Source organism: Neovison vison, chromosome 11 (assembly GCF_020171115.1).
Source record: "Neovison vison isolate M4711 chromosome 11, ASM_NN_V1, whole genome shotgun sequence".
Classification (NCBI taxonomy): Eukaryota; Metazoa; Chordata; class Mammalia; order Carnivora; family Mustelidae; genus Neogale; species Neogale vison.
Genome location: NC_058101.1, coordinates 169,592,570 through 169,735,490, shown reverse-complemented (window position 1 = coordinate 169,735,490; position 142,921 = coordinate 169,592,570). Strand labels below are relative to the sequence as shown.

General features: G+C 43.8%; 5 protein-coding genes, 1 long non-coding RNA gene, 2 other non-coding genes and 2 pseudogenes across 13 annotated transcripts; 6 read left to right on the top strand and 4 right to left on the bottom strand.

Annotated features, from left to right (window-relative positions):
- The first annotated feature begins 4,531 nt into the window (after positions 1–4,531).
- LOC122889822 lies at positions 4,532–11,021 on the top strand (annotated as a pseudogene).
- On the bottom strand, positions 6,263–8,017 carry LOC122889681 (annotated as a pseudogene).
- Positions 11,022–33,285: 22,264 nt separating the features above from the next.
- Positions 33,286–34,884, top strand: LOC122890365 (antifreeze protein Maxi-like). The gene is made up of 4 exons (XM_044225995.1): positions 33,286–33,293; positions 33,340–33,618; positions 33,668–33,935; positions 34,853–34,884. The coding sequence occupies exons 1-3, from the start codon at positions 33,286–33,288 to the stop codon at positions 33,921–33,923; spliced, it is 543 nt and encodes a 180-aa protein (XP_044081930.1). The 3' UTR covers positions 33,924–33,935; positions 34,853–34,884.
- A 7,134-nt stretch (positions 34,885–42,018) lies between these two features.
- Positions 42,019–42,168, top strand: LOC122890793. Its single transcript, XR_006381215.1, has one exon. It is a non-coding gene; the product is annotated as a small nucleolar RNA SNORA62/SNORA6 family (small nucleolar RNA).
- A 15,149-nt stretch (positions 42,169–57,317) lies between these two features.
- Positions 57,318–96,394, bottom strand: LOC122889810 (thyroid receptor-interacting protein 11-like). Of its 4 annotated transcripts, none has more exons than XR_006380969.1 (5): positions 96,311–96,394; positions 76,402–76,474; positions 75,528–75,588; positions 58,153–58,300; positions 57,318–57,773 (listed from the first exon to the last, which is right to left on the bottom strand). XR_006380969.1 is itself a non-coding variant. In XM_044225229.1 (2 exons), exon 2 carries the CDS (start codon positions 94,614–94,616, stop codon positions 91,485–91,487), a length of 3,132 nt encoding a protein of 1,043 aa, XP_044081164.1. In that variant the 5' UTR covers positions 94,617–95,313; positions 96,311–96,337; the 3' UTR covers positions 91,227–91,484. The 4 variants fall into 4 exon arrangements, 1 of the variants encoding a protein (XP_044081164.1); XR_006380971.1 differs by lacking the exons at positions 57,318–57,773; positions 96,311–96,394 and adding exons at positions 82,915–82,972; positions 83,334–83,598 and having other exon boundaries at positions 58,035–58,300; XR_006380970.1 differs by lacking the exons at positions 57,318–57,773; positions 58,153–58,300; positions 75,528–75,588; positions 76,402–76,474 and adding exons at positions 85,323–86,483; positions 89,274–89,399 and having other exon boundaries at positions 96,311–96,360.
- Positions 58,297–70,139, top strand: LOC122889811 (thyroid receptor-interacting protein 11-like). 3 transcript variants are annotated; one of them, XR_006380972.1, is made up of 3 exons: positions 58,297–58,375; positions 65,287–65,412; positions 68,203–70,139. XR_006380972.1 is itself a non-coding variant. In XM_044225230.1 (2 exons), the coding sequence occupies exon 2, from the start codon at positions 60,070–60,072 to the stop codon at positions 63,199–63,201; it is 3,132 nt and encodes a 1,043-aa protein (XP_044081165.1). In that variant the 5' UTR covers positions 58,297–58,375; positions 59,373–60,069; the 3' UTR covers positions 63,202–63,459. The 3 variants fall into 3 exon arrangements, 1 of the variants encoding a protein (XP_044081165.1); XR_006380973.1 differs by lacking the exon at positions 65,287–65,412; XM_044225230.1 differs by lacking the exons at positions 65,287–65,412; positions 68,203–70,139 and adding an exon at positions 59,373–63,459.
- An 80-nt stretch (positions 96,395–96,474) lies between the features above and the next one.
- LOC122889831 lies at positions 96,475–97,368 on the top strand. Its single transcript, XR_006380980.1, has 2 exons — positions 96,475–96,533; positions 96,913–97,368. It is a non-coding gene; the product is annotated as an uncharacterized LOC122889831 (long non-coding RNA).
- Positions 97,369–112,526: 15,158 nt separating this feature from the next.
- LOC122890792 lies at positions 112,527–112,676 on the bottom strand. Its single transcript, XR_006381214.1, has one exon. It is a non-coding gene; the product is annotated as a small nucleolar RNA SNORA62/SNORA6 family (small nucleolar RNA).
- Positions 112,677–119,800: 7,124 nt separating this feature from the next.
- Positions 119,801–121,399, bottom strand: LOC122890364 (antifreeze protein Maxi-like). The gene is made up of 4 exons (XM_044225994.1): positions 121,392–121,399; positions 121,067–121,345; positions 120,750–121,017; positions 119,801–119,832 (listed from the first exon to the last, which is right to left on the bottom strand). Exons 1-3 carry the CDS (start codon positions 121,397–121,399, stop codon positions 120,762–120,764), a joined length of 543 nt encoding a protein of 180 aa, XP_044081929.1. The 3' UTR covers positions 119,801–119,832; positions 120,750–120,761.
- A 17-nt stretch (positions 121,400–121,416) lies between these two features.
- LOC122890363 (alanine and glycine-rich protein-like) lies at positions 121,417–123,122 on the top strand. The gene is made up of 2 exons (XM_044225993.1): positions 121,417–122,226; positions 123,109–123,122. The coding sequence occupies exon 1, from the start codon at positions 121,417–121,419 to the stop codon at positions 122,212–122,214; it is 798 nt and encodes a 265-aa protein (XP_044081928.1). The 3' UTR covers positions 122,215–122,226; positions 123,109–123,122.
- The last annotated feature ends 19,799 nt before the right edge of the window (positions 123,123–142,921 follow it).

Here is a 142,921-nt window from a genome sequence, read left to right as displayed (position 1 = left end):
TCCACGTAAGATGTACAAGATCTTCAAGGGAGAAAATTAGAAAACGGTCTGAAAACATTAAATAAGGAAATTGATTGAAAAAGATACATGAATCATGAATAGTGAATCTCTGTGTCAGAAAGATATCAGCCTCTCCACCCACACACAACCAATATAGCTTTGCAACGCAATGCCAAGAAAAATTCAAGAATTCTCTTTTGTGGAACTTGACTCATGAATGTTAAAATTTATAGGGAAGAGCAAAGTGCCAAAATAACCCTTCATGAAGATGAACAAAATTGATAGGATTTATTAATAAAGACAGTTTGACATAGGTGGAGAAGTAAACAAAGGGAGAGTCCCCCCAAAATGATTATAAATTGCCACTCATGGGGACACGGGGATGGCTCAGTTGTTAAGTATCTGCCTTAACATGGAGTGCCTGGGTGGCTCAGTCAGGTAAGTGTCCAACTCTTGATTTTGGCTCAGATTTCTTATAATGACTCAGATTTCTTATAATGATTATAATGATTATAATCTTATAATGATTTCTTATAATGACTACATGACCCTGGTCATGATCCAGGGTCCTGGGATCGAGTCCTGCATCAGGCTCCCTGCTCAGCGGGGAGTCGGCTTCTCTCTCTCCCTCTGCTGCTCCCCCTGCTTGTGCTCTCTCTCTCTCCCTCTCTCTCTGTTGCTCTCTGACAAATAAATAAATAAAATCTTTAACAAACAAACAAAAATTGCCCCTCATGTTTTCTGAAACCCATTCTAATCAGCCTTCACCCCCACCATTGTACTGAACTTCTGTCAGTGTCATCCGTGATCTTGACAAAGGTGAAAATCCAATCGATAATTCTGTCCATGTCTAACCTGTCATGCTTTCTCATTTGACATACTTCTGCATACTAAATTCTTTTGGTTTTTCTCTCACCCAAAGACCACTTCTTCTCTGTCTCATATGCTCGTTCTTCCTTTTCTTTCCAAGCCCTTTGAAGTGTTGCAATGTTGTGAACTCCCATGGATCAGTCTTCAGTTCTCTTCTCTTTCTTCCTCTTTATCCATTCAGTTTCTAGGGTCATCCAGTCTGAAGGATCTAAATACTATCTCTGTGTTCATGAGTCCCACCTCTAGATGCCCAGCCCAGATTAGACTTGATATCCATCTGCCTATTTGACAACTGCACTTAGATGTCTGATGTCTCAACAGTAACATGTCCAAAACAAAACTTCAGATCTTTGCTCCTCACCAAACCTCCTCCACCAGTCGGCCTTCCAGTTACTCAGGCCCACAATCTTGGAATTATCCTGACTCATCTCTTTCCCTCACACCCATGTAGAATCTACTGGAGACTATCATTGACTCAAACTTCAAAATATATCCAGGATCTGAAATACTTCTCACTAGCTACCCTCCCCCACTACCCCATGACTGTGAGACACCCATAAGTTCTCTGGATTCTAATTATAGTAAGGATTTTGCTGCCAGCCTTGTTCCCCTATAGTCTCTTGTCAACACAGCAACAAGAGTAATTTTTTAAAAAGATTTACTTGTTTACGAATTTATTTGAGAGAGAGAGAGTGCAGTGAGGGGTGGAGGGCAGAGAGTCTCAAGCAGCTTGGCACTGAGCCTGATGTGGGATTCAGTCCTACCGCTGGAGATCACGACCTGAGCTGAAACCAAGAGTAGGTCACTTAACCCACTGTGCCACCCAGGCATTCCCCGGAATGATCTTTTTTAAAAACTAAGTCATATCGTGTCAGATCTTACTCAAAACTCTTCAAGGTTCTGTTTCACTCCCACTTAACACCAAATGCCTTTGTGTGAGGCCATATACAATATGGTCTCCATCTTCTCTTCTCTGACCTCTTCTATTCTGTTCTGGCCACTCTGGCCCCTTACTGTTCCTCACATTTGCTGTGGAAGCTCATTCTTAGGGCCTTTGTAGAAGAGGCTGCCTTTGAAAGGGAAGTTCTTAGGGTCAGCTCTTTTACCCTCCTTCAAGCTTTTAATCAAATGTCATCGTCTCAAAGACACCTACCTGACTACCCTATTTACCATTGCATGTCACCTCTTCCATCCCACAGATCCAAGACATCCTCTTTTGCTCTGCTCTTTTTAAAAATAGCACTTATAGCATATCTTTTAATAGATGATGTAATTTGCTTATTATATGTGTTATTGTCTGTAATCCTCAACCAGAATGTAATGTGAGGAGAAGGATCTTGTTTGTTCTGTTCCCTAATGTTTTTTAAAGAATGAGCAGTGCCTTGCTCATATTAGGCACTCAATAACTATTTCAGTGAATGAAAGAATGAATAAGGAAGATAGGATGGGATGAAATCAGGAGAGTCACAAAGGTAAAGGTAATGTTCTATGTCTTAAACTGGTGGTAGGTTCATAAACATGCCCTTTAGTTTTATAATTTTACATATATATGGATGTATGTATATTGGATTATAATCAATATTAAATAAATAGTAAAAAGGAAAAAAAAAGGAACTTGATTGTCCACATTGACTCACTCCCTAAGGAAAGCTGGGCTTTTACTGTACCTAGTAAACTATCACTGGGCAGAAGACATCAATATTTCCATTGTCTTTTCTTTCTTTTAGTTTTGCAGAACAAGACATCATGGTTCTAGCTTCTGTTCATAGGAGGGCAACTCAAGAGAAGAACATGCTTTGAAAGAGTTCTGAGAAGAACATTCTAGACAGAAAGTAAAACAGAGCACAGTGTGACTTCCCTTTTCCCTTTTCCTGATTTCTTATAATGACTACAAGGCCCAGATATTTCAGCTCTAGACACAGACAGATACTGGAGTTCACTCCCAGTATTTCCCTACTGAAACACTGCTAGGGCTTCCTCAGCAGAGAAAGCACTTGCTGTTCTGAAGTTGCCGTTTGCCTTTGTACCCCCACAGTGTCTGTCCCATCAGCTGCAAATTTAAAAATGAAAAACCAAAAAATCCTGGCCAGTACGTTTTGCTAACATTCGCTTTCTGTCTTTTACTTGGAAATTCATTGATTACACCGTGAAAGTATTTTGTAGAAAATTTAAAAAACCAAAGGATTTGCGTGAAAAGGTAAAGCAAATATATTTTTTAAAAATGTGGTTTATTTATCTGAGAGAAAGAAAGAGAGAACACAAGCAAGGGGGACCAGGAGACACAGACTCCCCACCGAGCAGGGACCCTCTATGTGGGACTCCATCCCAGGACTCTGGGATCATGACCTGAACTGAAGGCAGATTCTTAGCCAACTGAGCCACACAGGCACCCCAAGCAAATATTTTTAAAATGTCGTTCAATGCAAAAACAAGCTAAAATGTTTGAGAGCCATTCTTCTCCACCACGTGCGTTGTTATATGTTAGACGTTTCTGATCAGTAACTCTCTAAACCCTGAATTTGTCAGGTCTTCCAGTCATTTTGCTCCAAGAAGTTTTCTTGAAAGAGTCGGAAATGAACTCCTTTGATCAGAAAATGCTGTTCCACTCAGCATAATCTCTTCCAGTCCCATCCATGTTGCTACAAAAGTTGGGTATTCGTCCTTTCTGATGGAGGCATAATACTCCATAGTGTATATGGACCACATCTTCCTTATGCTGAGTGAAATAAGTCAAGCAGAGAGAGTCAATTATCATATGGTTTCACTTATTTGTGGAGCATAACAAATAGCATGGAGGACAAGGGGCGTTAGAGAGGAGTAGGGAATTTGGGTAAATTGGAAGGGGAGGTGAACCATGAAAGACTATGGACTCTGAAACACAATCTGAGGGGTTTGAAGTGGCGGTGGAGTGGGAGTTTGGGGTACCAGGTGGTGGGTATTATAGAGGGCACGGCTTGCATGGAGCACTGGGTGTGGTGAAAAAATAATGAATAATGTTTTTCTGAAAATAAATAAATTGAAAAAAAAATGCTGTTCCAGTTCTTTGAGAACTTAATCAACTGTGCACCACAACCCTCTTCTGTGTTTCAGCAGACTTTCAGGGACACTGGATTTGTTGCCCCGGAGAATGGGGTCAGATTGAATAGTGCGCACTCTGTCTTTACAATAACCGAGAACCCGTCAGAGTGGTTGCAGCACGTGTTCAGGGTGTGTTTTGCTTTTTAAACAGAAGATGCTTTTTTTCACTCCTGATGAAGTGTGCCTAGAAGTATGAGAGGAGACTTGAGAGGTCTCAAAAACCTGCCATCCCATGTTTCTAGGAATCAAGGAGAGGGCAGAGGGATATAAATATGAAAAGGAATCCCCACTGAGATCTGTGCCCTAGGGAGATTTCTGTGGATTTCCTGCAAACGACCTCTTGAGAAAGAACTGGGGAACGAGCCAAGAGCGGAGAGGAACTCATTTAAATTCCCTGCTCCTAGCTTTTCCCATTGCAGCGGCGCTGGCTGCAGACAACCCTCTGTGCGGCTTGGGAGGCGCAGGCAGGCACTGGGGACAGGGCAGGTGCCACTCACCGCTTATCCCCGCCCCCCAGAACTGGTGGCCAATGGGAGCCGGCCGGGCCCACAGCGCAGCCAGTGGGAGACGGCGGGCGGAGGTGCGCTTCCATTTAAGGACGCCTGCCTCAGGAGCTCTGGGGACCAGCGCCTCAGGAGTGCAGCAGTAGCTGAGTGGGTGTCACCATGTCTTTGCAGGTGAGTTGAAGGGTGCGGAAGCCCCACGAGCGGGCTTCGTCCTCAATGGGAAGAGCTCGAGTGGGCATGGGACAGGCGTGAAGCCCATGGGTGGCGGGCGAGTCAGAACTGGAGCTTGGGACAGCTGTCGCCCGCGGTCCTCGCTCCCCGAGTCCCCCACGCCCCCGCCACCACCGGGAGTTGTACGGAGTGACCCCGGGGACACTCCCACTGCCATCGCGAGCGCCGCTCACTGCAGTGGGGATCACACCTGTGCCATCTGTTGACGGCGACCTGGGGCTCCCCATGGCAACACTTGCGAGCCCCGGGGATCTCTTACTCCCGAAGTAAGAGCTGCCCCCGGGAGGGTGGAGGCCGGCTTGCTCCCGGGGGACCAGGCAGCCCTGCTCCGCCTGCCCCTTCCCTCTGCGAAAGGGAGGCGAGGGTGGCTGGGGCCCCACACGCGCGCCCCCTCGCTCCTTGGTGAGACAGAGTGTTTTTCTGAACAGCAGAGATCTGTAAAACTACAAAATAGTAGGTTGCCAATATGCAAAAAATTACATGTTCAGGGTGGGAAATTTGGGGAAAGAGCAAATATAAAATAAGTGAAAACTATTAGGAATTCCTTCACGCAGGTGATAACCACTGCTAACATGAGGGATTACTTTCTTGTACTGTGAAAAATGTGTGTGTGTGTGTGTGCTTGTATGTACTTCATGTGCACGCGTATGTACACACATGTGCATATGTGTGTATATATACACACACCCTGATTAAATTATACTCATGTATATACAGTTTTATTCCTGTACCTGGGACTATATTAGGAACATTTTTTCATCATTAAATCTTCTAAAATAAAATTTGAAAAAATATCTGGATACAATTTCATGGAATAAGGCTTCATTTTTTTTAAGGTTTAAGTTTATTTTAGAGGTTGAAGGGGGAGGGACAGAGAGAGAGAATCTTCAAGTAGGCTCTACACCCAGCACGAGTCCCAGATGGGGCTGGGTCCCAGGACCCTGAGATCACTACCTGAGCCAAAATCAAAAGTTGGAGTGTTTACCCACTCAGTCACCCAGGGACAACCCCCCCACCTTTAAGGATTCTTCAAGAAGTATGTTATGGTGACTAAAGGCACATACTCCAGAGTCTGCCAGGTTCAAATTCAAACCTTCCCCCTTCTTAGACTGTGATGTGGTTGCCTGGGTGGCTCAGTCAGTTGAGCATCTGATTTGGTTTCTGCTCAGGTTGTGGGATCTCCAGGTTGTGCGATCCATCCCCTCGTTGGGCTCCACGCTCCACGGGGTGTCTGCTGGTATTCTCTCCCAAATAAATCAATAAATCTTAAAAAAAAATAAAAAGAAACATATATTGAAATTTCTCTTGATAGATTTGTTTTCTCCACCTTTTGACCACATTCACCCACTTTCCTCACCCTTCACCTCCCCCTTGCAACTGCCAATCTGTCCTCTGTTTTTTAAGTTTAGTTATTTAAGATTCCACATGTAAGTGAGGTCCTACAGTATTTGTCTCTGTGACTCACGCATCTCACATAATGCTCCCAAGGTCCATCCATGTTGCTGCAAATGGCAGGATCACCTTCATTTTTATGACTGAACAATATTCCATTATGTGTGTGTGTGTGTGTGTGTGTGTCCATCCATCCATCCACTTAGGTTGTAATGCCATGTCTTAACTGTTGTAAACAATGATGCAGTGAACACGGGGTTGCGGGGGGTGGGGGGCAACATCACTGTGACATAGGGATTTTGATTCTTTTGGGTATATACACAGAGGTGGGATTACTGAATCACATGGCATTTGTATGTCTTTATTTACTTATTTAAATTTATAAATGATTTATTGGATTTTTTTCAGAAAAACTAATTCTTTATACTGAATAATCTCATACACGTTTGAAAACATACATGTTTTCATTTCTCATTTAGCTTGGATTACTTCTTAGAAGTTTTCATGTTTCTGACCAGCCACTGTTTTTAAACCTCTTGGCATTTTGTTTTTTTCTGAGCTCCCCACGGATTACTCAGAAACTGGGTAGCGGCCCTTTTCCCTGGTAATCTCTTATTTTCAAGATTTTCAAGGCACAGGACCTTATTTATAGTAGTTTTGTTGGTTCTGGGACCATGTAAAAAATTCTCTAAAGCCTTTTGCTGCTTATTGCCTTGAATCTCTCAAATCTTGATCTTCTAGCCTTAGAGCCAAGTGGCTTTTAATCTGGCCCATAGACTGTACTTTTTGTACTTTTTCAGCTTTCTTGGAATCACTTCCTTTTCACATCCTTTGTTTTTCTTCTGCAAATGAATTTCTTTCAACGTTTCTGATGATGTCCTTATGTTAGTCTGTCCAGCTGTAGTTAATGTCTCAAGGGTCTAATCTGGAAGTTTTTTTGTTGGATAAACAGCTCATCTTCTTCAGGAGTGCTTTATCTCCAACCTGTTCCTCCCCTTTGTGCTTCTTCCTGGGTGCTGATCAGTCAGCTCCTCCCCAACAGGCTTTACTAGGCTGCTGGACCAACAGGTGGTGCTCTGCCTTCTCCTCCCTGTACCTCCCCAACCCTGCCCAGGCAAGGCCCACCCAGGCACAAGGCCTCCCCACAGGTGGCACTGTGCCGCCTCCACCTCCCCCAGGTGGTGTTCCTCTTGCCTTCTCCCCCTACCTCCTCCCTCCCCTCCCTGTGGTTCTCTGCCTTCCTCCCCCACCCCAGGCATGCTGGCCCTCCTCCACCATCATTGATGCAGGGGTGTGGGATGTACAAGGCTGGAGCTGCACCATGACCCATGCAGCATCAGATCACCTCCATTTGTATGTCTTTGGAAAAATGTCTATTTTGTTCCTTTGCCCATTTTTAATTGAATTTTTCTTTTTGCTATTGAGTAGTGTAAGCTCTTTATATATTTAGGATATTAACCACTTCTTTTTAAAGATAAATGATTTGCAAATATTTTCTCCCATTCCATAGGTTGCCTTTTCATTTTGTTGATGGTTTTCTTTACCGTACAGAAGCTTTCTAGTTTAATGGAGTCTCACGTTTTTATTTTTGTTTTTGTTTTGTTGCCTTTGCTCTTGGTGTCAGATCCAAACAATCGTTGCTCAGACCAGTGTCCAGGAGTTTACCCACTCTGTTTTCTTTCTTTCTTTCTTTCTTTCTTTCTTTCTTTCTTTCTTTCTTTCTTTCTTTCTTTCACCCCCTCTGTTTTCTGTTGAAGAGTTTTGTGGACTTATGTCTTACATTCAAGCAAGATGTAAACAAAAGGTCTTACTTGACCTGACATTAAATCATTTCAGTTGGTTTTTGTGCATAGTGTCAGACAGTGGTCCAGTTTCAGTCTTTTGTATGTGACTGTAAGGTTGTCACATACCATTTGTTGAAGAGACTCACCTTTCCACATTCTATGTTCTTGGCTCCTTTGTCATAAATTAATCGATCATATATGCATGCTTTTATTTCTGGGCTATCTATTCTGTTTCATTCATCCATTTGTTTTTAGGCCAATACCATACCCTTTTGATTACTAAAGCTTTGTAATATAGCTGGAAATCAGGACATGTCATGACTCCATCTTTGTTATCTTTTCTCAAGATTGTTCTGTTTCGGGGTGCCTGGGTAGCTTAGTGGGTTAAACTTCTGCCTTCAGCTCAGGTCATGATCTCAGGGTCCTGGGATCAAGGCCTGCATTGGGCTCTCTGCTCAGTGGGGAGCCTGCTTCCCCTTCTCTCTCTGCCTGCCTCTCTGCGTACTTGTGATCTCTCTCTCTGTCAAATAAATAAATAAAATCTTAAAAAATATTATTTTGTTTGTTCAGGGTCTTTTGTGGTTCTGTATGAACTTTAAGGTTGTTTTCTTGACTTCTGTAAAATATGCCATTGGAATGTTGATAAGGATTCATTGCCATGACTCTGTATATTGCTTTTGGTAGTATTGACATTTAAACAATGATATTTCTTCCAGTCCATGAGCACAGAGTATTTTTCATTTATTTATGTCTTTTTTAGTTTTTAAAATTTTCTGAAAATTTTAAAAAATTTAAATTGTATTAAAATTTAATTTAATTTTATTTAATTTAAATTATTAAATAAAATTTAATTTTTTAAAAAAAATTAAGAATTTTCTATATTAGGGCACCTGGGTGGCTCAGTCAGTTAAGCATCCAGCTCTAGATCTCAGCCCAGTTCTTGATCTCAGGGTTGTGGGCTCAAGCCCTGCACTGGGCTCCATGCTCAGCATGGAGCCTACTTAAAAAAAAAAAAAAGGAATTTTTCACTAGTAATGGTTTTATGTGGTTCTCCATATCTTGTCTGAATATCAGGTAAGTACCAGGAGAGGGATCCATAAATTAAAATAAATTAGGATAATACTGGAAGAACTGGACCAGTAATAACTCTTTTTGAAACCTTCTTCTTTCTTTTTAAGGTCCTACTGTCTGGTGGTAAAATACCTGCAAAATAGATAAGCCTGCTGAAAGTTAGTGAAGGCACTATTGGCCTTTTCTTCCTTTTGTGTTCTAGGCTGATTTTGATAAGATCACAAAAGATGTGAGGAAGCTGAAAACAAGACCAGATGATGAAGAACTGAAAAAACTCTATGGGATCTACAAACAATCTATAGTTGGAGACATTAATATTGGTATTGTATATGTGTGTGTGTATGTGTGTGTATATATGTATATATATATATATCATATTTAAAAAAATAATACATTTCATTTGAGCAATGTTTATAGAAGCAGTGAGTAAAAAGTAAACTTGAAAACATATCTATTCTTCTTTTGGCAGAGTGTCCAGGAATGTTAGATTTAAAGGCAAGGCGAAATGGGAAGCGTGGAACTTCCAAAAAGGTTGTTAATTCTTAAATAAGTGAAGTAAAGCTTTCTTAATTTCCCAATACATCAGTCTGTAAGATAATCTGTTTTGTGTCTTTCTAGGGCAGTCGAAGGAAGATGCCATGAGTGCCTATATATCTAAAGCAAAAGAGCTGATAGAAAAATATGGAATTTAAAGTTCAGCTATGAGAAGGTTTTTCTTTTGAGGTCTTCATTATGCTATCATGTCCTATATCTAGGGAAGAAATGCACTGTTAACTCTACATGTCACAAATATGTTTGATATTAACATGAATTGTAACCCTTAATTAGAGGTATGCTGAAACTACTTAATGAAGTTTTACTTGCTAAAACCAGATGGTTTTAAAAGTTCTTTTTTTTTTTTTAAAAAAGCATTGCTTTGGTTGTATGTCACACAAACGTTAACAATATTTTTTGGCATATCTGTTTTCCTACACTGAGTTATTATCGTTGGTATGTGATCAAAACAGTTTACTAAGAACCAATAACAAGTTTCTTCCTTTGTTGTATGTGTAGCTCTGGGATTCTCACTGAACTGGGGACTTGGAAATCATAAACATACCTGGTTTGATTCCATACTCTGTAATTCTTTACTAGGTGACCAGAAACAAATTACTTAAGCTTGCTAAACCTCATCTATAGAGTAGAGGGAAAAATCAGTCTCACAGGGTTGTAAGAATTGAATGATTCTTGAGGTAATGAGGAGTGATAATTGAGGTAACTTTAATGATTCTACCTTCAATTTAAAGCATACATTATATGAAACCTAACAACAAATAAACTAAAAATTTTAAAAAATAAACTTACGAGTGCATGACTATTCAAAGAAAGAAAAAAGCCATCCACCCATTATTTTTCTTTAAATTTTTACATTTAAGACAGAAAAATCAAATGTAGTATCTAAATCAATAAAACATTCAACTACTGTGCCTCTTACATTCAGTTTTATCAGAGTGAAAATGCAGAGTCTGGAATATCATAGTGGCCTAGTCCTCAGTCTTTCTTGCTGCACACAGGTTCCCTGAAAGAACATAGTCTTGTTTTAGCATGTCTAAAATCTGTTTGAGATCGCATAGGGTAAATATCCTAAAAAACAGTGTACTTCTACTCCCTGGATAAGGGTTGGGGGTTGGTATGCTATGACCAATGAGGAATAGATTGATTTCATGTGACTTAAAAAATTATCTAGATTGACTAGATGAATTTCCAGAGAATTATTCTGTGTGGAAAAAAGCCAGTCCCAAAACGTTGTGCAGGATAATTTATGTAACTTTCTTGAAATGGCAAAGTTACAGACATAGAGAACAGAATAGTGATTACCACAGAGGACAGAATAGGGAGGTAGGAGTGACTTGAAAGAGTAGCAGGAGGGATCCTGTGTGGATGGGATGTTCTGTCGCTTGACTGGGTCACTGGGAACATCTGGCTGTAACATTACACTGGGGTTTTGCACAAATTACCATTGGGGGAAACTGGGTAGTTCTGTATTATTTCTCACAACAAAATGTGAATCTACAGTTATCTCCAAATAAAAAGTTTCATGAAAAACAAATCTAGCTTGATTCCTATTCTGGAAAATTTTAGAAAGTAAAGATGGTTCTCATATCTACGAAGTCTTACCTGAAGATTATCCGGAGTGTGCCATGATGAAGTCAACATCCAAATGCAAGAAAAGGGAGACATCAGCAATGACAGGGCTGCTCCTTCCAATGGAGGGCTTGGAAACTCTCAGAACTCTTCCCACATGGACCTCACCTCTACCAGGTAGAGAGGCAGGTGAGGAGGCCCAGCCCAAAAGCCTGGCATTGGCTACATCATGTGATTCCCATTGTGGACCATATTAACTAAAAACTTTTCAATTGAATAATCAAAATCAAATTATTTTTGTGCCAATCCTTCCATAAGGGAGCGCTGGAAATGGTGTCACACCAAAGGGTAAGCCATAGCAGGTACTAAACATGTATCATAATTTACTTCAGCCTATTTATAGCCCAAGTCGATTGCATGAATCCTAACCCCTTCCACAATGAATTCTTTTGACTTGCCCTTTGTTAGAAAGGAATGATAAATTCTGCAGAACATCTCCCTCACGCATTTTGCTCAATCTTATTTATTAAGATTATATGAATATGATTTTAAAATCTTAACACAAACATGAACCCATATTATGTGACCATAAACAAATGGATGCTTTAAAATTTAACAATATATATTGCTGGGTTAAGTACTTTAAGCCTTGAGGAAGAGACGTCAGTGACACCAGGTAGTGGAATTTACTGTGAAGATCCATGAGACATAGGAAATCCGCATATCTGAATGAACAGCCAGGATGAGTCTGGAACTCACCAGAGACTGCAGGAGCCAGGCAGCTCCAAGGGGGCAGTGCCTCTTCATTCCTATCCACTAGTGACTGTGAATCCCATTTGTAGTGTTTCGCCTTATATGGCAAATATGTTTTGCCTTATATGGACTCGGCAAATTTTCCCAATTTCTGTTTTTTTCCCTTTGAGCTCCTGTTTTTCCCAATTGTTCTGCTTTCTCCTTGTGTCAGCCCCAAACTGTCAGAGAGCAAGACTGAGACATCCTGTCGGGCATGGCCTTTGTGCTTGGCCTTCCTTATGCCAGGGACCAGACACCAGACTGGTTGTCCTCGGTAGGACTCCCAGTGGCCCTAGTCAGTCACTGCTGGGGCAGCAGCTGCGCCCACAAAGCAAGCAGGCACTCAGTGCAGGAGGAGCCGCTAAGGAGGGGGCCCGGGTTTACGAGCATTCTGTGGACTTGCCTACTCAGGAGAGGCATCAGTGATCACTCAGGACTATCTTCTTTTAATAGAGCAGTAGGTTACATTTTCTCATTAAATGGGATGTGCCCCCCACCAAAATGGATGTCCCTACATTTCACAAGATTGGACCAAGCTTTCACCATCATGTGCTGATGGAACAATTTGTTTTCTAGCATTTCCCCTCTCATTTTACTGTTGAAATAATTGAAGGGGAAATGGATAATTTACCTCCCACAGATAAGACTCAAATGAGATTCTTAAAGGAAAATAAGGGACCCTGCAAAAGTATTCTTTATCCCTTTGTCTACTGTCTCCGGATCCATAAGCTCTCTGTGAAGAAATACATTTATGTGTCACACATCAGCCTGGTAGTAGAGAATGTGTAATTTCCCAACCTCTGAAAAAAAAAAACAATGAACTACTGAAAAATTAAGAATATATAAACCCTTTGGACTCTCTTCAAACTAAAAGGAAAAAAAATCTCTAAAAATAGGCATGTGTCAATAGTTCTAGACCCTTGGTTACATAAGTCTTGACAAGGGTCTCACTGGAAGTTTCCATAAGTTAAAAGTGATTTCCTGGGAGTGTGTGAACATCAAAACTTCCACAAGTTACCTCTTTTCAGGCTAAAAATAAAATTACATTTTACAACAAATGATGCTTACCACCACCACCAAAAGATATATTTCCAGATACTGTTTCTCTAAAGCTGACACCCGGGGGTAGAGTTACTGCAGAGGTCTCATGTTCCGTGTGTTCTGTATTTTTAATTTCTCTAAGACCCATCAGGACACAGTGGTATTAGCTGCAGTCTCTCACTTCCCACATGACTGACCTCTCTGCACTTAGGCTAAGTAAAACCTGGGCCAAATTTCTACTTGTTTCAGTAATGGCTAGTTGATATTAGCTGGAAATCATCAAACAAATTTCTCCAAATACCCCAAACCATCAAAACAATTTCACCCTTGCTACATGTTTAGATCCAACAAAACATGTTGAATTGCAAGAAGAAACATCCTCACGTGAGGTATCAAAACAATAAATCGAAAAGAGCTGGTGAGCAACTTTCTGTATGCAGCACCTTGGAGACTCTCCAGGATAAGTTCCCTTAAATGAAATGTGGTGTGTCCTCCCCTTTTGCTATTTCCAGTAAATCAGACTTCTTTTTCTTTTTCTTTTTTTTTTTTTTTTTTTTTTTTTTTTTTTTTTTTGCCAGTGGTAACTGCACCTGTCAGTACCAATGGCATCTGACTACTAGAACAATGCAGGGGGGCAGCACAATGGTGCCTGGGCACCCAGTTCCACTCAGGGTGAGGCTAGTATCAGCTAGTACCTTGAGCTGTCTTCCCCAGAAATGTCGACCTATTTCCCAGCAATCCGTGGTTAGCAGACAGTTGTCGGATGCAGAACAAAAGCAGGCTCACACAAGCAGGGCCCTGAGTTGGTTCCACCTGTTCCCAGTGGTCACAACAACAGCAGATAGCATGTCCCGAGCTGGGTCCTGGCTGTTGGGTTTACCACTGGGGACATGCAGATAAGTAAACAATCTTTTCTGCAGCTTAGGCACTGGCTGGGACGTGACTAGAGAGAGGCACCAAATGCTGCCAGGGTCAGGGTGATCCGGGAGCATGACAAGGGGAGGGACACCAAGCAAGGTCTCCCTGGGGAAATGGAGTGGGCTCTGAGATCCAAATGAATAGGGACAAGGTTGGCAAAGGGAGAGAGGCAATGGGAAGAGGGGATAGAATGAACACAGGCATGGCTGCCATTCTGAGAGCAAAGAAGAAATTGGGACAAATTCAAGTGGAGGAGATAGGCAGGGGCCACATCTAGGCCTCCTAAGAGATTTTGGCCATCCTAAGAGGGACAGGAAGCCACCAAAAGGATTGAAGGTGAGATGTGTATTACCAGAGTCGACTTATTCCTTTGGGTAGTGTAGGGAATAGATTGGAGGAGGATAGAGTGTCCAAGAGGGAGTTGCTGCTTCTGCCTGGGATGGAAGAACTCTGCTCCATCCCCATCAATAAGGGGGAAAAAAAAGCCCGACAAACTACAAAATCCTAACTTTCCTTGAACTTAGCTGACTTTGCGAGGCAAACTAGAAACCAAATACCCAGGAGGGGCAGGCCCCTAAAGGGAGAGGTGGGGCATGTACCCTGGCTCATGTAGGCAGAGGACAGGAAGCAGGGGCGTGTGCTGTACATTCCAGAAGAAATCAGCTAAAATGTTAAAAAAATGTTGGAGATCCAGTGAGGGCCAGTGTGTCAGGTGGGGTACACATCAACTTGCAGTCTCCAGTAGTTCACAAGAAAGACTGGGAGCAAGCCAGGGGGCCAGAAGCAGCCCTGTTTGGTCTGCGGAGCAGGCTGGCAGCGGGAGGTCATCTGTGACCTTGAGATGGGTGCTGATCCCACTGCCCAGGCCCTTCCCTCCCACAGGCAAAAGCCTCAGCTTACTGGAGAAGAGACACCCAACCCTTTCTCCCTGGTCACAGGCAGAGACACATGGCTGCAAAGGGTTGAGCATTAATCTTCTGCCCTTGCGGAAGGAGCAGAGAGAGGGCTTGGATCCACATGGATACCACAACTACTTCTGGGAAGGCACAGCGAACCTCCCCACCCCAAGACCAACCACAGATACGAGAAGGGGCAGGTGTGCTGAGAAAGGCCCTCCCACAAGGCCCTGGCATGAAGGGCTGCTTAAGATCAAAGCTCACATCCCTCCAGGACATCCAAGAACTCCACACATTATCCCGGGGGCTAACAGGGCCATCAGTGACAAGCAACAGCCTGCCAGTGGGACCTGTTCCATGAAGCACTAGAAAGACCAGAAAATTGAGAAAACGCTTTAGGAGCCTGGACTCCATGCTGGGTGCACAGTAACACCGGGACCTGTTAGCTGTGTTGCCCTGCAGTGCCCGGGGTGACCGGCCTGTCCACTCCAGATGGACTCAGCTCCCCACAGGGCCCCGCAGAAGGGATGCACGCAAACCTAGGCGTAAAACTATTTATTTCCATCTCTGTTTTATGCACAATACCCAGCTTTCAAATGAAAAAATTATCAAACCCACTGGAAAGCAGGAAATAACTCCATGGTCTAGAGCAAAGCAATAAACAGCATCAGACTCAGATGAGAGCCAAAGAGTCAGATGGAACTTCTAGACGTAAGCAGCATGAACAACGAGGAAACAAACCCCTTAACATCAGTAGAAACAGCTTTGGGCATGCTCCGAGAACCCAGAGGTGCTCAATAGAAATGAACCAAACCGAAACACGAAGGAAAAAAAAAGGAATTAAAAAAAAAAATAGGACAGGACATCCAAGAGCCAGGGGACACTGTCACTTGGCCTGATGTATGTAATGAGGGTCCCAGGAGAGGTGAGAACAGCGCCAGGGATGCGGGCAGCTTGAGTGAGGGGTAGGGGCGATGATCATGGTCTTTCCAGCTGTGACGGATTTCCACGTGGGCACCAGGCTCAGACCTTGCTGGTCAGTGGTGGGGAGGGGCTTTATCAGCCCCACTGTATGCGCTTTGGAAAAAACTGAGGGGCTGCTGGGGAAGGAGAGGGAGTGGAGGGAGAAGCGGAGTCTGGGAGCGGGGTCTGGAGGGTGTTAGTGATCTGCAGAGAGGGAGCTGACGGTGTGCACAGCTATTGTGATTTGAGTCACTGGAGGGTGAGAACGCTTAGGAAGGTTGTACTCTGGGGGTGGAATACCCCAGAGAGTGAGTTATCTTCTGTTTTTGGCTTTGGGGAGGTTTCTTTTTGCGAGCTGTGGAGAAGTGAGTAAGCCCCTCTGTAATAGTGCCTCGGCACCCACACTGTGGGGTCAGCAGCCTGCGGCCCTTGAACAGCCCTCCCCGCGAGCGTGAGCATGTGCCCTGGACATCACAGGTGAGGTAAGTTCCGTACCACTCCCCCACCATCCTCGTGTCTCCTCTGCCTCCCAGATGGAGGCTTCCCTTTGTGTCCCCTTAGTGGACACCCCCGTGAACCTTACCCAAACCCACTTTTTCGCTGTTTGAGTTGAGCAATCATGCCTTAGCCTGGGACTGCCAATGTGTACCCGCCCCCACTTGCTCTAACAGAGGCCTGTGCTGTAGGTCCTGCCCCTGGGCCTGCACCTGGCCTTGGCCCTCCGCGTAGCACCCCCAGACGTGCTGTGGACCTCCTCCAGGACCCTCAAGCAGTAAACTCTGCTTCAGGTTCTCTGGTGGTCTGTTGTTGAACCCTGTCTCACCACCCCACAGCTGGGACACTACTTGAGAAATGTTAATTTAACAAAACTCCCAAGAGCTATTGGTAGTCAATTGTGTGTGTGTGTGTGTGTGTGTGTGTGTGTGTTTTACAGATTGTATTTATTTGACAGAGCGAGATCACAAGTAGGCAGAGAGGCAGGCAAAGAGAGGGAGGGAAGCGGGCTCCCTGCAGAGCAGAGAGCCCAATGCAGGGTTCGATCCCAGGACCCTGAGATCATGACCTGAGCCAAAGGAAGAGGCTTAACCCACTGAGCCACCCAGGTGCCCCTGTGTTTGGTTTTAAAAACTTGCTTGTGGTTTTGTGCCAAACTGTCAACTAAGCGTGGCCTCATTTAATCCTCCCCACAACACGTGGGTTTCCTCAGCTCCCTTCCCTGGCAGGTGAGACCCAGCTCTGAGTCTCACAGCTCCGAAGGCCCTAGGCCGAGTGTTTCCATCCTGCTGAGTGAAGGATCGATATTTGGGCAAGGCTTAAGTATCAAAGCCCAATATTGCTTTGAATGTGCACAGCGATTTGGATTATTTTTCCATTTTTAGGGTGTGGTGTCAGACTGCGGTTTCTTTGATTCTGACTCTGTGCTAGGTGACCCCCCACACACACCCCTGGTCCGCATGGGGATCACACTTGGGAGGAGGCAGTGGGCAGGAATGCAGAGAAATGGGTCCACCCAGGGAGCCCCCAGAGGTGGGTAGCGGTCTTTTTGGCCCATGGGAGGTGGGCAGTGAACGGAGGGACGTGAGGATGGGCTTGTCTCTATTCTCAAGATGCAGCAAGTCTGGGCCACCTCTTGTAGCTACTTTCTTAAATTTCTCGTCCCCAGCACTGGTCATGGTGACCCCTCACTCAGTTCCAGGCTTTGTAGAGAAAATAAAATAGCATCTGACAAGGATCTGCCTTCTAGAAACTTCACGGAAGGAATCAAAGCCAGGTGAGAGAGGAGAAAATCATGGCAGTATACAATGGTGACAGTGGGCCAGATGCTCACCCCTTGGTCACTGCCCTGGGGGAAGTTAGGACAAGAGAGCCATTTGTAGGTTTGGATTATTGGGGAAGGCTTTGTAGGATGTTGGACTCTGTCCTCTTGGAAGGATCAGGCATCCATATACACATCTCCCGAGACAAAGGCCTGAACACGGGCATTGGAACCAAATGAGCTCTGGAACAAAATTCACCAGAAGGCAAACCACTTCTGTCCCCTGGTTTACCCCCACGCTTCATGAGTAGGGACCTGGTCCTGCTGACCCCTCTAAGGGACATGAGAATGCTCCGGCATTAATTTATTCAACAAATGTTTGTTAAGTGACAAAACATGTATGTTGAACCATTTGTATATTTCACTGGCTTCCAATGACTCCTGGGCACAGAAATTGTACCTGTAAAAGCTTGAATAGAAAATATTTTTAGGGGCGCCTGGGTGGCTCAGTGGGTTAAAGCCTCTGCCTTCAGCTCCGGTCATGATCCCAGGGTCCTGGGATGGAGCCCCGCATCGGGCTCTCTGCTCAGCAGGGAGCCTGCTTCCTCCTCCCTCTCTCTCTGCCTGCCTCTCTGCCTACTTGTGATCTCTTGTTTATCAAATAAAATAAATAAAATCTTTAAAAAAAAGAAAATATTTTTATTTAAAAAACATTTCATTTAAAAAATATTTATTTAAAATAAAAAAAAAATTAAAAATATTTTTATTTAAAAAATATTTTATAGATATAAATATCTGTGCTCAGGCTCCATTGCAAACCAATAAAAATATCACAGGTGGCCTCAAAGGAGATGAAATCAAACTCTTAGAATATCATCTTCCTGGATCAACAGCCTTGAGAACTGCCAATCCACAGTTTTCTACGGATAATTATATATTAAAGAAACCCACTGTCTCACATGTAATTGCCAACAATGGGTACATCTGCTGTCAGTTTGGGAATATATTCTTGCAAAAGTTGTTGTTGGCAAAATCCTTGGGAGAGCCTCTAAAATCCACAAGGAAATGACCCATCTGGATTTATATTTGTTTTTTTTTTAAGATTTTATTTATTTATTTGACAGACAGAGATCACAAGTAGGCAGAGAGGCAGACAGAGAGAGAGGAGGAAGCAGGCTCCCCGCGGAGCAGAGAGTCCGATGTGGGACTTGATCCCAGGACCCTGAGATCATGACCTGAGCCGAAGGCAGTGGCTTAACCCACTGAGCCACCCAGGCGCCCTATATTTTTTTTTTAAGATTTTATTTATTTACTTGACAGAGAGGATAAGCAGGGGAAGGGGCAGGCAGAGGGAGAGGAAGAATCAGGCTTTCTCACTGAGCAGGGAGCACGACATGGGGCTCGATCTCAGGGTCCTGGGATCATGACCTAAGCTGAAGGCAGATGCTTAACAACTGACTGAGTCACCCAGGTTTCCCTATGTATCTGTTTTTATGTCAATACCATACTGTTTTGATTACTAAAAATACTTTCTAGGGATGTAAGGTAAAGCACGGTGACTATAGGTAAGAATATTTTATGTATATTTGAGAGTTGCTAAGAGAGTAGATCATAAAAATTGTTGCAGAAAAAATTATAGCCAATATAATTTATGGATGTTGACTAAATGTGTAATCATTTTGCACACATACATAAACCATTATGTTGTTCACCTTAAACTCACACAATGTTACATGTCAATTACATCTCAGTGAAACTAGAAAAAAATCAGAATAATTTAATACACAGATTGGCAAAAAAAAATCCATAAAAATTTGATAATATTGTCAAGGATATAGACCACTAAGAATTTTCATATACTGCTTGGCAGGGTAAATCCCTACAATTCCTTTGGAAAACAATTTGGCAATATTTTATATTGTTGATCATGTGCATACCCTACCATCCAGAAATACTACTCCTAGACGTAGACTTTCTTACACACCTGTGTAAGAAGACATAGTTAAGACTGCTCATAGAAGCATTATTAATAAAAGCAAAACAATGAAAATGACCTTAATGCCTATAAAAAGAATGGCCACATAAATTGTATTATAGTCACACAATGGAAGACTATATAGCAGTTAAAAATCAATGAAGTAGGGGCGCCTGGGTGGCTCAGTGGGTTAAAACCTCTGCCTTCTGCTCAGGTCATGATCCCAGGGTCCTGGGATCGAGTCCCACATCAGGCTCTCTGCTCAGCAGGGAACCTGCTTCCCCTCTCTCTCTGCCTGCCCCTCTGCCTACTTGCGATCTCTGTCTGTCAAATAAATAAGTAAAATCTTTAAAAAAAATCAATGAGGTAGAGATAAAGATATCTACATGACGAATCTCAAGAAAGTAAATTGAGAAAAAAAACAGTTTTAGAGAAATGTTTACAGTGTGATACACGTATATTAAGTTAGAAATATGGGAAATGATACTGCATTGTGTTTAGTTCAGTATTAGAGGAGGCCAAAAGCAGGGAGAGAGTAGATGCAATTGGAGAGGGAGGACCTGGAGACCACACTTAGAATGTCTTACTCCTTGAGGGGAGCAGTGTATGGTTAAGTTTGTGGTATTATTCTTTATTCATTAGTATATATTACCTATTTAAAATGTGTTTAAAGGAGCAGCTTTTAATTGTCTATCCTGAACCATCAGCTGTTGATGAAAAACCTCAAATGAAAGTACTTTCAATAATTAAAAAAAATATACATTAATAACAGGGCTTTCTGGGCACCTGGGTGGCTCAGTGGGTTAAAGCCTCTGCCTTCGGCTCAGGTCATGATCGCGGGATCCTGGGATCGAGTCCCACATCGGGCTCTCTGCTCAACGGGGAGCCTGCTTCCTCCTCTCTCTCTCTGCCTCTCTGCCTACTTGTGATCTCTGTCTGTCAAATAAATAAAATCTTAAGAAAAAATAATAACAGGGCTTTCTTCCAATAAATGGATTTTGATGTTTTGGTATCAGACTCATGGCTGGTGAGTAGAAAGATAATGGTATTGGAACATGTGAGGGAACAGAGAGGTGTAGCTTTGGGAAGTCCGCATTCCCCGGGGAGGAAAGGCATCTTGGAAAGGGGAAGTACCTCTTGGAAGTCTGTTGGCAAAAATAAAGAAGGAAGGGCCTGAAGATACACAACATGGTGACAGCAAAGAAGCAGAAGAATACAGAATCCTTCACTATTCAAACAAGGTGCCATTTAACCGCCCAGAAGAGGGCACTCTTGAACCAAGAAACAGAGTAAGCAAGTTGGACCCAATAGGCCAATCTGTTATTGCTGGTCAGGGAGAAGCCAACAGGAATAAACATAACAAACAGAATACAGAAAGTATAAATCAAACTTTTCAGCTAATGAAAATGGTATTTAAACTCACAAAGCAGAAAATGACTTAATACAACAGTTCAACGTGAGTTAAGTTTAATCCAACAAGTTACAAAAAAGCAAGAACACTGTACCTCACAAATGTAAAATTCTGGATAGGAACAGACGGTTGCAAAAAAAGCTGGCAGAATCCTGGAAAGAAATGGAATCAAAAGGCAAAAGTTATTTCAAAAACGACTAAAAGAAAGTTGTCTCTGAGATAATAAATTAAAAGTATTTAGATGGATAGAAAGGACAGGAATTTGCACAAGACCTAACAAAAGGAAAACAAAGAAAGAAGGAAAGGATCCCCAAAGAAAATAATCATTGTAGAAGGCAGAGAATGCTCCAACACAGGGATAAATGGATACCTTTAAGTAAGCTAAACACTCAAAAAGAACTACTTGAAATTATTAACTATGCAAATTTCACTGAAATGAAATATGAAACTATCAAAAGAACCTATGATTATCACCCATACTATCAGAATTTGAAGATTTAAAAAAATTTAAAACCCTCTGGACCTGAAGACAGACTAACAAGTCATTTGATTGGGAAAGTAAATGAGGATGGTATTAGACTTCTTGATAGCAAAATGCAAAGCAAGAAAACGGTAAAGCAAAATTTTCAAGGAACGTTGGGAACGTAGATACAACAATAATTTATCTCCTGTATCAAAGCAGTGCTACAGAGGCAAGAACTGACAAAATACTGTAATCACAAACCTTACCCAAGGAATCTATTAATCAGGACCCAACAAATGATAATCCATTGGTCAAACCACTGCCTCCTATTTTTGTAAATAAAGTTGTATTGGAACACAGCCTTCCTCTTCTTGTATGGTTTATGTCTGACAGCTTGTGTGCGACGGCAGCAAAGTTGAGTCGTTATAACAAGGACATATGGTCCACAAACTGCTAATATTACTTGTCCTTCACAGAAGGTTTGCCGTTCCTGTACTAGAAGCTGAACTTCATCCAATCAAGAGATGATTGGGGAAAATTTGGCAAAAGGACCAGTGGGGAGCTTAGAATATTTTTAATCTTAGTTCTAAGACTACCAAAAGGCAGAGAGGGGAGGAGGGTGGAAGTTCAACAACTAATTGAAGGTTCTGATAAAGTAGAAATAATACAACTTGTTTTTAAGTGTTTCATTTATTTATTTGAGAGAGAGAGAAAAAATGAGAGAGAGCATGAGACCAACTAATTCCCCATGTTGCTGGGAGCCCGATGAGGGACTCAATCCTGAGACTCCAGGATCATGACCTGAGCCAAAGGCAGTCACCCAACTACCTGAGCCACCCAGGAGACCTACAACTTGTTTTTAAATGGGAAAAGGAAGACAAGGAAAAATAGAGTAAGTTCACTGGTTTCATACAGGTAAGACGTGTGTGTCTAAGGATATTAAATCTGACAAAGCAAAGAGTAGAAGCCTAATTAAGGAATAAGAAGGCCAAGGAAATTATATAAAGTATGAAGGGAACTGCAAAATTATAAATATTGTTACAAAGCAAAATTACAAATATTCTTAAATAAAAAATATATACAAAATTTAAAGAAATAAAATAATTCTGCATAATGAAAAACGTGACAGAATAATATGACAGAGCAAAGACCAAACATATTTTCTTTTTTTTTTTAAGATTTTATTTATTTATTTGACAGAGATTACAAGTAGGCAGAGAGGCAGGTAGAGAGAGAGGGGGAAGCAGGCTCCCTGCTGAGCAGAGAGCCTGATGTGGGGCTCGATCCCAGGACCCTGGGATCATGACCTGAGCCGAAGGCAGAAGCTTTAACCCACTGAGCCACCCAGGCGCCCCAACATGTTTTCTTTCTTTTTTTTTTAAGATTTTATTTATTTATTTGACAGACAGAGATCACAAGTAGGCAGAGAGGCAGGCAGAGAGAGAGAGGAGGAAGCAGGCCCCCTGCTGAGCAGAGAGCCCCATGCGGGGCTCGATCCCAGGACCCCGGGACCATGACCTGAGCGGAAAGCAGAGGCCTTAACCCACTGAGCCACCCAGGCGCCCCTACCCAACATATTTTCTTAACAACAAATGTAGATGAACTTAATTCATCCATTCAGAGAAAAATATCTTTAGATTGCCATGCAAAGCAGAGCTGAACTCTATACTATATACAAGAGACAATGGCAAAAGTCGGAAGGAGGAAATAGAAGTATGCTATTGTAATGTTCGTAAACATTACCTAAAATTGATCAGCATATTAAAAGGACCATAGAGTATGCTCAAGGGGGATTTATCCCTGGGGTGCAGTGATGATCCAATATATGGAATTCAGTCAGGGCGATACACCACACTAAAAGAATGAAGGATAAATCAAGTGATCATCTCAATAGATGCATAAAAAGCATTTGATACCTTTCATGATAAAGACTCCAAACACATTAGGTATAGAAGGGAGCACACCTCAACATAATAAAGACCATATATGGGGTGCCTGGGTTTTGGGGTGTCTGCCTTCTGCTCAGGTCATGATCCCAGAGTTCAAGGATCCAGCCCCGCGCCTGGCTTCCTGCTCACGGGGAATCCGCTTCTCCCTCTGCCCCTCACTCCACTATCATTCTCTATCTCTTTCAAGTAAATAAATAAAATCTTAAAAAAAAAAAGTAAAGGTCATACATGACAAGCCCAGAGCTAACATTGTATATAACAGTGAAAAGTTGAAAGCTTTTACTCTAAGGTCAGGAACAAGACAAGACTGCCCGCTCTTGCTACTCCATTCAGTGTAGTTCTAGAGTCCTAGCCAGAGCCGATAGGTAGAGAAAAGATAGAAAAAGACATGGAAATGGGAGAGGGGGAAGTGAAAGTGTCTGTGTTTTCAGTTGATGTGGTCCTATATACAGAAAATCCTAAAGACCCCACCAAAAAACTGTTGAAATCGATAAATGAACTCAGAATTGCTACAGAACACAAAATTAACATGTAAAAATCACTTGTGTTTCTATATGCTAGCAACATACTATCAAAAGAGAAACTCTTAAAAAAATCCCATTTACAATAGAATCAAAAACAATAAAGTACTTAGGAATAAATTTAGCCAAGAATAATATTTGAAGATAAATTGTGAAAAGTTAAAAATGCATATTGTAAATTCTAAAGCATCCACTAAAAGAGTAAAACAAGAACATACGGCTGGGCCACTGGGTGGCTCAGATGGTTAAGCGGCCGACTCTTGATCCTGTTCAGGTTATGATCTCAGGGTTGTGGGATTGAGCCCCGATTGGACTCTGTGCTGGGTTCAGAACCTGCTTAAGATTCTCTCCCTTGTTCCCCCCGCTCCCTTTCTAAAAATAAAACAAAAAACTCACCTATGGCTAATAAGGCAATAGTGGAGATAACACGGAATATTTTTTAACATAGTCTATTAGTTCGCAAAGGAGAAAGCAGGCAAAATGGAACAAATCACAGATGGGACAAACTGAAACAATTGCAAGATGGTAGACTGAATGTAAGGGCATCAACCATTACATTAAAAATAAGTGTGGGAGGCGCTTGGGTGGTTCAGTGGATTAAAGCCTCTGCCTTCGGCTCAGGTCATGATCCCAGGGTTCTGGGATCGAACCCCACATTGGGCTCTCTGATCAGCAGGGAGCCCACTTCCCCCTCTCTCTCTGCCTGCCTCACTGCCTCCTTGCGATCTCTGTCTTTCAAATAAATAAATAAAATCTTAAAAAAAGTGGGTGATTAAAATGTCGTCTCCTAAAAAGTCCTTCTAGCTCTACTGAAAAATAACAAAACAAAGGTAACAGAATTTCTTACTTTAGAAATATAAAAATCATTTATTGAAGAGCCATCTTGAATGCCTATATTTAATTATCAGTGAGGAAATTCCTTACATGTTTCCAGTTTCCTATACATGCATGACATTTGGTCTTATAAATCACTTGGTGATGAAGAGTAACATACTTTCCAGTGAATTATGAATCTTTTGGCCCCATTTGGCAAAATAAAGGGAGCTATCTCCTGCTCAGGAAAAGCAAATCAGTCTAAAAATTGCACCAGGGTTTTGGTATATGTAGTTCACAACTTTTTTAGTACTAAGGAGAAAATTCAGATATATTTAACATTACATAAATCAATGAACCCATCTGAACTGAATTAAGTACGTTATAATGGAGATCTTTATTAATTATATGGAAAATATGTTCAAGTATAAAGTGAATGGCAATTTTTCCAAAAAGAAAGGCCAAATAATGTTTTCATGCACTTGATTTTGACAATTTGAATATAAAAAAATCTTGGGGGGGGGTGCCTGGGTGGCTCAGTGGGTTAAAGCCCCTGCCTTCGGCTCAGGTCCTGATCCCAGGGTCCTGGGATTGAGCCCCACATTGGGCTCTCTGCTCAGCGGGGAGCCTGCTTCTTCCTCTCTCTGCCTGTCTCTCTGCCTTCTTGTGATCTCTGTCTGTCAAATAAATAAATAAAATTTAAAAAATTTAAAAAAAAATCCTGGAGATGAAGATGAAATAATCTATAACATTTAGTAAGTAGAGTTCATAGACACATGTAAAGTGATACCAATGTTAATTTAGAAATCCCCTTTTTCACAATTCAGGGAATATTTTTATCTTAACAGTTTATAGGGGCACCTGGGTGGCTCCATTAGTTGAGTGCCCAACTCTTGATTTCATTTCGGGTCATGACCTCAGGGTCCTGGGATTGAGCCCCATGTTGCACTCTGTGCTCAGTGCAGAGTCTGCTTGTCCCTCCCTCTCTGCTACTCCCTCCAACTCGTGCATACATTCTCTCTCTTTCTCCCAAATAAATAAGATCTTTAAAAAATCGTTTACAGGCTGCTTCTATCTACTAGAGCCAGTATTCACATCATCTGCAAGTTTTTTTAGAACGCTGGTCTCACTCCTTCTGAGTGTTAAATACAGCTTTTAATTTGCATATAATGTTGTCATTGAAAAGTTCCCCCAACATCCAAGCATCTGTTATACAATTGCAGACAATACTGACTCCATCTTTGGCCCTCCAACATGTTCATGTTTGCTCTTGGGACTGTGTTCCAGGCCCCTTGGAGATTGATACAGACCTTAGAAATGCCCACTAAGGCTAGGATTAGAGGAGACTTCTTTTGGCCATGAATTTGTTAGAGGTAACATAGTCTCTTCTCCTTGATGCACAGGTGATGACCAAGATCTAATTAAAGGTTAGCTGTCAATTAGGGGCATGCAAGCCCTTGGAGGTGCATGTGAACATTTTGATCTCATGATCCACATGTCTCCTCATTCTGTAAAAATCTCTGGGCTAACGTCTAGGTTTTGCAAAGAATACTTGTGCGACTGCCATGGATTGTTGCCCACCTGATGCCCTGAATACAGTTCTGTATAAACTGTGTGGTGGGGCCTCTTTTGGTTTTTGGTCTCAAAGTGCCTTCTCAGTTTGGAACTTATTTTCTGGTCCCTTCTCTACTTTTAATATCCATCCACTGAGTATGAGGATCATTTCTTTTTAAAAAATTCAACCTATATGTTTGGATTCATATTCTCCACAATCTAAACCCTTCCTATGAGGTTTTCAAATTGACCATGAAGTTGTTTACAAAAATATATAGTCTTTGTCAATGTGAGGTCATCACCCCTAGAGTAATGATTATTTGATGCTTTTTTGCTATTGTTTTCGGATTAGTTTTGTCAACAGACCTCTATAAACAACCAAACTATCACTGATTGAGAGCCTTTTAAGGTAAAATTATTCTCTAAAGAGGACTTGATTTTTCATATAAAATAATTGAGAGGACACTCATAATACGTGAGACTTCATACAGATGTAAGCCCAAGTTAAAATCTTTTCTGGGGAAAGAACATTTTTGAAAAAAAAGCTCCTTGGCTTATATTTGGGAAATTCTGTTAATAATTGCTTATTTAAAAATTAAAAACAAAGGACAACTTTTAATTTGTCTTTTGAAAAAATATTTGTACTGAAGGAATGTTCCCACTAAGAAACCCCATTCATTGACAGTGGATCAGCCTTACGTGAGAGTTTCATGAGGATCTACCTTTTTTTTTTTTTTGGTAGAAAAACACTACTGTAATCTTTTTTTTTTTTTTAAGATTTTATTTATTCATTTGAGAGAGAGAGCACAAGCAGGGAGACAGGCAGAGGCAAAGGGAGAAGCAGACTCCCCGCCGAGCAGAGAGCCTGATGCCGGGCTCGATCCCAGGACCTTGGGACCATGACCTGAGCTGAAGGCAGATGCTTAACCCACTGAGCCACCCAGGTGCCCCACTACCATCATCTTTTAAGGCGAGCAGGAAAATTAGTAGAGTAAATGAGTGGCTTTTCTGAACATTTTTTGGCCATTGAAGAGTTAGAAAAATTACTTGAATTCAACATTTCTTTAAAGAAATTCCATATTTTTAAAGTCAAGAAGCCCTGCTTCCATCCATTTAAATTATCTACATTCTTACTAACAGTAACGTGTTAGGACAAGAGAGGGTGGAGACTTTGCAGTGCCTAAAGCCTATGTAATTTGCTGGTGTTGGGGAGTTCTTTAAGAAAAAGAAAACAAATTCATGAGTATAGAATTAGGTGCAGAACTTTTGATAATTAGTTTCAAGGTAAAAACCATCTTCCCTTGAGCTGGGGATGGAGATGGAAGGTGCCTTGCATGTATATAGAGTGAGGTCATTCTTAGTGGATCCTCAGAACTCATGCCCTCTGCCAGGCTTGGAGCCTTATGCAGGGCTTGATCCCAAGACCCTGGGATCATGACCTGAGCTGAAGGCAAATGCCCAATGACTGAGCCACCCAGGTGCCCCTAAATATCACATTTTTAGCAAACTTTGCATACCTGAGATAAATCCTCTTTGGCCATAGCATTTTATGTGTTGCTGAATTCAGTTTACTAGCATTAGTATTGAAGATTTTTGTGTCTACAGTTCTAAGAGACATTGGTCTATAATTTCATTTTCTTGTGTCATCTTTACCTGGTTTTGGGATCTGGCTAATACTGACTCTCACAGAATGAATGTGAATTGTTCTCAGGGTCCTGGGATCAAGCCCCTCATCAGGCTCCCTGCTCAGCAGGGAGCCTGCTTCCCTTCCTCTCTCTCTGCCTGCCTCCTGCCTACTTTTGATCTGTCTCTGTCAAACAAATAATAAAATAAAATCTTTTTTAAAAAAAAAGAATTAGCTTTTGTATATATTGATTTTCTCTGTTGTGTCTTATTTCATTTATATCTGATCTCATCTTTCAAAATTTCTTTCCTTTTGCTTGCCTTTTAACTCATTCTTCCTTTATCAAGTTTTTATTTTTATTTCTTTATTTGAGAGACTGAAAGAGTGAGTGAGAAGGGAAGAGCAGAGAGACAAAAGCAGTCCTCGCTGAGCACAGAGCCCAACACGGGGCTCAAGCCCACAACCCTGAGATAATGACCTGAGCCAAAACCAAGAATTGGTCACCTAACCAACTGAGCCACCTATAAGCCCCTAATTTGTTTTTCATTTTGTCATTTCTTACGATGATAGGTTATTTTTTTTAAAGATTTTATTTATTTATTTGACAGAGAGAGATCACAGTAGGCAGAGAGGCAGGCAGAGAGAGAGGAAGGGAAGCAGGCCCCCTGCTGAGCAGAGAGCCCCATGTGGGACTTGATCCCAGGACCCTGAGATCATGACCTGAGCGGAAGGCAGCGGCTTAACCCACTGAGCCACCCAGGCGCCCATGATAGGTTATTAAAGTAACACTTTCTTCCTTTTTAAATATATGTTTATAATCCTAAGTTTCCCTCAAAAAAAAAAAAAAACTTAACTGTATCCCATAAGACTTTGTATTTTATATTTTCACTTTCAAGAGATGAGCAATTGACAGATTTTTGGCTTTCAATCATCTCAAGGTATTTTCTAACTTCTACTGTGATTTCTTTTTTGACTCCTGTCTCATTTGGGAGTGTGTTATTTATTTTCCACATATCTGTGAATTTTCTGTGTCCTTTTGTGAATGACCTTTATTTTATTGCATGGAGTTAGAGACCACACATTGAGTGACTTTAGTTCTTCAACATGAATACTACATTTATAGGTCTTTTGGTTTTTCAGACTGGATAATCTCAATTGATCTCTATTTATATTCCCTGATTATTTCATCTTTTACTACCATTGAGCTCATCTGGAGAATATTTTATTTCAGTTATAATGCAACTTTCATTTCATTCTGTTCTAATTTTATTTCTAGTATATTTTTGATTTGGTGGGGCACCATTCTTGTACTTCCTGTGTATTCTTTTTTGTAAGATTTTATTTATTTATTTGACAGACAGAGAGGCAGGCAGAAAGAGAGAGAGGAGGAAGCAGGTTCCCTGCTGAGCAGAGAGCCCAGTGCTGGGCTAGATCCCAGGACTCTGGGATCATGACCTGAGCCAAAGGCAGAGGCTTTAACCCACTAAGCCACCAAGGCACCCCGGTGTATTCTTTAAACATGGTTTTTCTTCAGTTCTTTAACATATGGAAACATAAGAATGACAGTTTTTGTCCACGTCTTTATCCATTCAACATATATCTGGAGTTCTTTGGAAATGGCTTTAATTCATCGTATTTTGTTTTTTTTTTTTTTTCCCTAGTGTATAGATAGCTATACTTCTCTTTTGCTGGAGTATTGTGCAATTTCTTGAGAAAATTAAGGTTTAAACTATATAATGTGGTAACTATAGAAAGTAGATCCTACCCCTGGGTTTTGAAAGGTAGCCTAAACATCAAGGCCAGATCTCTTGAGACTACATTTCACTCTGTTTTCCCCCCTACATACACATATTTGCACACTTCATATGACTGTATTTTAATTATTAACCTGAGTAGTGGAAAGCATATGTCTATTTACTTATTTACTGCTGTTTAATTTTGATGTTATTTTCTAATTATACAATGATTCTCTTTTAGCTGATACTCCATGGAGTGTGCATTAAGAATGTAACAAAATTCTATTGGCTTTCTTACCACAAATGTTGTTTTTCATTTCACAAATGAAATGTGAAATTTTCACAAATGTAGGCTTTCATTTGACTTGAGCTCCCCAATACACTCAAATCAAGAAAGATTATTAAATACATAGAAAAATGGGGATTCAAATTGTGTCATGCTTTCTGCCTACGCATAATAGACATGTGATGTAAAACGGATATCGAGACAAAAGATTTAGCTTGGTTTTTAATTGTTGCACCTAAACACTGTGACTGTAGACAAATCAATCATTATGCTCTTATTTGTAAACTGGGAATAACACCAGCTCTACTTAATACTTTAATATTTATGCATTTTTACATCAAATGTTACATATTTCTACATAAAAGTTATAAAATGCATTTTATTGAGATAAAATGTGTATATTTTCTCCCGTACCACCTAGTTACTGTATAATATATAGGGTTATAAGTTACTTTCCCAGGGTTACACACTCTTAAATTGCATATTTGAAACTCATCCTTTTCTTTTTCTGTTTTTTTCCATATGAAACTATGTAAACTTATTACACAGATGTTCTTAGCTCTATTCACAATGCTCCAAACTGGAAAACTACATGTATACACAAGTATACGCATACATAAACACATATGTATATATATACATGCATACACAATGGAATACTGTTTTTTTGGTTTTTTTTAAATTTATTTCTTATTTATTTTCAGCATAACAATATTCATTATTTTTGCACCACACCCAGTACTCCATGCAATCCCTGCACTCTCTAAAACCCACCACCTGGTTCCCCCTACCTACCACCCCCGCCCCTTCAAACCCCTTAGATTGTTTTTCCAAGTCCCTAGGCTCTCATGGTTCACCTCCCCTTCCAATTTCCCCCAACTCCCTTTTCCTCTCTATCTTCCCATGTCCTGCATGCTACTTGTTATGCTCCACCATTAAGTGAAACCATATGATAATTGACTCTCTCTGCTTGAGTTATTTCACTCAGCATAATCTCTTCCAGTCCCTTCCATGTTGCTACAAAAGTTGGGCATTCGTCCTTTCTGATGGAGGCATAATACTCCATAGTGTATATGGACCATATCTTCCTTATCCATTCGTCCGTTGAAGGGCATCTTGGATCTTTCCACAGTTTGGCGACCGTGGCCATTGCTGCTATAAACACTGGGGTACAGATGGCCCTTCTTTTCACTACATCTGTACCTTTGGGTTAAATACCCAGGAGCCCAATGGCCGGGTCATAGGGAAGTTTTATTTTTAATTTCTTGAGGAATCTCCACACTGTTCTCCAAATAGGTTGCACCAACTCGCATTCCCACCAACAGTGGAAGAGGGTTCCCCTTTCTCCACAACCCCTCCAACACATGTTGTTTCCTGTCTTGCTAATTCTGGCCATTCTAACTGGTTCAAGGTGATATCTCAATGTGGTTTTAATTTGAATCTACCTGAGGGCTAGTGATGATGAACATTTTTTCATGTGTCTGATAGGCATTTATATGTCTCCATTGGAGATGTGTCTGCTTTGCACCCAACACGAAATACACACAACCAAAACCACACATCAACCGCCCGAAAATGAAAAAAAGCCATCCTCAACAAGTTGGAAAGAGGACCTCAAGGAGAGCCCTCCACCCTCTCCCACACCTTAAGCAACAAAAGTCCTCCCATCAAAGCTAAACCAGATCTTCAAGTACCTGGTGGAGGTGCCTTCCCTCACATTGCAGATGCTGCCTATGAAGGCTTCAGTGCAGCTTCTGAAGGTGCAGATGCTCTAACCCCAAAAGCCTTTCTCTGCAGCAGTTTCCCTGGTCTTTCTGGCCTTCTGAGGAGGGAGGAGTGGGGGAAAGGGGAGAGAAGAGACAGGGATCCAGTTAAAAAGGAGGAGAAACAGCAAAATACAGGCAGTGGTGAGCCCTCACAACTTCCCAGGCATCCAGTGCTGCAAACTTGGCTGGAAGACCGACCACCCACCCACCCTTTCCAGGGACCAAAACAGGGACCGGGGAGTGCACGGGGCGCCCCCATGTGCACTCCACAAACTCTGGGCCCAGACCATGCTGCCTCCCACAGGCAGTGGAGATGGCAGCGGCCTGAGAGAGGCCAAGGCGGTCATGGGGAGCCGCCGACTTGTGGACTGCAGCGTGGGGCTGGGGAAGGGGCCGGCAGGGGAGAGGCTGGGCAGATCTGGAGGGAGCAGGTAGAGGCAGCCAGAGGCTTGTGGCGGGAAATGGGCCAGCTCCTTCCCTCTCCCCTCCCAGGCTGGCTCCCTCCCTTTCTCCCTACCTGGGTAAATCTCCCTTTGCCTGGGAGGAATGGTAATGGCGGTGGCAGCGGCGGAGGGCCGCTGAGGAGGAGCTGCCAGGGCTGCTGCACTCAGAGCCGCCAGCCTCCAGCGGGAGCGACGGCGCCCACTGCTGCCACAGCCTCCCCCAGCCCCAGGATCTCCATTTTAGCAGCGCGGGCCTCCCTCCGCCCTGGGTAGCCACGGAAACTTGTCGTCGCCAGCCCCCTCTAGCCCACAGCCCTCCCTCCCCTTCCACCCTCTCAGCTAACAGCAGGTACCTGGTCGGGCTCTCCTTATTGCACAAGGACACGGGTGGGCTCTACCCCCGCACGCCACCGTCCCAAAGGCCAAAGTGGCGCCACTGGAAGGAAAATGCCGTCCACGAAGTCCTCACTTCTCGGCGACAGTCCTCAGCCCTACCTCTGCCCTTCCTCAGTTGCTGTCCCTCTGGCTCCCGCTGCCACCGCTTGCGCAGCCCCCGCCGCCGCTCCGCCGCTCCACCGCCGCCATCTGCGTTGCTGCCATCTGCGCTGCAGCCGCCCCTTGAGTTGCCAACACCGCTTGTGCAGCCAACGCAGTCTGCGCAGACGCCGCTGTTTGCTCCACCGCTGCTACAGCCGCAGACACCGCCGCCCCTGCTGGAGCCCTGAACGCCCAAGCGGTCGCCGCTTGCGCAGTCCAGCTGTCTGTGCCAGTGCCGCTTGCACCCCGGACGCCGTCGTCTGTGTGGCCGCCCCTTCCGCAGCCAACACTGCCTGCGCCGCCGCTGATGCCGCTTGTTCCGTCGAAGCCAACTCCATCTGCACCGCCGCTTGCGACGCCGAAGCCGCTGTGTGCACCGTCGCTGCTACCGACGCCGCTGAAGCCGCTGCTGTCTGCACCGCCGCGTTGTCTGCGCAGAGGCCGCTTGCACCGTTGACGCCGTCGCTGGTTCCGCCCGCTGACGTCCTCTGCGCTGTCACCGACGCCGCTTGTGCCGCTGAAGCCGCTGCCACTGCTATCCCCGCCGTCGCCACCGCTTATGCCGCTGCCGCCACCGCTTGAGCCCTGGACGCCTTCGGAGCCTAAGCGGCTTGTGCAGCTGAAGGCATCTGCCCCTATGGCTCTTGGCGCCCGCAACGCCGCGGTCTGCGGCCACTTTTTACGCCGCAGGGCCGCTTGCGCCTCTGACGCAGCCGCTTCCGCCGCCGCCGCTTCCGCCGCCGCCACTGTCTGCGCCGCCAGCGCCATCAGCCTCCGTAGCCGCGATGGCGCAGCCGGGGCATCCGCCCGCGGCTTAAGCGGTGTCTGAGGCGGTGCAGAGGGCGTGGGCCGGAGAAGAGGCGGCGGCGCAGGTGGCGGCGTCGCCAGACAGGCGGGGACGGCGTCGGCGGCGCAAGCGGCCTGGGCTGCACAAGCAGCGTGGGGATTCAAGTGGCGGCAGCGGCGGTGGCGGCGCAGACGGTACCGGCGGCGGCAGAGTCGGCGGCGGCAGTGGTAACAGTGGCGGTGCAGACAGCGGCGTGGGCGGCGCAGGCGGTGGCGGTGCAGATGGCGGTGGCTTTGGTGGCGGCGGCATTGTCGGCGGCGGCGCAGGCGGTGTTGGCTGGGGCAGCGGCCGCGGTACAGACGACGGTGTGGGCGGGCAAGGGGCATTGGCGCAGACAGCTGGGCTGCACAAGCGGCAACCGCTTGGGCGTCCACGGCTCCAACAGCGGCAGCGGCGGCGGCGGCGGCGTCAGCAGCAGCGGTGGAGCAGACAGCGGCGGCGGCGCAGATTGCGTCGGCTGCACAAGCGGTGTTGGCTACACAAGAGGCGGCTCCGGCGCAGATGGCAGCAACGCAGATGGCGGCGGGGGCTGCGCAAGCGGCGGCAGTGGCAGCTCCAGCGAGGGCCAGCAACTGAGGAAGGGCAGAGGTAGGGCTGAGGACTGGCGCCGAGAAGGGAGGGGGGCAGATTTGGGAGGAATTCCTGGATGGCATTTCTCCTTCCAGTGGCGCCACTTTGGGCTTTGGGGTGGGCGGGCGGGGGTACAGACAACCCTTGTCCTTTCGCGATAAGGAGAGCCCGACCAGGTACCTGCTCTGAGCTGAGCTGGTGGAAGGGGAGGGAGGGTTGGTGGCGAGAAGGGGCTGGCGACGACAAGTCTCCGTGGCTCCCCAGGGCCGAGGGAGGCGCGCGATGCTAAAATGGAGATTTCTCCGGGCTGGGGGGGGGCTGGGGGAGGCTGAGGCGGCAGCGGGCCGGGTCGCTCCCGCTCAGGCCTGGCTCCTCTGGTGCAGCAGCCCTGGCGCCTGCTCCTCAGCGGCCGTCCGCCACTGCCACCGCCGTGGCCCTTTGTCCCAGGGAAAGGGAGATTTACCTTGGTGAGGAGGGAGGGAGGGAGCCAGACTGGGAGGGGAGAGGGAAGGAGCCGGCCCACTCGCCGCCACTGGCCTCTGGCTGCTTCTGCGTGCCCCGTCCAATCCAGCCAGCATCTCCTCTGCTGCACCCCCGCCCTCGCCCCCGACAGCCCCACACTGCAGTCCACAAGTCCGCCTGCTCCCCGCGCCCACCGCGGCCTCTCTGGGGCGTCTGCCATCTCTGCCATCTGTTAGAGGTTGCAGGGTCTGGGCCCTGAGGTTGTGGGGTGCCCTTGGGGGCACCCCGTGCACTCCCCGGTCCCTGTTTCCGTCCCTGGAAAGGGTGGGTGGTCAGTCTCTGAGCCAAGTTTGCAGCACTGGATGCCTGGGAAGTTGCGAGGGCTCACCAATGCCTGTGTTTTGCTGTTTCTCCTCCTTTTTAACTGGATCCCTGTCTCTTCCCTCCCCTTTCCCCCACTCCTCACTCCTCAGAAGGCCAGAATGACCAGAGAACCTGCTGTAGAGAAAGGCTTTTGGGGTTTGAGCATCTGCACCTTCAGAAGCTGCATTGAAGCCTTCATAGGCAGCCTCTGCCACGTGAGGGAAGGCACCTCCACCAGGTACTCGAAGATCTGGGTTAGCTTTGATTGGAGGACTTTTGTTGCTTAAGGTGTGGGGGAGGGTGGAGGGCTCTCCTTGAGGTCCTCTTTCCAACTTGTTGAGGATGGCTTTTTTGTATTTGCAGGTGGTTGATGTGTGGTTTTGGTTGTGTGTATTTCGTGTTGGGTGCAAAGGGGTCCTATTCACCGCACGACTTGTGGGAGGACATTTGTCCAAGTTTTTGTCTCATTTCTAACGGGCTGGATTGGTTTGCCACTTGTATCCATTGGGTTATTGGTATGGATGGGCTCAAAAGGAGAGGAAGCAGGGATTTTTCTGTGGATTGGAGGAGTTTAGACGTTTTCTTTTGACCATGTGTAGAATGGTTTTAATTTGCCTGGCCTGAATTACGTTTTCTTCTCCTGAGCGATTTGGTGGTGGAGGTACAGTTATGCTGGTTGTTGTGCTTTTCCTCTCTTGAGCGGCAAATGTCTCTTCCTTTCTTGTGTTTGAAGATAAAGGTTGGGGTTGGATAAAGAAAGTGTAATTTTTTGGAAAGCTGAATTGTCAGTTTGTGTTTGTTTCTTTTCTGATGATCTTCTGCAGTGGTGATGGGTGTCTTTCTAGACAGTGTTAAGGTACACATTAGTCTTTTTGGGCAGCACACAATGTCCTTTCTTTTGGAGCAAGGGGTAGTTACTTCTGTAGGTTATTACTGTAGGCTTTGCCGTTTAGCTCATTGGGTTGGGGATAATGTAAAATGGAGACCTTTGTATAGAGGCTAGTCTGCTTTTCCTTAGTTGCCTGCCATTTTCTGAGGCCAGGCCAGCTAACTTGTCAGTGTATGCTCTTAGTTGCTGGGATGGGAGGTTTGAGTGACGTAGGTTCATCCTGTGCTTCAGTCAATGCTGAAGAAATTCCAAGATGAATAAAAATAATTTTGGTAGGGACGCCTGGGTGGCTCAGTGGGTTAAGCCACTGCTTTCGGCTCAGGTCATGATCCTGGGGTCCTGGGATGGAGTCCCGCATGGGGCTCCTGGCTCGGCGGGGAGCCTGCCTCTCTCTCCACCTCTGCCTGCCTCTCTGCCTGCTTGTGTGCTTTCTCTCTCCCTTTATGCCCCCCACAAAAAAAAACCAAAAACAAAACTATTTTGGTAAACGGCAGCTGGGTGAGGAAGTGGTCAGCACTAACTCAATTCGTTAGAACTTCAGGGAATAGTGGATCCCTGGATGTCTCCTTTGTAGTCTGAACTAAAACATGCTGTATTCTTTTGGCTCTCAGTTTCTCTTTGGCTCTGTCACCTGGGCCTTTTTGGTTGTGTTGTCTTCCTCCCCATGGGGAAGTTCCCTTCTTCTTTCTAAGGAAAGGGAGTTTTGTGTTTGTTTGTTTGTTTGTTTTTAAGGCTTATTTATTCTCTTAAAGATACTTGTTTCCTTGAGAGAGTCTATGTGGGGGCAGGGGAGGGCAGAGGGACAGAGAGAGAATGTCAGGTACAGTCTGCACTGAGCCAGGAGCCAGACTGAGAGCTCCATCCCAGGACCCTGAGATCATGACCTGATCCAGAGTCAGGAGTTGGATGCTTAACCCACAGAGCCACCCAGGCACCCCTTTAAGTAAACTTTTTGAACCGCAGCATATATACAGAGAAGTGCACAGATCATAAGCCAAAAGCGTGAGGAACCTTCACAAGGGGAACACACCATGTGACTTTACACCCAGGACCCCAGGGTCTGTGATAACCCTCTTGAGGTTCACTTCTGCCACGGTTCTTGACTTCCGTTGCTGGGGAGCTGTTGTGCATGTTCCTGAATTTGGTGTACGTGGAGTCATCCAGTTGGATGCACTCCTGGGCCTGCCTTATGGAGAGTCATCCGTGTTTGTGTGCGTGGTTGTGAGTTTACCAGTGCTGCTGTTTCATCCTCACACTATTTTAGAGCTCCACTCTGCGTGTAGACCCTTAGACATCCTAGAAATAGGATAGCTCCTTGGTGCCTTTTAATTACCTGCATCCTTGAACACAGGTGTCTTCTTTCAGCTGTAGTGTAAGGATCAAGCCTGGTGTGTGGAACTTTTCTACAGCCCATAAACGGAGAAAGCTTTTGCCTCCTCAGTTGTAGAGTTCTATCAGTCATTGCTCTTTCAAGTCACTGGTGAAGTGGATAGAAAATGCCTGCTTTCAGGGAACCGAACGGATGTTGAAAAGGTGAGACAAAAAGGTCTTCAGTGGTGGGAGGCGCACCCATGGAATAAATGAGTCCATGGGAGAGATAGTTAGTCTCTGTGGGTACATTGGGAAAGGCCTTACTGAATCTGGGATTTAATGATTCTTGGAGGTCGTTTGTTGGGCAGGCCGATACAAGTTAGTTGTTTGTTCCCTCCTCCATCCTTGTTAAGCTCTTCCTTCACTTCAGAGGTCATCCACACCTTTCCACTTCGCCCCACAGGCTGGTAACTACCATTTACTGTATAATAACCATCACCAGCCTTATGCATCCAGGCCCGAGGCAAGCAAATCCAACTCTCTCTGCTTGGTCAAGTTAAATTACGTGGCAGTTTTTATTGCCTTTTTTTTTTTTTTTCATTTAAAGATTTTACTTATTTATTTGACAGAGATCACAAGTAGACAGAGAGGCAGGCAGAGAGAGATAGAGGAGGAAGCAGGCTCCCCGCCAAGCAGAGAACCAGATGTGGGTCTGGATCCCAGGACCCTGGGATCATGCCCTGAGCCGAAGGCAGAAGCTTTAAGCCACTGATCCACCCAGGTGCCCCTCTCATTGCCTTTGAAATAAAGTCCAAATGCCAAGCATCACGAGGGGCTCTTGATTCAGTTCTTTCGTGTTCCTTTAAGATTTGTGCAAGCAGACTGCCACCAATCCCCATGTGCCCTCCACATATAAGGGTCTCTGTTTCCTGCCAACTGCATGTGTCTTGGGCTGGGACCATGGGACCTCATTTCCATACCTTCACACCTTCTCTTCCTCTGGTTCTCTGAAATGCTTTCCCTTGCTTCTATGTCCTGGCTCACTACCGTTTGGACTCCTAGATGTCTCAGGAAGCCTTTTCATCACTCCAGTCAGGTGTAGCTCATCTTTGTGACACTTGAATTGTATTTTTATTGGCTTACCTCACCCTCCAAATCATGTACAATTCATTTAACACTTGAACAGAAGTTTTATTGGATCACCTATTACATTTTACCATTTTTGGGGGTAGGACCTTTTAAAAACAAAACAAAACAAAACAAAACAACCTAATGATTTTGAGAGAGGGAGGGAGGGAGGGTGGGGACAGAGAGAGAGGAAGTTTTAAGCAGTCTTCATGCAGACTCTGAGCCCCACATGAGGCTCCATCTGATGACCCTGAGATCCTGAGCATCTGACCCTTAACTGATTTGAGCCACACAGGTGCCCCCTGAGGGCAGGACCTCTCTTTTCACATCTTTATTTTTCTATCTGTGTAGTACAGTGCCTGGCAGTGACAGGGCTTCAGGAAATGTGTATAGAATAGATGAAGATGAGTTTTAGTTTGAATCCACCTAAAACTGTTCCATCCATTTGGAAGTTTTATGTAATAAATAAGCTTTCATACTAGGGCTCGAGTCCTGTGTCTGTAATGTTACTAGGATAGGGCAAAGTTGTCTTTATGAAGTGTGTCCTTAAAAGTAGTATACCTCTTTTTCTCATTTTGTTTTTCTCACCATGGGTTGGAAATTAAACCCAGAACTTGAGTCTTGGATGCTGTAGGCAGTGCCTTGAAAGTACTTCCTGGAGTGGTCTGGAACTTCAGAGCATGAGCACATTGACCTGAGCAACAACTCTGATGATTCCTAATCCTTTTTGGGTGTCCATTTGGTTATTTACGTGGCCGAGAAAGTCTTAAAAGTCTGCTGAGGAAGCGCAGATCTGTCATGCGCAAAATCGGTTTTGAGGAACTAGATGGGTGTGCACGTGACCTGGTGTCTAAAGGCAGTTTAAGAATGGGAACAGAACATGTTGGGTATCGATGGAGGGGTTATGCTGTCCATCGTGTAAGTTGTCTTGTGCTCATATACCTATAAGTTGGAAGTTGTACACAGTATATTCTGTTGAGGACTGTGGATTAATTCTGTTAAATGGAAGTCTTGACCATTCACTCCACGTATTGAGCTTTAATTTCACTTCTATGCAGTGATTGACTGCCGTGTCCAAGAAGAATTGTCAGTAAAGACACTGCAAGAAAACTGCAGTGTTATTCAGAAATCAGGAATAGTAGAAATCATAAGGTAAACAAGGGAAATTTTAATTTTTCAACAGGATTAGATAATGCTCTCCTTTCCCTCCCTTTCTCAGTTTAGGAAAACTATTTAAATGATCCTTTGGTTGAGAGAAGAAACTGGTAGAAGGGATATGTTAAAAAAAAATCTTACTTAAAAATTCATATTAAGAGCATTCGGAATACATTTTAAGATGAAGTTGCTTTTGCGGGGAACAGGTAATTAAAGGGGATGTAGAATGCCAGTATTATCAGCCTGTATTGGATCTTCAAATCTATCGAGTACTTGGTGGTTAGTCAGGGAGAAAATAAACCTGATGACTGCTTTCTGAGAAGAGATGATATTTCCTATGTACGGTAGAAGGTTTATACACTGTTCATTCTTTTCTAGAAGTAAAAGTTGTCAAATATCATAAGTGCCAGAATATTCCAGGTTTCAAGAAATAAAAATTCAGCTTAAAATGAACTTCAGTCAAAACCAAACCGTTCTGGGGCGCCTGGGTGGCTCAGCGGGTTAAGCCTCTGCCTTTTGCTCAGGTCATGATCCCAGGGTCCTGGGATCGAGCCCCGCATCAGGCTCTCTGTTCAGCGGGGAGCCTGCTTCTTCCTCTGTCTCTGCCTGCCTCTCTGCCTACTTGTGATCTCTCTCTGTCAGATAAATAAATAAAATCTTAAAAACAAACAAACCACAACAACAACAACAAAAAAGTTCTCTGGTCTTGGGGTGCCTGGGTGGCTCAGTTGGTTAAGCAACTGCCTTTGGCTCAGGTCAGGATCCTGAGGTCCTGGGATTGAGCCCCACATTGGGCTCCCTGCTCAGAAGGTCTTACTTCGAGGGAAATGGGGCACTTACCCAGGTGGATAGGAGGTAGCTACCATAATAACACCTGCTTGTAACCGGGTTAATAGCCATGTGTTCACTTTGAGTTTCAAACTTTAATAAGCATGAAGGTTGGAACTCGGTTTATCTGGTACTACCAAAGCCTCTTTTGAATTTTGATCCCATGAAGGAGAGAGATTATCAGCGCATTGGTAAAATTTAAAAAATAACTAATATACTTGTAGGGTATTTTCCTGTATCATTCCATATATTCCTGATTCTCCTTTCTTTTGGTTGTGAAGATGGTAATACATGCTTAGAAGAAATTAGGGGACAAAACAACATACAGGTCACTTTTATTCTGCCCATGCAGAATTACTTTTATTTGACCGATTTATTTGTTTATTCCCTGGACCACAAATACTTGCATAATTATATTTTTCTAGGTGCTGTTTAATGTGCTAGTTCATTGAATTTCGAAAGTGCTATAGGTTGTAGTTCCATGTAGGAATGGGGGTATCAGGCAGTGTATGATACAAAACTGATTGAGTCTCTGGTTTGAAAGACATCAGTTCTGACCTGTTGGTTCTCTGTGGTTCATTTTGGGTTTTTCTTCTCTAAGGAAATTTTTTTGTGATCACTTCATAGTTTTAGGGATTCCTTTTTGTAGAAAATAAAGCTAACATCCAGTTTCCAGTTTTCTTTATTTTTGTTTTGTTTTGCTTTGGGGGAGAATGAAAATATGTCTCTGGATTCTTAGTATCTGTGGCGTGATTAACTTTGCTGAAGTCTTTCATGAAAAGAAAAAGTATGGAAGGCAATCCAGATTTAATGTCTTTCTACTAAATTTGTTTAATGTTGTGGTGCTCCAACTTTCCTATGTATCGGAATCCGCTGAAATGCTTGTTGAAACACATTGCTTGATTTCTGGCTCTACCCACCACCTTCCGGGTTTTTTTTTATGAAGTAGGTCTGGGTGGGGCCTGTGAATTTGCATTTATTTCTTAGAAGTTACTAGGTGATGTTAGTGCTGCTAGTGCTGGTCTAAAGAGCGCTATTGGGAACTATTGATTAGATGACCTTAAATGCGAAAGAGAGGCCAGCCATGTTTCTTAATGAAACTGGAGATAGTTTTGATGTTACAGAAAATTGATGTTTTGGTATTTCACAGGGAATTTAAGAGAAGTGATATCCATTCACGTTTTTATTAATTAATTAATTAATTAATTAAAATGATTTTATTTGTCGGGGGAGGTGGGGGAGAATGAGGAAGCAGAAGCAGGGAGAGCAGCAGGCAGAGGCAGAAGCAGGCTCCCTGCTAAGCGGGAAGCCCCATGCGGGATTCGATCCCAGGACCCTGGGATCATGATGGGAGCTGAATTCAGTTGCTTAAGTGCCTGAGCCCACCAAGGCATCCCTACATTCATTTTTTTTCACTTAAAGCTGGAATTAGATGCGATTTCTTAATAAAGACATTGTGTGTAGTAGAAGAGCACTTATCAATTGGGGAACCATATCCACTAAATTTTTATCGTCCACATTGAAAAGTCAGATACTTTCTTGGGCTATTAATATGTGTGCTGGATTTCAGATACATGTAGTTTTAAAGGCTATTTCTTTGTAACGTATGTTAGAGCCAAGTTTGATAGGTTAGTAAACTAAGCTTTCAATAGAATGTTGGCCAAAGAATATGAATAGATAGTTAAAGAATGACAAATCAAGTCCAGAAACATGAGAAATATATAACTTCTATTACTTCAATACAAAACAATATTTTTGGCAAGTCAGATTTTAAAGACTACAAAAATCTTAGTGCATCTTGTAAGAAGTGGACATTGTAACAGCCTTGGTGGCTAAGATAAGCTGCTTTGATTTTTTGAAGGCCAGTTGGTAGCAATTCCTTTAAAAATATTTTTAGCTTGTGACCCAGCATTTGCACTAGGAATTAGTGTTCTCTGCATATACATTTTCTGTGTAAGTTCGTTTGTTACATCATTATTACAACAAAAAATAGCTGCCTGGCCAATGCACTCATTAAATGTTGGTAGTATGCTTCATGAGGGGCAGGTCTTTTGCTAAGACCACAAGGGTCTGTGGCCCAAAAAGTGGAGTTTGAGAGTAATTCTTGCTGCAAGTTAAAAACAAACAAACAAAACAGTCTACATAGAGGTCAGGGAATTGATACAAAACTGTGTAATAGTTACAAATATTTTGCAGGTCTTAATAATGTCAGCTTTACTTTTCATATGGTAAAACAGGAAATAACCCAAATGTCCTTCAGTACATGAGTGGCACATCCATACCAGATGGAATACTTCTCAGCAATTAAGAAGGAACAAACTCTGGATGCATGCAGCAACTAGTGTGGATTTCAAGGGCATGATGCTGAGTGGAAAAAGCCAATCTGTACAGGTCACACACTGTAGGCAGCCATTCACGTTTTTGTTATCACAAAGTTAGATTAGCAGTCACCGAAGGGTTAGGGCTGATGAGGTTGGGGGTGGGGTGGGTGGTTGTGACTGGAAAGGGGTACTGAGAGGGAATGTTTTTGTGTTGATGAAATCTGATCTTGATTGTGGTGGTTGTTACCTGAATTGACACTTGTGATAAGGTGACCTAAAATGGTACACATGCATCCCAATGTCAGTTTCCTGGTTTTGATGTCCTGTAATCCAGAGGATGCAACCCTGTCTGGGAAATGGGGTGGAAATTATATGGGACTTCATACTGTTTTTGCAACACCCTGTGAATCTGTAATTATTTCAAAGTAAAATGTGAAGTTTTAGAAAGAATATCTAATAAAAGGAAGTGTTCAAAGTATTAGAATAAAACAAGTTTCAAAGTGATAAAGCATATGATCCCACCTTAATATTTCATATCACTTAACACATTTACCTGGAAGTAATGAGTGATCAAAATATTCTGAGCAGTAGCATGGTGGGTTCTTTTGGATTCTTTTGTGAGTGTGTGTATGCTTCTCTATAATGTCGATAGTTTAGATGAGCTGGTATCACTTTTGTCGTTTGAAAAACTGTACTCATAATAAGTCCCAAAAATCTAATTCTGGAATGTTGAAATTTAAATAACAGTTACATTGAGATTGTAAAGTTTTGTTTATATTGGTTACACCAAGTTAGCATTTAAATAGCTCTTAGCTGAGATTGGAGAGTATATTTATCCTCTAAAACATGTTGTGTATGTAAATTTAAAGCTGTTTTTTGATCTTGGTATGACAAATGTCCTGTTTGATGTTCTGACTCCCCAGTGTTGTCCAATGTAAGTATATACATTGCAGGCCACATGAAATTTCAAGCTTCATTAACCACATTGAGAAAGTAAAAAGCAGGCAAAATGATTGTTTTTAAAGATTCTATTTATTTTTTGTCAGAGAGCAAGAGCGAGAGCGAGAGCTCGAGCAGATGTGCTCTCAAGCCAGAGAGCCCCTGTGGGCACATGCACAATCCAGGGGGGAGGGGCAGGCAGAGGAGTCAGACCAGGCAGAAATGAGAAGCAGGCTCCCTGGTAAGCAAAGAGCTGGATGTGGAATTTGATCCCAGGACTCTGAGATCACAACCTGAGCTCAAGCTTAATTGAGCCACCCTGGTGTCCTTTGTTGAAATCATTTTTAAGAAATTTAGTTTGTTTAATCAGTTATATCCAGAATATTATCATTTCAATATGTAATCAGTATAAAATCACAGTGAGATGTTTTACATTCATTTTATCATACTGTGATAAAAATCATACTGATGTGGGAAACAGAGGCAGAAGAAACATTATTAAATTTCCTTACCTCCTGACAAGCCCTTAAAACAGGCAGAGTGACTCTCCTCTAGGGACTCAACTACCCCACCTTAAGGGCTTGCTAAGGGCAAAGGGAAGTCCTAGCCTGACCGACCCCCTACCCCTCACCAGGACCCTGTGAGCACTTTAACAATTCCTTTGGAAACTTTATCTCTAAACCTCCCAGATAGTGTTGACAATCATTCCCAAGCATATGGCCTACTGATAGACATGTAAAGGGTCTCACAAAAAGGTTTTACTACTAGTAGTGAATAACCTTTCCCCCCAAAAATAGCTGGCCCCTCAAGGTCCTAGAAACCTTGCTTCCAAAATTCCTTAGAGACTGACACCATCCCTAATCCCTTCCCACCTTACAAGTATATACTGGACCACTCCTGAGAACCCCAGGGCAGCATCTCTTCCTGCCCACAGGTCCTGTCCCCATACTTTAATAAATCACCATTTTGCACCAGAGAGGCCTCAAGGATCCTTTCTTGGTACTGAGCTCCAGACCTCACCCAACCAAACCTCACCTATGTTCTAGAAGTTCATCATTTGGCGTCCAGCTGGGTCTGTGAGTCTTTACATTTGGACTCTGAGCTTTGGTGCAAAGTTGGTGAGTCTGTTCTCGCTCCTTCCTTTACTCTCACTTCAGGGCTTTTCAAGGAGTATGGTCTTATTGGAACACTTGCATGTCAGTTGCTTAGGCTTTAATCCTCTAGCCCGTGGCTAATCTACAGGGAAGAAAACATCAGATTTTTGGCTGGAAGTTAGTACGCTGGCCGGAATGGTAATAAGACCCAGAAACTTGATGTCGTCTCTTTATTCCTGTTCTTACATAAAGTTGGCTTTCTTGGGCACGGGACAGCCATCTAAGTCACCAGGAAGGACCGCTGCCATTCTTAAGACTCCCATGTGAGGTTTCTTCCTGAATGATCTAATGTGATCTCCTCCACATGCCTGGCCTAGCCACTTCCTGCCATGGGACCTCCACTGGAAGATGGCCCAAAGCAGTACCCGATTGAATTATAACACAACCGGGGATCGTTTCCTAGGGAAGTGGGCGGTAAGGACCCCATGTGTTGGAATGTCACATAGACCATGATGGGTTTCAGTCTTTACTGTTTCACGCCAGTGTCTTCTCCAAACTACTTAAAGCTATGAAATTGGGTAATTTCCCCTTGCCAAACTTTTTTTTTGTTTCCCATGGGTTAAAAATGGCAGGGCAGCCCCACAACTTTTAGAGTATAGGATGGCACAATATCCTAGTCCATTCACCGGGCACCCATCTGTAGCCCAGGATACGAAGGGGAAGAAGAGGGACGCTGGCACCCATCCAGGGCCTTTTATGGCAGGAATGCCTTCCCGAGGAGGTAGAATGGTGATCAATAGCGAGGTCTTGAGGGACGTCTTCTTTACGGTGGCTTTTGACATATGGGCAGCTCTGACATATCCTGTGTGGGACGCCACCAAGGCATCAGGGCGGATTAGGTAACGGACCTTCCTTCCTTTTCTGGGAGCATGGCCTCAGTAGGCTTCCTCAGTCCCAAGGACTCTACTGTGGGATGCCTTGGAACCCACTGGAAATAATTTGGATTGCAAAACTTAGGAGAGGACTGAGCTCCAGTAACACTGCATGGCCTCAGTGGGATCTATCAGTTAGATCTCCTGTACAGGAAACAGGGTGAATGAACCTAGGGTGCCTTCATTGTTTATGCCTAAGCCATCATTGCTCTACACCAGGACTCAGACCTAAGGGCGTTTTGCAGAATGTGTTTGCCTGAACGAGTGAGCTAGTCAACTCCCTCCTGACATATTGGGTGATTATTATGTAAATAAGCCTTCTAGAAAACCCAGGTTGCTAGGCCACCCCTAGGAAAGGGGACTCTGACTTTCCCTCTCTCTGTTTCTCCTCATAGATGTGGGGGCTTCTCCTTTACTCATGTCTGTGTTAATGGCTATAACTGGAGCCAACTGGGGTTAGTCTAACTCGAGATGGAGACTTTGAGGAATATTCCCAGGCAGCTGCCAAAACTCCCTTTGTTTCAGGGAAATTCCCTTTCTTCTTTGGCCTGACATGGACTGCTTAACCCCTCCTTCCTGGCGGGAAAACATGGCTTCTGCTCCTCTGTTGGAGCTGTCCTTTTAACCATTGCTGGTACTCTAAGGTTTGCTCTTCCAGACTAAGGAAACTTTTTTCTTAAGAGGTCCGTGACTTACAACAATGTAAAAATATTTATTTGTAAATAAAACATTCACCTTTTCTCTCTATCTGAACCCTCTAAAACTCAAAAGGTCTCAGTAAGTGTTTTCCTCCATGGCAATCAGTCATTTGAATAAGTTCAATAAGAATCTGTTCTCCTTGTAATAGAACACCATGGGAAGCATGGGTTATTTTACCAAGGCTTTGACTGGAATGCCCTATTTGAGAAAGACAAAAAGAACAACTCAGATATGACCAGACAGCTTTAAGGAACTAAGGTTGCCTTTTTGAAACCTGGAGCCATAAAGCCCCTTGGAACTGTTGGCCCAATACCTGGCTTACAGTGTTCCCAGCAGCCTCACCAGGTGAGTAAAGAATGTCACTTCCTGGCAGGTGCTGGAACCTCGGGATACCCTGGGGGACCTCAAGAAGAGGAATTCACCCCAATCGACAGGTATTGCAGGCATGTCTGATGGCAAGTACATGGCTTGGCTTCTGGCCTGGAGAGGCTATAATAAGTTCAACCTAGAAATTCCTTACAAGAAGTTCCAGTAAAGCAGATTCTAAAAGATCTATATGATCACTCACTGTTCTTGCTGAGCTTATATAAATAATTAGGCCACATTTGTTAAAACTGGACTTGTTTTTCAAATAAACTAGTCCTGATTTGGCTATCTCTGGAAATGAGGGTTATTTTAGAGAGACAAATTATGTTTTAATAACACCTTTATGAAGGTTACATTCTAGATTGGATTGTCTTTAAATGTTTGTTTACCTAAGGTAAACAATTTGAGGTGAACTTCAGAAAAGTTGCACAATAGCTCATTCAGAGGATCTTCTTGCATTTTTATTCTGGGGGGTTATAACAAGAGCCCATGGCACTTGGTTAAACAACTGGAAAATAGAATTGATTCCCAAACAATTGTATAACTTAACTATGACCTTGACCATTGTACTTCTCTATAGAGCATAACTGTTCAGATGTTACTGATCTTGCTTACTGTATTTGGCCAGATTTAAGATGCCCCTGTATAAAATACAGATGATAGTTGGTTTACTGATGACAGTAGTTTTCATGAAAAGAGTAAGAAAATCTAGGTGTGCCATAGTGCCCACTAGCACTTTGCAATTTCCAAAGCCTTAAAAAGTTAAATATTTCCTGCATTCAGCCTGGCATCCACAATCTTCTGGAAAGGTAGAAAAAACGAATCATACTTTAAAATGTCATATTACTAAGCTTAGTCTATAAACCCAGGAAAATTGAATTACTCTCCTACCAATAGGACTTCTCACGATGAGAACTGCTCCAAAACAACCTCTAGGACTCCGCCCTTTTGACTTATTACATAATAATATTATATAATAATGATCATCATAATTATTATTATGTAGTAATGAGTTATTATATATATGTATATAAAATATCTCTTTCCATAGATCTGTCATTGGATGAAGATTATAATGCCTTATTAAATACTCACTAGAGGCTGGTTTAACTTATAAGATACTCAGTGAAGATACTAATCATGTACTCCCCAAACCTGATTTAATTATAGCTGAAAACCCACCCCATGTAAATCTCAGAGACACTGTTTATTTAAAAAAAAAAAAAAATTGGAAGTCACATACAACAGAAAGCCTACATCCAAAATGGAAAGGTCCCTATCAGGTCATACTATGTACTCCCACTGCGGGAAAGCTAGATAGACACTCTTCCTGGGTGCATATATCTAGAGTAAAACCCTAACCTCCTTCACAGGGACCCAGTGAGCAAATGAATGTGCCTTCTTACTCCTGTGAGCCCATAGAAGACCTCAAACTTCTCTTCAAGCCAAAATGAAGGTTGTAATTCTCTTTATCTTCCTTTCACCTATCTTAACTGACAGTTCCTTTCTACAGTGGGCACACCATTATACTGAACTGCATAATCAGTTTGTTGGATATGTGGAATTTTGCCTATGTCAAGTACATCCAGGTTACCCTGGTGTGTTTTGCCTTTACAGGGCACGGATTGGCATTCTCTGCAGGATTATATTTCAGATATAATATATGGAGACAGTATGTACCAGGATAACTCTATCACTAACCCAGATGTTTCTTCCTGGCCCATCCTCATTGAAACATGGAGTTCACCAGGACCCCATGACCAAGCTTTTTCATACTCTCAAACTATTAAAGTCCTAACTGACCTTACAAGCCCACAAATTAATACCCACCAACTAGGGCCTAAGCCTAAGCTACAAAACCCTCCTCATCGCTATACCAAGGATGGCATATATCAAATTTGGGATACATATTTGTGGGTCCTACCCACCATCGGACAGCTCAGTCAAAAGGCAGTTTTAGGCCAGACCAAAGAAATCATACATATGATACATGGGCAAAATGCACACAACATCTGGGATGGCTATCATTAGAAATGTGTTCTGAAATAATAGTACTCCAGGCTACTGACAGGTTTGCTACTGATTGGGTAAGGTGACCTGGCATTAGATGGACAGCTCCAGATGGAACCAACTAGATATGTGGAACTAACCTATGGCCCTGGCTTCCTCCAGGGAAGATAGGTCGCTGCACCTTAGGATTTGCCTGGATTCATGGGCGTGATACTATAATCGTCACTACTCCAGCTAATCTCCCAGTTTAAAGCAAAGATGACACGATCTGTTTTTAAGTGGTATGATCACTTCACATCCATTTTTGCTCCATCTGTGGGACTAGAGGATTTCATTTGGCATGTAGAAGCCCTTAATAAATATACTGCAAAGGCACTCAGTGATTCACTAAATAACATCTCCTTACTTACTATCGAAGTCTCAATGATGCGCAAGGCAGTCCTACAAAATAAGATGGCCTTAGATGTCCTGACAGCAGCATAGGGTGACACATGTGCAATTATCAAAGCAGAATGTGTGTACATCCCAGAATATCACAGAAATGTCACGGGACTAATAAAAGATAAGAATACCCAGATTGAGGCTCCACAGGATCCTTCTCTCTCTCTCTCTCTCTCTCTCTCTCTCTCTCAGTGATTGGTTAAGTTCCTGGTTTAAAGGAGGACTGTGGCCAACAATTAAATATCTCCTTTTTGGCTTTCTCATCCTTACGGCCTTGATAATCTTAATGTGTTGCCTTGTTCAGTGTTTCTCTGCTTGGTGCCGAGCTCCATTGCTGCAATGACTTCATGACGACAGATGATACTTACCACGCAGAGACACTTCCTCACTGTCAGCGCTGGATTCAGCTGCCTCCCTCTTTTGTAACTTCCCTACACGTTCCTCAACTGATCAATGTTGAACCAAGTAGGTAGGGACAACTCTACACCCCTATTCAGCAGGAAGAAGTTACAGAAGATGAGCCCTTCCATCTTCAACTACTGTAAAGATTTAAGGGTCAACATAGTTCAGGGGGGAATGATGTGGGAAACAGAGGCAGAAGAAAAATTATTAAATTTTTTTACCTACTGACAAGCCCTTAAAACAGGCAGAGTGACCCTCCTCTAGGGACTCAACTACCCCCACCTTAAGGCTTTGCTAAGGGCAAAAGGAAATCCTAGCCTGACTGACCCCTACCCCCAACCAGGATCCTATAAGTCTACTTTAACAATTCCTTTGGAAACTTTATATCTAAACCTCCAAGATAGTGTTGACAAACATTCCCAAGCATATGGACCACTGGTAGACATCAAAAGGGTCTCACATAAAGGTTTAATTACTGGTCATGAATAACCTTTTCCCCAAAACAATAGCTAGCCCCTCAAGGTCATAGAAACTTGCTTCTAAATTCCATAGAGACTGACACCATCCCTAACTTATTCCCTCCCCAACTTATAAGTACATAATAGACCACTCCTGATAACCCCAGGGCCTCTCTTCTTGTCTACCGAGCCTGTAAATGTACAAAGAACACCTCAGCATTCTTTATGAAGAACTCATTTCTGATTTTGGTGAGTATTAGCAGCATGAAATTCTGCAATTAGAGTGTTTTTTTTTTTTTTCTTTACTGAACATTTGTGAGGATTGTGGAATGTGGCTGTCCAGACTAAGTGAAATTCGATGTAATGATGTTTCATAGATTTTTTTTTTCTCAGTGCTTTAGGGTGTCTTTAAAGTTTCAGTATACACAGTGTCTGTTTATTGCCATTACTTTGTGGATACAAGCTTTAAAAATATAACATTGAGGATATTATGTATGTGTAGACACATATGCAGGTTGGGATTTTAAACCCTGGGTTGTAGTTAAATTCATGGAACTGATTGATTTCTTGGTTCCTCCAGTTATGCTGTGATTTATGTCAGTTTTGGCAGTTTCTAATGCAATAATGAAATATCTTGATGCCAAATTACTTGTCTAAAGTTTATTGAAAATAATTTATTGGTAATGTCTCACTCCTCCACCCCCAGGGTATGTCAGTAGCTACTTATACTATATTTCCAAATTTCTGAATAGGAAGGTTTTCTCTGTTAAAACTTGTTGGCAAGAGTATGTGTAGTCGGGGATGCCGGGTGGGTCAGTCGGTTAAGCGGATGCCTTTTGCTCAGGTCATGATCCCAGGGTCCTGGGATCGAGTCCCCACATCAGGCTCCCTGCTCGGCGGGGAGCCTGATTCCCCCCGCTCTCTCTCTTTGCCTCTCTGCCTACTTGTGATCCTTGTCTATCAAATAAATAAATAAAATCTTTAAAAAAAAAGCACTTGGCAAATGACTTAGATATACTGCCAATATTCGTTTACTTCCTCTCTTTAGTTTTTAATTTTACTCTTTGTATAGCCCCTCTTTAAAATTTTGTTTGTTTTTATTTAATTTTTTTTCAGTGTAATAGATTTCAGTTTATGCACCACACCCAGTGCTCCATGCAATACCTGCCCTCCATAATACCCACCACCAGGCTCCCCCAACCTCCCACCGCCCCACCCCTTCAAAACCCTCAGATTGTTTTTCAGAGTCCATAGTCTCTCACAGTTCATCTCCCCCTCCAATTTTCAGAATTTTTTAAAAATTTACTTACTTACTTATTTAGAGTATATGAGGTCCTCTTTTTCCATCCTTATTTCTGTGAAATTTGGTGAGATTGTGACTGGATTGCATTGACTCTGTTGCTAGCACTGTCCAGTAGCAATAAGTTTTTGTAATGAGGGTAATGTTTCCCATCTACACTGTCCAGTATGACAGTGACGGACAACATGTGACTTGAGCACTTGAAAAGTGATTAGTAAAATTGAGGAAACGAATTCTAAATTTTATGTGATTTTAATTAAATGCAAATGTAAAGAGCCATGTTACTAGCGACTGCTGTGTTGTGTATCATAACTACAGGTCATTTTGAGGAAAATTGATTTTAACATTAATAAGTTTTCTCACCTACAAGCATGGTATGTCTCTTACTCAGTTAAGTCTCTGATTCTCTCAGCAGTGTTTCATATATTGTAGCACACAGATCTCCTCCATATCTTTTTATATTTATCCCTGAATAGTTAATGTGTTTTTTTATGCTATTGTTAAGTTGTACTTTATGTTTTATTTCCAGTTGTTGGTAATATGTCAATAATATTGTATTTATTTTAGTATTTTCATGTTTCAGGTATGAAATAACTTTGCACTCCTGGTATAAACTCAATTCTTTATTATGTGTTACCATTTTTATGTATTGCAGGATTCAATTTTCTAATTTCTTAAGGAGTTTTGGTTCCATATTCTTGATAGAGCTGGATCATTCTCTTGTGTTGTCTTTATTTTTGGTGTTCTGGTAATGCTGACTTCATAACACTGAGTTGAAAAGTGTGTTCTTTTGGGAAGGAAGAATTGGTGAAGAATTCTTTCTTTTTTTTTTTTCCCCAATTTATTTATTTTCAGAAAAACAGTATTCATTATTTTTTCACCACACCCAGTGCTCCATGCAAGCCGTGCCCTCTATAATACCCACCACCTGGTACCCCAACCTCCCACCCCCCCGCCACTTCAAACCCCTCAGACTGTTTTTCAGAGTCCATAGTCTCTCATGGTTCACCTCCCCTTCCAATTTACCCAAATTCCCTACTCCTCTCTAATGCCCCTTGTCTTTCTTAAATTTTTGGTAGAAATTCACCAAAGAAGTTGTCTAGGTGGCGGTATTCTTTTGGTTTTGTTGTTTTAATTGTTGAAGTCTTTAAGTACAACTCAGTTATTTTAAATATATATAGGTCTTTTTACTTCACCTATTCTTATGTAACCTTTGATAATTGGAGAAATTCTTTGAGACATCTCCTCTAAGCTGTCACATACACAAATTGTAAGTTTCCCTTATCCTTTTAATATCTATAAGACTTGTAATGATGTCTTTTTCTTGATTCTTGGTAGAACTTGCATCTTCTTTTTTCCTTTGACTTAATGTACTTTTCCGTTTTTAAAACCTTTGGAAAGACAATCTTTTAAACTAATAGAAAAAGACAAAGAAATACTCATTTCCTAAATTTAAGAAATGTTAACTTTGGGGCGCCTGGGTGGCTCAGTGAGTTAAGCCACTGCCTTCGGCTCAGGTCATGATCTCAGGGTCCTGGGATCCAGTCCCGCATCAGGCTCTCTGCTCAGCAGGGGTCCTGCTTCCCTTCCTCTCTATCTGCCTGCTTCTCTGCCTACTTGTGATCTCTGTCTGTCAAATAAATAAATAAAACCTTTAAAAAAAGAGAGAAATGTTAACTTTTTTTGTGTATTTGATTTGGATAGATTTTTTTCAATTAAGATTTTATTTATTTATTTGCCAGAGAGAGAGAGAGCGAGAACAGGCAGGCAGAGTGGCAGCAGAGGCAGAGGGAGAAGCAGGCTCCCTGCCAAGCAAGGAGCCTGATGTGGGACTCAATCCCAGGACGCTGGGATCATGACCTGATCCTAAGGCAGCCGCTTAACCAACTGAGCCACCCAAGCGTCCCTAATTTGTATAGTTTTGATTAAAATATTCAAACACTGAACAGTTTGCAGGAATTGAAACAGTGAGCACGTCTTCTTTTTCTCCCTTAGTGCCTTTCCGAACTTTCCATTACTGAAGGAGATCTATATCATTCCTTTGCATATTTCTCTATTTTTTGGTGCATGTTTGTATGAATTCATCATCTGTATAAACCTTTTTTCTAGTTGGAAAATCTGTCTAAATGGTGTGCTTTATATATCTTTTTGCACCTTGGGTTTTTTGTTTTTGTTGTTGTTGTTTTTTGACTTAGCATTGTGTGACATACAACCATGTTGATACTGGATCTAGCATGCATAAACAGAATTCCAATTTTCTTGTAGAATACCAACAGTTTGGGGTTATCAGGTTTCAGGTCTAGAAATGAGAGTGGAGAATGGGAGGGTGGTAAATGGTATTCAAATCTTTTACTGTACATTTTCCTTATCCAGAAGTATAAACTTCTTTTCATATGTTTGTTAGCTGCTTGAAATTCTTCTGTTTGTTAACTGTGTTGGAATGTTAAGAAAGTATAATCTTCTGAACATTGTTCCCAGAGTTATAATTTGAACTTTGGTGTTCCTTTCATTTAGTGCCTTTATACACTTTTCTTATGTTTTCTGTCCTTTGTCTTGTTACCTGTAATTTCAGGGTGCAAAAGGACAAGAGTATGTGCCCATCTTGATTTTCTTTCTTTTATAAGTTTCAAGTAATGTAAGGATGTTACAGTTTTCAGATGGCTCCTTTACTGTTGCTTTTTACTTTGAACTGGGAAGGAAAGCTTCTCCACCTTTACTCTCCGCCTTCCTTTTTCTGGCAGCTGTCCATTGCATGTGAAGAGTTGCTGGGTGCCATCAGTAGGTCACCAGGTGGAAAGGGGATAGCTTTGCATGCTTTATGTGGAGTTAAGAGACAAACCGGGCTCCCAAAAGATTTCCACTAACCAGATATCCTATCAGATGGGAGTTGAAGGTGTCAAGGTGCTAAGAACCTAGGTTGGTGATTTGAACTAACTTGGTAAACTTGGAATTAATAATAAAGTGTATGCCTTTTGGTGTGTCCTACAATCTCGAAGGCATGGCTTCATCTGTACCATACCTTTCTGAATGAAGAGATTGTTCCAGGGTTTTTGGTTAAAAATTTAACTCTACCTCTAGAGATTGTTTTTTTGCAGCTCGATGTAGAAGTTTTCAGTGCTGAATTTCTTTCCTGTGTTTGTTCTCTGGTGTTTAAGAATCAGTAGCTAATGATTGATTGAAATCACTTTTCTTTGCTCTGCTGTGTGGAAGGTTTATACCCCATAAAAAAGATTCATATATTGCAAGACTTAAAACGTGATGCAGCCTCAGAATATGTGAGCTACTGGTAGTCTGTAGAGGTAGCAGTGTAAATATGCTATGTTGAAATTTTTTTAACTTTGAAAAAAATTTATCTTGAAACACTTGATTTATATGCAGTTGTAAGAAATACTAGAGACATCTCACATCTCCTATAACCTTTATCCTGTTTTTCCCAGTGATAATGTCTTGAATGACTGTAGGAAAAGTAACACATCCAGAAACTTGACACCGACACAATCCAGACTTTATTTAAATTCCCAAGTTTTACTTAGACCTCTCTGTGACGTTGTCAGGTGGAGGAAATGAGTGTATGTGTAATTAGTTGTAGGTAATGTTACCATACATGTAGTTTGTAATGCCACCATCACAGTAAAGATACAGAGTAAGTCTGTCACAAGAATCCCTACAGTCCTGTCCTCTGCTCCCAGCCTCTTTGGCAACCACTCATCTGGTCTCTCTCCAGTGATGTTGTCATTTCAAGAAGGTTTTGTAGATGGAATCATACATATGTTACCCATTAAGAGTAGATTTTTTTTCACTTAATCATAATTTATTTAAGGCGAATTCAAATTGTGTGTTTTACTAGTTATCCCTTTTTACTCTTCAGTTGGTATTCCATGCTGTGGACATTCTTCAGCTATAATATCCACCCATTGTAGGGTATTTGAGTTGTTTTCAGTTTTGGGCTATGATCAGATAAAGCTGCTAGAAACACTTATGTAAAGGTTTGGGTGTGAAAGTAGGTTTTTCTTTCTTTAGAATAAATGCCCAAGAGTATACTTACTGAGCAATGTATTGACTGTGTTTTGGCTTTTTTTTTTTTTTTTTGACCATGTAGATGAGAATGAAATACCTGCTGTTAGACATTGCTAAACAATGCACCTTAAATGGAAAACTGTCCTCTTAAGTTCCTTTTAATTCTATTACAGTTTGTGTTTGAAAATACAATCTTTTGCCTTTGGTAACTGTGAGAATATGTTGAAAACTAAATTAGCTTCTACTAAATATTTTGGAGGGTTGGGTTTTCACTTATAACAGCATTTTTAAAATATTATAATACACAATTCACCTGTCAAACGATTTAGCGAGTTTATACATGTGTCCATTAAACAGATATTTATGGAGAGAGGGAGAGAGAATCCTGAAGCAGACGCCCCACTCAAGATGAAGTCCAATGCCAGGCTGGATGCCAGGACCCTGAGATCGGGACCTGAGCTGAAACCAAGAGCTGACCGCGCATACCATTTGGTTTAAATGGTAAAGATGTTTTTTAATTCCCAAGATACTCATTGAAGGGCAAAGGTCAAAATGGCTTCAGATGGCCTTAGAGATCAAGGCTCCCTCTGCTACTTCTTGGTTCCCTAAGGCTGGTTACTCACAGTTGGCAGAAGACCTTCACTGGTAATTTGGGCGTCAGCTCCTGGTTTAGAACACTAAAACTTTGGTTCCCTGTAGTGTACACCAGGGAGAGTTTAGGCTACCGTAGCATTATCCAGGTTGTGTAGATCAGAGTTCAGGCTACTGCACCATTTTCTAGGTTGTAGCTATTATGTTTATTGGTACCTCGTTTTCCCACTGCGACCTGCCTAAGGGATGTGGAAGAACTGGTACCTTATTACAGAGCTGGGGGAAAGGCTTAGGAAGTTATTCAGGTGAGTTTTAGGAAACAATCTTGGAGCTCTTTTCCCATAGACATAGAACTTGTGGTGGAGCAGAGTTGTCTGACTGGCTCTTGCCAGTGAGTTTGCTGAGGGAATAAATGGTGGCAGGTCTTCTAGGTGAGGTATGAGGTGAGGTGCTGTGCTCTGTAGGATCCTGGGAAGGGAGTTAGGCACCTGAGGAAATAAAGAGAAGAAACGGCTGCCTGCGAGGGGTGGAACGGTGAGGGGCTGTGTACGTGAGCACCAAGACAGATGGCTGAGTCTCCTGAGGTTTGTAATGGTGCCTGAAATGTGCCTCTGATGACCTTTGGAGGTAGCTGATTGTCCTCGTTGACCTGCTTCCTGAGAACTGGGCCAGAACCTATTGACCTCCCCTCACCTGCCTCGTTTCTTCCCTTCTAGGTCTGCAGTAAGCCTCAGCTACTGGCATGACCCTTCCATCCAGCATTGTATAAGACTAAGGAGAAGAAGGCCTCCAGAATTAACAAAGGCAAGTGACTCCCTCCCTCCCAATGTCCCCTCATCAGCCCAGGGCCTTGAGGTTTTAGGGGTTCCTTCTTCAAAAGAGAGAGTTCCAGTGTTCATGCTTTCCAGTGGCATATGAAAGTGCTCATTTCCCAACATCCTCACCAGCACAGGGACCTTTTCATTGTGTTTCATCTGTTATGTGAAAAATGTGATCTTACAGTATATTTATGTTATTGTATTCCTCTTATTTGGGGGCTGAAATTAAGGATCATTTTTATATGCTTAAGAACCATTTCTAGTATCTTTTACAGTGAACTGTCCAGGTAAGGAATCACCTTGTTGTCCATATTAAAGTGATAATAACACTATTAGGCTCTGCAAGTCCTTTCTATCAAGGAAGGCAATGAAAAGATTTGAGATGGGAGGGTGACTCATTCTCGATCAGATTGAGAAATTAGGCAAATGACCCCACGCCCTTGGGCATGCACAGAATCCTGGCCAAAAAGATAGAGCCTCTGGGTAGATTTTGTAAGAAATGCAAAGAAAGTTTAAAGTGACAATAAGGACAAGGACCTTCCTTTGAGCTAAGGGTGAACCCAGGCTTTAGGAAGATGGGATCAGGCCTGCCTAAGAGGTCTGAAGCCTCCGTCCGGGGCTCCTGAGGCAGCTTTGATAACCAGAGGCGGGGCCACACCTTGGAGCCCTGGGGACCTGGGTGCCCTGAGGCAGCAAGTCAGCAGCCTGTCTGCATTCTTTCTCTGCATGGGCTGGCATGTGCAGAGTGCTTCCCAAGTAGGGTGTGGTGAGCATCTTTTCAGGTTTTGTTTCAACATCCAGTCTGTTGTGAATGATACTGTGTAACATACAACAAAAATGATTTCCTAGAAATAAAATGCAAGATAACCTGTAAACTATAAGCTCAAATGATTTATTAGGAGAATCAATAGACACCGAACTCCTATATCACATTGCAGTACATTTCTAAATGCTGCTCAGGTTTTGTTCTTAAGATAGTTACACTTTAAGCAACAGGGCTGTAGAACACAGATTTTATCTTCCTTTCCCCCTTTTATTCACCATCTCCTTTACCAAGCTCCTCACCCTGGAGCTGAATAAGTCCATTTGGGGGGCAATGTTTGCTCGTGCCTTCCTTTCCTGCAGTCGGTCCGTGAGGTCAGTTTATAAGCATAGAGACTTTTACCCACACAGGTTGGAGATGAAGGGAACATGGTAAGAAATACGGCTTTATTTTATTTTATTTTATTTCACTTTGCTTGGACATTTATCTGCCCCATATTCTGACCACAAAATATTATATCGTCTTGATCTCGCATGTTGACGTTTAGCTGAGTCCTCAGTAGTTTGCACCTGGGCACAAAAAGCGTATTTCGAAGAGGAACATTAAGATCTTTCCTGTGTACAATCATAGGACATTTTATGGTAATCTTTAAAGATTTCATTTATTTATTTATTGGAGAGGGAGAGCATGAGTGGGAGAGCCAGAGGAAGAGGGAAAAACAGGCTGTCAGCTGAGCAGGGAGCAGATCCTGACCTGAGCCAAAGGCAGATGCTTTACCGACTGAGCCACCCAGGTGCCCCAAGGAACATTTTTATTTCTAAGATCTTTATTTCCACCATTAAATCATTAAATAGATTGTAGTTACTTTGGTTCCAGCAGGTTTAAGTTAAAAAGAAGACAGTGTGAAAGTCTTGATTTCTCCCATGAGTCCACAGGAAAATCACTGACCCCAAAGAAGAGCAGCCAAATCCTCATTTCCTCCTCTCCTAGGGCGGGCTCTGCAGGGATGCTTTCTGATCTCACTGAGTGATAACTTGTCTCTGTCTCAGGATATTTTGCTCGAGTCTATGGCGTCAGTCAGCTGATAAGGGCATTTCTGCAGAAGATAGAATGTCATTGTCAAATTCTAAATCTTGGGACTGGGATGGAGACCACCTTCTGGAGATTAAAGGTAAGTGAACATTCGCCCTCTTCTTTCCCGAATTGTTTCATTTGTGAAGGTGCCCACCTGGTTCAAAATGTTAAAAATATATTAGGAGGAGATGCAGTGACCGCCTGTCTCCCACGCCTGTCCCCAGCTACTTGCGCCTGCTGCCGCTGTCAGCCATGTACTTGATGTCACCGGGGCCCCGGTGAAGGATGGGTGCCTGGCTTCTCATCCTCTGCTGTTACCAACAGGGCTCCTGATAAAAACCCTTGTCAACATGTCCTCTGTATGAGCAGAAGACCCTGACAGTGGGACTGTGAGCGCTAGACCCCCATGTCCGCTCTATTCACAATCACAATGATTTTATTGTCAGCGTGACAATGTCTTCAGTACAGTTTAGAGACGTGCAAGGCTGGTGATAGTGATATGTACAAAGGCCTTTCATAGCTGCTCCCTGATTTCATCCCTCACCTGCTTGGTTAATGATCAAGAACAGTTTTAACTTCTCTCACAGGAAATGAGACGGGTCCGGTTAGTGTCAGAACCAGGACGGAATAGACTGTAGGTCCCGCAAGTCCTGGTTGCTTCCATGTTTCTCTGTACAGAGCCTTGCGCTTGCTCAGGGGGGTCTTTTTGGTCCATCAGTCGATGGGGTGGGCCTCGGGGCTCCCGCGGGACAGCTGTCAGCACGGTTCCTAACCCTATCCCCTGGACTAGCATCAGTCAGGACTGGCAAGGGGGTTGGAATCGGGCCTCTGCTGCTGCACACCTGCCACTCTGTGCGGGCGGAGGACCCGCGGACCAGGTGTGTCCACCATTCTGCCCAACCACCTGCCTGGTCTAGGCGCACAGCTGTGGGAGGTGATAGAGGCGAAACGTGGGCAGTGGCCTGTGAACGGCCAGAGCAAATCACGACCAAGCTGTCCCCGCAGAACTGATGGGGCAAGAAGGGACAGGGCACTCTGGAGCCACTGGAGGGTGGAAATACACAAAGTCTTCATGAGGGCCATTCTCTGTGCAGATAAAGACCTCTGTGAAGTACTCTGAGGATCCTCTCTCCTAGCTGGATGGATGTGTGTGACCCTGTAATTTACACCAGAATGAAAAATTTACTATTTGGTGGAAAGACCATACCACAGGACTTTGTGTATTGTGATCCCACTTAGGGGGAAGTAGAGGGCCATGTGCATTTTCTGGGGGCAGGCCCCTGGGTGCAGTCAGGCGGGATCATGCACTAGGGGCACACCCAGGACAGGCACCAAGGAGGACAAGGGGCCCAGGCCTGGGTGGGAAGTTGTGGGGATGTGCTGTGGGGACAGGGACCCGGACCAGTGGCCAGAGGGCCTTGGCTGTTTGGAGCTACCTGACCAGCAGAGGCGCGCGGGAGTGAGCGGCAGGAGGTGGGGTGGTGGGGTGGAGGGGTAGGAAAGGGGCATGCAGGCATTGCCTGGAAAGGTCTGTATGCTTAGGCACAAGGGAGCTCTGGAGAGGGGGTGGGGGAGGGGCATGCAGGCGTTGCCTGGAAACGTCTGTAGGCTTAGGCACACCTGAGCTCACAGGAGGGGGCGGGGGAGGGGCATGCAGGTGTTGCCTGGAAACCTCTGTAGGCTTTTGATTCTTAGCCCTGCTCAGCTTGGGGTTCTGGGACACTTGGCGGGGTAGTCCGACTGGGCTGGACGCTTTTGTACCGCGGACCAGGACAGTTGTATGACCGTCAGATGTTCTCCTGGGCTGGTAGGCTGGGCTCTGGCCTAGGCCATTCCCTAGGGGCCGTGGACAGCAGCCAGACCTCTTTGACCAGGGACATCGATATTAAGAGACATGTGCTGGGGAAAGGGACTTTCCCTGGGGATGCCAGGGATTTGGCAGATGTCATCTCAACCCAGACACAGATCAGTAGACTCCTCCGTGAGATTGAAACATTGGAGGGTGAAGTGACTCATTGGAAGAAGTTGTGCCAGTGTTCCACCCAGGGACCAAATACCACCGACCCAGAAATACTGTGGAAACTGAAGAGCCACATCAGGGACCTAGAGCAGCGGCAGAAGCGGGAGCTGGACGAACATCAGCTGGAGGTGGCGGGGTTGCAAAACACCCACCGGCAGAAGCTAGCAGACCTCACTGACCGGCACCGCCAACAACTTAGAGACTATCAACGGATGGATCGGCTCTCCAAAGAGGAGATTGGGAAACTCACTCAAATTATCCAGCAAAAGGATTTGGAAATTCAGGATCTTTCTAGGAAAATCTCTGCAGCTTCTCACTGCCAGAATGGGCACGTGGAACAACTTCAGCGCCAATTGCAAGAGTGTACTTTGAAAAGCGAACAGGTCTTGGTGGTCCTAAATGAGAAGGCAAGGGAGAATAGCCATCTGAAAAGGAACTATGACAGAATGACCGATCGACTTGCTGCCAAAGAAGCAGAACTCCAGAGGATGCAAGAGGAAAATCAAAAGCTGTCCACTAGAATAGAAAGTAGTGGCCTAGAGTTGTTTAGAGAAACGATTCGGAATTTGTCACACATCATTCGAGAAAAAGACCTGGAAGTGGATGCGTTAAGTCAAAAATGCCAGACTTTAATGACAATCCTGCAGACACCCAGCACTGGTCATGAGGTTGGAGGAGTTTCTATTGATCAGTTCCAGCAGCTTCTACAGGAACGGGACACATTAGCACAGCGGGTGAAGATCATGGAGGAGTGGAAAGAGCAGGTGCTGACCACAGTCCAAAATATGAAGCGTGAGTCACCCCAGCTTCAGAGAGATCTGCGACAACTCCAGGCGTGGGCTTGCACCAACAGCGAGGTTTTGAAACCACAGACGACCTCTCTTGACCATATCCACACTTACCAAGGACATGAGATAAACTTACAAGAGCTAGAGAAGGAACTGGCACAACTTCAGCTCCGCATCGGGGAGCTCTGCAATGCCAAGGACCTCCTTTTAGGGAAGCTTGATGTGATTTTCCACCGGCCCTCCAGCAACTCTGCAGAGGCAGCCAACTCTCTGAAGGCCGTGAAATCTGACCGAGTGAGTGAGTCTTCTCAGGTGCTCCGAGAGGAGGTAGAAGAGCTCAGAAAATCAGGGCAAGGAAAAGATACAATGATTCAAACCCCCCAGGAAGATCAGCAGAGACGGATTGCTTCAGGGGCGGCTATGGGGGAAGGAGAAGGGAAGCCACAGGAACACAGCGATTCTGATTCCCACATGGAGCAGCAGAAGGAGAAACAGGCTGTTCTACAAGATTTCCCTCAGCCTCAGGAGCTCCGAATCCCAGCGAAAAGTGAGGAACTGCTTTCTTTACAGGAGAAGCTCAGGGGCCAACTGAGTGAGAATGAGCTGCTGAGGCAGGCATTCACCAGTCTGAAGGAGAGGATAGCAGATTTTGAAATGGTTGTGTGTCGGCTGAAAGAGGAAAATGCAAAGATGGTGGAAACATGTAGAGAAAAGGACATGGAGAATCAGGCCTTGCAAGAGACAAATCGGCTGCTTTCAAAGATGCGGAGGGAGGAGGAATCCCAGCCTGCCGGTGTGAAAGAGAAGGCACTTGCTCTGGAGCAACTGCTGCGAGAGAAAGAACAGGGCGAGAGCGGGGAATTGAACCGGCATGTAGATGCAGTTCAGTCAAAGCAGGAAAAGGCAGTTGTGGGTCAACAGGAGAGAGATGATGTAGTATTGGCACAGAAACAGAAAGAAATGGAAACCTGTGCTCACCAGAAGGAGGGTCACCAGTTACATGAGAGAGAATTGTGCCTAACCCAGGAGCTGGAGAGAGGGCGGCACGTCGTTGCAGAAGCCCAAGATTCTCGTCGCCTGGAACCTTTGGCTTCAGAAAACCAAGGGGCTCAGCTAAGAGAGGAAATGACGGTCCTGCAGGGGAAACTCGTTTTGTCTTCTGATGCCATAGAAAAGGGCAGCCATGGATCCAGTCTGCAGGTAGAGTCGCTGCTGGAGCAATTGCATGTGGTCACCCAGCAGAAAGAGGAAGCGGCGCTCCGGCTTGCCGCCTCCCAGGAAGAGGGAAGGCACTATGATCGAAGGCTAGCGAACCTCAAGCTGGAACTCGCTGAATGGATGGAAAAGGCAGACACCCTAGAAGGAAAACTGAAGTCGTTACAGGGACGATTGCATCAAACAAATGCCGACTTGGAGGTGAAGGAGGACCAACTCCAAGAGTTCAAAAAACAGAATGAGGTCCAGAAGGAAATACTGGAGGACACACAGAAGAAACTCTTGACCTTAGTAAGTAAGGCTGAAGGAATGGTGGACAAAACCCTCCTAAGGAGGCTCTTCGTGGGATCTTTCCAGGCAGCTGATGCAGAACGGCAAGAAGCGTTGAGGTTGATGGCAAGCACACTGGGGATCCAAGAAGACCAGTTGCAGCAGCTGCGTGGTCAAGAGCCCGCGGGTGTGCCCAGCGGGGTGACTAGGGGGCCTGGATCCAGAAGCGCCCCCAATGCACCTGGGAAGCCAAATCACCAAGCTGTGGCCAATCATTCTTTTTCAGGACTTTTCGTCCAGTTTCTAGAAGCGGAATCTCATTCAGCTTTTCCATCGCCAAACTCCTCTGCTCATGACGTGAAACCCCCAGATTCAGGAGGAAGGGGAAAACTGCCTAAGAAACAAGGCCCACCACGACTGAATGCTGCCCTGGGATCCACACCCGGAAAAAAAGATGTCAAGCCCCGAACCACAGCTGTGTCTCTTATTAACCCACCTGGACCGGAAATGGATGGGTCGGAGCACCTTCTTCTAAATGTTATCTCTGATTCTTTACCCAGATACACGCCCTATATACTGTCACCTGCCAAGAAGGTTGGAATGGCGGCCAAAGACCTCTCAAAGAAATAGATGATTGTCAAGCCAGAGACGAGACCACGCTTTGAAGATCCCAAGTCACTCTGTGTGTCTACCTTAATCCCAAATGCCCTTTTTCAAAATGTAAACTATTTGCAGTTCTGCTTTCAGCTTATTAAACATAGTATTTTATGACTTAACAGAAAAAGGGGTCATTTAATAACTGCAGAAGTATTTGCCAAAGTGAAAACAGTGGTGACTTCTTTTTCTTTTTTTAAGATTTTTTTTTATATTTTTTTTGACAGAAATTAGGGGCACACGAGCAGGGGCAGAAGCAGAGGGAGAGAGAGAAGTAGGTTCTCCACTGAGCAGGGGAACCTGTGACCTGATCCTAGGACCCCAGGATCATGACCAGAGCCAAAGGCAGACAGTTAACAGACTGAGCCACCCACTTTGTTAGGACAGTCGACACTGCTGGGCTTGGGGGCTGTGGTCAAAGGATTCTTCCAATAATGTCTGTAATGCTTTAAGGTTTTCACAAGGGTCAGGTGTCGTCGTATATCTGATCTAGGGAACACATCAACTTGTTTTAGTCTTCCAAATTTATCAAATACACGAGTACACACTCCTTATATGGGAAACAAAGTGAATAGCACGAAAGTACAAGATGAATATATGGTTAAAAAAAAAAAAAAAAAGGCAAGTTTGCTTTTCCCAGGTAAGTCTCATTTCTGTTAGCTTATTTTTTATTTTCTATTTTTTCAAAATCATTTCCTTTTCTGTTGTCTGCAAAAGCACTCTATGGGTAACCTGAGTCCTCTTGGGCCTTATGTATATTTGCCTAGTTAGGAATATTGTATTCTCTGACTTGTTTTATCTTTTTCCCTCCAAATCACTCTGCCTTGGAGACCATTTGAAATGGGAATGAATCCCATCTTATTCTTTAAAAGAATATCCAGCAGCTTATGGTTCTACCCTAATTATGCGAATAGCTCCCCTTGATTAGCATGTAAGCGGTTTTTACCTGGAATGTCCATGGTCAACTCCCTCGTTCATTTGTTCCATTGCACCTTGGGAAGGATCCGTTCAGATTTCTTTAAGGACCTCATTCCATTTTCCATTCTGCTCTCTCTCTATCCTGCCAAATATGGTCATTCCTTCCCTGATTTCCTGTTGTCGGTGCTCTGATTCACACCCACTGCTGTCTCAGGCTGGTGCAGTAGACTCCCTAACAATCTTGCTGGTTCCACTCTTAGCCTCCCTTGAATCCATTCTGAACACTGCTGTCAGGATGAACTGAGATGAAAATGTGATGTTACTTCCCTGCTGCAATTACTGGAGGGTTTCCCCACTGCCTGGAGTTTGACCTTTAAGAGACCATCCAAGCCCTTGCCTTTGCAGCCTTCCTTCCTCTTCATCGTTCACATAAAGGCTGCCCTTTAGCTTCAGGTGAATTCTTGCAGGCCCCAAAGAGATCATTATCCAAATAACTTCAAGTCCATGAGCCTCCTCATTGTGCCTTGACAAAGGTACAAGTGAGAAAGATTTCATCCTTCTCTTCTTCACCCGTTGGCGAACGGAGGGATTCCAACCCTAAAGCTATGCAATGTCCACATGCAACATAGCTGAGATCCACCGTTAAGTTGTTACTGACCTATCCTCATGGCCCAGGGAAGGAGGACACACACATCATGCAGGGCCATAGGGGACGTTGCACCTGGGAACAGAATGGACAAGTGCTGTGGGTACAGACTATGTAGTAAGAGGAGAGCAAAGGTGAGCCCTACTTCCTGCAGGAGGGAATGACTGGCTTGCTGGATCATTCCACAGACTGTCAGGGAACTGGAGCTTACTACTTGGGGAGACACTGTGCCTGGTACCTGTGCTTAGGAGGCCTTGATGGCCAGAGGATCTGATCTGTGGGAGCAGAGTGGGAAGGGAACATGGAGTGAGGCCATTTGAGGCCATCTGAATCTTAATCAAACTCAGGCTTTCAATCACAATGGACTCTGATATTTGGACATCCATTTCATCTGAGACCCTTAAGGCATAGGAAAGGTGCTTCTCCGGGACGTGAAACTGTCATGTGAGCAGGAGGGAGACGTGGTCATCAAAACCAAAATGGAATATCTTCCATAGATGTTCACACAGTTGATCCCAAGGAAATCTCTGGGTGGCCAAGGGGTAGAAGGAAGGGCTGATGTCCTCCAGCACCATGGAATCTGGCAATGCACTGTGGACAGAAGCCACCACCTCCACCTGCAGGTAGGATAAGCCGACTTTGGCGTCAGCCTGTAGCAAGTAGGCCTTGGTGACTCTATTAAGCTGGTGGGGGTGCCATGACCCAGAGAATAATAGGCAGCTGGATAGGAAGGCTCAGAGCCTGTGAGAGACTCTATTTCCAGGAGAGCCCAGTGCATGGCCAGCAACTGCTGCTTTCATGGTCTATAACCCAGGGCCAAGGAGGCCTGTTTCTTGCATTGGGATCCCATGGACAATTGACAGATACCATGGGTAGTCCAGGGACTCCAGGAAGGAGAGAGGAGGCTGGTGAAGCCTTTTCTCCTGGGCACTAACAGGCGATTTTTTAAAAAAGATTTTATTTATGTAGTTAAGAGAGAGCTCTGGCTGGAAGAGGGGGTGGAAGGGAGAGGGAGAAGCAGGCTCCCCACCAAGCAGGGAACGCCCCTGCCAGGCTTGATGTCAGGATCCTGAGATCAGGACCTGAAACAAAGGCAGATGCTTCACCAACTGAGCCACCCCGTCACCCTCAACAGGTCATTTTTACTTGAACATTTTTACTTGCCTTTTTTTGAGGGGAGAACCTCCTGCCTCATTGTGAGCTCATTGACAAGTAACAGCCCAAATGGGCTTCTGTAAAATTTATAAACAAGGAATATGTTGCCTCAGAACCCAAAAAGTACTGAAAGTTTTTGGACTTCTATGTCCTTTGTTTCTTTTTTAAAGATTTAATTTGTTAGTTGATAGAGCATGAGAGAGAGAGAGAGAGAGAGAGAGAAGGATAGAAGGGGCTGGCAGTGGCAGAGAGAGAGGGAGAAGCATGCTTCCCGCTGGTCAGGGAGCCTGATGCAGGGCTTGTTGCAGGACCCTGAGATCAGGACCTGAGCTGAAGGCAGACACTTGACTGACAGGGCCACCCAGGAACCCCCGCATTTGTAGGTCCTTAACAAGTTTGCCAAATAAATTTCCTCACAGTAGGATGTCTTGAATGTGATGTCACACCTATGTTCCTGGAGAAAGATGGGTGTAGTAAGTTCCTACACACAGAGGTTGCCTGTGATAGCAGAGCGGTTTGGATGCCCTTTGTATAACGAGGTAAATCATGTCTCCTTCAAGGTTGAGGCACACGTGCCTGAGAGGATGTTGAAATAGGCACTGAACAGAACATACTGGCCAAATCTATCATAGCGAAGTATTAACCATCTTTTAATTGGTTGGGCTCCCTCATTTTTTTTTAATTTTTTAAAAAAAATATATTTATTTATTTTGACAGAGATAGATCACAAGTAGGTAGAGAGGCAGGCAGAGAAAGGGGGAAGCAGGCTCCCCCCTGAGCAGAGAGCCCAATGTGGGGCCTGATCCCAGGACCCTGAGACCATGACCTGAGTTGAAGGCAGAGGCTTTAACCCACTGAGCCACCCAGGTGCCCCATCCCTCATGGTTTTTTAAATGACTTTATTTCTTTATTTTAAAGAGAGAGAGAGAGAGAGAGCAAAGGAGCTGGGGTAGGGGGTGGTGGTGGGAAGGGAAGGGCAGAGGCAGAGAAAATCCCAAGTGGACTCCACCCGAGCATGTAGCTGGACATGGGACCGAATCCTATGACTCTGAGATCATGACCTGAGCCAAAGGCTTAACCCACTGAGCCCCGCAGGTGTCTCAGGTGTTTTAAGGGGACTGGGGTTTATTTTAATCAGGTATGGTAAGACAGGCAGATAGACAAGTAACTCTCACAATGGAAGAAGTGTTTTTGGACTCACAGATTCCATGAAAGGTGGTCCTGGGAGGCAGGGAGGGCCACCCCAGGAAGCACCAGGCTTGGTCAGGAGAAAGAGGAAGTGAAGGGACAATAGGGGGAAGACCCTTTATGGTGGACTCTGTGGGAAGGGGCAGGTGAGTCCGGGTAAGCACGTTTAAGACTGCCTAGTTTGTGTCATCTCAGTGGGTTCTGGGACACAGTGGTGTCTGGAGTAGTCTGTCCTTCCCCCTGGGATGATCAGGGCAGGGCATAGTGGCCCAGAGTGTAAGAGTTTCTTACAAGAGGTGGTTGGGGGTAAAGGCTCTGATTTGGTTGCTTTACATGTGAAAGGTTTGCTGGCAGGCAAGCTGCTGACCATCTCTAGGAATTCAGTAAGCCTGCCAAGGACAGTCCCTCCGAAGTCAGCAAGGCCTGAGATGTCAAAGCATTAAATACAGACGATAGAAAATATGGTTATTATATTTGCTATAAAGAGGATTTGAGCCCTCATAATAAGTCCATTAAGGTTAGCCAACCAGTGCCTCCTAGCAACATTAGAGTTCATTCAGAACCTATGTTGTAGAGGCACAAAAGCCAGTCGGCCTCCTTTTATTTTTGCCAATTAATTTATTTTAGTAAATTTTCGATCTACTTTTTTTCAAAGATATTATTTATTCATTGGAGAGAGAGCGAGAGAGAGCGCAAGTACATGTGATAGAGCAGACCCCAGGGGGAGTAGCAGGGAGAGGTAGAGGGAGAAGCAGACTGACTCCTTGCCCAGCAGGGAGCTTGATATGGGGCTCTATCCCAGGATCCTGGAATCAAGACCCAAGCTGAAGTCATTGACTAACCATGTGAGCCACCCAGGTGCCCCTGTAAATTTTGGATTTACAGTTGGGTCAAATTTTGAACCTATGTTGAATTAGTCGGGGCGGGTGGGGGGAGAGTTCTGCCTCCTGTATTCAGATTTCTCTCTTCCACTCCTATGCTTGGGTCTGTTTCTTCCTGGTGAAGAAACCCCTGTGGGGTGGGGGGAGTGTCTCATTACCCTGCTCCTCTTTCTTGGTTTTTTTTTCCAGAGTGTCTCAAATCAGCATCATCAGCCTTGGAGCTTCCGTTGTGGCAATGGTTGTATGGTTTCAAGTCTCCTGGTGTAAGTCAAGTGGGAATTGATCCCCTCACTGTGCCACAGGGGTCTCCCGTATGTTTCCCCCATAACCCTGATGATCAGGATCTTGTGCCAAACAGGTTAGGCAATGCGGTGGTCAGTGGAAAGGCACAAGACCCACAGCCTAGTCGTTGATGAAGCAAAACCATCTTCTGCTACAGCCCTACCTTCTCTTAGTGTAGACTGTTTCCCTTCCCCCCTTTTCCCGCTCTACAGATTCCCTCAGGATAGATTTTTCATTTCTAACCACACAAAGTCATGAGATTTTGTTTCTGTCCCCATCTAATCACACATGGTGCACATGTTCTGCATGTTTATGGGGAAAGGGAGCTGGTTTGGTCAGCCCACAGATGGCCATCCTCTTCTTGTGGGAATGCCAGTCCATCTCCCCAGTGTTGGAGTCCACAGCCAGGAAAATCATTCTGTCCATGGCCAGAGTCAGAGCCTCAAGCCCCTGAATCACAAGATTAGTCTATCGACGAGCTGGGGAGCAACAACACTACGAGAAAGGCAAGTGTGCTGGTGAGGTGTTTGGCACTGGGAGAGAAGTGGAACACCAAATGCCCCCCCCCCTTTTCTGTTTTTAGATCAGCAGGTGGGCCCTGAAAACCTTGAGGGCTCAAGAAGACACATGGTAACAGGGAGAGGAGTGGCAGCTCGGAGTCGGGCAAGGCCACTCCCAATGCCTGAAACACAGTGACTCGGGAGGCAGCCAGGGAGCCATTCTTACATTTCCCTGGGGCTGCGGCCTCCCTCCTTTGCACCCACAACACAGAGGGCCAGCCCCAGGACTGTGCTTGGGGTGCGCTTTCCCGCCTAGACCTGTACGTCAGCCCGAAGCACTGGGCCATCACCCAGTCCCTGGAACTCAAGCACACCAGTCAGCATGTCCTGCAGTTGCCAACCTCAGGCGGTAGCCTTGGAGACCAATGCAGGCCACACGCAGGTCACATAGGTGACACCTCTACCCCAGATACAGTCAATTCTCATTTATTCTCACCTTTTTGGCAAGGATGGGGTATTATTTTGGAAATGGAAGGCGACCTCCATTTGAGAGAATGGAACATGAGCCAACACAGCTTGCCAGTGATTGCCGGTTCCCTCCCAGATTGTGATTGTCACCCCTGAAGCCAGTGACTTAGCAGAGCAGCAGGTCAAGCTGACCCCATGTCTTCATTTAATGTGGGGACACCCTGTTTGTGATGCCACTTGTTTGAATCACCTTCTCCTCAGGTCCCTGATGAGGCCTGAGGAGACCTGCTCCAGATGTTTGGGGATCCCCTGACACCTGCTACATGTGATTAACAACAGTTTACTAGTCACATATACTCACACTTCAGAGGAGGAGGATACCAAACACGGTGCAGGACTGCACAGAGATTGCACTTGGGAACAGAGAGAAGGAGCAGGGCCTTGGGAGGCAAGACTTGGTTGAAACAAGAGGGCAGGCAAGTACTGGGTCCCATGGGTGGGTATGAGTGGCTTCCTTGAAAAATTCAGTGGGCTTCTCTAGAGAACTGAACACTGCTCCCCAAAAACCAATAGGCTCTATGTCTGGTCCCTGTGATGAGAAGTGTGTTTGGTTAAGAGACATCCCCTGTGATAGGGAGAGGAGAACTTGCATGATGCCATTTGAGTCCCTCCTTGATCTTCCAGGTGTCAAGAGAGCCCTTATTACTGAATCTTAATTTCAGGCCTTATGCCATAAGAGGGTACGACAAAGTAATTCTTAAATTATGTAAAGCAAGTTGTATTCCTCTATGGTAGCAATAAATATGTGGGCTCCACAATCAAACACACATTCACAATTACTCGTACAAAGAAACTACTTCGGCGGGGCGCCTGGGTGGCTCAGTGGGTTAAGCCGCTGCCTTCGGCTCAGGTCATGATCTCAGGGTCCTGGGATCGAGTCCCGCATCAGGCTCTCTGCTCGGCAGGGAGCCTGTTTCCTCCTCTCTCTCTCTCTCTGCCTGCCTCTCTGCCTGCTTGTGATCTCTATCTGTCAAGTAAATAAATAAAATCTTTAAAAGAAAAAAAGAAAGAAAGAAAGAAACTACTTCGGGATAAATCTAACAGTGCCTGTCCAGGCATCCCATGCTGAAAGCTATTTAGCACTGATACAGGAAGTCAAAGATATAAATTAATGGAGAGATACACCATACTCATGATTTGGAAGACTAAGCATTGTAAAGATGTCAATTCTTCCCAGACTGATAGAGTTGATGCAGTTCCTATCAAAGTCCTGTCAGCTTTGTTTGTTTTTGTTGAGATAGACAAAAATATTCCAAAATGTATGTGGAAGGACAAAGGAATTAGAGTAGTTTCAAAAACTATTTGGAAAATAATACTAATGTGGGAACACAGTCTACAGAGTTTCAGAACTTAGTAGTTAAAATAAGGAAGACCAGGGGCGCCTGGGTGGCTCAGTGCGTTAGGCCGCTTCCTTCGGCTCAGGTCATGATCTCGGGGTCCTGGGATCGAGTCCCGCATCGGGCTCTCTGCTCAGCGGGGAGCCTGCTTCCCTCTCTCTCTGCCTGCTTCTCCATCTACTTGTGATTTCTCTCTGTCAAATAAATAAATAAAATCTAAAAAAAAAAAAAAATAAGGAAGACTGTGTGCTATTTGCAGGACAGATACATGGAACAGAGAAGAACAGGGGCGCCTGGGTGGCTCAGTGGGTTAAAGCCTCTGCCTTTGACTCAGGTCATGATCTCAGAGTCCTGGGATGGAGCCCCACATTTGGCTCTCCCCTCAGCAGGGAGCCTGCTTCCTCCTCTCTCTCTGCCTGCCTCTCTGCCTACTTGTAATCTCTGTCGGGTAAATAAATAAAATATTTAAAAAAAAAATTTAAAAAGAACAGAGCAGAACAAAGAACCCAGGAATAGTCCCCACAAATAAGCCCAACTGCGTTTTGAAAAGGGCGCTAAAGCAACTCCAATGGGAGAAAGCTGGGTTTTGTACTCTCTACAGCTTTCTAAATCTTGTGGAAGTCAGAGAGGCCAAACTCAGAAAACAGCAGCAGCAGAGAAGGATGACGGTGCTGTGACTGAGGCCCTAACAGGTGGGAATGGGGAGGGAGAGAGATTGGGCGCCCCGGGTTGTGTGGGCGGGGTCCAAAGAGCTATCCCGTGATGCTTTCCAAAGGCTGAGGGAGCGGGGAAACTGTCCAATCAGCGTGTGGGCACAGGCACCAATGAGGGGGAAGGTTGTTAGGATATCTTACAGTGGCGGGTCACTGAGATGCCTAGGCTGAGTGTGGGGCTACCAGCTCCCATTTTCCGGCCTTCTGAGAGGCTTGCTTCTTTGCTTCTTGCCTGGCATCTCCGAATCCCGTTTCCTTGCCCTGGTGGGTGCAGAACCTCCAGACCCATAGCCACTGGCCTGAGGACGCCCTTTTTCACCTCCTGTACTTCCTCCTCAAGGTCAACGCAGGGGATGATGGAGTGAGCGGCCCCTAGGAAGATGCTTCTCTGTGCAGAGGTACCTGTGGGGCATGATGTCAGAACCCCGTGTCCCTGGGAGGCTGGGGCCTTGCTGGGAGGCAGCCTGTGTCTCAGGAATACACTGATTGTCTCCCAGTGATATGTGGCATCTTCTTCTAACCTCTTGAATTTATATGCTGCTATGCCAGTACAATACACAGACTAATTTAAAAATCAAATAACAGACTCTAAGAAGTTGTAACAATCCCTGGACTAGTATAGGATGATAGCTAAGGGATCTGCTATATTAAATCATGACAATAAAAGTAAAATCCCTCCATCTTTTCCTGGATTACATTCAGAGCTCAAATCAGAGAGCAGTAAATGAATAATAATGAATGTATGCCTCTGTGAATGATTGAAGATTGAATCACATTTTAACTAGACTGTATTTATAAGTCCCTTTGGATGACATAATTACAATTCAAACCATACACTAATTAGCAGCAAACATCTATTTATTTAGTGGGTTTAAAATACATTTTTTACATGTTTCTGAAAACAAATAAGAGAAAGAACACTTTACCTCAACACAAGAAAAGAATGTTAAGGCCCCAAGTCAACAAATAAGTTGGTGCTAGCTAGAAGCAAACCCAATCATATTTAAAAATAAATAGTCATATTATATTTTTCTGAGAAATAATGACTAAATATCCTCATCTATAAGAGACACAGTGAGAAGGCCTAAAATATACTTTTCTCATACAATAACTTTTTTAAAAGACTGTATTTATTTATTTGAGAGAGAGAGAACACAAGCAGAAAGGAGGGGCAAAGAGTGAGGGAAAAGCAGACCCCTCAGCTAAGCAGGGAGCCCAACGTGGGGCTCGAGTCCAGGACCCTCAGCTCATGAGCTGAGCTGAAGGCAGCCACTTAACAGACTGAGCCACCCAGGTGCCCCCAGTAACATTTTAATAGAAAATTTACATTGTTTTCTATTTCCTATATTGCTTAGCAACTGTTTACAATTACATTAAAATTGAGATAATTCTTCATCCATTTTATACAGTTAAATGTACCTTAATGGGATAATTTACCAAGAGCCAAAACTTTCTCAACATTTTATTTTTAGATAGAATTCCATTTTGCCCCAGCTTTGCCTGTCCAGTGAATACTGCTTTCATTGGGCTGAGCTCCTAACTGCATTTATGTCTTTTAAAAATGTTGACCACTATCTTCTAATATTGTTTCCTTTAAGTTCCTACGCTTTTTAAAGTTCCTGAGTGATGAAGAAATTAGGAAGAAAGGCCTAGAATATTCAAATACAGTAGTTTGAAGATAAAATTATTATTTTTTTTGAATAGGAGGACAATCAACTTTTAATATTTAATATTATATTTTTGGAGAGCACTAGTTAATAAAGCAATTGAGAAATATTGGTCACTCCAATTTATCATACCAATGAAGCACTTCCTATGTGCTAGACTTGGTTCCAACTGCTTTATATATATACTAATACATTAATTCTCATAACAACCCTGGGAGATGGGTTTATGTTCACCCTTGTTTTACTGATGGGGTAAAGTTACATGCTGGGTCACAAGCTGAGGAACAGAAGTGTGGATTTGAACGGAGTTGACCTGGTTCTAGAGTCCATGTTCCAAGTGGCTGTGTTGTGCCAACTGTGTGAAACACAAATAGAAGTAGTAATTTTTTTGCATAGTTCACTAACAAAAATAGTCTTTTCAGGTTTTGATGTTCTTCTGTATTCCAGTTTCTAACTTCCAAATTACTAGTCTTCGTAAAAGTCTTTATACAATATTAATTTAGCACTCTGAATAGAATAGCCCTAAATCACATCTTGGAGAATGAGAATCACTGGCACAAAGCATTAAAAAAAAAATTAAGAACCCAGAGTCACTCAGTATGGCTGGACATCATAATGTGGGGAGAGCAGTACGGGCTGAGGCAGGGGACACCTTACAAAGAACTCTGTGGCCAGCTGTGACCTCCTGATTTGATCCATAGGTAATGATACCAAAAGTGATTTCCAGCATTGTCACGATAGAGTCAAATCTATGTTTCATAAGGATCATAAACTGAGGAAATATTGAACGTGAAGCGGAGACAAGCAAGTGACTGGTGATGCTGTTATTGTTACTAAGCAATGATGAGGTCTAAGTTAAAGCATTTAGAATGAGGAGGGGGAGGGACTGCACAAAATCAGCATACAGATAGTAGATGGATTTGATTTAGCAAATGATAACACTGGGGCTGTGGGTGCAATAATAAATTATGGGGGAAATTACAGTAACAGCTAATATTACATAAACATCAATGTGCTGACATTGTTTTGATTTTCTACAAGTAATCATAGTCAATATAAGAATGATAATAGAAGCCATGGCAGGAAAGGAAAAGAGACATATTATTATAAACATAGGTTTTTGTCACACACTATTCTGACATTAAACATCATTTAAATCTGCATTTTTAAATACCATCTAAAAACATTTAGTTCCTGAAAATACCAATCAATACTTTTTGTAATGTTACCTATAGTAAAATCAGCCACATAGTGTCCCAGGAAGCCTTTGATATACTAAAAATTCAAGGCTGAATTTTTTTCCTGTTCAATTTTAAAAACCACAATAAGTAATAGTCTCATAGCAAATTTTGTATGAAGAATTAGTTCAGTTGGTAGTATTTCCTGCTGTTTAACTGAAGCAGCTACAAACAAACAACATTTAAAAATTAACCCATTCATTAATTCATTTCTTCATTCAAGCAGACCATGCCAGGGGAGTACTGGGTGTAAAAAGCTGTACTAAGCTCTTTGCAAAGTCAACGTGAGAGAGAAGGCATGATTGCTTTCTGAAGGAGGCTTAAAACCTGACTAAAGAAACTGTATAGGTGAATCTCCACCAGTAGCAGCTAAATACAGCAATAAAAAACATTTCATTTTCAGTGAAATTTCCTTCAGGCTATATTCTCTTCTACCACTTAGGACCAAATATAGAAATCATATATTTCACACTTTATAACATTTGAACTTTGTGGGTATTTTCTTTTGGAGGCACATACATTGGAGGGCTCTAGTATGGTACTCTCAAATTGGAAGAAACTGGATTAGGGGGGAATGGTCCTAAATTACGTTAAAATTTGTGTATAAGCATTTGTGAGAAGAAGGTCCATCGATTTCATCAAAATTTTAACTGGCTTCATGACCCGCAATAGGTTAAAAACCACTGAATCTTTTATCTAAATAGGAAATTGATCTAAACCATGTTTTTCCAAAACCAGTTGATGTAACTTTTCATGTCTATTTTGTTATAATTTTTTCCAAATGTCTTTATGATTCTATTGCGGGATTAGGCATGGAAGTGATAAAGCATCACCCAAAAAGGCACTGTCTTAAAATTGCTAGTAAAATAGCTAGTCAGTCTTAAAATTTTTATTTGCAGAATTCAAGATTTTTATAAATCATTTATTCAAAGATTTTGATGCCAAACTTAAAAAAAAATTACTTTGAAACTCTAGGATCACAGCAAAGTGAAATTAAAAAAAAATCAATCCAATCTGTAAATAGATAAATAGTAATTAACGTTTCTTTGCTTTTAGGATAATTCAAATGATGATATTTTTAAATGTCACAATTATCTGCAGCATCAAAAAGTTCCATTTTGAAACCAGAGGTTTCATCTAGAATAGGTCTCACTGGCCTTCCAGAATAATCTGTGTCCATAGATAGAAGTATAGAGTTCGGTGAGAATATGATAAATAACATTTCCAGAAACAATAGAAATTCTCTTACTTCATTGCTCTCTTGTGGAACGTAGTGAGTAAACATGACTCCAGATTTCCAGGGAGCTTACCTGTATGTAGTAGAAATAACATATTTAACTCAAGCTTCTATAATCAGTACTCTTTATAGGTAAAAGTAGCCCAGTCCTACAAAAGAAGATGCAATGCTGCCCCACGCTACCCCGACTCGAATCAGGATTAGGGACAGATGAGAACCTGTTCTCTTGTTTTCAGTAATGTTTAGCTGGAATTTGTAATTTGAAGACAAATGTTTTTACAGATCATTTACATATTTCAGAAATCAAATCTCCATTCAAAACCCCAAATTTTGGACTATCAATCTCAGCCATTAGGAAGCATAACTGTTTTGATAATCCAGGTAATTTTCATTGACGCTCATGGAGAAAGTGGAACATTTACAACACATGGAGAGTCACCAAAAATGTTGACATTTTGAAGGAAACAAAGAGTTCCACTCAGCTTCCAGAGAATGAGTGAATAAGAGGGCATTTCATCTTCCCCAACTCTCTTTTTTCCCCCTTTCTCTAACACAATACACTTGGAAACAAAAGGCAGATTATTAAGTTTTCTAATGAAGCTACTTGTTCCTCTCCTCTCTCTAGATGCCTCCCCCCTCCTTCGCCCTTCAGCACATCTGGTAACCATGTGCGGTAGTGCTAATGAAGACTTTCCTGAGCCAGTTACAATTAGTTCCAACTTCTGTGGCTTTCCTGGGCAGTACCAAAGTCAAAGACAGGGATAGGGGGTGCGGGAGAACCAATGACTCTGTCACTTCACAACACCCAATTCTCCCCTCCCCCTGGGACTCTCATCACCATCCCTCTTTCAGAAAGGTGTAAGCATGTACTTTAAGGGTTCCCTACCTCCTTTTCTCCACAGCAGTATTTCACGCAACTTGATTGAATGCGACAGGCAGGCAACAGGACTTCTATGATCCTTTGAATAATAGAGAATTGTTAAATAGATGCCATTTCCCCTTTTGGTCCATGTATTAGACTTATCTAACAATTGTATCTCCTGTAATAGAATAAATTTGTGCATTTTATGTTTGATGGATTAGAAGGAACCACGGAATCAAATGTACTGTATACAATTAGGCTGTCTTGAAAACGCACACTTTTGTTTACTCTAGGCCTCTTCCCCCCTTCTCAATCAAGCTACTAATAGAGCTGTTTTAAGTTTCAACAAGGACCATATTAACTGCGGGTCTCCACATGAAGCAGCATTAGCCATTGTGAGAAGAGTCTAAGTGACCCTGGGGGTAGAAAACAATATTATTATTTTTGTCAACTTGTACCCACATCTTATCCTAATGCCGTCTACTTTTTAATTTCACCAACTCTGGTCTTAGTACATGCACTTACTCAGTAAGTGTTACCAATGAGAACATCCACACTTTATGTTTCAGCCTATCCTACACTCATATATACAGTCAGCACGTGAACCCCATAACTAACCACAGTGATAAAAAAAATTCACAAATAAAAATGCAAAATCAGAAATAAAAACTGGCTTCCTAATGGATTATTTGAAGCTATTACAATGTATAAATCAAAGAAAGTAGCATTCCTAAAACAAAGAAACCCTGCGGTACAGAACACAAAGGAAGGGTACAGGGATATTTTTCTTTCTTCTTTCATGTAAGCCAAACAAAATAATATCACATCCAGAAACAAGTGACCATAAATAAAATCCAATAAACAGATTTAAAAAGAAAAATCACAGTCCAACTCATCTGGCCCTTACATGTAAATATTTTCTTAATAAAAGAAAGAAAAGCATCTCCCCCACTACATACAACTGAAAATACTTTAACTTAATGAAACTAAAATTTCTACAACTATTCACCCTCCTGGTTTCCCCTCACTGATCACAAAATGTGAATGGTTTAATTGGACAGTGCCAAATCCTCATAATGGAGGAAGTTTTGCCCTGACCTGGCTGACTATTTGTTTCCATCTCTAGGTGGTTATCCTTCTGAATCAATATCTGCATCTTTCAGAAATGATCAAACTAAAACAAAAGCAAAACTCTCTGCAGATAGTCTGTAAGGTATTTTTTTTTCCTACCAAGAGAATGCTAGCACAAAGAAATATCAAACACACACACATACACACACACACACACACACACACACACACAAATTGTTTAAACTATTGTGATGAAAATATTGAGATCCATCTACATTTCAAAATGCCAATAGAATTCTAAGACACAGAATAAGTTAGCAACACCAACACTGTATTATAGAATGACATGTTTTTCATTAATTTTTTCTTTGTTTTTATGAATAAGAAGTTGACTCTACTAGCAATAATGACAGTTAATGACAACCCAGTGAGTCACTGCCTCCTGGGCCTTAAGGACGAGTAGGTTCATGTATAAATGATATTTTTTTTAAAGATTTTATTTATTTATCAGAGAGAGAGGGGGAGAGAGAGCGAGCACAGGCAGACAGAATGGCAGGCAGAGGCAGAGGGAGAAGCAGGCTCCCCGCCGAGCAAGGAGCCCGATGTGGGACTTGATCCCAGGACGCTGGGATCATGACCTGAGCCAAAGGCAGCTGCCCAACCAACTGAGCCACCCAGGCGTCCCAGTATAAATGATAATTAATGCCATTAAACATTCCAGCACTACACTTACTTCAACAGCTTTTGGCATTCAAACTCTTAAATGCTTCTACTGTCCCTTACCAAATAATGAAATACTGTGAAGGTACACAGGGTTAATCTGCAAAGCTAACTGACTGGGCTTGCTCTGGGATGTGTCTTGAGAACAGCATCAGTCTTTAATTTTTATGTTCACCGGTCACCTTTAAACGTGGGCATTATATTTTTATCCACCTGCATAATAGGTGGCCTACAAGTTCAATACACAATAAGCTGGGCCCGTATTTTGGTTGGTATCAACACTCAGCCCTTGAGTTGTTAACATTGGCTCTGGTATCTGATGATGCTGTGGCAAGTCAGACTTCTTCTAGATGTGATTCAAATGCATTTTTATAAACTGTACTTTCAGTGATTTACACGAGGATCATAGGACTTCTCTCAATATTTCAGGAAGGTGCTGAGAGGAAAAACTGAGTAATATTGGATACCAACCTAAAAAGTTATTTAATATTGGTAAACATGTAAAATGTTCTGATTTCCAGATAATAAAGAATTATTGTATTGTACATAAAGATGTTTAAATTAACATGCACGGGGCACCTGGGTGGCTCAGTGGGTTGGGCCGCTGCCTTCGGCTCAGGTCATGATCTCAGAGTCCTGGGATCGAGTCCCGCGTCGGGCTCTCTGCTCAGCGGGGAGCCTGCTTCCCTCTCTCTCTCTCTGCCTGCCTCTCTACCTACTTGTGATTTCTCTCTGTCAAATAAATAAAAATAAAATCTTTTAAAAAAAATAAATAAATAAATTAACATGCACATTCCATTCCCATCTTTCTTAAATTCAGCAGAATAACTGTAACTCTTCACAAGGCATGTTATCAATGTAAAAGCAATAAAAAAGTCACCCTCTTGTGAATTACTATTTACAGTATTTCACAAGAATGGCATTCACACCCTCCAAATGAACAAGGTTTTCTCTTTAAATTGAAGGACACTGCCTGCACTCTACATCAGTGAGCATTAGCAACAGGGGGAGGGGAAGGGAGAAAATAACAAACCATTTTTCTATCATTTGAACTCTCTTTGACCCTCAAAACCTATTCAAGTATGCACTTAAGACAATTCAAATAAATAACATATATACACATATATAGAGCAGATATACAGACAGCAAGAGTGAATCCTGATAAAGTAGATAGATTGATACCTAGAAATTAACCACCTTGAAGCCTGTTTCTTGGCATTGTCATTGACAGCACAAGAGGAATTCCCACATACAGAGGATAACATTTCATGATTTAATCAATAATTACATGATTGGGATATAAACTCATTGTGAATCAACTATAGCTAAAAGAGCTAAGTGAGTTCAGAAAAGGAAAGAGCCACCTTGTCCCCATATTGACTGAAAAATTTTTGTTCCATAATCATGTTCCACTGGGGGAGTGTCAAAGAGGCTGGCAAATATAAAATGCAGTGAGAAGTATATGATGAAATATATCATTTAAGTGAAAAGTTACATCAACTGGTTTTGGAAAAACATGGTTTAGATCAATTTCCTATTTAGATAAAAGATTCAGTGGTTTTTAACCTATTGCGGGTCATGAAGCCAGTTAAAATTTTGATGAAATCGATGGACCTTCTTCTCACAAATGCTTATACACAAATTTTAACGTAATTTAGGACCATTCCCCCCTAATCCAGTTTCTTCCAATTTGAGAGTACCATACTAGAGCCCTCCAATGTATGTGCCTCCAAAAGAAAATACCCACAAAGTTCAAATGTTATAAAGTGTGAAATATATGATTTCTATATTTGGTCCTAAGTGGTAGAAGAGAATATAGCCTGAAGGAAATTTCACTGAAAATGAAATGTTTTTTATTGCTGTATTTAGCTGCTACTGGTGGAGATTCACCTATACAGTTTCTTTAGTCAGGTTTTAAGCCTCCTTCAGAAAGCAATCATGCCTTCTCTCTCACGTTGACTTTGCAAAGAGCTTAGTACAGCTTTTTACACCCAGTACTCCCCTGGCATGGTCTGCTTGAATGAAGAAATGAATTAATGAATGGGTTAATTTTTAAATGTTGTTTGTTTGTAGCTGCTTCAGTTAAACAGCAGGAAATACTACCAACTGAACTAATTCTTCATACAAAATTTGCTATGAGACTATTACTTATTGTGGTTTTTAAAATTGAACAGGAAAAAAATTCAGCCTTGAATTTTTAGTATATCAAAGGCTTCCTGGGACACTATGTGGCTGATTTTACTATAGGTAACATTACAAAAAGTATTGATTGGTATTTTCAGGAACTAAATGTTTTTAGATGGTATTTAAAAATGCAGATTTAAATGATGTTTAATGTCAGAATAGTGTGTGACAAAAACCTATGTTTATAATAATATGTCTCTTTTCCTTTCCTGCCATGGCTTCTATTATCATTCTTATATTGACTATGATTACTTGTAGAAAATCAAAACAATGTCAGCACATTGATGTTTATGTAATATTAGCTGTTACTGTAATTTCCCCCATAATTTATTATTGCACCCACAGCCCCAGTGTTATCATTTGCTAAATCAAATCCATCTACTATCTGTATGCTGATTTTGTGCAGTCCCTCCCCCTCCTCATTCTAAATGCTTTAACTTAGACCTCATCATTGCTTAGTAACAATAACAGCATCACCAGTCACTTGCTTGTCTCCGCTTCACGTTCAATATTTCCTCAGTTTATGATCCTTATGAAACATAGATTTGACTCTATCGTGACAATGCTGGAAATCACTTTTGGTATCATTACCTATGGATCAAATCAGGAGGTCACAGCTGGCCACAGAGTTCTTTGTAAGGTGTCCCCTGCCTCAGCCCGTACTGCTCTCCCCACATTATGATGTCCAGCCATACTGAGTGACTCTGGGTTCTTAATTTTTTTTTTTAATGCTTTGTGCCAGTGATTCTCATTCTCCAAGATGTGATTTAGGGCTATTCTATTCAGAGTGCTAAATTAATATTGTATAAAGACTTTTACGAAGACTAGTAATTTGGAAGTTAGAAACTGGAATACAGAAGAACATCAAAACCTGAAAAGACTATTTTTGTTAGTGAACTATGCAAAAAAATTACTACTTCTATTTGTGTTTCACACAGTTGGCACAACACAGCCACTTGGAACATGGACTCTAGAACCAGGTCAACTCCGTTCAAATCCACACTTCTGTTCCTCAGCTTGTGACCCAGCATGTAACTTTACCCCATCAGTAAAACAAGGGTGAACATAAACCCATCTCCCAGGGTTGTTATGAGAATTAATGTATTAGTATATATATAAAGCAGTTGGAACCAAGTCTAGCACATAGGAAGTGCTTCATTGGTATGATAAATTGGAGTGACCAATATTTCTCAATTGCTTTATTAACTAGTGCTCTCCAAAAATATAATATTAAATATTAAAAGTTGATTGTCCTCCTATTCAAAAAAAATAATAATTTTATCTTCAAACTACTGTATTTGAATATTCTAGGCCTTTCTTCCTAATTTCTTCATCACTCAGGAACTTTAAAAAGCGTAGGAACTTAAAGGAAACAATATTAGAAGATAGTGGTCAACATTTTTAAAAGACATAAATGCAGTTAGGAGCTCAGCCCAATGAAAGCAGTATTCACTGGACAGGCAAAGCTGGGGCAAAATGGAATTCTATCTAAAAATAAAATGTTGAGAAAGTTTTGGCTCTTGGTAAATTATCCCATTAAGGTACATTTAACTGTATAAAATGGATGAAGAATTATCTCAATTTTAATGTAATTGTAAACAGTTGCTAAGCAATATAGGAAATAGAAAACAATGTAAATTTTCTATTAAAATGTTACTGGGGGCACCTGGGTGGCTCAGTCTGTTAAGTGGCTGCCTTCAGCTCAGCTCATGAGCTGAGGGTCCTGGACTCGAGCCCCACGTTGGGCTCCCTGCTTAGCTGAGGGGTCTGCTTTTCCCTCACTCTTTGCCCCTCCTTTCTGCTTGTGTTCTCTCTCTCTCAAATAAATAAATACAGTCTTTTAAAAAAGTTATTGTATGAGAAAAGTATATTTTAGGCCTTCTCACTGTGTCTCTTATAGATGAGGATATTTAGTCATTATTTCTCAGAAAAATATAATATGACTATTTATTTTTAAATATGATTGGGTTTGCTTCTAGCTAGCACCAACTTATTTGTTGACTTGGGGCCTTAACATTCTTTTCTTGTGTTGAGGTAAAGTGTTCTTTCTCTTATTTGTTTTCAGAAACATGTAAAAAATGTATTTTAAACCCACTAAATAAATAGATGTTTGCTGCTAATTAGTGTATGGTTTGAATTGTAATTATGTCATCCAAAGGGACTTATAAATACAGTCTAGTTAAAATGTGATTCAATCTTCAATCATTCACAGAGGCATACATTCATTATTATTCATTTACTGCTCTCTGATTTGAGCTCTGAATGTAATCCAGGAAAAGATGGAGGGATTTTACTTTTATTGTCATGATTTAATATAGCAGATCCCTTAGCTATCATCCTATACTAGTCCAGGGATTGTTACAACTTCTTAGAGTCTGTTATTTGATTTTTAAATTAGTCTGTGTATTGTACTGGCATAGCAGCATATAAATTCAAGAGGTTAGAAGAAGATGCCACATATCACTGGGAGACAATCAGTGTATTCCTGAGACACAGGCTGCCTCCCAGCAAGGCCCCAGCCTCCCAGGGACACGGGGTTCTGACATCATGCCCCACAGGTACCTCTGCACAGAGAAGCATCTTCCTAGGGGCCGCTCACTCCATCATCCCCTGCGTTGACCTTGAGGAGGAAGTACAGGAGGTGAAAAAGGGCGTCCTCAGGCCAGTGGCTATGGGTCTGGAGGTTCTGCACCCACCAGGGCAAGGAAACGGGATTCGGAGATGCCAGGCAAGAAGCAAAGAAGCAAGCCTCTCAGAAGGCCGGAAAATGGGAGCTGGTAGCCCCACACTCAGCCTAGGCATCTCAGTGACCCGCCACTGTAAGATATCCTAACAACCTTCCCCCTCATTGGTGCCTGTGCCCACACGCTGATTGGACAGTTTCCCCGCTCCCTCAGCCTTTGGAAAGCATCACGGGATAGCTCTTTGGACCCCGCCCACACAACCCGGGGCGCCCAATCTCTCTCCCTCCCCATTCCCACCTGTTAGGGCCTCAGTCACAGCACCGTCATCCTTCTCTGCTGCTGCTGTTTTCTGAGTTTGGCCTCTCTGACTTCCACAAGATTTAGAAAGCTGTAGAGAGTACAAAACCCAGCTTTCTCCCATTGGAGTTGCTTTAGCGCCCTTTTCAAAACGCAGTTGGGCTTATTTGTGGGGACTATTCCTGGGTTCTTTGTTCTGCTCTGTTCTTTTTAAATTTTTTTTTTAAATATTTTATTTATTTACCCGACAGAGATTACAAGTAGGCAGAGAGGCAGGCAGAGAGAGAGGAGGAAGCAGGCTCCCTGCTGAGGGGAGAGCCAAATGTGGGGCTCCATCCCAGGACTCTGAGATCATGACCTGAGTCAAAGGCAGAGGCTTTAACCCACTGAGCCACCCAGGCGCCCCTGTTCTTCTCTGTTCCATGTATCTGTCCTGCAAATAGCACACAGTCTTCCTTATTTTTTTTTTTTTTTAGATTTTATTTATTTATTTGACAGAGAGAAATCACAAGTAGATGGAGAGGCAGGCAGAGAGAGAGGGAAGCAGGCTCCCCGCTGAGCAGAGAGCCGATGCGGGACTCGATCCCAGGACCCCGAGATCATGACCTGAGCCGAAGGAAGCGGCCTAACGCACTGAGCCACCCAGGCGCCCCTGGTCTTCCTTATTTTAACTACTAAGTTCTGAAACTCTGTAGACTGTGTTCCCACATTAGTATTATTTTCCAAATAGTTTTTGAAACTACTCTAATTCCTTTGTCCTTCCACATACATTTTGGAATATTTTTGTCTATCTCAACAAAAACAAACAAAGCTGACAGGACTTTGATAGGAACTGCATCAACTCTATCAGTCTGGGAAGAATTGACATCTTTACAATGCTTAGTCTTCCAAATCATGAGTATGGTGTATCTCTCCATTAATTTATATCTTTGACTTCCTGTATCAGTGCTAAATAGCTTTCAGCATGGGATGCCTGGACAGGCACTGTTAGATTTATCCCGAAGTAGTTTCTTTCTTTCTTTCTTTTTTTCTTTTAAAGATTTTATTTATTTACTTGACAGATAGAGATCACAAGCAGGCAGAGAGGCAGGCAGAGAGAGAGAGAGAGGAGGAAACAGGCTCCCTGCCGAGCAGAGAGCCTGATGCGGGACTCGATCCCAGGACCCTGAGATCATGACCTGAGCCGAAGGCAGCGGCTTAACCCACTGAGCCACCCAGGCGCCCCGCCGAAGTAGTTTCTTTGTACGAGTAATTGTGAATGTGTGTTTGATTGTGGAGCCCACATATTTATTGCTACCATAGAGGAATACAACTTGCTTTACATAATTTAAGAATTACTTTGTCGTACCCTCTTATGGCATAAGGCCTGAAATTAAGATTCAGTAATAAGGGCTCTCTTGACACCTGGAAGATCAAGGAGGGACTCAAATGGCATCATGCAAGTTCTCCTCTCCCTATCACAGGGGATGTCTCTTAACCAAACACACTTCTCATCACAGGGACCAGACATAGAGCCTATTGGTTTTTGGGGAGCAGTGTTCAGTTCTCTAGAGAAGCCCACTGAATTTTTCAAGGAAGCCACTCATACCCACCCATGGGACCCAGTACTTGCCTGCCCTCTTGTTTCAACCAAGTCTTGCCTCCCAAGGCCCTGCTCCTTCTCTCTGTTCCCAAGTGCAATCTCTGTGCAGTCCTGCACCGTGTTTGGTATCCTCCTCCTCTGAAGTGTGAGTATATGTGACTAGTAAACTGTTGTTAATCACATGTAGCAGGTGTCAGGGGATCCCCAAACATCTGGAGCAGGTCTCCTCAGGCCTCATCAGGGACCTGAGGAGAAGGTGATTCAAACAAGTGGCATCACAAACAGGGTGTCCCCACATTAAATGAAGACATGGGGTCAGCTTGACCTGCTGCTTTGCTAAGTCACTGGCTTCAGGGGTGACAATCACAATCTGGGAGGGAACTGGCAATCACTGGCAAGCTGTGTTGGCTCATGTTCCATTCTCTCAAATGGAGGTCGCCTTCCATTTCCAAAATAATACCCCATCCTTGCCAAAAAGGTGAGAATAAATGAGAATTGACTGTATCTGGGGTAGAGGTGTCACCTATGTGACCTGCGTGTGGCCTGCATTGGTCTCCAAGGCTACCGCCTGAGGTTGGCAACTGCAGGACATGCTGACTGGTGTGCTTGAGTTCCAGGGACTGGGTGATGGCCCAGTGCTTCGGGCTGACGTACAGGTCTAGGCGGGAAAGCGCACCCCAAGCACAGTCCTGGGGCTGGCCCTCTGTGTTGTGGGTGCAAAGGAGGGAGGCCGCAGCCCCAGGGAAATGTAAGAATGGCTCCCTGGCTGCCTCCCGAGTCACTGTGTTTCAGGCATTGGGAGTGGCCTTGCCCGACTCCGAGCTGCCACTCCTCTCCCTGTTACCATGTGTCTTCTTGAGCCCTCAAGGTTTTCAGGGCCCACCTGCTGATCTAAAAACAGAAAAGGGGGGGGGGGCATTTGGTGTTCCACTTCTCTCCCAGTGCCAAACACCTCACCAGCACACTTGCCTTTCTCGTAGTGTTGTTGCTCCCCAGCTCGTCGATAGACTAATCTTGTGATTCAGGGGCTTGAGGCTCTGACTCTGGCCATGGACAGAATGATTTTCCTGGCTGTGGACTCCAACACTGGGGAGATGGACTGGCATTCCCACAAGAAGAGGATGGCCATCTGTGGGCTGACCAAACCAGCTCCCTTTCCCCATAAACATGCAGAACATGTGCACCATGTGTGATTAGATGGGGACAGAAACAAAATCTCATGACTTTGTGTGGTTAGAAATGAAAAATCTATCCTGAGGGAATCTGTAGAGCGGGAAAAGGGGGGAAGGGAAACAGTCTACACTAAGAGAAGGTAGGGCTGTAGCAGAAGATGGTTTTGCTTCATCAACGACTAGGCTGTGGGTCTTGTGCCTTTCCACTGACCACCGCATTGCCTAACCTGTTTGGCACAAGATCCTGATCATCAGGGTTATGGGGGAAACATACGGGAGACCCCTGTGGCACAGTGAGGGGATCAATTCCCACTTGACTTACACCAGGAGACTTGAAACCATACAACCATTGCCACAACGGAAGCTCCAAGGCTGATGATGCTGATTTGAGACACTCTGGAAAAAAAAACCAAGAAAGAGGAGCAGGGTAATGAGACACTCCCCCCACCCCACAGGGGTTTCTTCACCAGGAAGAAACAGACCCAAGCATAGGAGTGGAAGAGAGAAATCTGAATACAGGAGGCAGAACTCTCCCCCCACCCGCCCCGACTAATTCAACATAGGTTCAAAATTTGACCCAACTGTAAATCCAAAATTTACAGGGGCACCTGGGTGGCTCACATGGTTAGTCAATGACTTCAGCTTGGGTCTTGATTCCAGGATCCTGGGATAGAGCCCCATATCAAGCTCCCTGCTGGGCAAGGAGTCAGTCTGCTTCTCCCTCTACCTCTCCCTGCTACTCCCCCTGGGGTCTGCTCTATCACATGTACTTGCGCTCTCTCTCGCTCTCTCTCCAATGAATAAATAATATCTTTGAAAAAAAGTAGATCGAAAATTTACTAAAATAAATTAATTGGCAAAAATAAAAGGAGGCCGACTGGCTTTTGTGCCTCTACAACATAGGTTCTGAATGAACTCTAATGTTGCTAGGAGGCACTGGTTGGCTAACCTTAATGGACTTATTATGAGGGCTCAAATCCTCTTTATAGCAAATATAATAACCATATTTTCTATCGTCTGTATTTAATGCTTTGACATCTCAGGCCTTGCTGACTTCGGAGGGACTGTCCTTGGCAGGCTTACTGAATTCCTAGAGATGGTCAGCAGCTTGCCTGCCAGCAAACCTTTCACATGTAAAGCAACCAAATCAGAGCCTTTACCCCCAACCACCTCTTGTAAGAAACTCTTACACTCTGGGCCACTATGCCCTGCCCTGATCATCCCAGGGGGAAGGACAGACTACTCCAGACACCACTGTGTCCCAGAACCCACTGAGATGACACAAACTAGGCAGTCTTAAACGTGCTTACCCGGACTCACCTGCCCCTTCCCACAGAGTCCACCATAAAGGGTCTTCCCCCTATTGTCCCTTCACTTCCTCTTTCTCCTGACCAAGCCTGGTGCTTCCTGGGGTGGCCCTCCCTGCCTCCCAGGACCACCTTTCATGGAATCTGTGAGTCCAAAAACACTTCTTCCATTGTGAGAGTTACTTGTCTATCTGCCTGTCTTACCATACCTGATTAAAATAAACCCCAGTCCCCTTAAAACACCTGAGACACCTGCGGGGCTCAGTGGGTTAAGCCTTTGGCTCAGGTCATGATCTCAGAGTCATAGGATTCGGTCCCATGTCCAGCTACATGCTCGGGTGGAGTCCACTTGGGATTTTCTCTGCCTCTGCCCTTCCCTTCCCACCACCACCCCCTACCCCAGCTCCTTTGCTCTCTCTCTCTCTCTCTCTTTAAAATAAAGAAATAAAGTCATTTAAAAAACCATGAGGGATGGGGCACCTGGGTGGCTCAGTGGGTTAAAGCCTCTGCCTTCAACTCAGGTCATGGTCTCAGGGTCCTGGGATCAGGCCCCACATTGGGCTCTCTGCTCAGGGGGGAGCCTGCTTCCCCCTTTCTCTGCCTGCCTCTCTACCTACTTGTGATCTATCTCTGTCAAAATAAATAAATATATTTTTTTTAAAAAATTAAAAAAAAATGAGGGAGCCCAACCAATTAAAAGATGGTTAATACTTCGCTATGATAGATTTGGCCAGTATGTTCTGTTCAGTGCCTATTTCAACATCCTCTCAGGCACGTGTGCCTCAACCTTGAAGGAGACATGATTTACCTCGTTATACAAAGGGCATCCAAACCGCTCTGCTATCACAGGCAACCTCTGTGTGTAGGAACTTACTACACCCATCTTTCTCCAGGAACATAGGTGTGACATCACATTCAAGACATCCTACTGTGAGGAAATTTATTTGGCAAACTTGTTAAGGACCTACAAATGCGGGGGTTCCTGGGTGGCCCTGTCAGTCAAGTGTCTGCCTTCAGCTCAGGTCCTGATCTCAGGGTCCTGCAACAAGCCCTGCATCAGGCTCCCTGACCAGCGGGAAGCATGCTTCTCCCTCTCTCTCTGCCACTGCCAGCCCCTTCTATCCTTCTCTCTCTCTCTCTCTCTCTCTCTCATGCTCTATCAACTAACAAATTAAATCTTTAAAAAAGAAACAAAGGACATAGAAGTCCAAAAACTTTCAGTACTTTTTGGGTTCTGAGGCAACATATTCCTTGTTTATAAATTTTACAGAAGCCCATTTGGGCTGTTACTTGTCAATGAGCTCACAATGAGGCAGGAGGTTCTCCCCTCAAAAAAAGGCAAGTAAAAATGTTCAAGTAAAAATGACCTGTTGAGGGTGACGGGGTGGCTCAGTTGGTGAAGCATCTGCCTTTGTTTCAGGTCCTGATCTCAGGATCCTGACATCAAGCCTGGCAGGGGCGTTCCCTGCTTGGTGGGGAGCCTGCTTCTCCCTCTCCCTTCCACCCCCTCTTCCAGCCAGAGCTCTCTCTTAACTACATAAATAAAATCTTTTTTAAAAAATCGCCTGTTAGTGCCCAGGAGAAAAGGCTTCACCAGCCTCCTCTCTCCTTCCTGGAGTCCCTGGACTACCCATGGTATCTGTCAATTGTCCATGGGATCCCAATGCAAGAAACAGGCCTCCTTGGCCCTGGGTTATAGACCATGAAAGCAGCAGTTGCTGGCCATGCACTGGGCTCTCCTGGAAATAGAGTCTCTCACAGGCTCTGAGCCTTCCTATCCAGCTGCCTATTATTCTCTGGGTCATGGCACCCCCACCAGCTTAATAGAGTCACCAAGGCCTACTTGCTACAGGCTGACGCCAAAGTCGGCTTATCCTACCTGCAGGTGGAGGTGGTGGCTTCTGTCCACAGTGCATTGCCAGATTCCATGGTGCTGGAGGACATCAGCCCTTCCTTCTACCCCTTGGCCACCCAGAGATTTCCTTGGGATCAACTGTGTGAACATCTATGGAAGATATTCCATTTTGGTTTTGATGACCACGTCTCCCTCCTGCTCACATGACAGTTTCACGTCCCGGAGAAGCACCTTTCCTATGCCTTAAGGGTCTCAGATGAAATGGATGTCCAAATATCAGAGTCCATTGTGATTGAAAGCCTGAGTTTGATTAAGATTCAGATGGCCTCAAATGGCCTCACTCCATGTTCCCTTCCCACTCTGCTCCCACAGATCAGATCCTCTGGCCATCAAGGCCTCCTAAGCACAGGTACCAGGCACAGTGTCTCCCCAAGTAGTAAGCTCCAGTTCCCTGACAGTCTGTGGAATGATCCAGCAAGCCAGTCATTCCCTCCTGCAGGAAGTAGGGCTCACCTTTGCTCTCCTCTTACTACATAGTCTGTACCCACAGCACTTGTCCATTCTGTTCCCAGGTGCAACGTCCCCTATGGCCCTGCATGATGTGTGTGTCCTCCTTCCCTGGGCCATGAGGATAGGTCAGTAACAACTTAACGGTGGATCTCAGCTATGTTGCATGTGGACATTGCATAGCTTTAGGGTTGGAATCCCTCCGTTCGCCAACGGGTGAAGAAGAGAAGGATGAAATCTTTCTCACTTGTACCTTTGTCAAGGCACAATGAGGAGGCTCATGGACTTGAAGTTATTTGGATAATGATCTCTTTGGGGCCTGCAAGAATTCACCTGAAGCTAAAGGGCAGCCTTTATGTGAACGATGAAGAGGAAGGAAGGCTGCAAAGGCAAGGGCTTGGATGGTCTCTTAAAGGTCAAACTCCAGGCAGTGGGGAAACCCTCCAGTAATTGCAGCAGGGAAGTAACATCACATTTTCATCTCAGTTCATCCTGACAGCAGTGTTCAGAATGGATTCAAGGGAGGCTAAGAGTGGAACCAGCAAGATTGTTAGGGAGTCTACTGCACCAGCCTGAGACAGCAGTGGGTGTGAATCAGAGCACCGACAACAGGAAATCAGGGAAGGAATGACCATATTTGGCAGGATAGAGAGAGAGCAGAATGGAAAATGGAATGAGGTCCTTAAAGAAATCTGAACGGATCCTTCCCAAGGTGCAATGGAACAAATGAACGAGGGAGTTGACCATGGACATTCCAGGTAAAAACCGCTTACATGCTAATCAAGGGGAGCTATTCGCATAATTAGGGTAGAACCATAAGCTGCTGGATATTCTTTTAAAGAATAAGATGGGATTCATTCCCATTTCAAATGGTCTCCAAGGCAGAGTGATTTGGAGGGAAAAAGATAAAACAAGTCAGAGAATACAATATTCCTAACTAGGCAAATATACATAAGGCCCAAGAGGACTCAGGTTACCCATAGAGTGCTTTTGCAGACAACAGAAAAGGAAATGATTTTGAAAAAATAGAAAATAAAAAATAAGCTAACAGAAATGAGACTTACCTGGGAAAAGCAAACTTGCCTTTTTTTTTTTTTTTTTAACCATATATTCATCTTGTACTTTCGTGCTATTCACTTTGTTTCCCATATAAGGAGTGTGTACTCGTGTATTTGATAAATTTGGAAGACTAAAACAAGTTGATGTGTTCCCTAGATCAGATATACGACGACACCTGACCCTTGTGAAAACCTTAAAGCATTACAGACATTATTGGAAGAATCCTTTGACCACAGCCCCCAAGCCCAGCAGTGTCGACTGTCCTAACAAAGTGGGTGGCTCAGTCTGTTAACTGTCTGCCTTTGGCTCTGGTCATGATCCTGGGGTCCTAGGATCAGGTCACAGGTTCCCCTGCTCAGTGGAGAACCTACTTCTCTCTCTCCCTCTGCTTCTGCCCCTGCTCGTGTGCCCCTAATTTCTGTCAAAAAAAATATAAAAAAAAATCTTAAAAAAAGAAAAAGAAGTCACCACTGTTTTCACTTTGGCAAATACTTCTGCAGTTATTAAATGACCCCTTTTTCTGTTAAGTCATAAAATACTATGTTTAATAAGCTGAAAGCAGAACTGCAAATAGTTTACATTTTGAAAAAGGGCATTTGGGATTAAGGTAGACACACAGAGTGACTTGGGATCTTCAAAGCGTGGTCTCGTCTCTGGCTTGACAATCATCTATTTCTTTGAGAGGTCTTTGGCCGCCATTCCAACCTTCTTGGCAGGTGACAGTATATAGGGCGTGTATCTGGGTAAAGAATCAGAGATAACATTTAGAAGAAGGTGCTCCGACCCATCCATTTCCGGTCCAGGTGGGTTAATAAGAGACACAGCTGTGGTTCGGGGCTTGACATCTTTTTTTCCGGGTGTGGATCCCAGGGCAGCATTCAGTCGTGGTGGGCCTTGTTTCTTAGGCAGTTTTCCCCTTCCTCCTGAATCTGGGGGTTTCACGTCATGAGCAGAGGAGTTTGGCGATGGAAAAGCTGAATGAGATTCCGCTTCTAGAAACTGGACGAAAAGTCCTGAAAAAGAATGATTGGCCACAGCTTGGTGATTTGGCTTCCCAGGTGCATTGGGGGCGCTTCTGGATCCAGGCCCCCTAGTCACCCCGCTGGGCACACCCGCGGGCTCTTGACCACGCAGCTGCTGCAACTGGTCTTCTTGGATCCCCAGTGTGCTTGCCATCAACCTCAACGCTTCTTGCCGTTCTGCATCAGCTGCCTGGAAAGATCCCACGAAGAGCCTCCTTAGGAGGGTTTTGTCCACCATTCCTTCAGCCTTACTTACTAAGGTCAAGAGTTTCTTCTGTGTGTCCTCCAGTATTTCCTTCTGGACCTCATTCTGTTTTTTGAACTCTTGGAGTTGGTCCTCCTTCACCTCCAAGTCGGCATTTGTTTGATGCAATCGTCCCTGTAACGACTTCAGTTTTCCTTCTAGGGTGTCTGCCTTTTCCATCCATTCAGCGAGTTCCAGCTTGAGGTTCGCTAGCCTTCGATCATAGTGCCTTCCCTCTTCCTGGGAGGCGGCAAGCCGGAGCGCCGCTTCCTCTTTCTGCTGGGTGACCACATGCAATTGCTCCAGCAGCGACTCTACCTGCAGACTGGATCCATGGCTGCCCTTTTCTATGGCATCAGAAGACAAAACGAGTTTCCCCTGCAGGACCGTCATTTCCTCTCTTAGCTGAGCCCCTTGGTTTTCTGAAGCCAAAGGTTCCAGGCGACGAGAATCTTGGGCTTCTGCAACGACGTGCCGCCCTCTCTCCAGCTCCTGGGTTAGGCACAATTCTCTCTCATGTAACTGGTGACCCTCCTTCTGGTGAGCACAGGTTTCCATTTCTTTCTGTTTCTGTGCCAATACTACATCATCTCTCTCCTGTTGACCCACAACTGCCTTTTCCTGCTTTGACTGAACTGCATCTACATGCCGGTTCAATTCCCCGCTCTCGCCCTGTTCTTTCTCTCGCAGCAGTTGCTCCAGAGCAAGTGCCTTCTCTTTCACACCGGCAGGCTGGGATTCCTCCTCCCTCCGCATCTTTGAAAGCAGCCGATTTGTCTCTTGCAAGGCCTGATTCTCCATGTCCTTTTCTCTACATGTTTCCACCATCTTTGCATTTTCCTCTTTCAGCCGACACACAACCATTTCAAAATCTGCTATCCTCTCCTTCAGACTGGTGAATGCCTGCCTCAGCAGCTCATTCTCACTCAGTTGGCCCCTGAGCTTCTCCTGTAAAGAAAGCAGTTCCTCACTTTTCGCTGGGATTCGGAGCTCCTGAGGCTGAGGGAAATCTTGTAGAACAGCCTGTTTCTCCTTCTGCTGCTCCATGTGGGAATCAGAATCGCTGTGTTCCTGTGGCTTCCCTTCTCCTTCCCCCATAGCCGCCCCTGAAGCAATCCGTCTCTGCTGATCTTCCTGGGGGGTTTGAATCATTGTATCTTTTCCTTGCCCTGATTTTCTGAGCTCTTCTACCTCCTCTCGGAGCACCTGAGAAGACTCACTCACTCGGTCAGATTTCACGGCCTTCAGAGAGTTGGCTGCCTCTGCAGAGTTGCTGGAGGGCCGGTGGAAAATCACATCAAGCTTCCCTAAAAGGAGGTCCTTGGCATTGCAGAGCTCCCCGATGCGGAGCTGAAGTTGTGCCAGTTCCTTCTCTAGCTCTTGTAAGTTTATCTCATGTCCTTGGTAAGTGTGGATATGGTCAAGAGAGGTCGTCTGTGGTTTCAAAACCTCGCTGTTGGTGCAAGCCCACGCCTGGAGTTGTCGCAGATCTCTCTGAAGCTGGGGTGACTCACGCTTCATATTTTGGACTGTGGTCAGCACCTGCTCTTTCCACTCCTCCATGATCTTCACCCGCTGTGCTAATGTGTCCCGTTCCTGTAGAAGCTGCTGGAACTGATCAATAGAAACTCCTCCAACCTCATGACCAGTGCTGGGTGTCTGCAGGATTGTCATTAAAGTCTGGCATTTTTGACTTAACGCATCCACTTCCAGGTCTTTTTCTCGAATGATGTGTGACAAATTCCGAATCGTTTCTCTAAACAACTCTAGGCCACTACTTTCTATTCTAGTGGACAGCTTTTGATTTTCCTCTTGCATCCTCTGGAGTTCTGCTTCTTTGGCAGCAAGTCGATCGGTCATTCTGTCATAGTTCCTTTTCAGATGGCTATTCTCCCTTGCCTTCTCATTTAGGACCACCAAGACCTGTTCGCTTTTCAAAGTACACTCTTGCAATTGGCGCTGAAGTTGTTCCACGTGCCCATTCTGGCAGTGAGAAGCTGCAGAGATTTTCCTAGAAAGATCCTGAATTTCCAAATCCTTTTGCTGGATAATTTGAGTGAGTTTCCCAATCTCCTCTTTGGAGAGCCGATCCATCCGTTGATAGTCTCTAAGTTGTTGGCGGTGCCGGTCAGTGAGGTCTGCTAGCTTCTGCCGGTGGGTGTTTTGCAACCCCGCCACCTCCAGCTGATGTTCGTCCAGCTCCCGCTTCTGCCGCTGCTCTAGGTCCCTGATGTGGCTCTTCAGTTTCCACAGTATTTCTGGGTCGGTGGTATTTGGTCCCTGGGTGGAACACTGGCACAACTTCTTCCAATGAGTCACTTCACCCTCCAATGTTTCAATCTCACGGAGGAGTCTACTGATCTGTGTCTGGGTTGAGATGACATCTGCCAAATCCCTGGCATCCCCAGGGAAAGTCCCTTTCCCCAGCACATGTCTCTTAATATCGATGTCCCTGGTCAAAGAGGTCTGGCTGCTGTCCACGGCCCCTAGGGAATGGCCTAGGCCAGAGCCCAGCCTACCAGCCCAGGAGAACATCTGACGGTCATACAACTGTCCTGGTCCGCGGTACAAAAGCGTCCAGCCCAGTCGGACTACCCCGCCAAGTGTCCCAGAACCCCAAGCTGAGCAGGGCTAAGAATCAAAAGCCTACAGAGGTTTCCAGGCAACACCTGCATGCCCCTCCCCCGCCCCCTCCTGTGAGCTCAGGTGTGCCTAAGCCTACAGACGTTTCCAGGCAACGCCTGCATGCCCCTCCCCCACCCCCTCTCCAGAGCTCCCTTGTGCCTAAGCATACAGACCTTTCCAGGCAATGCCTGCATGCCCCTTTCCTACCCCTCCACCCCACCACCCCACCTCCTGCCGCTCACTCCCGCGCGCCTCTGCTGGTCAGGTAGCTCCAAACAGCCAAGGCCCTCTGGCCACTGGTCCGGGTCCCTGTCCCCACAGCACATCCCCACAACTTCCCACCCAGGCCTGGGCCCCTTGTCCTCCTTGGTGCCTGTCCTGGGTGTGCCCCTAGTGCATGATCCCGCCTGACTGCACCCAGGGGCCTGCCCCCAGAAAATGCACATGGCCCTCTACTTCCCCCTAAGTGGGATCACAATACACAAAGTCCTGTGGTATGGTCTTTCCACCAAATAGTAAATTTTTCATTCTGGTGTAAATTACAGGGTCACACACATCCATCCAGCTAGGAGAGAGGATCCTCAGAGTACTTCACAGAGGTCTTTATCTGCACAGAGAATGGCCCTCATGAAGACTTTGTGTATTTCCACCCTCCAGTGGCTCCAGAGTGCCCTGTCCCTTCTTGCCCCATCAGTTCTGCGGGGACAGCTTGGTCGTGATTTGCTCTGGCCGTTCACAGGCCACTGCCCACGTTTCGCCTCTATCACCTCCCACAGCTGTGCGCCTAGACCAGGCAGGTGGTTGGGCAGAATGGTGGACACACCTGGTCCGCGGGTCCTCCGCCCGCACAGAGTGGCAGGTGTGCAGCAGCAGAGGCCCGATTCCAACCCCCTTGCCAGTCCTGACTGATGCTAGTCCAGGGGATAGGGTTAGGAACCGTGCTGACAGCTGTCCCGCGGGAGCCCCGAGGCCCACCCCATCGACTGATGGACCAAAAAGACCCCCCTGAGCAAGCGCAAGGCTCTGTACAGAGAAACATGGAAGCAACCAGGACTTGCGGGACCTACAGTCTATTCCGTCCTGGTTCTGACACTAACCGGACCCGTCTCATTTCCTGTGAGAGAAGTTAAAACTGTTCTTGATCATTAACCAAGCAGGTGAGGGATGAAATCAGGGAGCAGCTATGAAAGGCCTTTGTACATATCACTATCACCAGCCTTGCACGTCTCTAAACTGTACTGAAGACATTGTCACGCTGACAATAAAATCATTGTGATTGTGAATAGAGCGGACATGGGGGTCTAGCGCTCACAGTCCCACTGTCAGGGTCTTCTGCTCATACAGAGGACATGTTGACAAGGGTTTTTATCAGGAGCCCTGTTGGTAACAGCAGAGGATGAGAAGCCAGGCACCCATCCTTCACCGGGGCCCCGGTGACATCAAGTACATGGCTGACAGCGGCAGCAGGCGCAAGTAGCTGGGGACAGGCGTGGGAGACAGGCGGTCACTGCATCTCCTCCTAATATATTTTTAACATTTTGAACCAGGTGGGCACCTTCACAAATGAAACAATTCGGGAAAGAAGAGGGCGAATGTTCACTTACCTTTAATCTCCAGAAGGTGGTCTCCATCCCAGTCCCAAGATTTAGAATTTGACAATGACATTCTATCTTCTGCAGAAATGCCCTTATCAGCTGACTGACGCCATAGACTCGAGCAAAATATCCTGAGACAGAGACAAGTTATCACTCAGTGAGATCAGAAAGCATCCCTGCAGAGCCCGCCCTAGGAGAGGAGGAAATGAGGATTTGGCTGCTCTTCTTTGGGGTCAGTGATTTTCCTGTGGACTCATGGGAGAAATCAAGACTTTCACACTGTCTTCTTTTTAACTTAAACCTGCTGGAACCAAAGTAACTACAATCTATTTAATGATTTAATGGTGGAAATAAAGATCTTAGAAATAAAAATGTTCCTTGGGGCACCTGGGTGGCTCAGTCGGTAAAGCATCTGCCTTTGGCTCAGGTCAGGATCTGCTCCCTGCTCAGCTGACAGCCTGTTTTTCCCTCTTCCTCTGGCTCTCCCACTCATGCTCTCCCTCTCCAATAAATAAATAAATGAAATCTTTAAAGATTACCATAAAATGTCCTATGATTGTACACAGGAAAGATCTTAATGTTCCTCTTCGAAATACGCTTTTTGTGCCCAGGTGCAAACTACTGAGGACTCAGCTAAACGTCAACATGCGAGATCAAGACGATATAATATTTTGTGGTCAGAATATGGGGCAGATAAATGTCCAAGCAAAGTGAAATAAAATAAAATAAAATAAAGCCGTATTTCTTACCATGTTCCCTTCATCTCCAACCTGTGTGGGTAAAAGTCTCTATGCTTATAAACTGACCTCACGGACCGACTGCAGGAAAGGAAGGCACGAGCAAACATTGCCCCCCAAATGGACTTATTCAGCTCCAGGGTGAGGAGCTTGGTAAAGGAGATGGTGAATAAAAGGGGGAAAGGAAGATAAAATCTGTGTTCTACAGCCCTGTTGCTTAAAGTGTAACTATCTTAAGAACAAAACCTGAGCAGCATTTAGAAATGTACTGCAATGTGATATAGGAGTTCGGTGTCTATTGATTCTCCTAATAAATCATTTGAGCTTATAGTTTACAGGTTATCTTGCATTTTATTTCTAGGAAATCATTTTTGTTGTATGTTACACAGTATCATTCACAACAGACTGGATGTTGAAACAAAACCTGAAAAGATGCTCACCACACCCTACTTGGGAAGCACTCTGCACATGCCAGCCCATGCAGAGAAAGAATGCAGACAGGCTGCTGACTTGCTGCCTCAGGGCACCCAGGTCCCCAGGGCTCCAAGGTGTGGCCCCGCCTCTGGTTATCAAAGCTGCCTCAGGAGCCCCGGACGGAGGCTTCAGACCTCTTAGGCAGGCCTGATCCCATCTTCCTAAAGCCTGGGTTCACCCTTAGCTCAAAGGAAGGTCCTTGTCCTTATTGTCACTTTAAACTTTCTTTGCATTTCTTACAAAATCTACCCAGAGGCTCTATCTTTTTGGCCAGGATTCTGTGCATGCCCAAGGGCGTGGGGTCATTTGCCTAATTTCTCAATCTGATCGAGAATGAGTCACCCTCCCATCTCAAATCTTTTCATTGCCTTCCTTGATAGAAAGGACTTGCAGAGCCTAATAGTGTTATTATCACTTTAATATGGACAACAAGGTGATTCCTTACCTGGACAGTTCACTGTAAAAGATACTAGAAATGGTTCTTAAGCATATAAAAATGATCCTTAATTTCAGCCCCCAAATAAGAGGAATACAATAACATAAATATACTGTAAGATCACATTTTTCACATAACAGATGAAACACAATGAAAAGGTCCCTGTGCTGGTGAGGATGTTGGGAAATGAGCACTTTCATATGCCACTGGAAAGCATGAACACTGGAACTCTCTCTTTTGAAGAAGGAACCCCTAAAACCTCAAGGCCCTGGGCTGATGAGGGGACATTGGGAGGGAGGGAGTCACTTGCCTTTGTTAATTCTGGAGGCCTTCTTCTCCTTAGTCTTATACAATGCTGGATGGAAGGGTCATGCCAGTAGCTGAGGCTTACTGCAGACCTAGAAGGGAAGAAACGAGGCAGGTGAGGGGAGGTCAATAGGTTCTGGCCCAGTTCTCAGGAAGCAGGTCAACGAGGACAATCAGCTACCTCCAAAGGTCATCAGAGGCACATTTCAGGCACCATTACAAACCTCAGGAGACTCAGCCATCTGTCTTGGTGCTCACGTACACAGCCCCTCACCGTTCCACCCCTCGCAGGCAGCCGTTTCTTCTCTTTATTTCCTCAGGTGCCTAACTCCCTTCCCAGGATCCTACAGAGCACAGCACCTCACCTCATACCTCACCTAGAAGACCTGCCACCATTTATTCCCTCAGCAAACTCACTGGCAAGAGCCAGTCAGACAACTCTGCTCCACCACAAGTTCTATGTCTATGGGAAAAGAGCTCCAAGATTGTTTCCTAAAACTCACCTGAATAACTTCCTAAGCCTTTCCCCCAGCTCTGTAATAAGGTACCAGTTCTTCCACATCCCTTAGGCAGGTCGCAGTGGGAAAACGAGGTACCAATAAACATAATAGCTACAACCTAGAAAATGGTGCAGTAGCCTGAACTCTGATCTACACAACCTGGATAATGCTACGGTAGCCTAAACTCTCCCTGGTGTACACTACAGGGAACCAAAGTTTTAGTGTTCTAAACCAGGAGCTGACGCCCAAATTACCAGTGAAGGTCTTCTGCCAACTGTGAGTAACCAGCCTTAGGGAACCAAGAAGTAGCAGAGGGAGCCTTGATCTCTAAGGCCATCTGAAGCCATTTTGACCTTTGCCCTTCAATGAGTATCTTGGGAATTAAAAAACATCTTTACCATTTAAACCAAATGGTATGCGCGGTCAGCTCTTGGTTTCAGCTCAGGTCCCGATCTCAGGGTCCTGGCATCCAGCCTGGCATTGGACTTCATCTTGAGTGGGGCGTCTGCTTCAGGATTCTCTCTCCCTCTCTCCATAAATATCTGTTTAATGGACACATGTATAAACTCGCTAAATCGTTTGACAGGTGAATTGTGTATTATAATATTTTAAAAATGCTGTTATAAGTGAAAACCCAACCCTCCAAAATATTTAGTAGAAGCTAATTTAGTTTTCAACATATTCTCACAGTTACCAAAGGCAAAAGATTGTATTTTCAAACACAAACTGTAATAGAATTAAAAGGAACTTAAGAGGACAGTTTTCCATTTAAGGTGCATTGTTTAGCAATGTCTAACAGCAGGTATTTCATTCTCATCTACATGGTCAAAAAAAAAAAAAAAAAGCCAAAACACAGTCAATACATTGCTCAGTAAGTATACTCTTGGGCATTTATTCTAAAGAAAGAAAAACCTACTTTCACACCCAAACCTTTACATAAGTGTTTCTAGCAGCTTTATCTGATCATAGCCCAAAACTGAAAACAACTCAAATACCCTACAATGGGTGGATATTATAGCTGAAGAATGTCCACAGCATGGAATACCAACTGAAGAGTAAAAAGGGATAACTAGTAAAACACACAATTTGAATTCGCCTTAAATAAATTATGATTAAGTGAAAAAAAATCTACTCTTAATGGGTAACATATGTATGATTCCATCTACAAAACCTTCTTGAAATGACAACATCACTGGAGAGAGACCAGATGAGTGGTTGCCAAAGAGGCTGGGAGCAGAGGACAGGACTGTAGGGATTCTTGTGACAGACTTACTCTGTATCTTTACTGTGATGGTGGCATTACAAACTACATGTATGGTAACATTACCTACAACTAATTACACATACACTCATTTCCTCCACCTGACAACGTCACAGAGAGGTCTAAGTAAAACTTGGGAATTTAAATAAAGTCTGGATTGTGTCGGTGTCAAGTTTCTGGATGTGTTACTTTTCCTACAGTCATTCAAGACATTATCACTGGGAAAAACAGGATAAAGGTTATAGGAGATGTGAGATGTCTCTAGTATTTCTTACAACTGCATATAAATCAAGTGTTTCAAGATAAATTTTTTTCAAAGTTAAAAAAATTTCAACATAGCATATTTACACTGCTACCTCTACAGACTACCAGTAGCTCACATATTCTGAGGCTGCATCACGTTTTAAGTCTTGCAATATATGAATCTTTTTTATGGGGTATAAACCTTCCACACAGCAGAGCAAAGAAAAGTGATTTCAATCAATCATTAGCTACTGATTCTTAAACACCAGAGAACAAACACAGGAAAGAAATTCAGCACTGAAAACTTCTACATCGAGCTGCAAAAAAACAATCTCTAGAGGTAGAGTTAAATTTTTAACCAAAAACCCTGGAACAATCTCTTCATTCAGAAAGGTATGGTACAGATGAAGCCATGCCTTCGAGATTGTAGGACACACCAAAAGGCATACACTTTATTATTAATTCCAAGTTTACCAAGTTAGTTCAAATCACCAACCTAGGTTCTTAGCACCTTGACACCTTCAACTCCCATCTGATAGGATATCTGGTTAGTGGAAATCTTTTGGGAGCCCGGTTTGTCTCTTAACTCCACATAAAGCATGCAAAGCTATCCCCTTTCCACCTGGTGACCTACTGATGGCACCCAGCAACTCTTCACATGCAATGGACAGCTGCCAGAAAAAGGAAGGCGGAGAGTAAAGGTGGAGAAGCTTTCCTTCCCAGTTCAAAGTAAAAAGCAACAGTAAAGGAGCCATCTGAAAACTGTAACATCCTTACATTACTTGAAACTTATAAAAGAAAGAAAATCAAGATGGGCACATACTCTTGTCCTTTTGCACCCTGAAATTACAGGTAACAAGACAAAGGACAGAAAACATAAGAAAAGTGTATAAAGGCACTAAATGAAAGGAACACCAAAGTTCAAATTATAACTCTGGGAACAATGTTCAGAAGATTATACTTTCTTAACATTCCAACACAGTTAACAAACAGAAGAATTTCAAGCAGCTAACAAACATATGAAAAGAAGTTTATACTTCTGGATAAGGAAAATGTACAGTAAAAGATTTGAATACCATTTACCACCCTCCCATTCTCCACTCTCATTTCTAGACCTGAAACCTGATAACCCCAAACTGTTGGTATTCTACAAGAAAATTGGAATTCTGTTTATGCATGCTAGATCCAGTATCAACATGGTTGTATGTCACACAATGCTAAGTCAAAAAACAACAACAACAAAAACAAAAAACCCAAGGTGCAAAAAGATATATAAAGCACACCATTTAGACAGATTTTCCAACTAGAAAAAAGGTTTATACAGATGATGAATTCATACAAACATGCACCAAAAAATAGAGAAATATGCAAAGGAATGATATAGATCTCCTTCAGTAATGGAAAGTTCGGAAAGGCACTAAGGGAGAAAAAGAAGACGTGCTCACTGTTTCAATTCCTGCAAACTGTTCAGTGTTTGAATATTTTAATCAAAACTATACAAATTAGGGACGCTTGGGTGGCTCAGTTGGTTAAGCGGCTGCCTTAGGATCAGGTCATGATCCCAGCGTCCTGGGATTGAGTCCCACATCAGGCTCCTTGCTTGGCAGGGAGCCTGCTTCTCCCTCTGCCTCTGCTGCCACTCTGCCTGCCTGTTCTCGCTCTCTCTCTCTCTGGCAAATAAATAAATAAAATCTTAATTGAAAAAAATCTATCCAAATCAAATACACAAAAAAAGTTAACATTTCTCTCTTTTTTTAAAGGTTTTATTTATTTATTTGACAGACAGAGATCACAAGTAGGCAGAGAAGCAGGCAGATAGAGAGGAAGGGAAGCAGGACCCCTGCTGAGCAGAGAGCCTGATGCGGGACTGGATCCCAGGACCCTGAGATCATGACCTGAGCCGAAGGCAGTGGCTTAACTCACTGAGCCACCCAGGCGCCCCAAAGTTAACATTTCTTAAATTTAGGAAATGAGTATTTCTTTGTCTTTTTCTATTAGTTTAAAAGATTGTCTTTCCAAAGGTTTTAAAAACGGAAAAGTACATTAAGTCAAAGGAAAAAAGAAGATGCAAGTTCTACCAAGAATCAAGAAAAAGACATCATTACAAGTCTTATAGATATTAAAAGGATAAGGGAAACTTACAATTTGTGTATGTGACAGCTTAGAGGAGATGTCTCAAAGAATTTCTCCAATTATCAAAGGTTACATAAGAATAGGTGAAGTAAAAAGACCTATATATATTTAAAATAACTGAGTTGTACTTAAAGACTTCAACAATTAAAACAACAAAACCAAAAGAATACCGCCACCTAGACAACTTCTTTGGTGAATTTCTACCAAAAATTTAAGAAAGACAAGGGGCATTAGAGAGGAGTAGGGAATTTGGGTAAATTGGAAGGGGAGGTGAACCATGAGAGACTATGGACTCTGAAAAACAGTCTGAGGGGTTTGAAGTGGCGGGGGGGTGGGAGGTTGGGGTACCAGGTGGTGGGTATTATAGAGGGCACGGCTTGCATGGAGCACTGGGTGTGGTGAAAAAATAATGAATACTGTTTTTCTGAAAATAAATAAATTGGGGAAAAAAAAAAAAGAAAGAATTCTTCACCAATTCTTCCTTCCCAAAAGAACACACTTTTCAACTCAGTGTTATGAAGTCAGCATTACCAGAACACCAAAAATAAAGACAACACAAGAGAATGATCCAGCTCTATCAAGAATATGGAACCAAAACTCCTTAAGAAATTAGAAAATTGAATCCTGCAATACATAAAAATGGTAACACATAATAAAGAATTGAGTTTATACCAGGAGTGCAAAGTTATTTCATACCTGAAACATGAAAATACTAAAATAAATACAATATTATTGACATATTACCAACAACTGGAAATAAAACATAAAGTACAACTTAACAATAGCATAAAAAAACACATTAACTATTCAGGGATAAATATAAAAAGATATGGAGGAGATCTGTGTGCTACAATATATGAAACACTGCTGAGAGAATCAGAGACTTAACTGAGTAAGAGACATACCATGCTTGTAGGTGAGAAAACTTATTAATGTTAAAATCAATTTTCCTCAAAATGACCTGTAGTTATGATACACAACACAGCAGTCGCTAGTAACATGGCTCTTTACATTTGCATTTAATTAAAATCACATAAAATTTAGAATTCGTTTCCTCAATTTTACTAATCACTTTTCAAGTGCTCAAGTCACATGTTGTCCGTCACTGTCATACTGGACAGTGTAGATGGGAAACATTACCCTCATTACAAAAACTTATTGCTACTGGACAGTGCTAGCAACAGAGTCAATGCAATCCAGTCACAATCTCACCAAATTTCACAGAAATAAGGATGGAAAAAGAGGACCTCATATACTCTAAATAAGTAAGTAAGTAAATTTTTAAAAAATTCTGAAAATTGGAGGGGGAGATGAACTGTGAGAGACTATGGACTCTGAAAAACAATCTGAGGGTTTTGAAGGGGTGGGGCGGTGGGAGGTTGGGGGAGCCTGGTGGTGGGTATTATGGAGGGCAGGTATTGCATGGAGCACTGGGTGTGGTGCATAAACTGAAATCTATTACACTGAAAAAAAATTAAATAAAAACAAACAAAATTTTAAAGAGGGGCTATACAAAGAGTAAAATTAAAAACTAAAGAGAGGAAGTAAACGAATATTGGCAGTATATCTAAGTCATTTGCCAAGTGCTTTTTTTTTAAAGATTTTATTTATTTATTTGATAGACAAGGATCACAAGTAGGCAGAGAGGCAAAGAGAGAGAGCGGGGGGAATCAGGCTCCCCGCCGAGCAGGGAGCCTGATGTGGGGACTCGATCCCAGGACCCTGGGATCATGACCTGAGCAAAAGGCATCCGCTTAACCGACTGACCCACCCGGCATCCCCGACTACACATACTCTTGCCAACAAGTTTTAACAGAGAAAACCTTCCTATTCAGAAATTTGGAAATATAGTATAAGTAGCTACTGACATACCCTGGGGGTGGAGGAGTGAGACATTACCAATAAATTATTTTCAATAAACTTTAGACAAGTAATTTGGCATCAAGATATTTCATTATTGCATTAGAAACTGCCAAAACTGACATAAATCACAGCATAACTGGAGGAACCAAGAAATCAATCAGTTCCATGAATTTAACTACAACCCAGGGTTTAAAATCCCAACCTGCATATGTGTCTACACATACATAATATCCTCAATGTTATATTTTTAAAGCTTGTATCCACAAAGTAATGGCAATAAACAGACACTGTGTATACTGAAACTTTAAAGACACCCTAAAGCACTGAGAAAAAAAAAATCTATGAAACATCATTACATCGAATTTCACTTAGTCTGGACAGCCACATTCCACAATCCTCACAAATGTTCAGTAAAGAAAAAAAAAAAACACTCTAATTGCAGAATTTCATGCTGCTAATACTCACCAAAATCAGAAATGAGTTCTTCATAAAGAATGCTGAGGTGTTCTTTGTACATTTACAGGCTCGGTAGACAAGAAGAGAGGCCCTGGGGTTATCAGGAGTGGTCTATTATGTACTTATAAGTTGGGGAGGGAATAAGTTAGGGATGGTGTCAGTCTCTATGGAATTTAGAAGCAAGTTTCTATGACCTTGAGGGGCTAGCTATTGTTTTGGGGAAAAGGTTATTCATGACCAGTAATTAAACCTTTATGTGAGACCCTTTCGATGTCTACCAGTGGTCCATATGCTTGGGAATGTTTGTCAACACTATCTTGGAGGTTTAGATATAAAGTTTCCAAAGGAATTGTTAAAGTAGACTTATAGGATCCTGGTTGGGGGTAGGGGTCAGTCAGGCTAGGATTTCCTTTTGCCCTTAGCAAAGCCTTAAGGTGGGGGTAGTTGAGTCCCTAGAGGAGGGTCACTCTGCCTGTTTTAAGGGCTTGTCAGTAGGTAAAAAAATTTAATAATTTTTCTTCTGCCTCTGTTTCCCACATCATTCCCCCCTGAACTATGTTGACCCTTAAATCTTTACAGTAGTTGAAGATGGAAGGGCTCATCTTCTGTAACTTCTTCCTGCTGAATAGGGGTGTAGAGTTGTCCCTACCTACTTGGTTCAACATTGATCAGTTGAGGAACGTGTAGGGAAGTTACAAAAGAGGGAGGCAGCTGAATCCAGCGCTGACAGTGAGGAAGTGTCTCTGCGTGGTAAGTATCATCTGTCGTCATGAAGTCATTGCAGCAATGGAGCTCAGCACCAAGCAGAGAAACACTGAACAAGGCAACACATTAAGATTATCAAGGCCGTAAGGATGAGAAAGCCAAAAAGGAGATATTTAATTGTTGGCCACAGTCCTCCTTTAAACCAGGAACTTAACCAATCACTGAGAGAGAGAGAGAGAGAGAGAGAGAGAGAGAGAGAGAGAGAGAAGGATCCTGTGGAGCCTCAATCTGGGTATTCTTATCTTTTATTAGTCCCGTGACATTTCTGTGATATTCTGGGATGTACACACATTCTGCTTTGATAATTGCACATGTGTCACCCTATGCTGCTGTCAGGACATCTAAGGCCATCTTATTTTGTAGGACTGCCTTGCGCATCATTGAGACTTCGATAGTAAGTAAGGAGATGTTATTTAGTGAATCACTGAGTGCCTTTGCAGTATATTTATTAAGGGCTTCTACATGCCAAATGAAATCCTCTAGTCCCACAGATGGAGCAAAAATGGATGTGAAGTGATCATACCACTTAAAAACAGATCGTGTCATCTTTGCTTTAAACTGGGAGATTAGCTGGAGTAGTGACGATTATAGTATCACGCCCATGAATCCAGGCAAATCCTAAGGTGCAGCGACCTATCTTCCCTGGAGGAAGCCAGGGCCATAGGTTAGTTCCACATATCTAGTTGGTTCCATCTGGAGCTGTCCATCTAATGCCAGGTCACCTTACCCAATCAGTAGCAAACCTGTCAGTAGCCTGGAGTACTATTATTTCAGAACACATTTCTAATGATAGCCATCCCAGATGTTGTGTGCATTTTGCCCATGTATCATATGTATGATTTCTTTGGTCTGGCCTAAAACTGCCTTTTGACTGAGCTGTCCGATGGTGGGTAGGACCCACAAATATGTATCCCAAATTTGATATATGCCATCCTTGGTATAGCGATGAGGAGGGTTTTGTAGCTTAGGCTTAGGCCCTAGTTGGTGGGTATTAATTTGTGGGCTTGTAAGGTCAGTTAGGACTTTAATAGTTTGAGAGTATGAAAAAGCTTGGTCATGGGGTCCTGGTGAACTCCATGTTTCAATGAGGATGGGCCAGGAAGAAACATCTGGGTTAGTGATAGAGTTATCCTGGTACATACTGTCTCCATATATTATATCTGAAATATAATCCTGCAGAGAATGCCAATCCGTGCCCTGTAAAGGCAAAACACACCAGGGTAACCTGGATGTACTTGACATAGGCAAAATTCCACATATCCAACAAACTGATTATGCAGTTCAGTATAATGGTGTGCCCACTGTAGAAAGGAACTGTCAGTTAAGATAGGTGAAAGGAAGATAAAGAGAATTACAACCTTCATTTTGGCTTGAAGAGAAGTTTGAGGTCTTCTATGGGCTCACAGGAGTAAGAAGGCACATTCATTTGCTCACTGGGTCCCTGTGAAGGAGGTTAGGGTTTTACTCTAGATATATGCACCCAGGAAGAGTGTCTATCTAGCTTTCCCGCAGTGGGAGTACATAGTATGACCTGATAGGGACCTTTCCATTTTGGATGTAGGCTTTCTGTTGTATGTGACTTCCAATTTTTTTTTTTTTTTAAATAAACAGTGTCTCTGAGATTTACATGGGGTGGGTTTTCAGCTATAATTAAATCAGGTTTGGGGAGTACATGATTAGTATCTTCACTGAGTATCTTATAAGTTAAACCAGCCTCTAGTGAGTATTTAATAAGGCATTATAATCTTCATCCAATGACAGATCTATGGAAAGAGATATTTTATATACATATATATAATAACTCATTACTACATAATAATAATTATGATGATCATTATTATATAATATTATTATGTAATAAGTCAAAAGGGCGGAGTCCTAGAGGTTGTTTTGGAGCAGTTCTCATCGTGAGAAGTCCTATTGGTAGGAGAGTAATTCAATTTTCCTGGGTTTATAGACTAAGCTTAGTAATATGACATTTTAAAGTATGATTCGTTTTTTCTACCTTTCCAGAAGATTGTGGATGCCAGGCTGAATGCAGGAAATATTTAACTTTTTAAGGCTTTGGAAATTGCAAAGTGCTAGTGGGCACTATGGCACACCTAGATTTTCTTACTCTTTTCATGAAAACTACTGTCATCAGTAAACCAACTATCATCTGTATTTTATACAGGGGCATCTTAAATCTGGCCAAATACAGTAAGCAAGATCAGTAACATCTGAACAGTTATGCTCTATAGAGAAGTACAATGGTCAAGGTCATAGTTAAGTTATACAATTGTTTGGGAATCAATTCTATTTTCCAGTTGTTTAACCAAGTGCCATGGGCTCTTGTTATAACCCCCCAGAATAAAAATGCAAGAAGATCCTCTGAATGAGCTATTGTGCAACTTTTCTGAAGTTCACCTCAAATTGTTTACCTTAGGTAAACAAACATTTAAAGACAATCCAATCTAGAATGTAACCTTCATAAAGGTGTTATTAAAACATAATTTGTCTCTCTAAAATAACCCTCATTTCCAGAGATAGCCAAATCAGGACTAGTTTATTTGAAAAACAAGTCCAGTTTTAACAAATGTGGCCTAATTATTTATATAAGCTCAGCAAGAACAGTGAGTGATCATATAGATCTTTTAGAATCTGCTTTACTGGAACTTCTTGTAAGGAATTTCTAGGTTGAACTTATTATAGCCTCTCCAGGCCAGAAGCCAAGCCATGTACTTGCCATCAGACATGCCTGCAATACCTGTCGATTGGGGTGAATTCCTCTTCTTGAGGTCCCCCAGGGTATCCCGAGGTTCCAGCACCTGCCAGGAAGTGACATTCTTTACTCACCTGGTGAGGCTGCTGGGAACACTGTAAGCCAGGTATTGGGCCAACAGTTCCAAGGGGCTTTATGGCTCCAGGTTTCAAAAAGGCAACCTTAGTTCCTTAAAGCTGTCTGGTCATATCTGAGTTGTTCTTTTTGTCTTTCTCAAATAGGGCATTCCAGTCAAAGCCTTGGTAAAATAACCCATGCTTCCCATGGTGTTCTATTACAAGGAGAACAGATTCTTATTGAACTTATTCAAATGACTGATTGCCATGGAGGAAAACACTTACTGAGACCTTTTGAGTTTTAGAGGGTTCAGATAGAGAGAAAAGGTGAATGTTTTATTTACAAATAAATATTTTTACATTGTTGTAAGTCACGGACCTCTTAAGAAAAAAGTTTCCTTAGTCTGGAAGAGCAAACCTTAGAGTACCAGCAATGGTTAAAAGGACAGCTCCAACAGAGGAGCAGAAGCCATGTTTTCCCGCCAGGAAGGAGGGGTTAAGCAGTCCATGTCAGGCCAAAGAAGAAAGGGAATTTCCCTGAAACAAAGGGAGTTTTGGCAGCTGCCTGGGAATATTCCTCAAAGTCTCCATCTCGAGTTAGACTAACCCCAGTTGGCTCCAGTTATAGCCATTAACACAGACATGAGTAAAGGAGAAGCCCCCACATCTATGAGGAGAAACAGAGAGAGGGAAAGTCAGAGTCCCCTTTCCTAGGGGTGGCCTAGCAACCTGGGTTTTCTAGAAGGCTTATTTACATAATAATCACCCAATATGTCAGGAGGGAGTTGACTAGCTCACTCGTTCAGGCAAACACATTCTGCAAAACGCCCTTAGGTCTGAGTCCTGGTGTAGAGCAATGATGGCTTAGGCATAAACAATGAAGGCACCCTAGGTTCATTCACCCTGTTTCCTGTACAGGAGATCTAACTGATAGATCCCACTGAGGCCATGCAGTGTTACTGGAGCTCAGTCCTCTCCTAAGTTTTGCAATCCAAATTATTTCCAGTGGGTTCCAAGGCATCCCACAGTAGAGTCCTTGGGACTGAGGAAGCCTACTGAGGCCATGCTCCCAGAAAAGGAAGGAAGGTCCGTTACCTAATCCGCCCTGATGCCTTGGTGGCGTCCCACACAGGATATGTCAGAGCTGCCCATATGTCAAAAGCCACCGTAAAGAAGACGTCCCTCAAGACCTCGCTATTGATCACCATTCTACCTCCTCGGGAAGGCATTCCTGCCATAAAAGGCCCTGGATGGGTGCCAGCGTCCCTCTTCTTCCCCTTCGTATCCTGGGCTACAGATGGGTGCCCGGTGAATGGACTAGGATATTGTGCCATCCTATACTCTAAAAGTTGTGGGGCTGCCCTGCCATTTTTAACCCATGGGAAACAAAAAAAAAGTTTGGCAAGGGGAAATTACCCAATTTCATAGCTTTAAGTAGTTTGGAGAAGACACTGGCGTGAAACAGTAAAGACTGAAACCCATCATGGTCTATGTGACATTCCAACACATGGGGTCCTTACCGCCCACTTCCCTAGGAAACGATCCCCGGTTGTGTTATAATTCAATCGGGTACTGCTTTGGGCCATCTTCCAGTGGAGGTCCCATGGCAGGAAGTGGCTAGGCCAGGCATGTGGAGGAGATCACATTAGATCATTCAGGAAGAAACCTCACATGGGAGTCTTAAGAATGGCAGCGGTCCTTCCTGGTGACTTAGATGGCTGTCCCGTGCCCAAGAAAGCCAACTTTATGTAAGAACAGGAATAAAGAGACGACATCAAGTTTCTGGGTCTTATTACCATTCCGGCCAGCGTACTAACTTCCAGCCAAAAATCTGATGTTTTCTTCCCTGTAGATTAGCCACGGGCTAGAGGATTAAAGCCTAAGCAACTGACATGCAAGTGTTCCAATAAGACCATACTCCTTGAAAAGCCCTGAAGTGAGAGTAAAGGAAGGAGCGAGAACAGACTCACCAACTTTGCACCAAAGCTCAGAGTCCAAATGTAAAGACTCACAGACCCAGCTGGACGCCAAATGATGAACTTCTAGAACATAGGTGAGGTTTGGTTGGGTGAGGTCTGGAGCTCAGTACCAAGAAAGGATCCTTGAGGCCTCTCTGGTGCAAAATGGTGATTTATTAAAGTATGGGGACAGGACCTGTGGGCAGGAAGAGATGCTGCCCTGGGGTTCTCAGGAGTGGTCCAGTATATACTTGTAAGGTGGGAAGGGATTAGGGATGGTGTCAGTCTCTAAGGAATTTTGGAAGCAAGGTTTCTAGGACCTTGAGGGGCCAGCTATTTTTGGGGGGAAAGGTTATTCACTACTAGTAGTAAAACCTTTTTGTGAGACCCTTTACATGTCTATCAGTAGGCCATATGCTTGGGAATGATTGTCAACACTATCTGGGAGGTTTAGAGATAAAGTTTCCAAAGGAATTGTTAAAGTGCTCACAGGGTCCTGGTGAGGGGTAGGGGGTCGGTCAGGCTAGGACTTCCCTTTGCCCTTAGCAAGCCCTTAAGGTGGGGGTAGTTGAGTCCCTAGAGGAGAGTCACTCTGCCTGTTTTAAGGGCTTGTCAGGAGGTAAGGAAATTTAATAATGTTTCTTCTGCCTCTGTTTCCCACATCAGTATGATTTTTATCACAGTATGATAAAATGAATGTAAAACATCTCACTGTGATTTTATACTGATTACATATTGAAATGATAATATTCTGGATATAACTGATTAAACAAACTAAATTTCTTAAAAATGATTTCAACAAAGGACACCAGGGTGGCTCAATTAAGCTTGAGCTCAGGTTGTGATCTCAGAGTCCTGGGATCAAATTCCACATCCAGCTCTTTGCTTACCAGGGAGCCTGCTTCTCATTTCTGCCTGGTCTGACTCCTCTGCCTGCCCCTCCCCCCTGGATTGTGCATGTGCCCACAGGGGCTCTCTGGCTTGAGAGCACATCTGCTCGAGCTCTCGCTCTCGCTCTTGCTCTCTGACAAAAAATAAATAGAATCTTTAAAAACAATCATTTTGCCTGCTTTTTACTTTCTCAATGTGGTTAATGAAGCTTGAAATTTCATGTGGCCTGCAATGTATATACTTACATTGGACAACACTGGGGAGTCAGAACATCAAACAGGACATTTGTCATACCAAGATCAAAAAACAGCTTTAAATTTACATACACAACATGTTTTAGAGGATAAATATACTCTCCAATCTCAGCTAAGAGCTATTTAAATGCTAACTTGGTGTAACCAATATAAACAAAACTTTACAATCTCAATGTAACTGTTATTTAAATTTCAACATTCCAGAATTAGATTTTTGGGACTTATTATGAGTACAGTTTTTCAAACGACAAAAGTGATACCAGCTCATCTAAACTATCGACATTATAGAGAAGCATACACACACTCACAAAAGAATCCAAAAGAACCCACCATGCTACTGCTCAGAATATTTTGATCACTCATTACTTCCAGGTAAATGTGTTAAGTGATATGAAATATTAAGGTGGGATCATATGCTTTATCACTTTGAAACTTGTTTTATTCTAATACTTTGAACACTTCCTTTTATTAGATATTCTTTCTAAAACTTCACATTTTACTTTGAAATAATTACAGATTCACAGGGTGTTGCAAAAACAGTATGAAGTCCCATATAATTTCCACCCCATTTCCCAGACAGGGTTGCATCCTCTGGATTACAGGACATCAAAACCAGGAAACTGACATTGGGATGCATGTGTACCATTTTAGGTCACCTTATCACAAGTGTCAATTCAGGTAACAACCACCACAATCAAGATCAGATTTCATCAACACAAAAACATTCCCTCTCAGTACCCCTTTCCAGTCACAACCACCCACCCCACCCCCAACCTCATCAGCCCTAACCCTTCGGTGACTGCTAATCTAACTTTGTGATAACAAAAACGTGAATGGCTGCCTACAGTGTGTGACCTGTACAGATTGGCTTTTTCCACTCAGCATCATGCCCTTGAAATCCACACTAGTTGCTGCATGCATCCAGAGTTTGTTCCTTCTTAATTGCTGAGAAGTATTCCATCTGGTATGGATGTGCCACTCATGTACTGAAGGACATTTGGGTTATTTCCTGTTTTACCATATGAAAAGTAAAGCTGACATTATTAAGACCTGCAAAATATTTGTAACTATTACACAGTTTTGTATCAATTCCCTGACCTCTATGTAGACTGTTTTGTTTGTTTGTTTTTAACTTGCAGCAAGAATTACTCTCAAACTCCACTTTTTGGGCCACAGACCCTTGTGGTCTTAGCAAAAGACCTGCCCCTCATGAAGCATACTACCAACATTTAATGAGTGCATTGGCCAGGCAGCTATTTTTTGTTGTAATAATGATGTAACAAACGAACTTACACAGAAAATGTATATGCAGAGAACACTAATTCCTAGTGAAAATGCTGGGTCACAAGCTAAAAATATTTTTAAAGGAATTGCTACCAACTGGCCTTCAAAAAATCAAAGCAGCTTATCTTAGCCACCAAGGCTGTTACAATGTCCACTTCTTACAAGATGCACTAAGATTTTTGTAGTCTTTAAAATCTGACTTGCCAAAAATATTGTTTTGTATTGAAGTAATAGAAGTTATATATTTCTCATGTTTCTGGACTTGATTTGTCATTCTTTAACTATCTATTCATATTCTTTGGCCAACATTCTATTGAAAGCTTAGTTTACTAACCTATCAAACCTGGCTCTAACATACGTTACAAAGAAATAGCCTTTAAAACTACATGTATCTGAAATCCAGCACACATATTAATAGCCCAAGAAAGTATCTGACTTTTCAATGTGGACGATAAAAATTTAGTGGATATGGTTCCCCAATTGATAAGTGCTCTTCTACTACACACAATGTCTTTATTAAGAAATCACATCTAATTCCAGCTTTAAGTGAAAAAAAATGAATGTAGGGATGCCTTGGTGGGCTCAGGCACTTAAGCAACTGAATTCAGCTCCCATCATGATCCCAGGGTCCTGGGATCGAATCCCGCATGGGGCTTCCCGCTTAGCAGGGAGCCTGCTTCTGCCTCTGCCTGCTGCTCTCCCTGCTTCTGCTTCCTCATTCTCCCCCACCTCCCCCGACAAATAAAATCATTTTAATTAATTAATTAATTAATTAATAAAAACGTGAATGGATATCACTTCTCTTAAATTCCCTGTGAAATACCAAAACATCAATTTTCTGTAACATCAAAACTATCTCCAGTTTCATTAAGAAACATGGCTGGCCTCTCTTTCGCATTTAAGGTCATCTAATCAATAGTTCCCAATAGCGCTCTTTAGACCAGCACTAGCAGCACTAACATCACCTAGTAACTTCTAAGAAATAAATGCAAATTCACAGGCCCCACCCAGACCTACTTCATAAAAAAAAACCCGGAAGGTGGTGGGTAGAGCCAGAAATCAAGCAATGTGTTTCAACAAGCATTTCAGCGGATTCCGATACATAGGAAAGTTGGAGCACCACAACATTAAACAAATTTAGTAGAAAGACATTAAATCTGGATTGCCTTCCATACTTTTACTTTTCATGAAAGACTTCAGCAAAGTTAATCACGCCACAGATACTAAGAATCCAGAGACATATTTTCATTCTCCCCCAAAGCAAAACAAAACAAAAATAAAGAAAACTGGAAACTGGATGTTAGCTTTATTTTCTACAAAAAGGAATCCCTAAAACTATGAAGTGATCACAAAAAAATTTCCTTAGAGAAGAAAAACCCAAAATGAACCACAGAGAACCAACAGGTCAGAACTGATATCTTTCAAACCAGAGACTCAATCAGTTTTGTATCATACACTGCCTGATACCCCCATTCCTACATGGAACTACAACCTATAGCACTTTCGAAATTCAATGAACTAGCACATTAAACAGCACCTAGAAAAATATAATTATGCAAGTATTTGTGGTCCAGGGAATAAACAAATAAATCGGTCAAATAAAAGTAATTCTGCATGGGCAGAATAAAAGTGACCTGTATGTTGTTTTGTCCCCTAATTTCTTCTAAGCATGTATTACCATCTTCACAACCAAAAGAAAGGAGAATCAGGAATATATGGAATGATACAGGAAAATACCCTACAAGTATATTAGTTATTTTTTAAATTTTACCAATGCGCTGATAATCTCTCTCCTTCATGGGATCAAAATTCAAAAGAGGCTTTGGTAGTACCAGATAAACCGAGTTCCAACCTTCATGCTTATTAAAGTTTGAAACTCAAAGTGAACACATGGCTATTAACCCGGTTACAAGCAGGTGTTATTATGGTAGCTACCTCCTATCCACCTGGGTAAGTGCCCCATTTCCCTCGAAGTAAGACCTTCTGAGCAGGGAGCCCAATGTGGGGCTCAATCCCAGAACCTCAGGATCCTGACCTGAGCCAAAGGCAGTTGCTTAACCAACTGAGCCACCCAGGCACCCCAAGACCAGAGAACTTTTTTGTTGTTGTTGTTGTGGTTTGTTTGTTTTTAAGATTTTATTTATTTATCTGACAGAGAGAGATCACAAGTAGGCAGAGAGGCAGGCAGAGACAGAGGAAGAAGCAGGCTCCCCGCTGAACAGAGAGCCTGATGCGGGGCTCGATCCCAGGACCCTGGGATCATGACCTGAGCAAAAGGCAGAGGCTTAACCCGCTGAGCCACCCAGGCGCCCCAGAACGGTTTGGTTTTGACTGAAGTTCATTTTAAGCTGAATTTTTATTTCTTGAAACCTGGAATATTCTGGCACTTATGATATTTGACAACTTTTACTTCTAGAAAAGAATGAACAGTGTATAAACCTTCTACCGTACATAGGAAATATCATCTCTTCTCAGAAAGCAGTCATCAGGTTTATTTTCTCCCTAACCACCAAGTACTCGATAGATTTGAAGATCCAATACAGGCTGATAATACTGGCATTCTACATCCCCTTTAATTACCTGTTCCCCGCAAAAGCAACTTCATCTTAAAATGTATTGCGAATGCTCTTAATATGAATTTTTAAGTAAGATTTTTTTAACATATCCCTTCTACCAGTTTCTTCTCTCAACCAAAGGATCATTTAAATAGTTTTTCTAAACTGAGAAAGGGAGGGAAAGGAGAGCATTATTTAATCCTGTTGAAAAATTAAAATTTCCCTTGTTTACCTTATGATTTCTACTATTCCTGATTTCTGAATAACACTGCAGTTTTCTTGCAGTGTCTTTACTGACAATTCTTCTTGGACACGACAGTCAATCACTGCATAGAAGTGAAATTAAAGCTCAATACGTGGAGTGAATGGTCAAGACTTCCATTTAACAGAATTAATCCACAGTCCTCAACAGAATATACTCTGTGTACAACTTCCAACTTATAGGTATATGAGCACAAGACAACTTACACGATGGACAGCATAACCCCTCCATCGATACCCAACATGTTCTGTTCCCATTCTTAAACTGCCTTTAGACACCAGGTCACGTGCACACCCATCTAGTTCCTCAAAACCGATTTTGCGCATGACAGATCTGCGCTTCCTCAGCAGACTTTTAAGACTTTCTCGGCCACGTAAATAACCAAATGGACACCCAAAAAGGATTAGGAATCATCAGAGTTGTTGCTCAGGTCAATGTGCTCATGCTCTGAAGTTCCAGACCACTCCAGGAAGTACTTTCAAGGCACTGCCTACAGCATCCAAGACTCAAGTTCTGGGTTTAATTTCCAACCCATGGTGAGAAAAACAAAATGAGAAAAAGAGGTATACTACTTTTAAGGACACACTTCATAAAGACAACTTTGCCCTATCCTAGTAACATTACAGACACAGGACTCGAGCCCTAGTATGAAAGCTTATTTATTACATAAAACTTCCAAATGGATGGAACAGTTTTAGGTGGATTCAAACTAAAACTCATCTTCATCTATTCTATACACATTTCCTGAAGCCCTGTCACTGCCAGGCACTGTACTACACAGATAGAAAAATAAAGATGTGAAAAGAGAGGTCCTGCCCTCAGGGGGCACCTGTGTGGCTCAAATCAGTTAAGGGTCAGATGCTCAGGATCTCAGGGTCATCAGATGGAGCCTCATGTGGGGCTCAGAGTCTGCATGAAGACTGCTTAAAACTTCCTCTCTCTCTGTCCCCACCCTCCCTCCCTCCCTCTCTCAAAATCATTAGGTTGTTTTGTTTTGTTTTGTTTTTAAAAGGTCCTACCCCCAAAAATGGTAAAATGTAATAGGTGATCCAATAAAACTTCTGTTCAAGTGTTAAATGAATTGTACATGATTTGGAGGGTGAGGTAAGCCAATAAAAATACAATTCAAGTGTCACAAAGATGAGCTACACCTGACTGGAGTGATGAAAAGGCTTCCTGAGACATCTAGGAGTCCAAACGGTAGTGAGCCAGGACATAGAAGCAAGGGAAAGCATTTCAGAGAACCAGAGGAAGAGAAGGTGTGAAGGTATGGAAATGAGGTCCCATGGTCCCAGCCCAAGACACATGCAGTTGGCAGGAAACACAGACCCTTATATGTGGAGGGCACATGGGGATTGGTGGCAGTCTGCTTGCACAAATCTTAAAGGAACACGAAAGAACTGAATCAAGAGCCCCTCGTGATGCTTGGCATTTGGACTTTATTTCAAAGGCAATGAGAGGGGCACCTGGGTGGATCAGTGGCTTAAAGCTTCTGCCTTCGGCTCAGGGCATGATCCCAGGGTCCTGGGATCCAGACCCACATCTGGTTCTCTGCTTGGCGGGGAGCCTGCTTCCTCCTCTATCTCTCTCTGCCTGCCTCTCTGTCTACTTGTGATCTCTGTCAAATAAATAAGTAAAATCTTTAAATGAAAAAAAAAAAAAGGCAATAAAAACTGCCACGTAATTTAACTTGACCAAGCAGAGAGAGTTGGATTTGCTTGCCTCGGGCCTGGATGCATAAGGCTGGTGATGGTTATTATACAGTAAATGGTAGTTACCAGCCTGTGGGGCGAAGTGGAAAGGTGTGGATGACCTCTGAAGTGAAGGAAGAGCTTAACAAGGATGGAGGAGGGAACAAACAACTAACTTGTATCGGCCTGCCCAACAAACGACCTCCAAGAATCATTAAATCCCAGATTCAGTAAGGCCTTTCCCAATGTACCCACAGAGACTAACTATCTCTCCCATGGACTCATTTATTCCATGGGTGCGCCTCCCACCACTGAAGACCTTTTTGTCTCACCTTTTCAACATCCGTTCGGTTCCCTGAAAGCAGGCATTTTCTATCCACTTCACCAGTGACTTGAAAGAGCAATGACTGATAGAACTCTACAACTGAGGAGGCAAAAGCTTTCTCCGTTTATGGGCTGTAGAAAAGTTCCACACACCAGGCTTGATCCTTACACTACAGCTGAAAGAAGACACCTGTGTTCAAGGATGCAGGTAATTAAAAGGCACCAAGGAGCTATCCTATTTCTAGGATGTCTAAGGGTCTACACGCAGAGTGGAGCTCTAAAATAGTGTGAGGATGAAACAGCAGCACTGGTAAACTCACAACCACGCACACAAACACGGATGACTCTCCATAAGGCAGGCCCAGGAGTGCATCCAACTGGATGACTCCACGTACACCAAATTCAGGAACATGCACAACAGCTCCCCAGCAACGGAAGTCAAGAACCGTGGCAGAAGTGAACCTCAAGAGGGTTATCACAGACCCTGGGGTCCTGGGTGTAAAGTCACATGGTGTGTTCCCCTTGTGAAGGTTCCTCACGCTTTTGGCTTATGATCTGTGCACTTCTCTGTATATATGCTGCGGTTCAAAAAGTTTACTTAAAGGGGTGCCTGGGTGGCTCTGTGGGTTAAGCATCCAACTCCTGACTCTGGATCAGGTCATGATCTCAGGGTCCTGGGATGGAGCTCTCAGTCTGGCTCCTGGCTCAGTGCAGACTGTACCTGACATTCTCTCTCTGTCCCTCTGCCCTCCCCTGCCCCCACATAGACTCTCTCAAGGAAACAAGTATCTTTAAGAGAATAAATAAGCCTTAAAAACAAACAAACAAACAAACACAAAACTCCCTTTCCTTAGAAAGAAGAAGGGAACTTCCCCATGGGGAGGAAGACAACACAACCAAAAAGGCCCAGGTGACAGAGCCAAAGAGAAACTGAGAGCCAAAAGAATACAGCATGTTTTAGTTCAGACTGCAAAGGAGACATCCAGGGATCCACTATTCCCTGAAGTTCTAACGAATTGAGTTAGTGCTGACCACTTCCTCACCCAGCTGCCGTTTACCAAAATAGTTTTGTTTTTGGTTTTTTTTTTGTGGGGGGCATAAAGGGAGAGAGAAAGCACACAAGCAGGCAGAGAGGCAGGCAGAGGTGGAGAGAGAGGCAGGCTCCCCGCCGAGCCAGGAGCCCCATGCTGGACTCCATCCCAGGACCCCAGGATCATGACCTGAGCCGAAAGCAGTGGCTTAACCCACTGAGCCACCCAGGCGTCCCTACCAAAATTATTTTTATTCATCTTGGAATTTCTTCAGCATTGACTGAAGCACAGGATGAACCTACGTCACTCAAACCTCCCATCCCAGCAACTAAGAGCATACACTGACAAGTTAGCTGGCCTGGCCTCAGAAAATGGCAGGCAACTAAGGAAAAGCAGACTAGCCTCTATACAAAGGTCTCCATTTTACATTATCCCCAACCCAATGAGCTAAACGGCAAAGCCTACAGTAATAACCTACAGAAGTAACTACCCCTTGCTCCAAAAGAAAGGACATTGTGTGCTGCCCAAAAAGACTAATGTGTACCTTAACACTGTCTAGAAAGACACCCATCACCACTGCAGAAGATCATCAGAAAAGAAACAAACACAAACTGACAATTCAGCTTTCCAAAAAATTACACTTTCTTTATCCAACCCCAACCTTTATCTTCAAACACAAGAAAGGAAGAGACATTTGCCGCTCAAGAGAGGAAAAGCACAACAACCAGCATAACTGTACCTCCACCACCAAATCGCTCAGGAGAAGAAAATGTAATTCAGGCCAGGCAAATTAAAACCATTCTACACATGGTCAAAAGAAAACGTCTAAACTCCTCCAATCCACAGAAAAATCCCTGCTTCCTCTCCTTTTGAGCCCATCCATACCAATAACCCAATGGATACAAGTGGCAAACCAATCCAGCCCGTTAGAAATGAGACAAAAACTTGGACAAATGTCCTCCCACAAGTCGTGCGGTGAATAGGACCCCTTTGCACCCAACACGAAATACACACAACCAAAACCACACATCAACCACCTGCAAATACAAAAAAGCCATCCTCAACAAGTTGGAAAGAGGACCTCAAGGAGAGCCCTCCACCCTCCCCCACACCTTAAGCAACAAAAGTCCTCCAATCAAAGCTAACCCAGATCTTCGAGTACCTGGTGGAGGTGCCTTCCCTCACGTGGCAGAGGCTGCCTATGAAGGCTTCAACGCAGCTTCTGAAGGTGCAGATGCTCAAACCCCAAAAGCCTTTCTCTACAGCAGGTTCTCTGGTCATTCTGGCCTTCTGAGGAGTGAGGAGTGGGGGAAAGGGGAGGGAAGAGACAGGGATCCAGTTAAAAAGGAGGAGAAACAGCAAAACACAGGCATTGGTGAGCCCTCGCAACTTCCCAGGCATCCAGTGCTGCAAACTTGGCTCAGAGACTGACCACCCACCCTTTCCAGGGACGGAAACAGGGACCGGGGAGTGCACGGGGTGCCCCCAAGGGCACCCCACAACCTCAGGGCCCAGACCCTGCAACCTCTAACAGATGGCAGAGATGGCAGACGCCCCAGAGAGGCCGCGGTGGGCGCGGGGAGCAGGCGGACTTGTGGACTGCAGTGTGGGGCTGTCGGGGGCGAGGGCGGGGGTGCAGCAGAGGAGATGCTGGCTGGATTGGACGGGGCACGCAGAAGCAGCCAGAGGCCAGTGGCGGCGAGTGGGCCGGCTCCTTCCCTCTCCCCTCCCAGTCTGGCTCCCTCCCTCCCTCCTCACCAAGGTAAATCTCCCTTTCCCTGGGACAAAGGGCCACGGCGGTGGCAGTGGCGGACGGCCGCTGAGGAGCAGGCGCCAGGGCTGCTGCACCAGAGGAGCCAGGCCTGAGCGGGAGCGACCCGGCCCGCTGCCGCCTCAGCCTCCCCCAGCCCCCCCCCAGCCCGGAGAAATCTCCATTTTAGCATCGCGCGCCTCCCTCGGCCCTGGGGAGCCACGGAGACTTGTCGTCGCCAGCCCCTTCTCGCCACCAACCCTCCCTCCCCTTCCACCAGCTCAGCTCAGAGCAGGTACCTGGTCGGGCTCTCCTTATCGCGAAAGGACAAGGGTTGTCTGTACCCCCGCCCGCCCACCCCAAAGCCCAAAGTGGCGCCACTGGAAGGAGAAATGCCATCCAGGAATTCCTCCCAAATCTGCCCCCCTCCCTTCTCGGCGCCAGTCCTCAGCCCTACCTCTGCCCTTCCTCAGTTGCTGGCCCTCGCTGGAGCTGCCACTGCCGCCGCTTGCGCAGCCCCCGCCGCCATCTGCGTTGCTGCCATCTGCGCCGGAGCCGCCTCTTGTGTAGCCAACACCGCTTGTGCAGCCGACGCAATCTGCGCCGCCGCCGCTGTCTGCTCCACCGCTGCTGCTGACGCCGCCGCCGCCGCCGCTGCCGCTGTTGGAGCCGTGGACGCCCAAGCGGTTGCCGCTTGTGCAGCCCAGCTGTCTGCGCCAATGCCCCTTGCCCGCCCACACCGTCGTCTGTACCGCGGCCGCTGCCCCAGCCAACACCGCCTGCGCCGCCGCCGACAATGCCGCCGCCACCAAAGCCACCGCCATCTGCACCGCCACCGCCTGCGCCGCCCACGCCGCTGTCTGCACCGCCACTGTTACCACTGCCGCCGCCGACTCTGCCGCCGCCGGTACCGTCTGCGCCGCCACCGCCGCTGCCGCCACTTGAATCCCCACGCTGCTTGTGCAGCCCAGGCCGCTTGCGCCGCCGACGCCGTCCCCGCCTGTCTGGCGACGCCGCCACCTGCGCCGCCGCCTCTTCTCCGGCCCACGCCCTCTGCACCGCCTCAGACACCGCTTAAGCCGCGGGCGGATGCCCCGGCTGCGCCATCGCGGCTACGGAGGCTGATGGCGCTGGCGGCGCAGACAGTGGCGGCGGCGGAAGCGGCGGCGGCGGAAGCGGCTGCGTCAGAGGCGCAAGCGGCCCTGCGGCGTAAAAAGTGGCCGCAGACCGCGGCGTTGCGGGCGCCAAGAGCCATAGGGGCAGATGCCTTCAGCTGCACAAGCCGCTTAGGCTCCGAAGGCGTCCAGGGCTCAAGCGGTGGCGGCAGCGGCATAAGCGGTGGCGACGGCGGGGATAGCAGTGGCAGCGGCTTCAGCGGCACAAGCGGCGTCGGTGACAGCGCAGAGGACGTCAGCGGGCGGAACCAGCGACGGCGTCAACGGTGCAAGCGGCCTCTGCGCAGACAACGCGGCGGTGCAGACAGCAGCGGCTTCAGCGGCGTCGGTAGCAGCGACGGTGCACACAGCGGCTTCGGCGTCGCAAGCGGCGGTGCAGATGGAGTTGGCTTCGACGGAACAAGCGGCATCAGCGGCGGCGCAGGCAGTGTTGGCTGCGGAAGGGGCGGCCACACAGACGACGGCGTCCGGGGTGCAAGCGGCACTGGCACAGACAGCTGGACTGCGCAAGCGGCGACCGCTTGGGCGTTCAGGGCTCCAGCAGGGGCGGCGGTGTCTGCGGCTGTAGCAGCGGTGGAGCAAACAGCGGCGTCTGCGCAGACTGCGTTGGCTGCACAAGCGGTGTTGGCAACTCAAGGGGCGGCTGCAGCGCAGATGGCAGCAACGCAGATGGCGGCGGTGGAGCGGCGGAGCGGCGGCGGGGGCTGCGCAAGCGGTGGCAGCGGGAGCCAGAGGGACAGCAACTGAGGAAGGGCAGAGGTAGGGCTGAGGACTGTCGCCGAGAAGTGAGGACTTCGTGGACGGCATTTTCCTTCCAGTGGCGCCACTTTGGCCTTTGGGACGGTGGCGTGCGGGGGTAGAGCCCACCCGTGTCCTTGTGCAATAAGGAGAGCCCGACCAGGTACCTGCTGTTAGCTGAGAGGGTGGAAGGGGAGGGAGGGCTGTGGGCTAGAGGGGGCTGGCGACGACAAGTTTCCGTGGCTACCCAGGGCGGAGGGAGGCCCGCGCTGCTAAAATGGAGATCCTGGGGCTGGGGGAGGCTGTGGCAGCAGTGGGCGCCGTCGCTCCCGCTGGAGGCTGGCGGCTCTGAGTGCAGCAGCCCTGGCAGCTCCTCCTCAGCGGCCCTCCGCCGCTGCCACCGCCATTACCATTCCTCCCAGGCAAAGGGAGATTTACCCAGGTAGGGAGAAAGGGAGGGAGCCAGCCTGGGAGGGGAGAGGGAAGGAGCTGGCCCATTTCCCGCCACAAGCCTCTGGCTGCCTCTACCTGCTCCCTCCAGATCTGCCCAGCCTCTCCCCTGCCGGCCCCTTCCCCAGCCCCACGCTGCAGTCCACAAGTCGGCGGCTCCCCATGACCGCCTTGGCCTCTCTCAGGCCGCTGCCATCTCCACTGCCTGTGGGAGGCAGCATGGTCTGGGCCCAGAGTTTGTGGAGTGCACATGGGGGCGCCCCGTGCACTCCCCGGTCCCTGTTTTGGTCCCTGGAAAGGGTGGGTGGGTGGTCGGTCTTCCAGCCAAGTTTGCAGCACTGGATGCCTGGGAAGTTGTGAGGGCTCACCACTGCCTGTATTTTGCTGTTTCTCCTCCTTTTTAACTGGATCCCTGTCTCTTCTCTCCCCTTTCCCCCACTCCTCCCTCCTCAGAAGGCCAGAAAGACCAGGGAAACTGCTGCAGAGAAAGGCTTTTGGGGTTAGAGCATCTGCACCTTCAGAAGCTGCACTGAAGCCTTCATAGGCAGCATCTGCAATGTGAGGGAAGGCACCTCCACCAGGTACTTGAAGATCTGGTTTAGCTTTGATGGGAGGACTTTTGTTGCTTAAGGTGTGGGAGAGGGTGGAGGGCTCTCCTTGAGGTCCTCTTTCCAACTTGTTGAGGATGGCTTTTTTTCATTTTCGGGCGGTTGATGTGTGGTTTTGGTTGTGTGTATTTCGTGTTGGGTGCAAAGCAGACACATCTCCAATGGAGACATATAAATGCCTATCAGACACATGAAAAAATGTTCATCATCACTAGCCCTCAGGTAGATTCAAATTAAAACCACATTGAGATATCACCTTGAACCAGTTAGAATGGCCAGAATTAGCAAGACAGGAAACAACATGTGTTGGAGGGGTTGTGGAGAAAGGGGAACCCTCTTCCACTGTTGGTGGGAATGCGAGTTGGTGCAACCTATTTGGAGAACAGTGTGGAGATTCCTCAAGAAATTAAAAATAAAACTTCCCTATGACCCGGCCATTGGGCTCCTGGGTATTTAACCCAAAGGTACAGATGTAGTGAAAAGAAGGGCCATCTGTACCCCAGTGTTTATAGCAGCAATGGCCACGGTCGCCAAACTGTGGAAAGATCCAAGATGCCCTTCAACGGACGAATGGATAAGGAAGATATGGTCCATATACACTATGGAGTATTATGCCTCCATCAGAAAGGACGAATGCCCAACTTTTGTAGCAACATGGAAGGGACTGGAAGAGATTATGCTGAGTGAAATAACTCAAGCAGAGAGAGTCAATTATCATATGGTTTCACTTAATGGTGGAGCATAACAAGTAGCATGCAGGACATGGGAAGATAGAGAGGAAAAGGGAGTTGGGGGAAATTGGAAGGGGAGGTGAACCATGAGAGCCTAGGGACTTGGAAAAACAATCTAAGGGGTTTGAAGGGGCGGGGGGTGGTAGGTAGGGGGAACCAGGTGGTGGGTTTTAGAGAGTGCAGGGATTGCATGGAGTACTGGGTGTGGTGCAAAAATAATGAATATTGTTATGCTGAAAATAAATAAGAAATAAATTTAAAAAAAACCAAAAAAACAGTATTCCATTGTGTATGCATGTATATATATACATATGTGTTTATGTATGCGTATACTTGTGTATACATGTAGTTTTCCAGTTTGGAGCATTGTGAATAGAGCTAAGAACATCTGTGTAATAAGTTTACATAGTTTCATATGGAAAAAAAACAGAAAAAGAAAAGGATGAGTTTCAAATATGCAATTTAAGAGTGTGTAACCCTGGGAAAGTAACTTATAACCCTATATATTATACAGTAACTAGGTGGTACGGGAGAAAATATACACATTTTATCTCAATAAAATGCATTTTATAACTTTTATGTAGAAATATGTAACATTTGATGTAAAAATGCATAAATATTAAAGTATTAAGTAGAGCTGGTGTTATTCCCAGTTTACAAATAAGAGCATAATGATTGATTTGTCTACAGTCACAGTGTTTAGGTGCAACAATTAAAAACCAAGCTAAATCTTTTGTCTCGATATCCGTTTTACATCACATGTCTATTATGCGTAGGCAGAAAGCATGACACAATTTGAATCCCCATTTTTCTATGTATTTAATAATCTTTCTTGATTTGAGTGTATTGGGGAGCTCAAGTCAAATGAAAGCCTACATTTGTGAAAATTTCACATTTCATTTGTGAAATGAAAAACAACATTTGTGGTAAGAAAGCCAATAGAATTTTGTTACATTCTTAATGCACACTCCATGGAGTATCAGCTAAAAGAGAATCATTGTATAATTAGAAAATAACATCAAAATTAAACAGCAGTAAATAAGTAAATAGACATATGCTTTCCACTACTCAGGTTAATAATTAAAATACAGTCATATGAAGTGTGCAAATATGTGTATGTAGGGGGGAAAACAGAGTGAAATGTAGTCTCAAGAGATCTGGCCTTGATGTTTAGGCTACCTTTCAAAACCCAGGGGTAGGATCTACTTTCTATAGTTACCACATTATATAGTTTAAACCTTAATTTTCTCAAGAAATTGCACAATACTCCAGCAAAAGAGAAGTATAGCTATCTATACACTAGGGAAAAAAAAAAAAAAAACAAAATACGATGAATTAAAGCCATTTCCAAAGAACTCCAGATATATGTTGAATGGATAAAGACGTGGACAAAAACTGTCATTCTTATGTTTCCATATGTTAAAGAACTGAAGAAAAACCATGTTTAAAGAATACACCGGGGTGCCTTGGTGGCTTAGTGGGTTAAAGCCTCTGCCTTTGGCTCAGGTCATGATCCCAGAGTCCTGGGATCTAGCCCAGCACTGGGCTCTCTGCTCAGCAGGGAACCTGCTTCCTCCTCTCTCTCTTTCTGCCTGCCTCTCTGTCTGTCAAATAAATAAATAAAATCTTACAAAAAAGAATACACAGGAAGTACAAGAATGGTGCCCCACCAAATCAAAAATATACTAGAAATAAAATTAGAACAGAATGAAATGAAAGTTGCATTATAACTGAAATAAAATATTCTCCAGATGAGCTCAATGGTAGTAAAAGATGAAATAATCAGGGAATATAAATAGAGATCAATTGAGATTATCCAGTCTGAAAAACCAAAAGACCTATAAATGTAGTATTCATGTTGAAGAACTAAAGTCACTCAATGTGTGGTCTCTAACTCCATGCAATAAAATAAAGGTCATTCACAAAAGGACACAGAAAATTCACAGATATGTGGAAAATAAATAACACACTCCCAAATGAGACAGGAGTCAAAAAAGAAATCACAGTAGAAGTTAGAAAATACCTTGAGATGATTGAAAGCCAAAAATCTGTCAATTGCTCATCTCTTGAAAGTGAAAATATAAAATACAAAGTCTTATGGGATACAGTTAAGTTTTTTTTTTTTTTGAGGGAAACTTAGGATTATAAACATATATTTAAAAAGGAAGAAAGTGTTACTTTAATAACCTATCATGGGCGCCTGGGTGGCTCAGTGGGTTAAGCCGCTGCCTTCCGCTCAGGTCATGATCTCAGGGTCCTGGGATCAAGTCCCACATGGGGCTCTCTGCTCAGCAGGGGGCCTGCTTCCCTTCCTCTCTCTCTGCCTGCCTCTCTGCCTACTGTGATCTCTCTCTGTCAAATAAATAAATAAAATCTTTAAAAAAAATAACCTATCATCGTAAGAAATGACAAAATGAAAAACAAATTAGGGGCTTATAGGTGGCTCAGTTGGTTAGGTGACCAATTCTTGGTTTTGGCTCAGGTCATTATCTCAGGGTTGTGGGCTTGAGCCCCGTGTTGGGCTCTGTGCTCAGCGAGGACTGCTTTTGTCTCTCTGCTCTTCCCTTCTCACTCACTCTTTCAGTCTCTCAAATAAAGAAATAAAAATAAAAACTTGATAAAGGAAGAATGAGTTAAAAGGCAAGCAAAAGGAAAGAAATTTTGAAAGATGAGATCAGATATAAATGAAATAAGACACAACAGAGAAAATCAATATATACAAAAGCTAATTCTTTTTTTTAAAAAAAGATTTTATTTTATTATTTGTTTGACAGAGACAGATCAAAAGTAGGCAGGAGGCAGGCAGAGAGAGAGGAAGGGAAGCAGGCTCCCTGCTGAGCAGGGAGCCTGATGAGGGGCTTGATCCCAGGACCCTGAGAACAATTCACATTCATTCTGTGAGAGTCAGTATTAGCCAGATCCCAAAACCAGGTAAAGATGACACAAGAAAATGAAATTATAGACCAATGTCTCTTAGAACTGTAGACACAAAAATCTTCAATACTAATGCTAGTAAACTGAATTCAGCAACACATAAAATGCTATGGCCAAAGAGGATTTATCTCAGGTATGCAAAGTTTGCTAAAAATGTGATATTTAGGGGCACCTGGGTGGCTCAGTCATTGGGCATTTGCCTTCAGCTCAGGTCATGATCCCAGGGTCTTGGGATCAAGCCCTGCATAAGGCTCCAAGCCTGGCAGAGGGCATGAGTTCTGAGGATCCACTAAGAATGACCTCACTCTATATACATGCAAGGCACCTTCCATCTCCATCCCCAGCTCAAGGGAAGATGGTTTTTACCTTGAAACTAATTATCAAAAGTTCTGCACCTAATTCTATACTCATGAATTTGTTTTCTTTTTCTTAAAGAACTCCCCAACACCAGCAAATTACATAGGCTTTAGGCACTGCAAAGTCTCCACCCTCTCTTGTCCTAACACGTTACTGTTAGTAAGAATGTAGATAATTTAAATGGATGGAAGCAGGGCTTCTTGACTTTAAAAATATGGAATTTCTTTAAAGAAATGTTGAATTCAAGTAATTTTTCTAACTCTTCAATGGCCAAAAAATGTTCAGAAAAGCCACTCATTTACTCTACTAATTTTCCTGCTCGCCTTAAAAGATGATGGTAGTGGGGCACCTGGGTGGCTCAGTGGGTTAAGCATCTGCCTTCAGCTCAGGTCATGGTCCCAAGGTCCTGGGATCGAGCCCGGCATCAGGCTCTCTGCTCGGCGGGGAGTCTGCTTCTCCCTTTGCCTCTGCCTGTCTCCCTGCTTGTGCTCTCTCTCTCAAATGAATAAATAAAATCTTAAAAAAAAAAAAAAAGATTACAGTAGTGTTTTTCTACCAAAAAAAAAAAGGTAGATCCTCATGAAACTCTCACGTAAGGCTGATCCACTGTCAATGAATGGGGTTTCTTAGTGGGAACATTCCTTCAGTACAAATATTTTTTCAAAAGACAAATTAAAAGTTGTCCTTTGTTTTTAATTTTTAAATAAGCAATTATTAACAGAATTTCCCAAATATAAGCCAAGGAGCTTTTTTTTCAAAAATGTTCTTTCCCCAGAAAAGATTTTAACTTGGGCTTACATCTGTATGAAGTCTCACGTATTATGAGTGTCCTCTCAATTATTTTATATGAAAAATCAAGTCCTCTTTAGAGAATAATTTTACCTTAAAAGGCTCTCAATCAGTGATAGTTTGGTTGTTTATAGAGGTCTGTTGACAAAACTAATCCGAAAACAATAGCAAAAAAGCATCAAATAATCATTACTCTAGGGGTGATGACCTCACATTGACAAAGACTATATATTTTTGTAAACAACTTCATGGTCAATTTAAAAACCTCATAGGAAGGGTTTAGATTGTGGAGAATATGAATCCAAACATATAGGTTGAATTTTTTAAAAAGAAATGATCCTCATACTCAGTGGATGGATATTAAAAGTAGAGAAGGGACCAGAAAATAAGTTCCAAACTGAGAAGGCACTTTGAGACCAAAAACCAAAAGAGGCCCCACCACACAGTTTATACAGAACTGTATTCAGGGCATCAGGTGGGCAACAATCCATGGCAGTCGCACAAGTATTCTTTGCAAAACCTAGACGTTAGCCCAGAGATTTTTACAGAATGAGGAGACATGTGGATCATGAGATCAAAATGTTCACATGCACCTCCAAGGGCTTGCATGCCCCTAATTGACAGCTAACCTTTAATTAGATCTTGGTCATCACCTGTGCATCAAGGAGAAGAGACTATGTTACCTCTAACAAATTCATGGCCAAAAGAAGTCTCCTCTAATCCTAGCCTTAGTGGGCATTTCTAAGGTCTGTATCAATCTCCAAGGGGCCTGGAACACAGTCCCAAGAGCAAACATGAACATGTTGGAGGGCCAAAGATGGAGTCAGTATTGTCTGCAATTGTATAACAGATGCTTGGATGTTGGGGGAACTTTTCAATGACAACATTATATGCAAATTAAAAGCTGTATTTAACACTCAGAAGGAGTGAGACCAGCGTTCTAAAAAAACTTGCAGATGATGTGAATACTGGCTCTAGTAGATAGAAGCAGCCTGTAAACGATTTTTTAAAGATCTTATTTATTTGGGAGAAAGAGAGAGAATGTATGCACGAGTTGGAGGGAGTAGCAGAGAGGGAGGGACAAGCAGACTCTGCACTGAGCACAGAGTGCAACATGGGGCTCAATCCCAGGACCCTGAGGTCATGACCCGAAATGAAATCAAGAGTTGGGCACTCAACTAATGGAGCCACCCAGGTGCCCCTATAAACTGTTAAGATAAAAATATTCCCTGAATTGTGAAAAAGGGGATTTCTAAATTAACATTGGTATCACTTTACATGTGTCTATGAACTCTACTTACTAAATGTTATAGATTATTTCATCTTCATCTCCAGGATTTTTTTTTAAATTTTTTAAATTTTATTTATTTATTTGACAGAGATCACAAGAAGGCAGAGAGACAGGCAGAGAGAGGAAGAAGCAGGCTCCCCGCTGAGCAGAGAGCCCAATGTGGGGCTCAATCCCAGGACCCTGGGATCAGGACCTGAGCCGAAGGCAGGGGCTTTAACCCACTGAGCCACCCAGGCACCCCCCCCCAAGATTTTTTTATATTCAAATTGTCAAAATCAAGTGCATGAAAACATTATTTGGCCTTTCTTTTTGGAAAAATTGCCATTCACTTTATACTTGAACATATTTTCCATATAATTAATAAAGATCTCCATTATAACGTACTTAATTCAGTTCAGATGGGTTCATTGATTTATGTAATGTTAAATATATCTGAATTTTCTCCTTAGTACTAAAAAAGTTGTGAACTACATATACCAAAACCCTGGTGCAATTTTTAGACTGATTTGCTTTTCCTGAGCAGGAGATAGCTCCCTTTATTTTGCCAAATGGGGCCAAAAGATTCATAATTCACTGGAAAGTATGTTACTCTTCATCACCAAGTGATTTATAAGACCAAATGTCATGCATGTATAGGAAACTGGAAACATGTAAGGAATTTCCTCACTGATAATTAAATATAGGCATTCAAGATGGCTCTTCAATAAATGATTTTTATATTTCTAAAGTAAGAAATTCTGTTACCTTTGTTTTGTTATTTTTCAGTAGAGCTAGAAGGACTTTTTAGGAGACGACATTTTAATCACCCACTTTTTTTAAGATTTTATTTATTTATTTGAAAGACAGAGATCGCAAGGAGGCAGTGAGGCAGGCAGAGAGAGAGGGGGAAGTGGGCTCCCTGCTGATCAGAGAGCCCAATGTGGGGTTCGATCCCAGAACCCTGGGATCATGACCTGAGCCGAAGGCAGAGGCTTTAATCCACTGAACCACCCAAGCGCCTCCCACACTTATTTTTAATGTAATGGTTGATGCCCTTACATTCAGTCTACCATCTTGCAATTGTTTCAGTTTGTCCCATCTGTGATTTGTTCCATTTTGCCTGCTTTCTCCTTTGCGAACTAATAGACTATGTTAAAAAATATTCCGTGTTATCTCCACTATTGCCTTATTAGCCATAGGTGAGTTTTTTGTTTTATTTTTAGAAAGGGAGCGGGGGGAACAAGGGAGAGAATCTTAAGCAGGTTCTGAACCCAGCACAGAGTCCAATCGGGGCTCAATCCCACAACCCTGAGATCATAACCTGAACAGGATCAAGAGTCGGCCGCTTAACCATCTGAGCCACCCAGTGGCCCAGCCGTATGTTCTTGTTTTACTCTTTTAGTGGATGCTTTAGAATTTACAATATGCATTTTTAACTTTTCACAATTTATCTTCAAATATTATTCTTGGCTAAATTTATTCCTAAGTACTTTATTGTTTTTGATTCTATTGTAAATGGGATTTTTTTAAGAGTTTCTCTTTTGATAGTATCTTGCTAGCATATAGAAACACAAGTGATTTTTACATGTTAATTTTGTGTTCTGTAGCAATTCTGAGTTCATTTATCGATTTCAACAGTTTTTTGGTGGGGTCTTTAGGATTTTCTGTATATAGGACCACATCAACTGAAAACACAGACACTTTCACTTCCCCCTCTCCCATTTCCATGTCTTTTTCTATCTTTTCTCTACCTATCGGCTCTGGCTAGGACTCTAGAACTACACTGAATGGAGTAGCAAGAGCGGGCAGTCTTGTCTTGTTCCTGACCTTAGAGTAAAAGCTTTCAACTTTTCACTGTTATATACAATGTTAGCTCTGGGCTTGTCATGTATGACCTTTACTTTTTTTTTTTTAAGATTTTATTTATTTACTTGAAAGAGATAGAGAATGATAGTGGAGTGAGGGGCAGAGGGAGAAGCGGATTCCCCGTGAGCAGGAAGCCAGGCGCGGGGCTGGATCCTTGAACTCTGGGATCATGACCTGAGCAGAAGGCAGACACCCCAAAACCCAGGCACCCCATATATGGTCTTTATTATGTTGAGGTGTGCTCCCTTCTATACCTAATGTGTTTGGAGTCTTTATCATGAAAGGTATCAAATGCTTTTTATGCATCTATTGAGATGATCACTTGATTTATCCTTCATTCTTTTAGTGTGGTGTATCGCCCTGACTGAATTCCATATATTGGATCATCACTGCACCCCAGGGATAAATCCCCCTTGAGCATACTCTATGGTCCTTTTAATATGCTGATCAATTTTAGGTAATGTTTACGAACATTACAATAGCATACTTCTATTTCCTCCTTCCGACTTTTGCCATTGTCTCTTGTATATAGTATAGAGTTCAGCTCTGCTTTGCATGGCAATCTAAAGATATTTTTCTCTGAATGGATGAATTAAGTTCATCTACATTTGTTGTTAAGAAAATATGTTGGGTAGGGGCGCCTGGGTGGCTCAGTGGGTTAAGGCCTCTGCTTTCCGCTCAGGTCATGGTCCCGGGGTCCTGGGATCGAGCCCCGCATGGGGCTCTCTGCTCAGCAGGGGGCCTGCTTCCTCCTCTCTCTCTCTGCCTGCCTCTCTGCCTACTTGTGATCTCTGTCTGTCAAATAAATAAATAAAATCTTAAAAAAAAAAGAAAGAAAACATGTTGGGGCGCCTGGGTGGCTCAGTGGGTTAAAGCTTCTGCCTTCGGCTCAGGTCATGATCCCAGGGTCCTGGGATCGAGCCCCACATCAGGCTCTCTGCTCAGCAGGGAGCCTGCTTCCCCCTCTCTCTCTACCTGCCTCTCTGCCTACTTGTAATCTCTGTCAAATAAATAAATAAAATCTTAAAAAAAAAAAGAAAATATGTTTGGTCTTTGCTCTGTCATATTATTCTGTCACGTTTTTCATTATGCAGAATTATTTTATTTCTTTAAATTTTGTATATATTTTTTATTTAAGAATATTTGTAATTTTGCTTTGTAACAATATTTATAATTTTGCAGTTCCCTTCATACTTTATATAATTTCCTTGGCCTTCTTATTCCTTAATTAGGCTTCTACTCTTTGCTTTGTCAGATTTAATATCCTTAGACACACACGTCTTACCTGTATGAAACCAGTGAACTTACTCTATTTTTCCTTGTCTTCCTTTTCCCATTTAAAAACAAGTTGTAGGTCTCCTGGGTGGCTCAGGTAGTTGGGTGACTGCCTTCGGCTCAGGTCATGATCCTGGAGTCTCAGGATTGAGTCCCTCATCAGGCTCCCAGCAACATGGGGAATTAGTTGGTCTCATGCTCTCTCTCATTTTTTCTCTCTCTCTCAAATAAATAAATGAAACACTTAAAAACAAGTTGTATTATTTCTACTTTATCAGAACCTTCAATTAGTTGTTGAACTTCCACCCTCCTCCCCTCTCTGCCTTTTGGTAGTCTTAGAACTAAGATTAAAAATATTCTAAGCTCCCCACTGGTCCTTTTGCCAAATTTTCCCCAATCATCTCTTGATTGGATGAAGTTCAGCTTCTAGTACAGGAACGGCAAACCTTCTGTGAAGGACAAGTAATATTAGCAGTTTGTGGACCATATGTCCTTGTTATAACGACTCAACTTTGCTGCCGTCGCACACAAGCTGTCAGACATAAACCATACAAGAAGAGGAAGGCTGTGTTCCAATACAACTTTATTTACAAAAATAGGAGGCAGTGGTTTGACCAATGGATTATCATTTGTTGGGTCCTGATTAATAGATTCCTTGGGTAAGGTTTGTGATTACAGTATTTTGTCAGTTCTTGCCTCTGTAGCACTGCTTTGATACAGGAGATAAATTATTGTTGTATCTACGTTCCCAACGTTCCTTGAAAATTTTGCTTTACCGTTTTCTTGCTTTGCATTTTGCTATCAAGAAGTCTAATACCATCCTCATTTACTTTCCCAATCAAATGACTTGTTAGTCTGTCTTCAGGTCCAGAGGGTTTTAAATTTTTTTAAATCTTCAAATTCTGATAGTATGGGTGATAATCATAGGTTCTTTTGATAGTTTCATATTTCATTTCAGTGAAATTTGCATAGTTAATAATTTCAAGTAGTTCTTTTTGAGTGTTTAGCTTACTTAAAGGTATCCATTTATCCCTGTGTTGGAGCATTCTCTGCCTTCTACAATGATTATTTTCTTTGGGGATCCTTTCCTTCTTTCTTTGTTTTCCTTTTGTTAGGTCTTGTGCAAATTCCTGTCCTTTCTATCCATCTAAATACTTTTAATTTATTATCTCAGAGACAACTTTCTTTTAGTCGTTTTTGAAATAACTTTTGCCTTTTGATTCCATTTCTTTCCAGGATTCTGCCAGCTTTTTTTGCAACCGTCTGTTCCTATCCAGAATTTTACATTTGTGAGGTACAGTGTTCTTGCTTTTTTGTAACTTGTTGGATTAAACTTAACTCACGTTGAACTGTTATATTAAGTCATTTTCTGCTTTGTGAGTTTAAATACCATTTTCATTAGCTGAAAAGTTTGATTTATACTTTCTGTATTCTGTTTGTTATGTTTATTCCTGTTGGCTTCTCCCTGACCAGCAATAACAGATTGGCCTATTGGGTCCAACTTGCTTACTCTGTTTCTTGGTTCAAGAGTGCCCTCTTCTGGGCGGTTAAATGGCACCTTGTTTGAATAGTGAAGGATTCTGTATTCTTCTGCTTCTTTGCTGTCACCATGTTGTGTATCTTCAGGCCCTTCCTTCTTTATTTTTGCCAACAGACTTCCAAGAGGTACTTCCCCTTTCCAAGATGCCTTTCCTCCCCGGGGAATGCGGACTTCCCAAAGCTACACCTCTCTGTTCCCTCACATGTTCCAATACCATTATCTTTCTACTCACCAGCCATGAGTCTGATACCAAAACATCAAAATCCATTTATTGGAAGAAAGCCCTGTTATTATTTTTTCTTAAGATTTTATTTATTTGACAGACAGAGATCACAAGTAGGCAGAGAGGCAGAGAGAGAGAGGAGGAAGCAGGCTCCCCGTTGAGCAGAGAGCCCGATGTGGGACTCGATCCCAGGATCCCGCGATCATGACCTGAGCCGAAGGCAGAGGCTTTAACCCACTGAGCCACCCAGGTGCCCAGAAAGCCCTGTTATTAATGTATATTTTTTTAATTATTGAAAGTACTTTCATTTGAGGTTTTTCATCAACAGCTGATGGTTCAGGATAGACAATTAAAAGCTGCTCCTTTAAACACATTTTAAATAGGTAATATATACTAATGAATAAAGAATAATACCACAAACTTAACCATACACTGCTCCCCTCAAGGAGTAAGACATTCTAAGTGTGGTCTCCAGGTCCTCCCTCTCCAATTGCATCTACTCTCTCCCTGCTTTTGGCCTCCTCTAATACTGAACTAAACACAATGCAGTATCATTTCCCATATTTCTAACTTAATATACGTGTATCACACTGTAAACATTTCTCTAAAACTGTTTTTTTTCTCAATTTACTTTCTTGAGATTCGTCATGTAGATATCTTTATCTCTACCTCATTGATTTTTTTTAAAGATTTTACTTATTTATTTGACAGACAGAGATCGCAAGTAGGCAGAGGGGCAGGCAGAGAGAGAGGGGAAGCAGGTTCCCTGCTGAGCAGAGAGCCTGATGTGGGACTCGATCCCAGGACCCTGGGATCATGACCTGAGCAGAAGGCAGAGGTTTTAACCCACTGAGCCACCCAGGCGCCCCTACTTCATTGATTTTTAACTGCTATATAGTCTTCCATTGTGTGACTATAATACAATTTATGTGGCCATTCTTTTTATAGGCATTAAGGTCATTTTCATTGTTTTGCTTTTATTAATAATGCTTCTATGAGCAGTCTTAACTATGTCTTCTTACACAGGTGTGTAAGAAAGTCTACGTCTAGGAGTAGTATTTCTGGATGGTAGGGTATGCACATGATCAACAATATAAAATATTGCCAAATTGTTTTCCAAAGGAATTGTAGGGATTTACCCTGCCAAGCAGTATATGAAAATTCTTAGTGGTCTATATCCTTGACAATATTATCAAATTTTTATGGATTTTTTTTGCCAATCTGTGTATTAAATTATTCTGATTTTTTTCTAGTTTCACTGAGATGTAATTGACATGTAACATTGTGTGAGTTTAAGGTGAACAACATAATGGTTTATGTATGTGTGCAAAATGATTACACATTTAGTCAACATCCATAAATTATATTGGCTATAATTTTTTCTGCAACAATTTTTATGATCTACTCTCTTAGCAACTCTCAAATATACATAAAATATTCTTACCTATAGTCACCGTGCTTTACCTTACATCCCTAGAAAGTATTTTTAGTAATCAAAACAGTATGGTATTGACATAAAAACAGATACATAGGGAAACCTGGGTGACTCAGTCAGTTGTTAAGCATCTGCCTTCAGCTTAGGTCATGATCCCAGGACCCTGAGATCGAGCCCCATGTCGTGCTCCCTGCTCAGTGAGAAAGCCTGATTCTTCCTCTCCCTCTGCCTGCCCCTTCCCCTGCTTATCCTCTCTGTCAAGTAAATAAATAAAATCTTAAAAAAAAAAAAAAAACAAATATAGGGTGCCTGGGTGGCTCAGTGGGTTAAGCCACTGCCTTCGGCTCAGGTCATGATCTCAGGGTCCTGGGATCAAGTCCCACATCGGACTCTCTGCTCCGCGGGGAGCCTGCTTCCTCCTCTCTCTCTGTCTGCCTCTCTGCCTACTTGTGATCTCTGTCTGTCAAATAAATAAATAAAATCTTAAAAAAAAACAAATATAAAACCAGATGGGTCATTTCCTTGTGGATTTTAGAGGCTCTCCCAAGGATTTTGCCAACAACAACTTTTGCAAGAATATATTCCCAAACTGACAGCAGATGTACCCATTGTTGGCAATTACATGTGAGACAGTGGGTTTCTTTAATATATAATTATCCGTAGAAAACTGTGGATTGGCAGTTCTCAAGGCTGTTGATCCAGGAAGATGATATTCTAAGAGTTTGATTTCATCTCCTTTGAGGCCACCTGTGATATTTTTATTGGTTTGCAAAGGAGCCTGAGCACAGATATTTATATCTATAAAATATTTTTTTAAATAAAAATATTTTTAAATATTTTTTATATTTTAAATAAATATTTTTAAATAAAATGTTTTTTTAAATAAAAATATTTTCTTTTTTTTTTAAAGATTTTATTTATTTTATTTGACAAACAAGAGATCACAAGTAGGCAGAGAGGCAGGCAGAGAGAGAGGGAGGAGGAAGCAGGCTCCCTGCTGAGCAGAGAGCCCGATGCGGGGCTCCATTCCAGGACCCTGGGATCATGACCGGAGCTGAAGGCAGAGGCTTTCACCCACTGAGCCACCCAGGTGCCCCTAAAAATATTTTCTATTCAAGCTTTTACAGGTACAATTTCTGTGCCCAGGAGTCATTGGAAGCCAGTGAAATATACAAATGGTTCAACATACATGTTTTGTCACTTAACAAACATTTGTTGAATAAATTAATGCCGGAGCATTCTCATGTCCCTTAGAGGGGTCAGCAGGACCAGGTCCCTACTAATGAAGCGTGGGGGTAAACCAGGGGACAGAAGTGGTTTGCCTTCTGGTGAATTTTGTTCCAGAGCTCATTTGGTTCCAATGCCCGTGTTCAGGCCTTTGTCTCGGGAGATGTGTATATGGATGCCTGATCCTTCCAAGAGGACAGAGTCCAACATCCTACAAAGCCTTCCCCAATAATCCAAACCTACAAATGGCTCTCTTGTCCTAACTTCCCCCAGGGCAGTGACCAAGGGGTGAGCATCTGGCCCACTGTCACCATTGTATACTGCCATGATTTTCTCCTCTCTCACCTGGCTTTGATTCCTTCCGTGAAGTTTCTAGAAGGCAGATCCTTGTCAGATGCTAATTTATTTTCTCTACAAAGCCTGGAACTGAGTGAGGGTCACCATGACCAGTGCTGGGGACGAGAAATTTAAGAAAGTAGCTACAAGAGGTGGCCCAGACTTGCTGCATCTTGAGAATAGAGACAAGCCCATCCTCACGTCCCTCCGTTCACTGCCCACCTCCCATGGGCCAAAAAGACCGCTACCCACCTCTGGGGGCTCCCTGGGTGGACCCATTTCTCTGCATTCCTGCCCACTGCCTCCTCCCAAGTGTGATCCCCATGCGGACCAGGGGTGTGTGTGGGGGGTCACCTAGCACAGAGTCAGAATCAAAGAAACCGCAGTCTGACACCACACCCTAAAAATGGAAAAATAATCCAAATCGCTGTGCACATTCAAAGCAATATTGGGCTTTGATACTTAAGCCTTGCCCAAATATCGATCCTTCACTCAGCAGGATGGAAACACTCGGCCTAGGGCCTTCGGAGCTGTGAGACTCAGAGCTGGGTCTCACCTGCCAGGGAAGGGAGCTGAGGAACCCCAGGTGTTGTGGGGAGGATTAAATGAGGCCACGCTTAGTTGACAGTTTGGCACAAAACCACAAGCAAGTTTTTAAAACCAAACACAGGGGCACCTGGGTGGCTCAGTGGGTTAAGCCTCTTCCTTTGGCTCAGGTCATGATCTCAGGGTCCTGGGATCGAACCCTGCATTGGGCTCTCTGCTCTGCAGGGAGCCCGCTTCCCTCCCTCTCTTTGCCTGCCTCTCTGCCTACTTGTGATCTCGCTCTGTCAAATAAATACAATCTGTAAAACACACACACACACACACACACACACACACAATTGACTACCAATAGCTCTTGGGAGTTTTGTTAAATTAACATTTCTCAAGTAGTGTCCCAGCTGTGGGGTGGTGAGACAGGGTTCAACAACAGACCACCAGAGAACCTGAAGCAGAGTTTACTGCTTGAGGGTCCTGGAGGAGGTCCACAGCACGTCTGAGGGTGCTACGCGGAGGGTCAAGGCCAGGTGCAGGCCCAGGGGCAGGACCTACAGCACAGGCCTCTGTTAGAGCAAGTGGGGGCGGGTACACATTGGCAGTCCCAGGCTAAGGCATGATTGCTCAACTCAAACAGCGAAAAAGTGGGTTTGGGTAAGGTTCACGGGGGTGTCCACTAAGGGGACACAAAGGGAAGCCTCCATCTGGGAGGCAGAGGAGACACGAGGATGGTGGGGGAGTGGTACGGAACTTACCTCACCTGTGATGTCCAGGGCACATGCTCACGCTCGCGGGGAGGGCTGTTCAAGGGCCGCAGGCTGCTGACCCCACAGTGTGGGTGCCGAGGCACTATTACAGAGGGGCTTACTCACTTCTCCACAGCTCGCAAAAAGAAACCTCCCCAAAGCCAAAAACAGAAGATAACTCACTCTCTGGGGTATTCCACCCCCAGAGTACAACCTTCCTAAGCGTTCTCACCCTCCAGTGACTCAAATCACAATAGCTGTGCACACCGTCAGCTCCCTCTCTGCAGATCACTAACACCCTCCAGACCCCGCTCCCAGACTCTGCTTCTCCCTCCACTCCCTCTCCTTCCCCAGCAGCCCCTCGGTTTTTTCCAAAGCGCATACAGTGGGGCTGATAAAGCCCCTCCCCACCACTGACCAGCAAGGTCTGAGCCTGGTGCCCACGTGGAAATCCGTCACAGCTGGAAAGACCATGATCACCGCCCCTACCCCTCACTCAAGCTGCCCGCATCCCTGGCGCTGTTCCCACCTCTCCTGGGACCCTCATTACATACATCAGGCCAAGTGACAGTGTCCCCTGGCTCTTGGATGTCCTGTCCTATTTTTTTTTAATTCCTTTTTTTTTCCTTCGTGTTTCGGTTTGGTTCATTTCTATTGAGCACCTCTGGGTTCTCGGAGCATGCCCAAAGCTGTTTCTACTGATGTTAAGGGGTTTGTTTCCTCGTTGTTCATGCTGCTTACGTCTAGAAGTTCCATCTGACTCTTTGGCTCTCATCTGAGTCTGATGCTGTTTATTGCTTTGCTCTAGACCATGGAGTTATTTCCTGCTTTCCAGTGGGTTTGATAAATTTTTCATTTGAAAGCTGGGTATCGTGCATAAAACAGAGATGGAAATAAATAGTTTTACGCCTAGGTTTGCGTGCATCCCTTCTGCGGGGCCCTGTGGGGAGCTGAGTCCATCTGGAGTGGACAGGCCGGTCACCCCGGGCACTGCAGGGCAACACAGCTAACAGGTCCCGGTGTTACTGTGCACCCAGCATGGAGTCCAGGCTCCTAAAGCGTTTTCTCAATTTTCTGGTCTTTCTAGTGCTTCATGGAACAGGTCCCACTGGCAGGCTGTTGCTTGTCACTGATGGCCCTGTTAGCCCCCGGGATAATGTGTGGAGTTCTTGGATGTCCCCGAGGGATGTGAGCTTTGATCTTAAGCAGCCCTTCATGCCAGGGCCTTGTGGGAGGGCCTTTCTCAGCACACCTGCCCCTTCTCATATCTGTGGTTGGTCTTGGGGTGGGGAGGTTCGCTGTGCCTTCCCAGAAGTAGTTGTGGTATCCATGTGGATCCAAGCCCTCTCTCTGCTCCTTCCGCAAGGGCAGAAGATTAATGCTCAACCCTTTGCAGCCATGTGTCTCTGCCTGTGACCAGGGAGAAAGGGTTGGGTGTCTCTTCTCCAGTAAGCTGAGGCTTTTGCCTGTGGGAGGGAAGGGCCTGGGCAGTGGGGTCAGCACACATCTCAAGGTCACAGACGACCTCCCGCTGCCAGCCTGCTCCGCAGACCAGACAGGGCTGCTTCTGGCCCCCTGGCTTGCTCCCAGTCTTTCTTGTGAACTACTGGAGACTGCAAGTTGATGTGTACCCCACCTGACACACTGGCCCTCACTGGATCTCCAACATTTTGTTAACATTTTAGCTGATTTCTTCTGGAATGTACAGCACACGCCCCTGCTTCCTGTCCTCTGCCTACATGAGCCAGGGTACATGCCCCACCTCTCCCTTTAGGGGCCTGCCCCTCCTGGGTATTTGGTTTCTAGTTTGCCTCGCAAAGTCAGCTAAGTTCAAGGAAAGTTAGGGTTTTGTAGTTTGTCGGGCTTTTTTTTCCCCCTTATTGATGGGGATGGAGCAGAGTTCCTCCATCCCAGGCAGAAGCAGCAACTCCCTCTATGACACTCTATCCTCCTCCAATCTATTCCCTACACTACCCAAAGGAATAAGTCGACTCTGGTAATACACATCTCACCTTCAATCCTTTTGGTGGCTTCCTGTCCCTCTTAGGATGGCCAAAATCTCTTAGGAGGCCTAGATGTGGGCCCTGCCTATCTCCTCCACTTGAATTTGTCCCAATTTCTTCTTTGCTCTCAGAATGGCAGCCATGCCTGTGTTCATTCTATCCCCTCTTCCCATTGCCTCTCTCCCTTTGCCAACCTTGTCCCTATTCATTTGGATCTCAGAGTCCACTCCATTTCCCCAGGGAGACCTTGCTTGGAGTCCCTCCCCTTGTCATGCTCCCGGATCACCCTGACCCTGGCAGCATTTGGTGCCTCTCTCTAGTCACGTCCCAGCCAGTGCCTAAGCTGCAGAAAAGATTGTTTACTTATCTGCATGTCCCCAGTGGTAAACCCAACAGCCAGGACCCAGCTCGGGACATGCTAACTGCTGTTGTTGTGACCACTGGGAACAGGTGGAACCAACTCAGGGCCCTGCTTGTGTGAGCCTGCTTTTGTTCTGCATCCGACAACTGTCTGCTAACCACGGATTGCTGGGAAATAGGTCGACATTTCTGGGGAAGACAGCTCAAGGTACTAGCTGATACTAGCCTCACCCTGAGTGGAACTGGGTGCCCAGGCACCATTGTGCTGCCCCCCTGCATTGTTCTAGAAGTCAGATGTACATTGGTACATTGACAGGTGCAGTTACCACTGGCAAAAAAAAAAAAAAAAAAAAAGAAAGAAAAAGAAAAAGAAGTCTGATTTACTGGAAATAGCAAAAGGGGAGGACGCACCACATTTCATTTAAGGGAACTTAACCTGGAGAGTCTCCAAGGTGCTGCATACAGAAAGTTACTCACCAGCTCTTTTCGATTTATTGTTTTGATACCTCACGTGAGGATGTTTCTTCTTGCAATTCAACATGTTTTGTTGGATCTAAACATGTAGCAAAGGTGAAATTGTTTTGATGGTTTGGGGTATTTGGAGAATTTTGATGATTTCCAGCTAATATCAACTAGCCATTACTGCAACAAGTAGAAATTTGGCCCAGGTTTTACTTAGCCTAAGTGCAGAGAGGTCAGTCATGTGGGAAGTGAGAGACTGCAGCTAATACCACTGTGTCCTGATGGGTCTTAGAGAAATTAAAAATACAGAACACACGGAACATGAGACCTCTGCAGTAACTCTACCCCCGGGTGTCAGCTTTAGAGAAACAGTATCTGGAAATATATCTTTTGGTGGTGGTGGTAAGCATCATTTGTTGTAAAATGTAATTTTATTTTTAGCCTGGAAAGAGGTAACTTGTGGAAGTTTTGATGTTCACACACTCCCAGGAAATCACTTTTAACTTATGGAAACTTCCAGTGAGACCCTTGTCAAGACTTATGTAACCAAGGGTCTAGAACTATTGACACATGCCTATTTTTAGAGATTTTTTTTCCTTTTAGTTTGAAGAGAGTCCAAAGGGTTTATATATTCTTAATTTTTCAGTAGTTCATTGTTTTTTTTTTTTTCAGAGGTTGGGAAATTACACATTCTCTACTACCAGGCTGATGTGTGACACATAAATGTATTTCTTCACAGAGAGCTTATGGATCCGGAGACAGTAGACAAAGGGATAAAGAATACTTTTGCAGGGTCCCTTATTTTCCTTTAAGAATCTCATTTGAGTCTTATCTGTGGGAGGTAAATTATCCATTTCCCCTTCAATTATTTCAACAGTAAAATGAGAGGGGAAATGCTAGAAAACAAATTGTTCCATCAGCACATGATGGTGAAAGCTTGGTCCAATCTTGTGAAATGTAGGGACATCCATTTTGGTGGGGGGCACATCCCATTTAATGAGAAAATGTAACCTACTGCTCTATTAAAAGAAGATAGTCCTGAGTGATCACTGATGCCTCTCCTGAGTAGGCAAGTCCACAGAATGCTCGTAAACCCGGGCCCCCTCCTTAGCGGCTCCTCCTGCACTGAGTGCCTGCTTGCTTTGTGGGCGCAGCTGCTGCCCCAGCAGTGACTGACTAGGGCCACTGGGAGTCCTACCGAGGACAACCAGTCTGGTGTCTGGTCCCTGGCATAAGGAAGGCCAAGCACAAAGGCCATGCCCGACAGGATGTCTCAGTCTTGCTCTCTGACAGTTTGGGGCTGACACAAGGAGAAAGCAGAACAATTGGGAAAAACAGGAGCTCAAAGGGAAAAAAACAGAAATTGGGAAAATTTGCCGAGTCCATATAAGGCAAAACATATTTGCCATATAAGGCGAAACACTACAAATGGGATTCACAGTCACTAGTGGATAGGAATGAAGAGGCACTGCCCCCTTGGAGCTGCCTGGCTCCTGCAGTCTCTGGTGAGTTCCAGACTCATCCTGGCTGTTCATTCAGATATGCGGATTTCCTATGTCTCATG

Excerpts from the sequence above, each read along its gene's own strand:
- LOC122890365 (XM_044225995.1), top strand. Across the intron at positions 33,619-33,667 it reads TCGGCGGCGGCGCAGGCGGT|GGGCATTGGCGCAGACAGCT; the intron begins GTTGGCTGGGGC and ends TGGGCGGGCAAG.
- LOC122889811 (XM_044225230.1), top strand. The coding sequence starts at position 60,070 with ATGTTCTCCTGGGCTGGTAGGCTGGGCTCTGGCCTAGGCCATTCCCTA.
- LOC122889810 (XM_044225229.1), bottom strand. The coding sequence starts at position 94,616 with ATGTTCTCCTGGGCTGGTAGGCTGGGCTCTGGCCTAGGCCATTCCCTA.
- LOC122890364 (XM_044225994.1), bottom strand. Across the intron at positions 121,018-121,066 it reads TCGGCGGCGGCGCAGGCGGT|GGGCATTGGCGCAGACAGCT; the intron begins GTTGGCTGGGGC and ends TGGGCGGGCAAG.
- LOC122890363 (XM_044225993.1), top strand. The coding sequence starts at position 121,417 with ATGGCGCTGGCGGCGCAGACAGTGGCGGCGGCGGAAGCGGCGGCGGCG.